This window comes from Eschrichtius robustus, chromosome 6, assembly GCF_028021215.1.
Source record: "Eschrichtius robustus isolate mEscRob2 chromosome 6, mEscRob2.pri, whole genome shotgun sequence".
In the NCBI taxonomy this organism is placed as follows: domain Eukaryota; kingdom Metazoa; phylum Chordata; class Mammalia; order Artiodactyla; family Eschrichtiidae; genus Eschrichtius; species Eschrichtius robustus.
The window spans coordinates 129547820-129691998 of NC_090829.1; the positions used below are offsets into that span (position 1 = coordinate 129547820).

Genomic DNA, 144179 nt, shown 5'->3' on the forward strand with positions numbered 1-144179 from the left:
GAAATCAACAGTAACACAATAATAGTAGGGGACCTTAACACCCCACTTTCACAGATGGAGAGATCAACCAAAATCAATAAGGAAACACAAGCTTTAAATGACACATTAAACAAGATGGACTTAATTGATATTTATAGGATATTCCATCCAAAAACAACAGAATACACTTTCTTCTCAAGTGCTCATGGAACATTCTCCAGGATAGATCATATCTTCGGTCACAAATCAAGCCTTGCTAAATTAAAGAAAATTGAAATTGTATCAAGTATCTTTTCTGACCACAATGCTATGAGACTAGATATCAATTACAGGGAAAAAAATCTGTAAAAATACAAACACATGGAGGCTAAACAATACACTACTTAATAACCAAGAGATCACTGAAGAAATCAAAGAGGAAATCAAAAAATACCTTGAAACAAATGACAATGAAAACACGATGACCCAAAACCTATGGGATGCAGCAAAATTAATTCTAAGAGGGAAGTTTATAGCAATACAATCGTACCTCAAGAAACAAGAAACATCTCAAATAAACAACCTAACCTTACACCTAACACAATTAGAGAAAGAAGAACAAAAAATCCCAAAGTTAGCAGATGGAAAGGAATCATAAAAATCAGATCAGAAATAAATGAAAAAGAAGTGAAGAAAACAATAGCAAAGATCAATAAAACTAAAGGCTGGTTCTTTGAGAAGATAAACAAAATTGATAAACCATTAGCCAGACTCATCAAGAAAAAAAGGGAGAAGACTCAAGTCAACAGAATTACAAATGAAAAAGGAGAAGTAACAACTGACACTGCAGAAATACAAAGGATCATGAGCGATTACTGCAAACAACTATATGTCAATAAAATGGACAACCTGGAAGAAATGGACAAATTCTTAGGAAAACACAATTGTCCGAGACTGAACCAGGAAGAAATAGAAAATATAAAGAGACCAATCACAAGCACTGAAATTGAAACTGTGATTAAAAATCTTCCAGCAAACAAAAGCCCAGGACCAGATGGCTTCATAGCAAATTCTACCAAACATTTAGAGAAGAGTTAACACCTATCCTTCTCATACTCTTCCAAAATACAAAAGAAGTAGGAACACTCCCAAACTCATTCTACGAGGTCACCATCACCCTGATACCAAAACCAGACAAAGATGTCACAAAGAAAAAATCTAGAGGCCAATATCACTGATGAACATAGATGCAAAAATCCTCAACAAAATACTAGCAAACAAAATCCAACAGCACATTAAAATTATCATACACCAAGATGAAGTAGGGTTTATCCCAGGAATGAAGAATTCTTCAATATACACAACTCAATCAATGTGATACACCATATTGAGAAATTGAAGTATAAAATCCATTTGATAAACTCAATAGATGCAGAAAAAGCTTTCAACAAAATTCATCACCGATTTATGATAAAAACTCTCCAGAAAGTATACATAACTTAGCTCAACAAACTAAAGGCCATATATGGCAAACCCATAGCCAACATCATTCTCAATGGTGAAAACCTGAAAGCATTTCTCCTAAGCTCAGGAACAAGACAAGGTTGCCTATTCTCACCACAATTATTCAACATAGTTTTGGAAGTTTTAACCACAGCAATCAGAGACAAAAAAAAAAAAAAAAAAAAGGAATCCAAATTGGAAAAGAAAAAGTAAAACTGTCACTGTTTGCAGATGACATGATACTATACATAGAGAATACTAAAGATGCTACCAGGAAACTACTAGCGCTAATCAATGAATTTGGTAAAGTAGCGGGATACAAAATTAATGCACAGAAATCTCTTGCGTTCCTAAACATAATGATGATGTATCTGAAAGAGAAATTAAGGAAACACTCCCATTTACCATTGCAACAAAAAGAATAAAATATCTAGGAATAAACCTACCTAAGGAGCCAAAAGACCTGTATGCAGAAAACTATGACACTGATGAAAGAAATTAAAGATGATACAAACAGATGGAGAGATATACCATGTTCTTGGAAGAATCAACATTTTGAAAACGACTATACTACCCAAAGCAATTTACAGAATCAATGCATTCCCTATCAGAGTACCACTGGCATTTTTCACAGAAGTAGAACAAAAAATTTCACAATTTATATTGATACACAAAAGACCTTGAATAGCCAAAGCAATCTTGAGAAAGAAAAATGGAGCTGGAGGAATCAGGCTCCCAGACTTCAGACTATACTACAAAGCTACAGTAATCAAGACAGTATGGTACTGGCACAAAAACAGAAATATAGATCAATGGAACAGGATAGAAATCCTAGAGATAAATCTATGCACATATGGTCATGGATTTTGATAAAGGAGGCAAGAATATACAATGGAGGAAAGACAGCCTCTTCAATAAGTGGCACTCGGAAAACTGGACAGCTACATATAAAAGAATGAAATTCGAACACTCCCTAACACAATACACAAAAATAAACTCAAAATGGATTAAAGACCTAAATGTATGGCCAGACACTATAAAACTCTTAGAGGAAAACACAGGCAGAACACTTTATGACATAAATCACAGCAAGATCCTTTTTGACCCACCTCCTAGAGAAATGGAAATAAAAACAAAAATAAACAAATGGGACCTAATGACACTTTAAAGCTTTTGCATAGCATAGGAAACTGTCAACAAGACGAAAAGACAACCCTCAGAACTGGAGAAAGTATTTGCAAATGAAGCAACTAACAAAGGATTAATCTCCAAAATTTTCAAGCAGCTCATGCAGCTCAATATCAAAAAAACAAACAACCTGTTCCAAAAATGGGCAGACGACCTAAATAGACATTTCTCCAAAGAAGTTATACAGATTGCCAACGAACACATGAAAGGGTGCTCAATATCACTAATCATTAGAGAAATGCAAATCAAAACTACAATTAGGTATCACCTCACACCTGTCAGAATGGCTATCATCAAAATATCTACAAACAATAAATGCTGGAGAGGGTTTGGAGAAAAGGGAACCATCTTGCACTCTTGGTGGGAATGTAAATTGATGCAGTCACTATGGAGAACAGTATGGAGGTTCCTTAAAAAACTAAAAATAGAACTACCATATGACCCGGCAATCCCACTACTGGGCATATACCCTGAGAAAACCATAATTCAAAAAGACACATGTACCACTGTGTTCATTGCAGTACTATTTACAATAGCCAGGACATGGAAACAACCTAAGTGTCCATCGACAGATGAATGGATAAAGAAGACGTGGCACATATATACAATGGAATATTACTCAGCCATAAAAAGAAATGAAACTGAATTATTTATAGTGAGGTGGATGGACCTAGAGACTGTCATACAGAGTGAAGTAAGTCATAAAGAGAAAAACAAATACAGTATGCTAACACATATATATTGAATCTAAAAAAACAAAAACAAAAACAAAAAAACTTTTAAGAACCTATGGGCAGGAGAGGAATAAAGACATAGATGTAGAGAATGGACTTTTGGACATGGGGAGGTGGAAGGGTAAGCTGAGACGAAGTGAGAGAGTGGCATGGACATATATACATTGCGAAACGTAAAATAGAAAGCTAGTGGGAAGCAGCTGCATAGCACAGGGAGATCAGCTCCATGCTTTGTGACCACCTAGAGGGGTGGGATAGGGAGGGTGGGAGGGAGGGAGATGCAAGAGGGAGGAGATATGGGGTTATATGTATACGTATAGCTGATTCACTTTGTTATACAGCAGCAACTAACACAACAATGTAAAGCCATTATACTCCAATAAAGATGCTAAAAAAAAAAAATAGGAAAAAAAAAAAAAGAAAGACTGAACTGATGGGGCTTCCCTGGTCGTCCAGTGGTAAAGAATCTGTCCTGCAATGCAGGGGATGCAGGTTCGATTCCTGGTCGGGGAACTAAGATCCCACATGCCACCGGCAAACTAAACCCGCGTTCCTAAACTAGAGAGCCCCACGTGCAGCAAACTACAGAGCCCACGCACTCTGGATCTCGCCCACCACAACTGTAGAGAGAAAACCCACACGCCACAATTAGAGAGAATCCTGCATGCTGCAACGAATGATCCTGCATGCCACAACTAAAGACCTGACACAGCCAAAAATTAAAAAAAATAAATAAATTTAAAAAAAGACTGAACTGAGAAAGCATTGTCAACAGCCGTTTTAGAAGGGCTACAAGCTCTTCCTTCGGTGTGTGTTCCAAGAACACACCGTAGAGAGGTGGAAAGAAGCAGCACAATATGTGATCTGAGGCTCTAAGCCTTAAGGGAATGTTTCATTGTCCCATCAGATGTGACTTACAAAACAAAAATTCAAAGATAAAATTATTAAAAATTTTTCAGATACGCAACAACTTCAGAGCATCCAACCCCAAAGGTGTGGCTCTTGTTAGGACAATAATTTCTGTGCCAGCCATGGTTACACACCCCTGAGGGTTAAGATTTTCTACATTCTATTCGTGTACCTACGGGTGTCTTTTCACTGTTCAAAGAAACATTTCTACACAAGGTAGCTTGTATGCCCCATCAATGTACACTATTTTGTGGACAGCCCACAGGCGATAAGCAGGCAGCGGTTGATGTAAGGTCCATACTCCACAATGAACAGATGAACAGCTAATGTGGATCTTTGAAGTTTCCCTTGAATGGAGGTGAATGATCTGTAGATACAGACTAAAGTGTCCAGGTGTTGAGTAGGCTGCTACAGAACTGCTTGCCACTGTGCAAGAAAATAACCATGGGTCTCTGCGGACTGAATTCTCTCTTTTCGTAATCCCTCCCTCCTGAAAATCATTCATCATCTCTGGTCCCAGGGGGGCAGGTGACATGAAGTGGACTAATTCTTCCTTTCTTCTATTTCCAGCTCCACATTACGGTATAGAATTTTTACTCTGCTCCCATTTTGCCCTTCCTTCTCCTAAGCCTGTTTCAGAAGTAATAAAAACATAAAACCATGATTGTTGTCTTATTATTCTTGTCATAATAATCTTGCATCTCCTTGAGGCACTATGGCTTGCTCTGAATTGAAAAAATACATCTCATAAGGTAGTTGGAAAAATAGGCAAAGATTAACATATCAAGACTTATTCATGTTAAACACATATGGTATGTAAAGAATATTCAATTTTGAAAAAGAAGATTTAAAGTAGCAGGAATCAGTCTGCCCAATTTCATGACATATTATCTAGCTACAGTAATCAAGACTGGATGATACTAGTTAAAGTATAGACCTATAGGTCAATGGAAGAGAATAGACCCCTCAAGTAGACCTACGCACTATTCCTGATTTTTTTTTATAAAGGTGAAAAGCAATTCAATGGAGGAAAGGTAGTCTGTTCAAGAGATGTTTATAGAGCAATTGGGTATTTATAGGCAAAACAAAAAACAAAATAAATAAAGTGAACCTTGACCTGAATCTCATACCTTATACAAAATAAACTCAAAATGAAACATGGGTTTAAGTGTAAAATATAATGTTATAAAACTTTTATTAAAATATAGGAGAAAATCTTGAGGATCTAGAGGTAAGAAGAATTTTTTTAATTGGATGTCTAAAATATAATACATAAAAGGAAAAGTTCATTTGGACTTTCTGAAAATTAAATAGCTTTTACTCTGAAAATGCTCTTGTTAAAGGGATAAAGAAAGAAGCTACAAACTAGGAGAAATATTTGCAAACCACATACCTGACAAAAGTCTAGTTTCTAGATTATATAAATCACAAAATCCAGCAGTAAAAAAAAAAAAAAAAATCTAATTAGAAAACAGGAAAAAGACATGAGCGACCATTTCCATGGGATATACAGGTGGCACATAAACGCATGGAAATTCAATTCAACACCTTTAGCCATTAGGAAAATTTATATTGAAATTACAATGAGTTATTGCTATATGCCTATCATAATGTTTAAAACAATACTTTTAAAAGTGAAAACAAATGCTAGTGAAAATACAGAGAAATTGGATGCACATACATTGCTGGTAGCAGTGTAAAATGGTACAGCAACTCAAGAAAACACTTTGGAATCTTCTTTAAAGAACTAAACATGAAACTACCATATGACCCAGCAACTGCACTCATGGGTATTTCTTCCAGAGAAATTAAAACTTACATTCACACGCAAACCTATACAAAATTTTTATAGCAGTTTTACTCATAACAGACAACTGGAAGCACCAACTATGGTACATCCATACCATGGAATACAATTCAGAATAAAAAAAAAAGGTCTGGACTATTGATATACATGATAACTTGTATGTATCTCCAGAGAATTATACTGTGTGAAAAAAAATCTCAAAATGTTGCATGCTACATGATTACATTTATATAACATTCTGAGAATGACAAAATTGTGGAAATCGAGACCTGATTCATGGTTGCCAGAGGTTAAGGATGGAGGGAAGGGAGTGAGGCATGATGGAAATGACTGTGATTGTAGAAAGGCAACATAAGGACTTCTTGTGATGATAAATTGTTCTGTATTTTTACTATATCCTATCAATATTCTAGTAGAGATATTTATATTATAGTTTTGCAAAATGTTATTTTTAAGGGAAACTGAGTAAAGAGTATATATAGGATCTCTCTGTATTACTTCTTACAATAGAATATAAATCTATAATTATCTCAGAATAAAATTTAATTAAAAAATTATGCTGTCTTGCATGAAAAAGTAATATGACTTTGGATAATACACTATAGCTTACGTTAAAGTCCTAGAAAGAAATAAATGGAGTTTACAGAGATTTGGAAAATACCCTAGTGCACCACTGTGTCAGAGGAGTTAGCTACACTCTGCGTATACTTTTCCATTACAAGAAGAATGTGTTCCTTTCACCATATTTTTTGTAGTTAGGCTATTTTTATATCATTATTAAATTCAATTTCTTTGGATAATTTCTTTGGACTTCAACATGAAAGATATTTTAAGCTTACATATATACAACCAAACAACATCTGATTTCATAAAACAGAATATTTTGTAATCCTTAAACTCTGAAATGAATTTTTCTCTTTTAAATCTGACTATACACTGAAAAAGATTAAAATACTTCAACCAAGTTAAGGGTAAAGCCTGATTTTCTTATAATTATGTGAAGTAGTTTTTAACTTAGTTTAGCATTTTGCTTTTCTATCACCATTTTAGCATAATAGAGCAAAGATAATCTTCGCCAAAGAGGTGGCTAGTTCCTGTTTTGCAAACTTGGGACCCTTCTTCCCATCTAATGTTCACACCTGTATTAGGTCTTACTTAATGAGATGAATTATAACCAGAAGAGTAGAAAACAAAAAACAAACAAATGAAAAAACACCAAGCAAGACAAATATTTATACAATAAAAGCATTCATAAAGATGGTGAAGCTCACTTAATTTCTCATTATTTTCAGGGAAGCCTACTATATTATATATACTGATCTTTGTTTTTATAGGATTTGGATCAGGATTAAGAATTTTTCAATATTGTGTTGTTACACATAAGCAACTGTAATCAAAATATTATGGAGTGCTAGTTTTTTTAGTGAAAATATTTATGAAATTTACAATAATTTTGTTGGTTGAAAACTCTGAAGAGGGCAAACAAACTTTTCAAACAATTTGTGTGCCTCCAAATGGAGGTCTTAGGGCACCTTCAAAGAATCTAAATGAAGACTAACATTAGGAAATTTTTGATTGAATAAAATTAGAGTTTCTGAAATAGTTATGCTTTATATTGATGTATCTTCTTCATGGTTACTTTGAGTTCAAGATGTGACAGTTATTTTTTCAAGTGTGTATTAACTCATTTTAAATGATAAAAGTACATATTTTCACTTGTCTTACTCCAGAAAATTAAACCTATATTTACAACCTCAAGGAACTGAAATGTGTAATTATATTACCAAAATGAATTTCAAAGGATATTAGTATTTTAGTGTAAAAATGCCTCTGAATGCAGAAAAAAAAGTATTGGGACAGCAAAACATAGCTCACTTGAAATATCTTGACTAATTAAATTGAACTATACATCTATTTTTAAAAAGTGATGGTTAAAATAAAAAAAAAATCTGTGTCATCTCATTCAGTGATATAACCTTAAAGGAATCTCAGCACATATGCTGCAGCATAAATTACAGGTTTGGCATCAGAATCCCACTCCTACACTTATCAACACTGTTACTTCATGATATTACTTAACATCTGTAAGCTCCAATTTCTTCAGCTGTAAATTTGTAGTAGTTACCTCACTGAGTTACTAGAAGATAGACTAAGTTGATTCATTTAAAGCACTTACCACTGCCTGGCTTTAAGTAGGTGCTCCAAAACAATATGTAATATAAGAGTATAAATATAAAGGGAATATGTCTGGTCTCTCTATTCAGATAAATCTGCCTTCTTTCCCATCAGTTGGCATAGGGAACAGTCATTTTATTTTTGATTCACTAATAGAACCACTTTTGTAGCTGGTCAAGAAACAGGATCCCTGTGGCAAACCCATTTTGGGTTTAGAAATAGGAAAAGAGGCAAAGAAGTATATGCTAAGGAAAAAGTATAAAAATATTCAGTGCAATTTAACATCAAAACACTAAGGCATATTTTTCATTCCTTGCAATGATGCTACAAAGAATTAACTACGGTGACATAATACATGTGCTAGAGTCAGTCTCATTTGTTAAACATAAATTTGTTAATTTGTGACCATCTGCTAGACTCTTTACTATAGAGTTGTTTAAGGGGGATCACTTTGAATGTACTGAAAATTATGTTCTTTTCATAACTGTTCTCTGTGAATAAAACCCTTTTAAATTCTGGAATCCTTTCCTTCCTGCCAATTAGTGCCAACTCTAGGTAGAACCACCTACACATAGAATCATTAGCCAGCTATGCATAACTCTTTGCCCTTAGCCATCAAAAAGACCAAGCCTCTGAACAAATGAGTTCAGGACTTACCTTAAGAGACAGCTATTGAAACTTGGATGTACACCAAACCCCAAGTATGCTAGCTATGGACTTTGCTTTATTTACCAAGAATGCATCATCTTGATCCAATCATTTTCCAAAGGGATTCTGGGGTGAAACTCAGAGGCAGGAAAATGTTTTCTTCCCAAAATAAACAAATGGATTTGACACTGAGGGAGAAATATTGCAAGTTTAAGCCTTTCCCAAGTAAGAAGTCACAAGTTCAGAGAATATGATTTGCTATCCATTCTGACTGTGCTATTTAAACTAGAAGATGACCCAGTGACTTATTTTTGTTCCTATCTTCCCAAACTAAGTTCAAGAAGTTATTGTGAAAGGAAAACTTGAACCAGTGTCGTTGTGCCACCTGTGGAATAATTAACCTATCAATTTTCATTCACACTGAATTTGTATGGACTCCACATATTTTGAGATGTGAAATATAAACAAACTATACACATATGTAACATGCCTGATAGCAATTACCAAGAGAAAAATGACTTAACTTCTGAAGCATTTTTAATTTCTTTCCATTTGACATAGTATACATAAATCTTAGAAAACCTCTGATGTTGTGAACTACATGGCTTAATTATGTACATGAATGGGAAATAAGGAGTCAATAGAAATAGGCTGGAAGCAAAAATAGTTTTTAGGATCAAAAGAAAAAATTTTGCTTAAAGGAAAGAAAGTGGGAAAGAAGAAGATGAGACTGGAAACAGAAAACTGAAACTAGCCAATAAACAAAGTGCTAGTTGTAAATCACTGTGAGTTTTAGGATTTGGCAAGAAATGTAAGCAATGGAAGTTGAAATTGGGAATTGGGAGCACAATTAAAATATTTTAGCTAAAGTAGTCCAAGCTCATAAATGTCAAAATCATTCATTCAGTATATATATATATATATATATATATATATATATATATACACACACACACATATATATACACACACGCATATATATGTAATATATATACATAAAATAAGGAATAAACATATATTTTGGTAGAACTGCTTTGAGTTATATGTTTAAAATTTTAATACTGATATTATGTTTTCAGTAAACAAAATAAATAAATAGACAAAAATCTTGAAAAAGTGTAATAATTATATTCAAATAAAGAATTTGTTTATCTGGGTTTAAGATAGTGGCACAAGAAGAACCTGAACTCACCTCCTCCCATGGACATACCAAATCTAGAGCTACATACAGAATAATTCTCTCTGAAACAGATCTGAAAATTAGCTGAGCAGCTTCTCCACAACAAAAAATAAAAAGTCACATCAAGATGGGTAAGAAAGGCAGAGAAGTGGTGTTGCCAAAAACTCCACCTCCAGCTCAGCAACCCACAAACGAGAGAGATCTCACAAATACAAATCATACCTCTGAGGAGCAAGAAGGTTGAGCCCCACGTCAGGCATCTCAACCCCTGGGACATGCACCAGAGAGAAGCCCTCAAATGCCTGGCTTTGAAAACCAAAAGTGCTTATGTCCAGGAGCCCCAAAAGGCTGTAGGAAACTCAGATCTTGATCTTAAAATGCTTGTGTACAGACTCACTCACCCTATGACCCAGTGCAAAAGCAGCAAGTTGAAAAGCACCTAGACAATATGTGAAAGAGATTCATCAGCTAATCTTAAAGCATCTGCCAGAGGGTCAGGGGTCTGTTGGAACTCTTTCTGGGGATGGAGGCATAGGTGAGTGCCAGGTTTGGACTGTTCTTCCACCTTGCTAGTGTTGGTGCTGGCAGGCACCATTTTTTTCTTTCTTCTTCTACTTTGCTGGTAGCACTTGCCTTACCCTGGTGCCCTCCTGCATCTCTGCCCCACTAAATCCAGCTGAAAGCCATGTCTCACCTGGTGCACCCCTAAGGCCCCACAAAAGCCAGTGGGTGCAGGCAGCCCACCCAGGGGATGTTCCACAAATGCTTGGCTCTGATGGCCAGAGGGGCTTACCTTTCTGGGTCCCATTCCACTGAAACAGTAAGAGAGACAGTTCTTGGCAGGCTACCACCCCCAGAACACTGAACAGGCAGCAGACAAACATACTCCCCCAGTCTTTCTGTTACCACTGTTTCAAAATTGGAAGAGATTATTGTTTAGCCTAATACATAGAAACAAAGAGTCAAGCAAAATGAGGGAACAGAGGACTATGTTACAAATGAAAGAACATGCTAAAATACCCTCCCCTTGAAAAAACTGAATTAAACAGAGATAAGTAACTTACCTGATAAAGAGTTCAAAGTAATGGTTATAAAGATGCTTACTGAAGATGCTCAGGAGAAGAATGGATGATCACAGACAGAACTTCAACAAAGAGATGGAAAATGTAAGGACCAAGCAGAAGTCAAAACGCTGAAGAATACAATAACTGAACTGAAAAATACACTAGAGTGGCTCAACAGCAGACTACCTGAAGCAGAAGAAATGATCAGTGACCAGCATAAAGGGCAGTGGAGCTCACCCAAACAAAGTAGCAAGAAGAAAAAGTATTTTTAAAAAGTGAATGTAACTTAAGGGACCTATGGGACATCAAGTGGAACAACATTTAAATAATAAGGGTCCCAGAAGAAGAAAAGAAAGAGAAAGGGACAGAAATTTATTTCAAAAAGTAATGGCTGCAAACTTCCTTAAGTTGGGGAAGGAAACAGACATCTAGATCCAGGAAACTCAGAGAGTTCCAAATAAGATGAACCCAAAAATATCCAAACCAAGACACACTGTAATTAATATGTCAAAACTTAAAAATAGAATCTTAAAAACAACAACAGAAAAGCAACTTGTTATATACCAGAGAACCACCATAAGATTATCTACAGATTTTTAGCAGAAACTTTGTAGGCCAGAAGTGAGTGGCATGATATATACAAAGGACTTAAAGCAAAAAACTTCCAACCCAAAATACTCTACCAGGAAAGGCTATCATTCAGAATTAAAGGAGTGATAAAGAGTTTTCTAGATAAGCAAAAACTAATGGATTTCACCACCACTAAACCACCTTACAAGAAATGCTAAAGGACCTCCTTTAACCTGAAAAGATAGGGCATTAATTAGAAACAAGAAAACATATGAAAGTAAAAATCTTACTGGTAATGGTTAATATATAGGAAACATAGTGGATTAACCACTTATAAAGCTAGCAGGAAGGTTAAAAGTCAAAAGAAGTAGAGATAACTATAGCTACACCAATAGTTGAGATACACAAAATATAAACATGTAAAATGTGACATCAAAAACAAAAAATGAGGGGAGTAAAAATATAGAGTTTTAGAATACTATCAACTTAAAATAGACTGACATATATATAGGCTGATATATGTAAACTTCTTGAGAACCACAAAGCAAAAACTTGCAATAGATATATAAAAGATAATGAGCACGGAATCTAAACATGATGCTAGAGAAAGCCATCAAACCACAAGAAGAGAAAGCAAAGGAAGACAAAAAGATCCAAGAGGAACTACAAAAAAGAGAAAGCAGTTTTAAAAATAGTAATAAGTACATATGTATCTATAATTACTTAAAATGTAAGTGTCCAAAAGTCTCCAATTAAAAGACACAGAGTGGCTGAATGGATTAAAAAAAAAAAAAAGACCCAGCTAGAATTTTCCTACAAGAGAACTCACCTCAAATGTAAGGAAAAACACAGACTGAAAGTGAAGGGATGGAAAAAATATGTCTCATGCAAAAAGAAACAAAGTGAAAGCTGGGTAGCTACACTTATATCATACAAAATAGACTTTAAAACAAAAGCTGTAATAAAAGACAGAGATGGGTATTACATAATAAAAAGGGGCTCAATCCACCAAGAAGATATAACATTTGTAAATATTTATACACCCAGCATAGGATCACCTAAATGTATAGATATTAATATGTAAACATATAAATATAGAGAAGCAAATACTAATAGGCCTAAAGAGAGAAATCAAAGCAATAAATTCCATATAGGAGCACCAGAATACACATTCATATGAAGTGTGCATGGAACATTCTCCAAGATGGGTCATATATTAGACTAAAAAACAAGTCTCCATACATTTAAGAAGTTTGAAATCATATCAAGCATCTTTTCTGATGACAATGATATGGACCTGGAATTCAATCATAAAAGGAAAACTGGAAAAATCACAAATATGTGAAGATTAAACAACATACAACTAAACAACAAATATATCAAAGGAGAAATCAACAAGTACCTTGGGACAAGTGAAAATAAAAATACAACATACCTAAATCTATGAGATGCAGCAAAGGCAATTCTAAGAGAAATGTTCATAGTGATACAAGCTTACCACAAAGAACAAGAAGCATCTCAAATTAAAAATTTAACTCTACACCTAAAGGAACTAGAAAAAGAACAAACCAAGCCCAAAGTTAGTAGAAAGAGAAAATAATAAAGATCACAGTGGAAATAAATAAAATAGAGAATAAAAAGACAACAGATAAGATCAATGAAATTGAGTTGTTTTTTTCAAAAGATAAGCAAAATTAATAAACTTTTAGCTAGATTCACTAAGAAAAATGAAGAAGGCTCAAACAAATAAAATCGAGATAAAAGAGGAGCACTTACAACTGATACCACAGAAATACAAAAGACCATAAGAGACTATTATGAACAATTATATGCTACTACTTTGGACTACTTAGAAGAAATGAATAAATTCCTAGAAACATACACTCTTTCAAGACTGAATCATGAAGAACTAGAAAATCTGAATAGACTGATCACTGGCATGGTGATTGAATCTGTAATCAAAAACCTACCAATAAACAAATGTTCAGGATCTAATGGCTTCACTGGTGAATTCTACCGAACATTCAAAGATTTAATACCTGTACTTCTCAGACTCTTTCAAAATATTAACGAAGAGAGAATGCTTCCAAACTCATTTTATGAGGTCAGCATTACCCTCATACAAACACCAGATAAGGACTTCATGAAAAAGGAAAATTACAGGCCAATAACCTTGATGAACAGAGATACAAAAATTCTCAACAAAATGCTAACAAACCTAATTCAAAAATACATTAAAAAGATCATACACCATGATCAAGTGAGCTTTATTTCAGGGATGCAAGAATGGTTCAACATCTGCAAATCAATTAAAGTGAAACACCATATTAACAAAATGAAGAATAAAGATCATATGGTCACCTCAATAGATGCAGCAAAAGCATTTAAAAAATTATCATCCACTTATAAAAACTCTCAACCAAGCAGGGAATGTACCTCAACAAAATAAAGGCCTCATATCACAAGCCCACAGTTAATATCACACTCTGAAAAGCTGAAAAGCTCTTCTGCTAAGATTAAGAACAAGAAAAGGAGGCTCACTCTCACCACTTTTATTCAACATAGTATTTGAAGTAATACTATGTTGGAGCAATTAGGCAGGAACAATAAATAAAATTACCCAAATTAGAAAGGAGGAAGTAAAACTGTCACTATTTGCAGACCAACATGGTTTTATGTATAGAAAACTCTAAAGACACCACCAAAAAATTGTTAGAACAAACAAATTCAGTAAAGTTTCAGGATTTAAAATCAATATACAAAAATCTGTTGTGTTTTTATACACTAAAAACCAACTATCACAATGAGAATTTTTTTTTAATTCCATTTACCATTGCATGAAAAAGAGTAAAATACTTAGGAATAAATTTAACCAAGGAGGCAAGACCTGTTCACTGAAAACTATAAAATATTGAAGAAGTATGAAGAAGACACAAATAAATGGAAAGATATTTTATGCTCATGGATAGGAAGAATTAATATTGTTAAAATGTCCCTATTACTCAAAGCAATCTATAGATTCAATGCAATCTCTATCAAAATCCCAATGGCATTCTTTCACAGAAATAGAAAAAACAATTCTAAAAATTTGTATATAACCCCAAAAGACCCTGAATGACCTCAAGCAATCTTGAGAAGGAACTAAGCTGGAGGCATCACACTCCCTGATTTCAAACTATATTACAAAGTTATAATAATCAAAACAGTCTGGTACTGGTATAAAAATAGACACATGGACAAATGGAACAGAAAAGAGAGCTCAGAAATAAAGTCATGCATGCATGGTCAATTAATTTACAACAAAAAAAGGCAGGAATATACAATAAAGAACAATCTTCTTAATAAATGATGTTGGGAAAACTGAAAAGCCACATGCAAAAAAATGAAACTGTATCACTATCCTACACCATACATATAAATTAACTCAAAATGGATTAAAGACTTGAATATAAGATCAGAAACCATAAATCTCCTAGAAGACAATACAGGCAGTAAACTCCCTGACTGCTACCTTTTTTTTTGATCTAACACCAAAGGCCATGACGACAAAAGCAAAAATACACAAAGGGGATGACATCAAACTGAAAAGCTTTTGCACAGCTAAGTAGATCATCAACAAAACAAAAAGGCAACCTACTGAATGGGAGAGGATATTTGCAAGTCATGTAGCTGATAAGAGGTCAATATCCAAAATTTATAAAGAACACATGCAACTCAATAGCAAAAATACAAATGATCCAATTAAAAAATGGGTAGAGGATCTGAATATACATTTTTTCCAAAGAAAATGTCAACAGGTGGCCAAGAGGCACATGAAAAGATGCTCAGCATTACTAATCATCAGGGAAATGCAAACCAGTACCACAATGAGAAATTACCTCACACCTGTCAGAATGGCTATTACCAAAAAGATAAGAAATAGCAAGTGTGGACAACTATGTGGATGAAAGGGAACCCTCCTGCACAGTGGTTAGGAATGAAAATTGGTGCAACTACTATGAAAAAGAGTATGGAGTTTCCTCAAAATACTGAAAAATAGAACTACCATATGATCTAGCAATTCCCCTTCTGGGTATTTACTTGAAGAAAATAAACACTAATTTGAAAAGATACTTGCACTCCTATGTTCATTGCAGCATTATTTACAATAGCCAAGATATGGAAACAACCAAAGTGTCCAACAATGGATGAATGGATAAAGAAGATGTGATATATATATATATATATATATATATATATATATATATATATATATATATATACATACATATATCAATCATATATATAGAATAGAATATTACTAAGCTATATAAAAGAATGAAATCTTGCCATTTGTGACAACATGGATAGATTTAGAGTGTATTACACTCAGTGAAATATTATACAGAGAAAGACAAATACTGTATGATTTCACTTATATGTGGAATCTAAAATACAAAACAAAACCAAACAATAAATAAATCAAAACTCATAGATGCAGAGAAGAGATTGGTGATTGTCAGAGGGAAAGGAGGTTAGGGATAGGCAAAATGAGAGAAGGTATTCAAGAGGTAGAAAATTCCAGTGGTAAAATAAACAAGTCATTGGGATATAATGTAGAGCATGGCTATAGTCAGCAATATTGTGTTGCATATTATGTAACTTTATATGGTGACAGGGGAATCTAGACTTACTGTGGTGATCATTTCACAGTATGTACAAATCATTATGTTGTACACCTGAAACAGACATAACACTATATGTCGATTATACATCAATAAAGAAAAAATTACTTATGATAATTTTTTTGTTATTTTATCATACAAAGTATGCTGACATGAAAAAACAATGTTAAAAATACACTTAAATGCTTAATAATTGTTTTATTGTTGAATAGACCAAAGAAAAAATAATTCACTTAAGTCTATGAAAAGTAAATTTCTGATTTCCAGCTTGAAAGATGATTTTCACTGATGAATAGATGTTTATCACCAACACTATCTCACCAAAAAGGATTATATGGTTTGCTATGCTCTGTTGTCTGTTCAAAGTACGTTTTGGAAACCCCTCAACTAGGATTTGAAAATTCTACCCCTTTAGGATGACCTACCTCAGTTTTAAGTTGTGCTGCTCTGTTATTTTGATTCTTATTTATTTTCATGGATAAATTTTTCCTCTATTCCCAATAGTGTTTGTTTCCCCAGTGACTTTCACAACTTCTTGATAGCATTGATTCTTCTTCATCTTCCCAGGGGCCATCAGATACTGTTAGGTGTATGCTAGATCCTGACTGGATAAAGTAAATCAGGGCTTGCTTCAGAAACAAAGATTAACAAGGAGCTGTGAACCATGGGTTGAAGCATAACTTAATATCTCTCAGGTGATCTAAATGTACATTAAATACTACTATTAATTGTTAGTCATTAATCTTGGGTAATTGTTTGAAGATTTAAAACATGAAGTCTTAACATGTCCAACTTAGTTACTGCATGATGAGCAATAATCTGAAATCTTTCTATAAACAGAGGGTTTTTTTTTTAATTTCAAAGAGGCAGAGTCACAAAATACTAAATATAAATTAAAGCATCTTAAGGATTTTATTATTTTATGATTTTTTCTTTGAAAACTACATAAATACAAATAATATATGATCAAAAGCAAATTATATTTAATAGTTCTGTTGTTAAAGGTTTTAATTAAAGAAATTTGTGAATATTTGTGAAGAAATTTGAATATAATTTCATAGATTTTCAACCAATCCTAGTATTGACCTAAATTTGGCATATTCATTTTTTATGACCTGTTTTCTTGTGATTGGTGGTGGTGGTGTTATTTTTAGCAGTCTTAACAGGAATGAAAAGATATGAGACATTATTATTGATAATAAATGAAACATTTGATTGGTGGAACAAGTGTTGGTAATAGCTCTTCACTTTTAGAGTGGGTGTAAAATGATAACATGGTAAAAATTCTTAATTTCAAATATAAATGATCAAAAGAGACATGGTTTGGTGCTCAGGATTAGCATGTCTGAGATACATGAGGTTACACTCATGCCTTGGGGGTTTCCTGATCAAAGTCTCTGCAACCAGTGGAGAAGTTGTAAAGATGAGACACTTCCAGGAGATTTAATTCTAAACAGCTCAAATGACTTCACTCTTCTGCCTCACACCACCATCAAAACATTTATTAGATTTAGAATATGACTGATTGGATTTCTATGAAAAATTAATAGTTTTCTAAATTATTTTAGAATAGAACTCTTGATGGAAAAAGAATATAGCTGCAAAAATAAGTTTGCAAATTCACCACTTTTACACATAAACAGTTTTTCCAAGGTTCAACTGCAGTAAGAAAATTGCTTTGTGTTTATAACTACTGAATAAATGTAAAAATTTATTCTTTTGCTAGATGAATATCAACTCTAGAGGATATTAAACCCTGTTTTACTTAAGTAGTGTTAATGTCTGTTATATCTGTTCTTACATATTTTCCTTCTTAGAAACACGACACAAAAATCTAGAAACAAAGATTTCAGTGTAGTATAAGAAAATGGTACTACGTATGTCTATACTCTTACTGATTTAATAGTCTGGTATCCAAGTGGTAAAATGAAGGAAATCCTAAGGGAAAGCCAGAAGGGGAATTCCACACAGAGCTAATGCTCTCTTTCAGTAGTCATTTAACACACACACACACACACACATACACACACACACACACTCTCTCTCTCTCTCTCTCTCTTTCCCATATAGTCCAAATATAATCCTAGCCAGTGGAAGAAGGAATGAATGGTGCAGTGGAAATAGTATTGGTTTTAATCTTAAAATACCCAAGTTGCTTCTGTTACTAACTAGTACCATGACTTGGTCATACTTCTCTGAGCCTTGGATTCCTCAGATGAGAAGGGAGAAATTGGATTTATGGGATTTCCTTTATTTTTCTTGTCTATAAACTTGAGTTATCTGATAATGAACAGCAATATATGCCAAACATGCGGCTGGAAAATGGTTAGGCTTCACAGACGAGCATACTAGGGAGACTCTACTTGGGATTTGAGAAAAATATATTTTTTCCACAACTCTATAAAAGCTTTAAGAACAACAATGTGTTATTAAATACTAAGAAAGTACCCATTTAAGTGTTTTTTTGGTTACTGAAGGAGGAATTTTTACTTTACAGAACTTCATCAGTTGCAATGGGCTCATCATTTTATTCATTTTATCTTGCTTTATGATTAAATGTTGGAATACCATATCAGACACTGGGAATCACAAGGTTAGCTCAGGTGGCTAGTGGGTGCATCAATCATGGTGAAGAATGAAAACCAAATAGCACATATTAGAGGATGATAGGTAAAGATTTGTGTGCAAGTCAGTTTTAGTGACTTAGAAATATTTGAAGTTTTTTTTTTTTTTTTCTGCAGAAGATAGTGACTTGCTTTCAAGTCCCTATGTCACATTGCAGTTCTCCATTTCAAAAAAAAAGATCAGCTTATGACATCATTCTTTAAGAAATGTACTAGTGCATGCTACAAACCTAGAGAGAATATACAAAGATACCTTTTTTACAATAAGAGATAGAGAATTTTAACTGAAGGAAAAAAAATCATTCAAACCATTTATATAAGCAGACTGTTACTGCTAGTGTGTTTTAGTTTGCTCAGGCTGCCACAACAAAATGCCATTGACTGAGTGGCTTAAACAACAGAATTTTATATTCTCACAGTTCTGGAGGCTGGGAAGTCCAAGATCAATGAGCCAGTTGATTCCATTCCCAGTGAGAGCTCTTTTCCTGGCTTTTAGATGTCTACCTTCTAGCTGTGTCATCACATGTTGGGGAAGGAGAAAGTGAGCTCTCTGCTATCTCTTCTTAAAAGGACTCTAATCATACAGGATCAGGATCCTACCCTTATGACCTCTTTTAACCACAATTACTTCCTTACTCTAAATATAGTCACACTGAGGATTAGGGCTTCAACTTATGAACTTTGGGGAGACACACATCAGCCTATAGCATCATGCTTTCTTATTCAGACATGACCTTAGTGTTTTATTTGTGGTTTGTCTATAAGCACGGAGTTGTCATTATCACTACCACTTGGAGCAACAGGTTGCTTAATCCCACAGGACACTCTCATGTGTATCTCAGAACTATCAACCAAGGGAGAAGAAAGCTGGAAGCTTCTATTGACCCCTATCCCCAACTGACTTGCTGCAGTGTGTTAATTCTCCTGCATGTCCATGCTAAACGTGGGTTCATGCTGAGTGGGGTTCTCATGAGCCTTCCACAAAATAGTACCACAAAAGCCCAGGGAAGGAAGTGAGAGGTTCACAGCAAGATGTTGTCAGGTTGTGCCCGTGAAAAACTAGATTTGTTCCCGTCTGGAACAAATCAGCACATCGGTGTCTGGAATAGGAAGTGAACTGGAGCATCTCCGAATTGGAAACAAAAATGTTTGATTCAGGATGTTGTAGGTTAGACACGGCCACAAATCCTTTCACATGCCCCACTCCCCATTGAAAGGAAGGGGTCTATATGCCCCTGCCTTGAATCTGGGAAGCTCCCTGATAGAATATGGGTGAAGGGAAGCTGTGCCAGTCTGCACAGTTTCAGAGACTGGCAGCTTCCATAGGCTCTGACTGTTGGAATACTAGTTCTTGGAAACTAACCGTCATACCATGAGAAGTCCCCGTGATGTGGAGAAAGTACATGTAGACACTCTGATCTGTAGTCTGAGCTAAACTCCCAGCCAAAGCCAACATCAGCTGGCAGCCAAGTGAGTATGCCATCTTGGACATTCAGCCCAATTCCAGCTGCCATCTGATATCAGCCACATGAGAGAGACTCCAAGTGCAAATAAATACCCATCTGAGTCCACTCAACACACAGGTTGTGAGAGAAAAAAACAAGTCATTGTCTTAAGTCAAAATATAAGGGCAAAGAATTGACATGGTATTAATCATTCTACATTATATTTAAATGTGGAAGTTCTTTGGTAAGCAAATTTTAAAAAAATTATACTTATGATTAATATTTTTATGTTACTCTTATTGCAGCAGTTTTATACAATTTTTAAAGAGTACACCCCATTTACAGTTATTACAAAATATTGGCTATATTCCCTGTGTTGTACAATACAGCCTTGTAAGCTACCTTACATCCAATAGTTTGTATCTCTCACTACCCCACCACTCTATTGCCCCTCCCCCATTCCCCACTGGTAACCACTAGTTTCTTCTCTATATCAGCGGTCCCTAACTTTTTGGCACCAAGGACCAGTTTCGTGGAAGACAAACTTTCCATGGACAGGTCAGCTGGGAGGGATGGTTCAGCCGGTAATGCGAGCAATGGGGAGCGGCAGATGAAGCTTCGCTTGCTTGCCCGCTTCTCGCCTCTGCTGTGCGGCCTGGTTCCTAACAGGCCAAAGACCGATAGAGGTCCGCGGCCGGGAGGTTGGAGATCCCTGCTCTATATCTATGAGTCTGCTTCTTTTTTGTTATATTCACTAGCTTGTTTTATTTTTTTAGATTCCACATATAAGTGATATCATACAGTATTTGTCTTTCTCTGTCTGACTTATTTCACTTAGAATAATGCTCTCCAAGTCCATCCATGTTGCTGCAAATGGAAACATTTTGTTCTTTTTTATAGATGAATAGTATTCTACTGTGTGTGTGTGTATATATATATATATATATATATATATACACAACATCTTCTTAATCCATTAGTCTGTTGATGGACACTTAAGTGGCTTCCATATCTTGACAGATGTAAATAATGCTGTTGAGTCATGTTTTGAGAGAAATGCCAGTGTATTCTGAGTCCTTGATGACAGAGATTTTGCCTAATTTTTTCTTTCCTTTGTATGTCCTTATTACCTCTCACCAATATTGGCATATATTAGACATTTAAGATGCACTACTTAAAGCAACTGACAAAGAATTAATCTCCAAAATATACAAGCAGCTCATGCAGCTCAATACCAAAAAAACAAACAATCCAATCTAAAAATGGGCAGAAGACCTAAATAGACATTTTTCCAAAGAAGATATACAGATTGCCACCAAACACATGAAAGAATGCTCAACATCACTAATCATTAGAAAAATGCAAATCAAAACTACAATGAGGTATCACCTCACACGAGTCAGAATGGCCATCATCAAAAAATCTACAAACAATAAATGCTGGAGATGGTGTGGAGAAAAGGGAACCCTCTTGCATTGTTGGTGGGAATGTAAATTGATACAGCCATAATGGAGAACAGTATGGAGGTTCCCTAAAAAACTAAAAATAGAACTACCATATGACCTAGCAATCCCACTACTGGGCATATACCTTGAGAAAACCATAATTCAAAAAGAGTCATATACCACAATGTTCATTGCAGCTCTATTTACAATAGCCAGGACATGGAAGCAACCTAAGTGTCCATCGACAGATGAATGGATAAAGCTGTGGCACATATATACAATGGAATATTACTCAGCCATAAAAAGAAACAAAATTGAGTTATTTGTAGTGAGGTGGATGGACCTAGAGACTGTCATACAGAGTGAAGTAAGTCAGAAAGACAAAAGCAAATACCATATGCTAACACATATATATGGAATCTAAAAAAAGAAAAAAACCGAAACTGTTTCTGAAGAACCTAGGGGCAGGACAGAAATAAAGACACAGACATAGAGAATGGACTTGAGGACACAGGGAGGGGGAAGGGTAAGCTGGGACAAAGTGAGAGAGTGGCATGGACATATATACACTACCAAATGTAAAATAGATAGCTAAGGGGAAGCAGCCGCACAGCACAGGGAGATCAGCTCAGTGCTTTGTGTCCACCTAGAAAGGTGGGATAGGGAGGGTGGGAGGGAGATGCAAGAGGGAGGAGATATGGGGATATATGTATATGTATAGCTGATTCACTTTGTTATACAACAGAAACTAACACACCATTGTAAAGCAATTATGCTCCAATAAAGATGTTAAAAAAAAAAAAACAGGTACTATCAAGGAAAAAAAAAAAAAAAAATAAATAAATAAATAAATAACTAAATAAATAAAAGATGCACTACTTAAAAACTGTAAAAGTTCACCACTATGTATTAGTGTTTGAAGTGAAATTGCAGAAGACCAGCAAGTAGGACTGCCATGGAAAAATTCAAATCATATTTATCCAAACTTTGCTTATAAAAATTGGTGATTTTTTTTCTCTTAAATTTTCCCATGATTTGAACTAGTCTTTGTAATTTCCTGATCTTAATCAGTAATTAAAAGTCTACTCAGTGAATTACAGATTGTTCAGAAAAACTATCTGATTTGCCCACATTTCTCTAAACATGACTAAATTAGGGGGCATTCCCATTGCAAACCAAGTTTATCCAGACTACCCATAATATGACCATTGTTTTGCTGGTAGCTTTAACAATAAGATGCTTTATACAAATATTTTTACATTTTTATTATGCAATGCGTTATTATTGCTTTGGGCTACATTTAAATAGTGTGGGTAGGAAACTAGGATATGGTCTACAAAATGACCTGAGGCATTCTGTGGAAGTTAGAATTGTTGTCAATTAACATTGCTTTCCAAACTGAGTAAGAAAATATCTGTAAGAAAATACTTATCTGTAAGAATAAGCTTCTGAGTCTTCGAGTTTTATACATAGAAGCATGCCTCTATTTTGTTAAATGTTTGTATTTTGTTATGATTAAGCACACCATATTTTTATTTTATATTTCAGGATGGCTCACAGAGGGAATTACCATATTACTTATATACAATCATGCCGTTTAATGGTTTATTCTACAGAAGGAAACTAGTACCATATTCACACCAAAGCACTCCATAAAACCATTTCTATTTTAGGAATTATAAGAATGGTGATTATGGCATTCTTTTAAAGGAAAAAAAGTTACATTGTAGGATATGCATTACTATGGAATTAACTCATTTATAGATCATGGAAGTATGTACTGCTAATTTCACAACAAATAAAGCCTCTGTTCACTGACACTCACATTAACAATCATTTTTCTTTTACTAAGATTTTTCTATTTACTAATCAATTTCTAGTTACTAAGACATTTGTGCACTGTAGAATCCAGTACATCACACATGCTCTGCAGATACTGACCATGCAAATGGTATACTTTTATAGTTCCCTCGCTGGTTCTGATCCTATGCAAGTAGATGGACCAACGGGGATTGTCTTCTACTTTAAGAAACAGGGTCCTGTTTCTGGTTGCCCTTCTGTCCCCAGTATTTGTCAGGGCCCTGGAAATCAAGGCTTCTCAGAGCATTTATGCCCCCCGTGGCAATCCTCACTGTTAGATGACCAATGTCTGCTGTTAGAAAGGGTATGCTAGTGCTACCTCAGAGCCTAATACTGGTAGATAAAATGGACAATTATAAGATAAAATCAGAAAATGATTGTCATAGTGTAATTGTCGAATTTTGCATGTGGTACTGCCTAATAATATTTTGATATTATGATGTGGTTAGACTAGACGTCTTATTTTTTTCAGGAATATTTTGCTGCAGCATTTTCATCACTGAGAAAAAGAAAATTAAAGGGAAGATAATAGTTATTAAGAAAAGAAACTCTGCAGATACGGATCTAGGCATAATTGAGAATTATAAACTTAAGGAACACAAAAATTAAATGCTATGCATGTTTGAGAAAAATATATTTGCTCACTATAATACCTGGTACATCATGTTATAATTAAGATTGTGTCACTTTTTCCATTATAAATCACTATTTTAAAGACTCATAAAACAGCTGTAAAAATGAGCTCTGGGCTCTACTTGGCATGTAAAATATTAGCTCAAGAGAATTTATGTTATTTTATGTTTTTTTTATTTTTTATTTTTATTTTTTACAAAACTGTCTTTCAGGTCTTTGTAAAAAGAAACAAAATTTCAAGTAGATATTTTTTTCAGGTGCCTTTTTTGCACTTCATAAATCAAAACCAGTCTTGCTTTTTAAAAACGTAATCTTGCCAGTGCTTGGTGAATTAGGAGATGTAATCATTTGGAGTGCTTCAAATAGCTCCTTTAAATATGCCTTAAATATTTTAAGCATTACATGTGATCACTAAATATCTTAAGAGTTTTATAAGCCACCTACTAGGAAACCTTTTGCTCCTTTCCTTTCTAGATGGTATTAAGGACTTCAATGATGCCAAAGTACAGTGTAAGGCACTTGCTGATTATAGGTGTGATTCACTATTTCAAAAATTCGGGTTCCATAGACAGTTCCCAATGGCAAGCTCTGCCAGCCTATTTGTGGAGTCTTTTCCACTTTTGCCCACCAGGTATGCACAGTCTCAACCAGGCTGATCTACGTTTGCTAAATTCACCCTGTAAACTTCAACCAACTGAATATTTGGAGTGAAGACTTTACAATATGTTAACTATTATAAAGAAAATATTCGGCCACTGATTCCTGTAGACCAAATGCATATTAAGAAGCTATTTGACCCAGCAAGACTCAATCACAGAGGCAAATGAAGAGTAAACATGTAAAAATCACACTTTAAGTAGAGCCAATAGCTAAGACATTCCATGAGCCCAGACTTTGTTCTCAATGATATTGGAATTTGTTTTGTTTCAAATAAAAGTCTAACCAAGCTTAAGGTGAGAGAACTGTTTTTCTGTAGGCTCTTTTCTGCATAGATACCTTTCTTTCAAATCTGAAGAGAGAATGTGCAAGGTTGGCTGATTTCTAGTATTTATCTGTGCTCATTAATAGAATTCCTCTTGCTAAGGGGAATCGTATTGTTGACCCAGGAAATGCCCCTATTGGTTGTGCTCTTTACAAGTACAAGGTGCTGTGTTAAGTGCCTTTAATACTATCTCGTTTAATCCTCACAGAAACCCTGCATTTAGTACTAATTAGGCTTCCAACATAATGGTGAGGAAATTGAAGAACAAAGAATTTAACTTTTCCAAGTTATTTTCCAAGCTGATATTTAAACTCAGAGAGTTTGACCCCAAATAAATAGCCACTATACTATGGTTATTCCATCTTTGTAGACAGCTCCCAAAACACCTTCAGGCCAAGTAATCTGGCTATTTATTTTTGTTGCACAAATAGATGTCAAAAGAAAGTAAACAGTTTTCAACTTTGACAGAAAAACAACTCATGTGGTGGACAGCACAAACACAGCATAAAAATTTATATTATTCCAGCTCTGGAGGGCTAATCAGTTTCACAAATAACATATTCTGCAAGTGTTGAATAGAAAGAGTATGTATGTTTCACAGCATGGCCAGAAATTGACACTCTTCCTATCTATAGGTGGGGTTTATGTCCTCTCCCCTTGGATCTGGCTAGGCTTATAAAACTTCAACCAATAAAGTATGGCTGAAGTGACATTATTTGACTTCCTAGGCTGGGCAAAGGCCATTCAGCTCTATCTTATTTACTTGCACACTCACTCTTTGAGCCTAGGTCATGATATGCAAAATCCAAATAACTTAAGGCTGCCATGCTGGGAGGAGACTATAAGCAAAGACCACATATGGGTGTTGTGGTAAAGAGTTCCAGTTGAGCTCAGCCTTCAAAGTATTCCAACCCAGTCAGTTGACATGTGAGTGAAAAAACTTCTAGATCATTCAGCCTCAAGCTTTTTCAGTCACATCCGGGTATCTGAGTCTTCTGTGTTAAGGCCCCAATCATTATGGAGCAGACAAAATCCTATCTTCTTCCAGACAAAGTCCTGCCTGTTTTCTATGAATTCTTGACCCATACAATCTATAGGCAAAATGCGATTATTTTTAATACCATTTAGTTAGGGGGTGATTTGTTACACAGCAATAGGTAACCAGAGCCATTATTCAACCCTTTGTAAATCAAAATTATTCAACAGTGTTTAGAAATTAAGTTTTGCTTTTGATCAGACATTAAAATATTAATTCATTTTGGGCATCAAGCTTCTTCAAAACTGTGTAACTGTTGGAGTGTGGATTTCTGAGTATGAGAAATTCAAATATACAGGCTTTGTGTTTAAAATCACACAGAACTTGGTCTACTGAAGACATTGCCATGTGTAAGCTCCTTGAGGGAAAAAATCAAATATTTCTTTTTATTCTCTTTTAAAACTGCAGTCCTCTAGCACAGTGCTAAGTATATCTTAGTAAAATCTTAATACAGGAACAAATAATAATAGTACTGATTATACACACACTGTGGTAAAAATTAAAATCAAAATCTTTCCTTTAAGCTATATATATTGATTGTAGTTCCTAAAATCATACAGTCTAAGAGTTGAGCAAAATAATATAACAATTTCCTCTACAATTTAAGGAACATTTTAAATTTAGCTCATTATCTTAGGCTTTAAAAATAATGTGAACTTTGAGATCCATGCAAATGAACAACTTTTTATGTGAGATCGGCTTATACTGAGGTATACTGGTACACTAATAATTAAATACTTTGATCTAGGTCCATGACATTGACAGAGACTGTGATTTTTTTCACATGCATCTTAGATATATAAATCCACTTTACTCTGGGAATAGTATAAACACTTTGCCTACTCTCATGCAAGTATAATTTTCTGTACAGAGGCAGTTTGGATGCTAAAAAACAATAATTATTTTTAATAATTTGAAAATTAAAATAACAACCTGAGCTTTTTATAATGTTTTTCTTCTTGGTCTTCTACATTTCTGATTATCTAGATCAGAAATACATCTTTATTTACTTATATCAATAATATTTTTTAAAATGCCTAGCTAGGAAGAAATATACACAACAATTTAAGTTAATGACTTTTCATTGTTAAAATGATTTATGCATAGTTTTTTTTTCTTTTAATATTTCTGAACTAAAATGTGATTTCTCACATGAATTCTGCTTTGGGACAATAAATGCAGAGTGGAGAAACATTTCTTCAATTTAAAATATAACAACTCTTTTCAAATACACTTGAACTAGTAAATAAAATATTTTAACAGTACAACTAAAGTATTAAATACAAATGAAAAGGTTTTAAAAAGTATTCGCTGCTATACAAAATCAAGACTTTTTATAATCAAAGCAATATAATATCATAAAAATGACTCCTTACCTACACAGACTTTCCAGCAAACTTTTCTGTTTAATAATAAAGACCAATTAATTCTCTCTTAATTGTTGCTAAGTTGGTTTATTTATTTATTCATTACAAACATTTATTAAGTACTTTGAAAAATGTCTTAGGCTTTTTAAAATGCTTCCATTAAAAACAGAACATGGTCTTTAACTTTGGGAAAACAACAATCTTATTGGCGACCCCTGGTCTCTGGCCATTATCTTTTCTTATTATTAGCAGTTTCCCTGGAGAGTCTAGCTGCTTCCGTATCCACTTGTTTATTAATATTTTCCAAATCTCTAAATAGAGCTTTTTAGTTCTTAATTCCATATACATATGTCTCACTCAAAATGTTCTCAGCTAGATTTTCAAAACAGACTTAAAATTCAACAAGCTTACATCTCTCCCACCAATTTATTCTTGCCCTGTGAAGACCTATATTGGTTGATGGTTCTATTATGCATTTAGCCCAGGGCTTTTGACACAGTAGTTTAAGACTTATCTGAATCAGTTTGTTTGTGCACATCTCTTAGGTTTTATATGGAAGATAATGACATTCCCCAAAGACTTTGGAGATGAGAGAGAGATTACCACAATCTTACTAGAAGGTTATAAGGAAAGAACCTTGAAGACCATATTCTGCCTCATGTGAAGACTAATACACAAACTAGTTCAGAGTATGTGTTTTGTGAGCTCTACGAAGTTACAGGTCTTTGTCCTTCTGTGGGGCTCCATTTATATCCTTATATTAAAGGTTCACTAGAGACAGTATTTTATTACCCTTATTCTCTGCATCAGGCATCCAGAAATCCTCGTAATTCAATGACTTGGGGAAAAAAACAAAACAAAACTTAGAGACATAACCCTAATGTTCTAGCTACACATCTCATTGGAGATTGCTACCCTGTTCATGCAAGAGTAGAAAATGCCTTTAAGATATTTTAACGAAAATTCATAGTTTGAATACATTTTTAACCAACAATAAAAGCTCTTTTTAAATGTACTTCCTGTAAAATGTGAAGTATTATGTGAATATGGTAGCTGAAGCTTCATGTGTGTTGGGTTTCTGATATAATACTAATTGTCTATTCTGAGATTGGGAGCACCCAATTAGACAACTAATTACTTTAGCATTGAAGTTTCAATTAATGAGCACAGATTAAAATCACTGTGTCTATGCCAAAGCATTTTAAAATAAAGACAGCATGCCCAATTAGTGTTTGAGGTGGAATCACACCTTAACTAGCTTAGAAATTTAGTCAGGTAGTTCTGGATATAATTCCTGGTTCCACTATGTATAGCTACATAACTTTGGTTAAGTCACCTAGAATCCCCAAACCTCCTATTCTTTCTGCATAGTGATTCTGTTCATTTTTATTAGGTGCTTTATATGTGACCATCATTGTGCTTGGTGCTTGGGTTATAGGAAATCACGAAAATCAGACAGAGACCCTGCCCTCATGGACTTATAGTCCTTTGAGATGACTAGCTCTTAATCAATATATATTTTTTTAACTTAACGACAATTGTGATAAATAATATGAAGGTAAAAATAATGGCATAAAATTGAGAACACTGCCCTAATCTAATGAGTCAGAAAAAGCTTTCTTGGAAAGTGACATTTGAACTAAAATTTGAAGGTTTAATACAAATGAACTGTGGATGAGTGTGAAGTAGAGGCCAGTGTACTGAACCTTCAGAGATGAAGGCAAAGTAGGTGCCAATTTGAGTTTAGAGATTTGAGCAGGAATCAGAACATGTATGTATGTCAGGAATTTCAACTCTTATCCTGAAGGCCATGAAGAGCTATAAAAGGAGTTTGCCAGAACTGTCACATGATCAGATTTTTCTCTCTTATAAAGATCACTCAGGCTGCATGGAGAGAACATGTGGCGAGACTGCAAAAATAGGTGATAGGAGGACACTTACGAGGAAATAATTTAGGCACAGTAGAGGGGTGGATAAGTCCTTCAAGGGAGAATTGTTCTACTCCTCATTCCACTAGGGTGATCGTTTTAAAAGTTTCCAGTATCAGTCATATAATTAGAAATGATTAAATAGCAGTTGGTTCTTCATAAGAAATCATCAGGATGTTTCTTCTTTAAAGACAACAAAATATTCTACCTGTTGTTTAGATATATTTGATTAAAGGGCACACACAATATGTAGAAAAAAATTAATTAAAAATATTGTCTCAATGGTAACAGAGAGAAATGGCCAATGAGTATAACATTATTAAGTTATACACTTGGAACAAATCTTAGAGTCAGTCTACATAAAGAATCATGCTTTATTAAATTCTAAAACCACAGCCCACCATTCTTTTCAGTAAGAGAAAGTTTGGCTATTAATTATTTGTTTACTGTTTTGTTCCTAGGATTCATTCTGAAATCTCAGGAACTTCACGATATTTTAAATTAAGAAACGTGTATCTTCAATGACTTTAGTATATTTCATTATCTAATTTCCATCCCGTACTAAAAAACATGCTGATACAAGTAAATGAGTGGAACAACTTCATGCCATGTGTTACTAGTTTATAAACACTTGGAAAAGTTTGCTTTACTCATACTGTCTTTAACATTGAACAAAAACAAGAGTCAGTTGCATCCATTTCAATACACTGTAAATCTATGATGTCTATACAATGCTACATGGGAATACAAGAAGCTCTTCTGTCAGAATATAACCACCAGATGCACCTGACTTTCAGAAAACATAAAATCAAACTTGGGAAGCAGAGCACACTCAATCTGTATCTGGCATGATAAAGTGTTTTCAATTAGGAACAGATAACATATGGCTCTAGTGATCTTTGAGGGTGATGTCATTTTGGATACTTCCTGCCAGCACCTCTGATGTTATAAACTTGGCGGTCAAGAGATTGTACCAAGGTAGTAAAGAAAATAAATATGTTGTGTCAGTCAAAGTGAATGAAACATAAGTTTAGATTGTCTTAGTGTGAGTTGAAATGCCCCCCAGAAGATAAATTGAAATTTAAAAAACTCTAAATTTAGAGGATCCAGGTCCAAGACATTGAGAACACAGCAGGCACATAATAAAACAAATATAAAAGAAGAAAAGCAAAAAATTATCATATTCAGTGAACTTTATATGAAGCCAAATATAGAGCCATCTGATGTTTTTCCTTCTTTTGTAGGAGGACAGATTGCATTGTTGGCAATGTCAGTCACCCCTAAAAGAAGAAAAAAACACAGTTAATTCTCTATTTTCATACTAAACAGTAAGAACACAATGATTTAAACCTACAAATGGTGCAAATTGAACTTTGTTTTAGCAAGAGTATATATAAAATTTGGGCAACCTAAGCTATTTAGTGGAGACTGATGCAGTCCCAACCCTTTGCTACTCCTCAGTGACTGCCACTTTGGTTTTATTTTTCCCATTCTATTTTAAGGATGTCCTTTTACTTTAAAATGCTGCTATCAATTTAAAATATGTAAAAAGGAACAGAGTGAGTTAGATTAACCATTTGGTGCTTCAACTTCTTGACAAACTGGAAATGTCCTTGGAATATAGATTTTCCTATGGAGTCAGTCTCATGCAGATTCAAATATTATGTGTGTATATAGACTTTAATGAGAAGGGTAGAGAACGCTTCTAATTTTTATTTCTGCTCTTAAGAGACAGTTGTTTCAAGCTTGATCATCCAGGAGGCAATAGAGTATGGTAGTTGAAGCAAGACTGAGTTTGAATCCCAGCTCTATCTTTTCATCTTGAACAAGTTATTAACCAACACCCCACTCCCACCCCAAATCTTTAAAGTGGGGGAAATGGTAGTTGTTACCTTATAGAGATATATGATGTATGATGATTAAATTAACTAATATTTATAAGGTTTAGAACAGTATTTGTTCTACATAAGTGTTTATTTCAATTTTAAAACTTGAGAGCATTTTTGCTATTATATATCATAATGGTTAATTTTATGTGTCAATTTTGCTTGGTCATTGTGCCCAATTATTTTTTTTTAATCAAATATCAGTGTCGATAAAAATTTTTTAGATGTAATTAATATTTAAATTAGTGGACTTTGAGTAAATCAAATTACCCTCCATAATGTGGGCAGGCCTTGTCTAATCAGTTGAATCCTTTAAGAGCAAAGACTGAGGTCCCTAGAGACTGCAACTTAGGACACTTACCTGAATTTTTAGCCTTTTCGGTCTGCTCTGGGTAATTCTGTCTCAAGAATGCATTGCCAGCAGGTTCATGAAAAGGTGCTCAACATCAGTAAGCATCAGGGAAAATCAAATCAAAACCACAGTTAAATATTACCTCACACCTCTTAGAATGGCTATTATCAAAAAGACAAAAGAAAACAAGTGCTGGAGAGGATATAGAAAGAAGAGAACACTTGTGCACTATTGGAGGGAATGTAAATTGGTACAGTCACTGTGAAAAACAATACAGAGGCCGCCTCAAAGAATTAAAAATAGAACTACCATATTATCCAGCAATTCCACTTCTGGGTATATATCTGAAGGAAATGAAATCTCAATCTTGAAGAGATATCTGCACTCCCATGTTTGTTACAGAATTATTCACAATAGCCAAGACATGAAAACAAAGTGTCTGTGGATGGATGAATGGATAAAACACACACACACACACACACACACACACATAAATATATTCTTGTCTATTATATATATATTATATCCATATATACAACTGTGTTATATATAATAGAAATTGTATATACATATAATTATATAAAATAATACAGAGCCATAAGAAAGAAGGAAATCCTGCCATTTTTGACAACATGGATAAACTTGGCATTAAGCTAAGTGAAATAAGTCACAAATACTGTATGATCTCACTTATGTGTGGAATCTAAAAGAGCTGAATTCATAGAAACAGAGAGTTAATTGGTGGTTGCCAGGGGTGGGATAGGGGCTTTGCGGGGAAATTAGAAGGTGTTGGTCAAAGGGTACAAACTTCCAGTTTTAAGTTGAATAAGTACTGGGGATCTAATACAGTATGATGACTATAGTTAGCAATATTGTGGTTTATACTTGAAAGTTGCTCAGAGTGATCTTAAATATTCTCACCACAATAATCAAAATGAAAATTATGTGAGGTGATGGATATGCTAACTAACATTATTGCGGTAAACATTTTGCAATATATACATATAACAAATCATCACGTTGTACGCCTTAAACTTACATAATGTACGTCAACTATATCTCAATAAAACTGGGGTATAATGAATGTGTTATCAACTCTTACCTGAATTTCCAGCCTGCTCCTGGCTTACCTTACATATTTTGAACTTGACAATTCCCACAGTCGTGTGAATCACTTCCTTTAATGTAAATAATCTCTCTCTCTCTATATATATATATATAATGTTTATATGTACAAGATATTATCTTTAAAGTAAATAATCTATATATTATATAAATAAATATATATATAATCTCTATTTGTATATACCATACTATGCCATGCATATATAGCATTTTCCAATTGACATAATTTTTTCACTCAATAAAGCCTTATTGAGAGCCTACTATTTACCAAAGAAACTGCTCTATGTGTTGAAGACCCACAATGGATGAAGTCTCCACTGTCAGAAAGTTTTAATTTTTAAGAAAAAATTCACAATAAATATATGAGTAAATAATAAACCAAAGAAAATATTAGATAGTTATGAGAGCAATGAAGGAAATTATTAAAAGAGTGACATGATAATTTGGCCATGCATAGCCTCAAAATATATATGTTAGGAATTAACCACTGCCTGTTGCATGTTTTCATTTTTTTCCACTCTTAACTGTATTATATGCTTATCACAAGTGTGGCATTTATTAATATACATACTCATCCACAGTTATTAATTTCTTAAGAGCATGGTTTCTGCTTATGTAAATTTCTATTTCCAGCACTGATATATTGCCTTATATATGGAATATGTATGCACTAAATATTTATTTACTAAATATTGATTTATTAATTTAATAGAGGACTCTTTCCCACTCTGTCAACCTCTGGGAAAATCCAAAGTAATACATTCATCTGCCAAAATCTACCTCTATAACATTTTTTTAAATAGATCTTTATTGGAGTATAATTGCTTCACAATACTGTGTTAGTTTCTGTTGTACAACAAAGTGAATCAGCCATATGCATACATATATCCCCATATCCCCTCCCTCTTGAGCTTCCCTCCCACCCTCCCTATCCCACCACTCTAGGTCGTCACAAAGCACCGAACTGATCTCCCTGTGCTATGCGTGTGTGCCTGTGTGTAAATGTTTGTGTACGAAATCAAAACACACACAAAATTTCAAAAATATCCAATAATACAGAATGGCTTGTAAGTAAATCAATAGTTTCCTAATGCTTATTCCTGTTCTACAAAACCATCCATACTTCACTTTTGTTGTTGTTTATATCCATCTAGCTAAAAAATATGTTGTTATCACTGTGTATGATTTATCAGTTTTTGCCATCTTCTATTGCCCTATCACATAGGCATCTATATTCATATTTTAGACTTTTGCGACTACCTTTGAAAAGTTAATACTATATGTAAATATTTTTCTATCAATTATAGACAGAATCTAGAGTAGATCTGTAAGATGAAAATAACAGGTCCTTTAATTCTGTTTCCACTTTTCCCACATTTTCTTTCCAACTTCTACGAAGTAGACATTTTGTTGTTGTAATATTGTGATTTATAAGAAATATATATTTGGTCATTCAGATGACCAAAATATATTCCTCATATATGTTTGATCTTCATCCATGGTTTCTGGCTCTTGGCTTTCAAAACCCTTGGAATTCCCTAAGTGCTGAGGTTGATAAAGGTGTCTTTTGTTATGTGAATGAGGTGACATTTGGAAACCTTTTAAGAATGGAGGCTGGTTGCCAATGGAGCCAACCATGTGATTAGAACTGAAAGTTCCAACCCCTGACCTCTGAGGAGGAAAAAGGCACTGGAGACTGAGTTCAATCACCAATGGCCAAAGATTTAATGAGTTATGCCTATGTAATAAAACCTCCATAAAAATCCAAATGGCTGGCGTTTAGAGAACTTTGGGGTGTGGGTAAACACCTGACCTCTGGAGAGGAAAATGGCACTGGAGATTGAGTTCAATCACCAATGGTCAAAGATTTAACGAGTCATGCTTATGTAATAAAACCTCCATAAAAACCCAAAGGGATGGTGTTTGGAGAGCTTTGGGCTTGGTAAACACATGGAGATTCAGGGAGAGGGGTGCACCTGGAGAGGGCATGTAGGCTATGAGCCCTTTGCCACACTGCTTGCTCTATGAATCTCTTCCATCTGTCTGTTCCTGAGTATATCCTTTTATAGTTAATTGGTAATCTAGTAAGTAAAATGTTTCTCTGAGTTCTGTGAGCTGCACTAGCAAATTAATTAAACCCAAGGAGGGGGACTTGGGAAGATCTGATTTATAGCCAATGGGTCAGAAGTACGGGTAACAACCTGGGATTGTGACTGGCATCTGAAGTGGCGGAGGTGGGCAGTCTTGTGGCTCTGAGCCCTTAACCTATAAAACTTGGTTCTATCTCCAGGTAGATGGGGTCAGAAGTGAGTTAGATTCTTAGACACCCTGCTGGTGTTCAACTCCTAACACTGGAATTGGGTCTAGGAACCTAATTTATTTTTCAAGTTTGATAACAATTCATTTACACTGTGTTCTGTAAGCATAATTAAATCTTCCATGCTTTCTTTAAAGAAGATTCCAAAAATTGAAAACTAATCATCTTCAGCATTGCATAAAGGTACTAAAAAAAAAAAAAAAAAAAAAAGAGAGAGAAAGAAACAAAAATTCCAAGAAGTCAAATGAGAAAGTTATGATACAAAAATTAAAGAATCAGTCAAATTGTCAAGGAAGCCCATTGGTCTATAAATTCCAAAGAAAAGATGGAATGGTTAGGAGATGGAAAGAATTGATGTTAAGATGAAATAATATTAAGAATTTGGTTAAGAAAGCAAGCATTCCTCCTCCCAATACGGCAAAGAAAATCAATTAGAAATCTTGAGAGCAAGAAAAATACAAAATATTGTAGAATAGACCAGATATATAGTTAAATTAATTGTCAGTGATTCTGAGCAACTGGTGGATTTTAAGAGATAAACTACTCAGTTTCAACATTGTCTTTTAAGTGGGAAAGTCATTCTAAAATTTGAACCGTATGGAAGAAAATGTACACTTATCCAGAGTTTGTTCTAAAGTGTGTATTTATGGAGTCATGATAATATGAGAGCTCATTCTTCCCCCATCCTACCAAACACATTTTTTTTTTTTTTCGTTTAGGAGCAATGATTCTGAAATTTCGAATCAGTTAATATCTTCTGTTTAAATTGAATTAAATTGTAAGCTTAATAACTGTGCCATCTTAAGCATGGGTATTTTTAAACTGTAATTTAGAATGTTGTGTTGGTAAAAAAAAGGATGAAAGATTTTATTGAAATCATTTGCAAGACTTTATTTACATAGTTTTTATACCAATGATTCTTATTACTTAATCCCAATTAAAGAAAGAGTGGATTGAATTAACAGTTGGGCAGAGTATTTATGACTTTATTTTCAGTGAAGTGGGATACCATTTAAATTGGCTCGGTGGCAAATTAATTTCATATGAGCTCTTGCTGATTCTCAGCATCCAATTTATTGACATGTTTTTCTTATTTTATCCTCACTCAAAGCACTTCCACTCTTCTGAAACTTCTACCCCTTATCCACACCAATTCTGAGCATGTGCCCATGCTATACAACTTCTTTACATAACTAGCTAGATATCTTCTGCCTAGAATATTCTTCCCTGAATTTTTATATAACTGAGATCTTGTCCTTCAGATTTCAGCTTAAATGTCGCCACCTCAGTGAAAACTTCCATGTTTATTCAAATTAAATTTTATTGGAGTATATCCTCAAATATCTTCCAATGAAAATGCATGGGGGAAACTTTCATATTCCATCCCTGCACTTGATTGATGGTTTATGGAATTCTTAACTGAAAACAATTTAGTTTTAGAAATCTGAAGGCAAAGCTCAGTGGAATTATAGCATCCAGTTTGATGATAAGAAATTTTACACTAATCTGTTTCTCATTTCTTTGTAGCTGACTTGTTTTCTCTCCAAAAAATGTTTAGGAGTTTTTCCTTAATTAATTTGTTTATTGATTCTAACAATAAATCTGTAGAATATTTATGTTTGAAGATTCATGGTGCTGTAGGAGGTTTTCTTATTTCATTTAATAATATTCCCTTTTTTCCTCTTATCTCTTTAGATTTCCTGTTATTTGGATTTCTAAAACTATTAGTTAATCTTTAGAGATATTCTATTATTTGATCTTTCTAAAATTACAGGTTTACAATATGGAATTATTAGATGGCATTTCTAAAAATCTTATTAGTTGGATTAATCTTTAAAGAACTTCTATTCATTAGAATGACTGTCTATTTTTAATTAAATTATAATTTTTTCCCTATGTCTTATTCCTTTATTTCTTAGTTCCATGCCCAGAACTATTTTGATGTACTTATCTTTAACTTTTCAATTTAATTTTTCTTTAATCAATTATATTTTAAATGTATGTATTCTTTTCTATTCTCTGATAGTTCCTTTTCATCTTATTATGATCTTATATTTACCTTCACAAGTGTAATTAGTTGAAAACTCATGTTCAGCTGGAAATTCAGAATGATCAGAATATTATTGGGAAATATAGTGTTTATAGACATAATTAGTTAAATTAAGATGAGGTTACAAAGTATTAAAATTGTCTTTAGGTCCAATGACCGGTGTTCTTATGAGAAGGGGAGAGGACAAACAGATATACACACAGATAAAATGTCCATGTAAAGACAGAAGCAAAGAATAGAATGATGCAGTCATAGGCCAAGGATCACCAAGGATTGCCGGGAATGTTCCAAAGCTAGGAAAAGGCAAGGAAGGATTATTCCCTACAGCCTTCATAGGGAGCATGTCCTAATGATACCTTGAAATTGGCTTTCTAGCCTTCTGAACTGTGATGAAATAAATTTCTGTTGTCTGAAGCCACTCAGTTTGTGGTAACTGGTTATAGCAGCCCTGAGAAACTAATATGGGAAGCCTTTATTGGATATTATTTGCAGGTATCTTGAGTTATTTTCTTTTGTCTTATTTCTTTTTTCACTGGGGTCGTTATTTTCATGTTAGGTTATTTTGGTCTCTGAGGACAGTCTAACACATATATCTAAGAATTATTTTTTTTCCTTTCAGACTAAAGGATGAGATGGTGTAAAGGTTAAACAGGGTTCTAATTATATGGCAAGAGTTTGTCGAATGTCAAAATTCATTTTTATGGGCAGGAGAGCATATGGGCAGGACAAATGCCATATGATGGCTGGCTGTGATCTGGGCACTGATATCTATAATAGTTTTCTTTGTGTATCCCAGTGAATTCCTCCAATTTCTTTGGAGAGAAGACCTCCAGTTTTCCCCATCAATAGCATCATTGTCTCCCCAAGCATTTTACTGCAGAATCAAGGACTCTTCCTTGAACCCTCCTGTGTCCTTTTATTCTCCAAAACTAATTTGCATTTACTTTTCCTTTACAATTTTTCTCACCACTATTGGTGCATTTAATTTCTCAATTTTTCCACTTAAAATTTTAAGTCTGTATTACTTGATGTCTGAATACTATTAGTGCATCTAACATCTTAGTATAGCATATTATTTATGTATTTTTCCTTCTTATCACTTATTTCAACCTGACATATATATGTATTTTGTTGTTGTTTAGTATCTGTCTTTACTAACTAGAATTCAAACCTCAAAAAAGGAGTGTCTGTTTTGTTAATGAATAGATCCTCACTGCTTATAACAGTACTTATTTCTTACATACTAAGATCTTAAGAAATATATGTTAAAGTAAATCTATGTAAAATTAGTTGAACTAATTAATACTGACCAATAGAACTTCTTGGACAATCTGAGAAGAGGGATTCCATCATAAAAAGTAAGAAATATGCAAGAGCTCATTTCCCTCCTACATTAAGATATTGGTTTTTGAAGGCATGATGCTTAGAAACCCTGTAGCTTTTTAAAAACCATATGCAGAGGCATTAAGGATACCTTAAGAATGGGAGCATCCAAAGCTCCAAAAAACCTGGTTACTTGTTGTCATTATTGCACTGCTAACCAACACAATAGTCTTTACTAGTCATCAAATAGAGTTTTCATGCCACTCATATCAGTATGATGTTAGTTGCAGCCCAAATCATCCTGGGTATAACTAAGGCAAACTGGATCCTAATGTCTGATAGAGTGAGATGAGAAACAACCTCAATGGAGCCAAAAGGAATGAGAGAAAACATGTGAAAATCATGAATAGGAGTGGTTGCTAAAATTTTGTCAATGGGAAAGAGAACAGTATGAATAAAGGCACAGAAGCTCACCCTGATGAAACTAAACCAGACAAAAATCTGGATTCTAAACTAGCTGTGTCTCTCACTAAGTTTATGATTAACTAAGTTCCCTAATCTATTTGGGACTCAGATTCCTGAAAAATGGGAATAACAAGAGTATCTGCCTCAGTGTGTTGCTGGGAAGATCAAATGTGGTGATACCCATAAGGCACTGGCTACACTGCATCCTCTGGCAGTTACTTGTAGTTTAGGACCTTAAATGTTAAGATGGTGGTGGAAGAGGTGGGGACATGCATTTTATTTGCCAGGCAAATAGAAGTCATTAACAGAGAGACATTATATAAAAGCAGTGTAGGATTAGAGCTATCAAACTTTTTCTCTTCCTCCCCTTCAAGGGGAGCTAAGTAGCAGTACATTAAAAACACATTGTTCAATATGGATATTATTTGAAACCATGAGGTGGTCTTTTTTGCTTACTGCATAGACAGTTCTCAATAGAAAAGAGGTGTGAGAGGAAAGGAAGAGATCTTCCTTTTACAGCCAAGATAGATAATTCCTCATACATGATCTAATGCCGTAAGTGTCAGAAGCTTATAAGGGGAATTAGTATAACAGTTATACTTCATTGTGTTTATAAACTTAGTTTACATCTCTCAATGTACCACATATATAATCATATTTATAGTGAAACCAAATTATTATTAAAATTTTAAATATGGAAAAAATATGTCATATGTTGTAAAAGCTCAACAGCATTTAAAACTATTTATCCTTTACTTACACTCTGGGATTATAACTCTTACCTCATCTAGTGTCTCTATTAGTGACAGTTAATGTAGCAACTACGCTCATTTCTTCCTAAAATTGTTTGATGGCTGAACACTTTGAGGCTTTCTCAAGACTGCACAGAGAGATTTTTCAAGTTCAGAAGCGTTAGAAAGCCATTGGTTCCATTACTCTTCTGAACTTGAAAAAGTTAAGGTTGATGTGTGAATGTATTTAGTTGACCCATTCCATATAAAAATATCCAGCTCCAAGGAGCTAATCTGCTTTTCAGAAGCAATTTCTATAAAAATAAAACTGAGTACAATGATTTACTACCTTGAGTTTGTTATAACTGAGTCTTTGATAATCTAAGAAGTAAGGCGTCATGAATTTCCTCAGATATTCATTTATAATCCTTTAAACAATTTACAATAGTACATGTTTTCAGTGATAAAATAGCACTATAGAGTCTAAACTTCCCTCTGCCTTCCATATTGTAAAAGTTTGATTCCATTGAATGTATATTTATTTATCTTTTCTGTAGTCTAAAGAATTTCAGAACTTGATCAAAATCAGCACTTTTTGCTGTTGGTGTTCTGATTATGCATAGTTTACTATAAAAGGGTAATTTCAGAATAGTTCAGAGGAAATATTAACATATTTTATAAACACAGAGAACAATCACAAAAACTTTCCCTGCTTGATAAGATCTGTCCATTCCCTTCAGTTTATTAATAGCTAGTAGTTGGAGCTAGTCTCATGTGGCTGCTTTCATGAAGTGGTGTTATTGGCAATTACCATTTAATCAAGATTTAATCACTACCTCGAAAGGTAACTGAGGCTAAAATAGAGTAAAATTCCATATAGTATTTACATTCCTTTGGAATGATATAAACCTACTCATGAAGAAAGTTAATTGAAATGAAAGTTAAACAAAGCAGGTCAAACTCATTTAGGATAAAAATTTGATGATTATTTGTGGCATATATTTTATTAAAGAGAAAGAAATCATAAAAAAAAAAAACCCAAAGGTCATTCATTTAATAATGATCTTGGAAAATGTCTTTGAGACTTCCCTCGTGGCGCAGTGGTTAAGAATCTGCCTGCCAGTGCAGGGGACGTGGGTTCGAGCTCTGGTCCGGGAAGATCCCACATGCCGCAGAGCAACTAAGCCCATGTGCCACTACTGAGCCTGTGATCTAAAGCCTGCGAGTTACAACTACTGAGATTGCGTGCCCCAACTGCTTAAGCCGGTGTGCCTAGAGCCCGTGCTCTGCAACAAGAGAAGCCACCGCAATGAGAAGCCCACACACCGCAACGAAGAGTAGCCCCACTCACTGCAACTAGAGAAAGCCTTCTCACAGCAACGAAGACCCAACGCAGCCAAAAAAAAATCAATTAAATTAAAAAAAAAGAAAATGTCTTTACTGAAAATATTCAAAAAATTTAGATAATAGTTGCTGAAGCCCCATTTTGCTTATTAAAACTCTGCTTTCTGGTCTTACTTCCTTGCCCTCAATCAACCTCAGCTTCTATTCAGGTGCATTTATGGCAGCGACCTCAGAGAAAAAAATGCATATCCTTTACACAGTCTAAAAGATCATTTAAAGGAATGTTTTCCCTAAAATTCTATTCACATGCATCCAGCTCTCTATTTCCCAAGTGTTCATGCATCTCACTCTTAAGAACTGTTGGCTTAGTTAATAAATCTCTTGCACTGTTGCAAAGACCATGTATTTTGGCCCTCAAATATTTTAAGGTATAAAAATGCTGAAAGCCAGAGTTCTAAAGATATTATCTACCATTCTGTGTCAGTCCTTGGTCAGATTATTTTGTACATAATATAACAATTCATGCGTCTACTTCTTATCATCTATTATTGACATTCTCCAGCTTACAGTCCAGCTCTAATTGCAAACTTCCCATCAGATTTTTAACAAATGCATAGATTTCTGTATATCTTCAATCCTGAGTTTAATACCACTTAATAGTTTTCTCCTTTTCCCCTGTTTTTTTTCTTTTATTTCTGTCATTTTCCTGTAGAGCTTTTTGTACTGCCATTTAAACCATTAGGAAGTCATTACTTCAGTAAAATAGACTGTGATTAGTATAAAAAATAAAATAGAATCAAAATAGAATACAGAGCACATGGTAAGAGTATCATTGCTTTGTGAAGAGTGTGTGTGTGTATGTGTGTGTGTGTGTGTGTGGTCTATTGTGTGGTGTTTGTATGTGTACTGGCTGTGAAAGGAAAACCAAAATTGAGTAAGTATTGCTAAGATAGCTCACTAAAATAGAGCCAAGAAGCTATTAAGGAAGAGTGACTTATGGACTTCTCAGCCTGAATAGAAGCTGACCTTTTGACATGATGAAGTTATCCAGAATATCTGCCAGAAACTCATGATAGTTTACCTACTTATCAGACCCCTACCCTGAAACAACTTGTGACTCCTTAAGGACAAATATTTCCAACTTGCATCAGAGTCAATCACAGTTCTCACTAGGCAACTTTTAACAACCTTGTGTTTTTTTGTCTTTATAAGCTCTTGACTTTTTCTCTTCCTTGAAACACTGTTTTGGGATTACCCAAGTCTTTGTCTCCCAAACTGCAATTCTTAAGACCACAAATAAACTCTTTTCTTATTTGCATCCTTCTGCATTAGTTTTTTGTTAACATTGTATAGTGTCAGAAGTGGGATGCAGAGTATTCTGTGTACCGCTCCCCATCCCACCCCACCCCCTGCACTGGCACCACCTTAGATTCGTGTAAGGTACCTACAAGAGTTCACTGTGCTATATTGTCTCCTCAGTGATCCCAGACTGTGCCATTGGAGTCCTCCTATTCTCAAACTTCCTGCTTTGGAAGAGGTTCTAGTTTATTTGGGTATCCTCTGTTTCTGGCTACTGTACTCTGGAATCTAGCTTCCTGTTTTATTTAAAGATCCTTTGGGTTGTCTGTTTTGTTTAAGTGGCTTCTGGGATTTCATTTCCCATTTTGTTTGCATGGCCTTTGAGATTTTACTTCCTGTTTTGTTTGTCTTGTTTAAGTGTCCTTCAGGATTTCACTTCCTGTTTTTATTTGAATGGCTTTCTGGATTTTGCTTTCCATTTTGTACATTTTGTTTAAGTGGCTTTTGGGATTTAGCTTCCAATTTTTGTAGGAGTGGCCTTCGAGATTTCTTTTCCCATTTAGTTTTTGTTGCCGACTTCTGTTCTCAGGATTTCATTTCTTGTTTTGTTTAGTTTTGTTTAGTTTTTTTCTCTTGAAATATGGGAAGTTCACTCTCTAGAGGCAAGGCTGCAGAGCAGCCTTCTTCTGGAACTTCTGCTGGTTTTATGTATAAGAAATATGAGCCCCAGTCTTTAAGTATTTGTCTTGTTGGACTATGATTACTGGAATGATTTACAATTAAATTGGCTGACTTGGGGCTCCTTTGAAATTCCTAAATTAGTTTATCTGTGTAGTCAATTAGCAAAAGAATATTAGACAATAATGGAAACATATTTCAACTGGTATTTTGAGGCCCACACACATAATTATGAATCCACATTTTCTTCCCTCAGAAAAACTAACTCATAATTATCACAAAGGTTTCCAAATTGGAAAAATTCTCTGAGGTTTCTGAGACCTCTATCTCTCCCTGTCTTCCTCTGCTCTTTCCTGTTCCTCTGAAGGCTCTTCTCCTTGCCATCCATCTTTCTCTGAATTACCTTTATATAACATTAAGATTGATCTCCTGCAGAAGGTAACAGTATATCTGAGACTTGATGGAAATGTCTATGATTATTATAACCATTCTGAAAAAAATATTATTTTTTCACAATTATGACTCTAAGGGAAAAAAGTCCTTTGAGAAGGAGCTTGCATTTCTTTCTCTTTGCCTTTGAGATGTACATGTTCTACCTGGTCTTCTCTGGGAACTCCTACCTAGATCATTTCTAATTCCTAAGACTGAAAAAGGAAAAGTGGAAAAGAAGCCTTTTAAACTAAAACTGCTCAAAGAACTCTCTTGCCCAAACTGCCTCCTTAAAATTGCTTGTAAAGGGCAAATATAAATCTTAAATGGCTTCTCCATAAATAAGAAAAGACTTTAGCCATCTGAGCGAGTAGACTTAATTTATTCCAACTGTTATTTATAAACTAGTGAGTTTTATATTGTACCTGATTTATAACTAAAGTTTCAAAATAAAAACTATGAGATTTCTGTCTGTGTCTATCTGCATGTATGTAAGTGCATTGTAGATGTGATATGTTTCAACCTTCAGACGGTATTAACAAAGTTAATTTGTAAAAGAGCTCTATTTAATTGGCGTAAAAAGTAAGTGCTTATATAAATTCTCAGAAATATAATAGAAACTAACAAAAATGAATTTCATGTTCACATGAAATGAGAAATATTAGGTATTAGAATCCAGTATTAAAGCTAATTTAATTTGTTGGTTTAATTAATACAGGCATGTCTTTAGAAGCATTAATATTAAGTATAATACTTTTATTTTACCTAGGTTTACTAAAAGTCAAGTAAGTTCATGTTACCTCTGTTATAAAATTTGTCAGCAAGAAAAATGATAAGATATTTTTCTAAGTAAATTAAATAAATGTAAATGGATTAAGTAAATGTAAATGTAACAAATTTTTAAGTGAACTCTTTAAAAACAATTATGTTTTATTTAAAAATAGTTTCCCCAAACCTTTTTGGTAAATTAAAACTTTAGAGTTTTGATAAATTAAGTTAAATGATGAAAATTTATTAAATATCTAGATCATTCCCAAGTAAAATAAGGTACTGAGAGATTAATTACTGAACATAAGCTCCATTTTACAGAGAACTAAAGATATTTGGGAATATTAGTAAATATGTTTGGTGCCACACTGAGAAATTTTCTATAAGAAACCCTGTTTTTAGAAATTATAAAAAGTATTTATAAGTTTGCCAATCTATAGATTGCTAATGTAAAAGACTTCATAATGGCTTACTTCTTAGTTTTCACTAGAAATTAAGGTTTCTAAGGGCTAAAATTTTTCATTAATATATGTCATTAATACTGCTAAAATTAATAAGAAAATCATTTTCATATGCAAGGAAATTTTTTTTTAAAAGTATAAGGAATGGAAATGCATTTTGTTAGTGGAAAATAAAGTAATTTTGTCCTAAAGCTGGTTATTCCTAAATGAGAAGCATAACAAGGGACACATTAAAATGGATATAGAAAGTTGAAAAAGGCTTGTGAGAAAAAGAAATCTTTAGAAAGGAACTGTATGTTTTGTCAGGATTGGTCAAGATTGGAATGAATTTAATTAAGTAAATGAATTTTAATGTGAAAAGTAAGCTAATGCAAAATTAAGTTTAGTGTTCATTTTTCTCTCTGTTAAAAGGACAAAGTTTTCTTACATTTTGTCTGGTCTTAATGAGAAATTGTAAACAAAGTTTTTTTTTTTCTTTTGCCTTTAATGTAATCTGTCTAGAAAAACAGAGTCTATATTTTGTAGCTAGGGTTTTTACAACTACATAACCTTTTATATTTGCCCTATGAAGTCTTTAATCTTTACTTTGGTAAAATGGGAAACTAAGCATTGTTTTACAATGACCTATAATCCTATTTAACCAAGCATTTTCAAAAACTTTTTATACCCCTGAAATATCTCAAAGATTTGCTTCTGTCCTTATAAATAAACTAATCAGAGTTATTTGATAGGTTAAATTACATAGGAAGCATTGTCAAATAAGAGGTAATACTAAGCCTTCTTTATGTTATATCTGTATAGGTATATAGTGTAAGTATTTCAGAAACTATGTGAAATTTCTGGAAATCTGATATGTCCCAGTATAATATTATCAGTCTTAATTATAGCTATCTCAAAACGTTGTATGTCACAGAAATAGCAATTTCCTTGTCAGTTGCATTGTAATCAGGTCTTTAACCATGCCATTTTAAGTCTTTTGTCATTTATAGACAGTTATTGTTTTATTCTGAAGCATTTACAAATATATTTCATCTTTAGAAAAATTCATGGAAAGGACTCTGACACTCTAGAATACAGGTTTCTAATAAACTTTCAAATCATATCATTGAACTGGGTGAGAATTACAGAACTCTAGTGAAGAAACTGATGTCTTCATAAACTGCTAACAGATGATCAAGATCAAGAATTAATTCCATGGGAATGAATGAACTGATGAGAATGATTATAATTTTAATGGCTTTTTATTTTAAACATTGTTCTTTTATGTTTTGCTTTTCCTGATTTATGGAAACCCTTTCTCTCAAGCAGGAATTTGATAAAGTATACCTTTGTAAACAAAGATTAAACATTTATATTTTTCTCCTACTTGATCCCTCCAGAATTTGGAAACTCTTAGTGAGTTTTCTTATTTTCATGGCAATATAGTTATTTGTGTAAGTTCAATAAGAATCTGCTCTCCTTTTAACAGGACACGCTTGGAAACATTGGTTATATTACCAAGGCTTTGACTGGAATGTTTTATTTGAGAGAGACACACATAGACTCAGATATGATCATACAGCTTTAAGGAATTAAGACTGACTTTATGGAGCCAAAGAAGACCCTTGGAAAAATATCCTGATATGTACAGGATTCCAAATAGCCTTACCAGTTAAGTAAAAGTGGTCACTTCCTGGCAGGTGCAGGAATCTCAAGATACTTTGGAGACCTTGCAAAAAGAGAAATTTACCCAAATCTGTTGGTATTACAGGTGAATACGATGGCAAGTCTTTAGCATGGCTTCCTGGCCTCAAGAAGCCTTTTAAAATTTCAATCTTAGATTCCTTATGAAAAGTTCCAGTAAAGCAGATTTAAAAGAGCCTGTATGATCAGTCCCTATTCCTGCTAACACTTATCTAAATAATCAGGCCACATTTACCGAAAACAGACTTACTTTGCAAATGAATTAGTTTTAATTTGGTTATATTTGGTAAAAATGAGGGTGATTTTAGAGAGAAAAAAATATGTTTTAGTAATATACCTTTGTGGATATTAGGTTCTAGTGCTGCTAATTGTCTTTAAAATTTTGGTATTTACCTATAAACCGGACTAGATCCTGAATTCTTCTATTGATAGATTTTCTTCAATATGTGGCTATTACACTCCAAACTAATGTTTCCAGTCTTCATTGCATTCTTTTATTGGAATCAGTGAGAATTAAAACCACCCTTTAACTAAACACTTGATGATGTTGTCAGAGACATTTCAAATTGCAAAAGAGGGTTCAACCCTGACATCTAGAAATCTTCAGCTGGCTCCCCTCTGAAGTTGGTGGCTTATTGTGATCCAGATTGCAACTAATTATACTAATCATTGTTTTAATTTGTTCTCTCTTTTTTGTTTTTAAACAGTTTACACTTTGTATCTCTTGCTGCTATACTATGACACCCTCCACAGGAATAATGAGAGTTTGATGTCTGGAGATGATTGACCACCCTTATATGATTCCTCCTAATGAAGACCCATGAATTTCTGCCATTTCAAATGTTGCCTAAGACTCACTTCCTAGATGGCCCCCTGTTGCTCAAATGTGGATGTAAACTCTCTAAAAGCATATCTCTCTCACAACCACCTCTTTCTCTCTTCCTTGGGACATGTCTCTCTGGGAATGAGCTTTCCCAGTGCCAAGGGAGTTGATACTGATGCCAAATAACCAAATGATTAATAATCAATGCTTTCTAAAGAAAGATCTCAATCAAAAGGGAGAAATGTAAAAGGAAAATCAAAATGGAGTCAGTATTGATAAGAGAGCTCTCTCAAATGAAGCCAGGAGGACCATTAAGGAAATGTGACTTATGCACCTCTCAGCTTGGATGAAATCTAACCTTTTGACCTAATGACATCATCTGGTAGAACATCTGCCAGAAATCTGTGACAGTCTATCTCTTTATTGAACCCCTACCCTAAAATAATTCATGATTCCTTAAGGACGAATATTTTCTAACTCACATCAGGATCAATCACAATTCTTGCCAGGCAACTTTTAACAACCTCATGGCTTTTTGTCTTTATAAGCCCCTGACTCTTTCTCTTCCTTGAAACACTGTTTTGGGGTTACACACATCTGTGCCTTCTGAATTGCTATTCTTAAGACTCCAAACATATTTTTTTTCTTGTTTGCATTATTTTCTCCTGCATTATTTTGTTGTTGTTGACATGCATCAGGATGTAAGATGGGTTTTTTACAGTGGATTCTGGTCTAGATGAGAAAGCCACTACTCTAAATATTACATTATTATATTTCCTGTTTTTATATTTCTATTTTCAGGTAGGAAACTATATTTTTTGAAAAAATAATTTTATCTATTCCTATTACAATTTTGCATACATCTATGTTTTTTCCTAAGTAATTCACCATGACCTATCCATGGTTTCATCTATTTTATTTCAAAACTGGCATGGATAGAAATGAACATCAATCTTCTCAACATGATATTTCCCCAATATTCACCTGATCTTTATTTTGCTACTATCCTGTGTTTTTCCAATTCAAGAATGTTTAATTTCTTAAGAAGTAAGAAATTATTAATTTCTTATTATTCATTATTTTGTTACCCATAATAATGGGTTTTATCACTCAAAGATAACTCCTCTTTGAGTGAAACCTGTACCATTCCAGACATGCTTTCCATTGTGCTTGAATTTATCCTCTTCTGTCTAATTTTAAGGCTACAAAATCTGTGTATCCTGTATATGTTTTTAAGCACAAAAATAACATACAGTGTACTGATTAGAAACACACAAACTGCACAAGTGAATTTAGCTTTAAAATCTGTCCTCATCATTTACAAGCTGTATGAAACATGGAAAGTTAATTAATTTTTCTGTACTTCATTTTTCTCATCTGTAAAATGGGGCTGGCAATAGTAAACTTCATGATAATGAAGAATAAATGAGTTATTAGAGGTAGAGCAGTTAGTGCAGTGTCTAGTACACAATAATCAGTTAGTAGTTTTTAACTATTATTAGAATTTATTGCAGTGATTTTTTTTTCCCTTGAGGGAGCCGTGCAAAGTAATTTTGTAGTAATAAAAGACTGAGTTGTGATGACCTACTTAGTTTGCCCATGTTAAACATTTGCCAAGAAAACTTCCAGACATCAGCTGGAGTCTCAATAAAAGAAATTGGAGGATAGCAGACAGTAGAAATCCACTATACAAACAGAAAATCATTTGCCAAGATGATTCTGATAGTCCAACAAGAAATATTCAATATAAGCATTAAAAGCAAACAAAACAAAACAAAATCAATAATTATAGCCTCCGGATTGAAATTAAAAAAGACTTGAGAATATTGGGAAAACTGCTATTTTCTTGGATTGGAGGATTTAATATTAGAAACACTTTCCAAAATAGATTTAATGTAATTCAAAGTGAAATCCAGACTTTTAAAACGTAACATCCATATAAAATAAAAAGGTGAAAGAGCTGATAATTATTTTTAAGTGAGAATAAAACAAGGACAGTTGTTATAGTATGACTATATAATAAATATTACTTAAATGACAACAATTAAATACTAAAGAATATGTTAAAATTACAATAAATAAAATTACGTGGCTTTGAATCATAGACGTATCATTGAAATAGAAGAAATAATCCTGAAACCTTATGAAGTTCACATAAAAACTTAACAAAATAGTGGCGCCAACACAATTTGGAGGAGTATAAATTGTACTTTCATAAATGATGTGGTAAAATTGGTCAGCTATTTCAGAGAAAATTTTAAAGTATTTTTCTCTGTAGGAAACAAACTGTAGGGAGAATTAAGAAATCAAAATAGAATAGCAATAGCTATTTGAATTACAAGAAAATATTGATATTGATTTGACCTTCATATAGTAGGCTTTTAAAGAAAAATCTAAACATGTTGAATTAGTCAAAAGGAAAAGACTGAGGGATTTGACTGCATACAAATAGCCAGCTTAAAAATATGATTTAAAACCACTAAGAGACACCACTACACACTCATGAAATGATTAAAGATACGGAGCAACCGTTCTCTTACTTATTGCCAAGGAAGTATACCTGGCACAGCCACTTTGGAAAATATTTTAACATTAGGCACTGAAGGTGAAGATACACAGTCCTTAAGACACAACAATTCTAATGAAGAGCCCCAACAGAAATGTGGGCATATGAACTCAAGTCATTGGCATGATTTTTCATAGCAATTTTATCCATGATATCTGCATACAGCAGCATATGTGAGTCTACAAAAATAATGTTAAATGAAATCAGCCAACCCAGGAGAATGCACGCTTTATGTATAAAGTCCCATAATAGCTGATAAAAATGCATAGGATTGAAAGTCAGACTTGTGGGCAAGAATAAAAAGATAGTGCTGGGGTGAGGACACAGGAGATTTTCTAAGATGCTGGCAAAGTTCTAGTTCTTGAACTAGTTGTTTTGCAGGCATTCTTTTTTTGATTATTCACTGAGCTGTTCCTTTGGTTGTGTTCACTTTTGTGTAAGGAGGTATGGAAGCTATGAAAGTACGCTGCTCAGATTTTTAAGAGGAAACCCCACTGTAAAGAAAGTAATCAATTGATTGCCTTTGGGTACCCTCACCTCCAGCATTCACTGAAGCCACGTGGTGCCTGAGCTGCCCCCAGCCAATGTAGCCACAGTGGGGTGCAAGAACCTGGCCATTTCTACCCCACTAAGGATTCCTGGAGTGGGCAATATTTGCTTTGGCGCTTCACAGCAGCCTGCCCAAGACATTCTCAGAGCTGCAGTCTGAGACTCTCACGACCCGACCCTTGATTTTTTCTTTCTTTCTCCTGTCTCAAGTCTCAGGTCTACATCATGACCTATGGCATATTTCTGTTTATTCTTTTTTTTTTCTCTTTCATTTATGATTTTATTTTATTTTTTAAATTTTTATTAGAGTATGGTTGATTTACAATGTTGTGTTTGTTTCAGGTGTACAGCAAAGTGACTGTGTTATACATACACATATATCCACGCTTTTTCAGATTCTTTTCCCAGGGTGTAAGGGGAGAGGGGATAAATTGGAAGACTGGGATTAACATATACACAGTACTACGTATAAAACATAGAACTTTCTGTTTATTCTTGTTCCCTCTCCCTTAGACCCTTCACAAACATCTCTCTGATAAATCTCTTTTACTTCTCATTTTTTGTGGAGTCTGCTTCCTGGAAGACCTGCATTAATGCTTTTGGAAACAAAAGTGACCAGACAGCTGGTAAGAGATTTTTTTTTGCAAATGGATCACTCATCTTCCAGATTGAAAAGTTGGAAAAATTTTTCCTAATTCTATAAAATATGCTGAAATATTACCTTGGAAAAATATCCCCAGGAGCAGAGAACTTCCTTCCTGATGCAGTGATTCAGGCATTTAAAGGGTGTGGAGGGAACAAGTTACATTGACATCCTGCAGAGAAATAATGAAGAACTGAGGACACTTAATCCCTTAAAGACAAAATGTGAGATCCAGAGGGCATTTTTGGTGTTTTACAAAGAGTTGTAATGTTGTAGAATTCCAAGAAGTATTGAATGCCTTGGCAAGACCGATCTCTTCTGCTAGAGATCTCTAAGGCTAGAGACCAAGTCGGAAAAAATCTTAGCTTATAAGCATAGAGAGAGGGTAGAGTAGAAGACTGTTTTGAAAAGCTGCAACATTGAGTTTGGTCTTTAAAACTGCATACAATTTCAATTTCTTACAAATAGAAAATTTTTTTTTTTAAATTAAGCCTCAAGGAAATTAATAAGCAAAGGTGAAAAGTCAACATACATTTAAGGACAGGTTGAATCATCTACTATGACAAATATTGAATAGAAGGTGAAAAAGCTAAAAATGCAGTCAGAGAATACACTGACCTACAAGATGCCAAGGCACAAAACAGAAAATTAGGAGCCCTTGCAATTATTTTGCAGTCATGAATATATGTCAAATATGACCAAGAACAGCAGTAGTCCTCTTTATATTCTTCTCCCAATTCGTATTCAATAAGAGTGCTATGGGTACCTCAGTCCTTATTATATCCCCTAGGAGAAATATATTCCTTCCTAAAGATATAACATGGGAACAACTTAAAAATGCTGGTGTTTGAATTAGGTGCAGAGGCATGTTCTTTGTTAGCCAGGGGTGAGAATGTATGGTTTAGATTAAAGAGTGTGATGGCATTAGGACAGAAACTGGTCTCTGGTGTTTTGGTCTTGTTGTATGTGCTTTGAGTATTTTTCTCTGCTGAATTATAACACAGCTACATCTATGATCATATGACAAACAAATCACTGGGTATCCTTTTTTGTTTCCCCCTCTTCAATCAACTGTCTTTAGCTTCTGCACCACGTTTAGTGTAATTCCTGCCTGTCTACTGAAGATGTATTTACATCGCTAGTTGACATAAAGAAGTGGAAAAGTATGAAGAGTTTGATTAAATGGCCTTGTGAACTGTTTGTCACTGTATGATTCTAGCCTTGACAAGGAGAGGAATGTGGAGTTTTCTTTTCTTTTTTTTTTTTTTTAGAGAAAACCAAACCAAACCAAACCACATGTTTTCTTTCACTGAGGATCTTTCTATCTAGCCATGCTAGAAAGCCAATTTTCTGAAAGGCAAGTGAACAAATACTTTGGAACATATTATAAAACTGGAAGGTTAAATAAATGTATCCCTATTTTTAGGGAACAAAGTAAACAGTTTTTAAAAAAAGAAAAGGCCATAAAAAGTTGGATGCATTATGTTCATCCCTGAGATATAGTGTATTTCAAGCTGACTCACTTATTATTTGAAGTAAAATTCCAGGACTATATAAAGCCTTTGAGACTATAGAAATGTAGGAACACTCCCAAAATTGTTTTATAAAGTTGGTATAGTCTTGATACACAAGTCAGAAAAGAACTATGTGTAACTAAAAAGAAGTGAGGTCAATCTCACTTCTGAAAAATAATTAAATATTCCACATACAAGAAAAATCAACAATATTGACATAAAAATCCATGCTAACCAATTTGTTTTAACCTAATAATTCAAGGATGGATTTGTAGACTAGTTATATACCTCCCTAATATCCATTCCTCTCTTCTTGCTTGCTAATAAAAATTTTATTTATTAAGTAATTTCTCCTTTAAATTTCACTTTCATATCTTTCCTTGCAAGGATGCCATTTGATACAGTTGTATCCAATGAAATGTTATCAAATCCACTGGAGCATCTGAGAGGAAAACTGTTTCTCTCTCAAGAAAAGGGATAGAGGTTTCAAAGTCACCATTTTCCATCTCTTCATTTCCTGAATGATGACATGATGCCTGAAGCTCTAGTAGCTATTCCGGAACTATTAGGTAAAAGCATGAAAATGAAACCCAGTAAGCTAAGGATGGCACAGTGAAAAGGTGAAAAAAGCCTGGATCCCTGACTCCATGTTTAAGAAATGAATCACTTTCATCTACTAGCCATCTCTTGACTTATTCTTATGTGAGAAAAAAAATTCCTTAAGTTGTTGTTAGTTTTGTTTTCTGGTTTTTTGCAACTGACAGCACTCCTGATTGATATATTTTTTAACATGAATAAATGCTGTTCACCACATTAATAGACCTAATAGTTGAAACACAAGTGGCCATCTCAATAGATGTAGAAAAGACGTTTAAAAAAAGAACACCTTTTTATAATAAAAAAATGAAAAGTAGGATCAAATGAAACTTTTAAAATCTGAAAAAAGAGCAGATTTTTTCAGATTTTTTTTTAACATCTTTATTGGAGTATAATTGCTTTACAATGTTGTGTTAGTTTCTGCTGTATAACAAAGTGAATCAGCTATATGTATACATATATCCCCATATCTCCTCCCTCTTGTGTCTCCCTCCCACCCTCCCTATCCCACCCCTCTAGGTGGTCACAAAGCACTGAGCTGATCTTCCTGTGCAATGCAGCTGCTTCCCACTAGCTATCTATTTTACATTTGGAAGTGTCTATATGTCAGTGCTGCTCTCTCACTTCGTCCTAGCTTACCCTTCCCCCTTCCCGTGTCCTCAAGTCCATTCTCTATGTCTGTGTCTTTATTCCTGTCCTGCCCCTAAGTTCATCAGAACCTTTTGTTTTTGTTTTGTTTTTTTTTTAGATTCCATATACATGTGTTAGCATACGGTATTTGCTTTGGTCTTTCTGACTTACTTCACTCTGTACGACAGACTCTAAGTCCATCCACCTCACTACAAACAACTCAATTTCATTTCTTTTTATGGCTAATATTCCACTGTATATATGTGCCACAACTTCTTTATACATTCATCTGTTGATGAACACCTAGGTTGCTTCCATGTCCTGGTTATTGTAAATAGTGCTGCAGTGAACATTGTGGTACATGATTCTTTTTAAATTATGGTTTTCTCAGGGTATATGAGAAAACCATCCACTTGACACCTGAAGCCAGCATAATTAGTGCCAGAATATTTGAAGCATTAACTTTAAACTCATAAAGTAGATTTAAACGAAACATAATACATGCAGCAAGAGTAGACTCTTCCAAAATTATAATATTAATTTATAAATATAGATGGGTGCTGAACGGGGTATTTGTTATTTTTGTCAAAGTTTTGGCTGTCAAAGTCCTGAAAGAGCAAGAATATTAGAGAAGCACACCAATATTCTAAAGAGATGTACAGCTAGATACTAATACGCAGGACTTACTTAAATGTAATTTTCCTTAAATCGATTAAAAAGCAACCTACCACCTTCCCTCATCCCTTAGAAGAGGTTCTAGATTATGCATGAACATAACTATTTGTTCTTAGTTCTCCCTAGGGTCCAGGTGGAAGATTTTCTGGAGCTTCCTGAAATGACAGGAAGTTGCCTTCATTCCCAGTGATTGCCATGGCAAGAAGCAGCACCCTGTTACACAACGGTAGGGTCATTCCCTCAACTTGTTCAGTGCACAGCCAATCCCATAAGCTATAAAGCAAATGCACTCTGGCAAGAATTCATGTGTTTCCTGTGGGTTAAGCAAATGCCATGGCATGTAACTGGCATCATTTAATGTTATCTCACCAAGGAGAGCTAGCTGTCTGAGCTGACTCTAACTGAAGGAAGATTTCCAGAGGGCCGAAGCTAAAGGTGAGTTACAAGAACTCACCAGAGAGTTCCTATTAGGGAATTACAGTGTATACATCTGCACAGGGAAAATTTTGTAGAATCCACTAACACTGCCCTTGGAAGAGACAGCATTTGGGTGCTTACCACACTCGGAGACATTGACCATGAAAGAATATCTGCAAATAATCCAACCTAGATGTAAAGAATTTTGCCCTCTTCCTCTAAACATTCTCTTTTTCTCTCAATTTGGGAGGATCCAGAATATCAGGAGAGGAGAAGCAGACAACCAAACAAAACCTACAGACAAACAAAACCCAGGGTTTTAACACATCCTCCACCGTGAGTTCACTAGCTAATGCTTAGACCACAACGACAGGAGAGAGAAGAAGCCTTGAATTAGATATGTTTGAAGTTTTGGTTTAGATCTGCAATTTAAATCCCTGAAGAAAAAGGTAATTACCAAAAAGCAAACTTGTATTTTGAACTGAATGTGACCCCAAAGCACAGAGACTCTCCTGGGTTCTTATCATCCAGGGACAGAGAAAAGAGATTTGACATCACTCCATGGGAATTAATACAGGGAGAAAAAATATAGCAAGTTTTGTTTGCATTCCATTGAGTTCAGAAATTTCAAAATCTGGGCAAATTTTAAGAAACTCCAAATATTTTTAGAGACATTGAACATTTTAACATAGTCATCTGTTTGGTGTGAATAAATAATATTAGATTTAATTTATAAGTACTGTGATGAAACCAGAATCTAATTTCCATACAGTCATAATCAGGATGAGAGATAAAACAGTACATGTTTGTGTGATTCCTTGTTCATGTTTCTGTCTTCTAGTCTTCTAAATATATTTAACAAGACTTCTATTCTGTCTGGTTTCTTATCTCATGTCCTCTACGTGCATTAAAGGATTAAATCTTTACTTTGGGTCAAGACTTGGTGAATTAGGCCATCTATGTTCACCCTAAAATTTATTGGTATCATGAGTGAACGTGGGGGACATTGGATACTTGCAATAAGCATATGTCAGGGGATTGAAATTTTCTTTCATATCTCATCTTTTTAATCGTGTGAGATTAGAGGTTTGAAGTTGTTCAGACCTGAACTAGATGGATAGAGCAGACATTAAAGGAATTTTCTCCCTATCATGTGTACTTATGTATTCCAGAGGGAGAATAAAAAATTCTGACTTTTATAGCAATGTGGATTTTAGGAACAGTATGATTAAATAAGCAAGATAAACAGAGCCTCATGAAGCCCACCATTGAAGCTGAGATTACAAGGTTGAAAGCCATGCCTGCTGTTCTCAGAGTAAAGAAGAAAATGAAGAGAAAGAAGAAGACAAGGGAGGAGGGAAAGAAGTGGGTAAAGGAGAAGGAGATCACAGATTGGCATTCATCCTAACCAAATGCTTGTGAATGACACAGCAGAGTTGTACTTATAAAATCACGTTTGCTTCTGGTTTCTGAGAGTAACATGTTCAACTACAAGTGTTTAAAGGCATAATAAAATATTAAGAGTCCATCCACTTTTATAAAATATTTAAAAATTTCTTTATCCTACTTCTAAAATTTTATCCATCTGGTCAAATATAGAATCAGAACCAGGGAATTACTTTCACTCCTGAGGTTTATTTCAGATACTTTCTTAGTTTTTGATCCCATTTAGAGCCTTCCCTCTTGGTTACTAGCTCTCTTTAAGAAGAGACTGTGGTGCTGTGGTGAGAGCTGCAAAGACCTCTCTAAGTGGAAGAAATGAGTATTAGCCAAATGCCAAGAACAAAGCTTATTATGTTTAGATTATGACTGTATAAAACTTAGTCCCACTCATGTACAGTGGCTGTTCAGATTTATGAGCTGAAATGTTTACATGTTGATATCAACTCTGCCCTGGTTGGTTTTTATTCTTGGATGTCTGCAGAGTTCCCACTTTCAAGTACATTTAGAAAAATCAGTCCCCATCAGGACATCTGGCATTGTCCTTTATATGTCACTTTATTCAGTCTTTGACTGCCAGTTTGTTTTTCTTTCTAACTTGTTCAGTTTAGGACAGCCCTGTCATGGTTTTTACCATTTCTTTGCGGTGTCCCTCCAGTATGAAAAATAATGTACAACACAATAAAAGCACCTCTATCACACACTCCAAAAATCATATGCTATGTAAAACAGGCAAATAACCAACAAAAGGAATAATATTCTATTATTTATAAATATTAGGTTTAATTTCCAAGGACAAATGAATGTATTCTTGGTAAATATGTTCTCTTGGGAATCTTGAATTTTTGAAACTCCTTTGACAACAACAAAAAAAATTCATTTAATATAAATTTTGCTTCACTTTGGAAAAAAGTAGAGATCATGACATTTTAAATTGTTTAAAAGGACACGTTGTTTGTTGGAATGAACATTGTATCTTTTGTCTCTTTGAATAATTTTATTTCCTTAAGCTCTATGTAACCCTTCCTATTTGGAAGTTGTTCGCTAGAGTGGTGGAGATGTCATTCATCTCTTGTCTGATTCAGATTTAGTTATTAATGTGACTTACACTTATTAAAGAGCACTCTACTTCTGTCATCAATTACTGTTGTAGTTTTAGTATTGTCCTATTAAAAGGTAGACTCTAAACTCCTTTTGATCAACCTCCAACAGTGTTCAAATTACTTCATACTTGACTATCTACCTCTTAAAAAACGAACTATGCATTCAAATCCATCATCTAATATTTACCTGAAAATATGTAGTCTAAATATAATAGTAGGTTACTAGTGGGTCTAAAGTGCCATCTTACTTCAAAATGGAAGACATGTGACGCATCTTTGGTTAATTACTTTCAGAATTCAAGAACAGAGATGCATCAGGCTATCTTCCAGCTCATTATGTGAAGTCAGGAAAGTATGTAAAAGGGTTTTTTGTTTGTGAAAAATAAAGTGACAAAAAGATGTCTGGTTTTCAACCAGATAAAACCATCAAAATGCTCAAGACATGGTTTTCACTGATTTAAAAATGAAACCCAAAGTATTATATTTTCAGATTTCAGTATGGATAAAGATGATATTTCAAAAATCAAGTTTAATTTATTTATTCCTATTTATGATCATTTTACCTATAAAATATGAGCTGTGCCCTTGCACACTAAGTACTATATTGAAAGATTATTATTTTTTAATTGAAAGAACTCACTTATGATTTTTAATTAACTCTAGGAGGACTATTACAGATTTTGCAGTTTATTTCTCAGTTCAGAGTAATAGCTCCTCCATCAAAAGTTTTGTTACTTTACATGTTTGAATATTACATTATTGATCAGCAGACAATAGGATCCAATAAATATGTAATATTTTAGAACGGTGATGTTGTGATACACTATAGGGACTTAACATTAAGTAGGTGGTTTTAATAATATTAAAGGGAAAGAAATGTTTTCTTCTAGCCCAATTTGTTTGTGATATTCATATTAAAATATCTCCTTGGCTCTTGTGGCAAAACATCTCATATTTATCAGCTGTCTTCTTTAGGTCATAAAGTAAAACAGAGAATTCTTGCAGTGTTCCTAGTCTAAGGAAAATCTGGTCATAAACCAAACTATGCTGAAATGTCTGCTATATTTGGATCTTAGAATGTTTGCCAAATGTGTGATTGCCTTAACTGTGTATGTTGTTCAGCCAAATCTCAACAAGTATAGTTTCATTACACTGAAAACCCTGACTTTAAGCATTGTCTTGCTATAGAGCACATATTTATACAAAAAATTATGTAACCAAGTGTCAGTGGAGCATGGATACTATAATAAAATTAAGTATCATCAATCACAAAATAGACCTTTACACCAAAGTCCTGTATTATCTCTTAGTAATATTAGAGGTCAGTGAAAAAAAGTCCCCCTTTTAATGATGTGGAGACATCTGCAAAGCCCATAATATGCTTGTTATCTTTTTCCCAAACTTGGAGTTAAAATATCCACAGTGTTCACGTACCATGGATAAGTTTTAGAAAGACATCAAAAATTCCAAAGTTTAAATGGAGGATACAATGGGAGAACAAAAGAACAGTTATATCTTTGTCAAAAGCAATTCTATTCTTTTAGGGATGGTGGATCTCTATGTCGAACACCAACTTGGCAGTGAGAAGAATTATGAAGATGAAACATCCATCTTGCCAGCCAGACAAGCTGAATCAACATTTTAGATTATTGGAGTATCATTTTTAAAAACTGTAGCACTCACAGCTTAAAATTTGATGTAAAACATTGCCATGCTGTCTATGTTCGTGAAATGGTGAAATTGCATATTTCCAAAGTGCTGATTTAACGTGTTAATAACATACTAACTTTCTTTATACCAAGAGTTTTTCAGCCTAATTCCAAGGATGAGTCTCAGGGTGTTTCTGAACTCTTTTGAATGCTTGCAAAATTCTGATGGGATAAGCTTGTGTGTATTTTTTTGGGGGGGGAATGGGAAGGTTGTTTAGAAGATCTATATTTTCTATTAGAGTCTTAAATGGATTTTGACCCATCCGAAGCTGAAAACCACTGCTATGTTTCATTCTGTTCTGGTACTTGGCTGCTTTCTCTCCTTGCACTCTTCCCTCTACCTTCCTAATGCAGTTTATTGTACCCTAGGTATATATTCTGAATAGTTGGAATGAAAAGTTCAGTTTTAATTGTTTCTGCTCCATGATGTAATTTAACAGTGATCTGGGTAAGTCCTAATAGAGCAACACCCTAATAAAATATACTTCCATGGAGCTTTGTTAAATATGTCTGCAACAGTATACTACTTGTTTCTAAAATCATTTTCTATTTTTCATTACATGGATATAAGCAAATTGCCATTCTAATAATTACAGTGAACTCAAATGTCTCCAGAGCAAGACGAGATGTAATTCATAGGTACAGTTTTTTTTTCATTAGACTCCTTAAAAATTAACTGTTTCTCCCCCACCATCCTCATCACACAAGTTTATTGTGGTGTGACTTCAAATGTTCCTGGTGTTTTATAAGTACAAAATCCATGGGAAAGAGTAATACTGAATATCATTTGCATAGTTAGTTGAATATATTACTAACAATATATTTTTAAAATGCCATTACACTTTTATAACTTTATTGTTATTTTTGCTCTCCTTATCCTAGAAAAGAAATTGGGAAAAGAAATTAAAAGTATACTTTTAAAGAATTCCTTTGAAGCCCAGTTCATGTTCAGTACAGTTGCCAAGGTACTCTACTAAGCTTCACATCATTATTACAAAGGTTTTTGTAACACTTGACTTCTTAAAACAATAATTAAAATGCCAGTAATTTGGACTTAAATATTTTTAATTATTTATTTTGAGATAATTTTAGATTTGTAAAAGATTTATAAAACCAGTACAAAGAAGTCTGGTATATACATTACCGGACTTCCCCTTACATTAACATGTTACATGATCATACAATTGTTAAAACAAGGAACATAACTTTGGTGCACTTATATTAACTAAACTACAGATTTATTTGGATTTCACCAGTTTTCCCACTAATACCCCTTTTTTGTTCTTGGCTCCAATCTAGCATTGTATTTATTTATGTCTCCTATGTGCTTTCAATCTATGACAGTCCCTTAGTGTTTCCTTGTCTTTCATGACCTTGAAACTTTTAATTAGTATTGGTCAGTTATTTTATAAAATGTCTATCAATTTGCACCTCCCTTATATTTTCCCATTATTATGCTGACATCATGCATTATTGAGAAAGATACTATGGAGGTAATATGTCCTTCCTTCTGCATCACATCAGTGGGCACATAATGTTAATATGTATTACAGTACAGGGATGTTAACTTCAATTTCTTGGTTAAAATGATATTTGCTAAGGTCCTACAATTAAAATCACTGTGTTTCCCTTTGTACTTACTAAATATTTGGGAAAAATTCTTTGAGTCTATGTAGGTATTTTGTTCTCACTTAAACTTTTGCCCACCAATTTCATTATCCATGGGTAGATGTTGTCTGCAATGGTAGTGTTTTAATAATGGTTTTCTATTTTATCCATTTCTTCTACAATTATTAGAATTATTTTGTAAAAAAGAGGTGTTCCTTCTCCCTTATTATTTCTTTATTCAGTTTTCTTTGTATCAGCATGGAATCATGTATGATTGCTATATTCTTTGGACTATTTTTCATTTTGTTTTTGTCATTAATGTTGTTCAGCTTGAGCAGCAAAACTTCTATCAGCTTGGTCTTTCAGTTTGGCTCATGTGCCCTTTTGGCATGATGCTACCCTTTTTTTGTTTCCTTGTTTGTTTGCTTTGAGCACTTCCTCAACTTCTAGCACCACAAGATACTCCAGGATCATTGTATAATTTCCCTACCCAAGCCCTAAAATCATCCATGTCTCCACGAAGTTCTGATTCCTTTTGTTAAAAATGCTATTAGAAACCAAGAACTGGGTGCTAAGTGTACTTGTTGCTAGTGGGGTGTCCCTGTTTTTAATAGCTCTTAGTGAACAGAGACAGGAAATATATGCACGTATATTAAATACATACATTCACACACACACATGCACATACATAATTCATTCTCACACCACAGGGTTCATTCTAAACTTTCATCTATTTTATTTATAACTTCTTGAGAAACCTGGTTGTCATTATTAACAGCATATTTACTTATTTTTTCAACCATTGTATACAAATAAATTAGCTTAAAAATTGCTAATCCATTACCAACTAGACTACAGTGTTGTGTAGCTTATTTTACCTTTAACCATATGATATTCAATCAAAATACTATTTTCCAAAGTTGCCATGAAGAGCTTCTTTCTTCCCCATCCACTTTTGTGTAGTTATGTGATTCGCTTGTAATACAGTTTGATTCATTTGTCACAATCTGCATTCCATCTTTCCTCCATAGGCTGACTGATACATTTTCAACATTTACATACAGTAATAATTACCCTTTGTGGTGTACAGTCCTGTTTGTTTTAACAAATACATACAGCAATGTATCTGCCACCAAAAATCCACACAGAGGCGTTCCATCACCCTCAAAATCTTCTTGGAATAGCTTTTTATAATTAAGCCCCTCCACTTTTCTCCAAACTCTGACACCACTGACCTGTTTTTAGTCCCTATATTTTATTTTCTCCAGAGTCTTCTATCATCTCCTAAGGACATATTTCTCCCAATATGACTTGGAAATCATTACTGACTACAACAAATTCCCAGATTAATTTTGGAAATAGTTACCCATTTCCCATGATGAATAGTACCACATCAACTCTGCACCTACTTATAGAAATATAATAGAATGACTCTAGGGTATAGGTCGCACACATTGAATTCTACTATAGCAACTAGAAAGTTTGCATCAGCCTAAGGGTATCACCCTACTTGAGAAGTAACCTGATTGGATATTTCCCATCACACTTTTCTCAGGGTTTCTTTTTCTCATCACCTTTGGTTGTACATGTGAACCTACTGCACTCAGTCATGCTCCTGCTGCCTGTTCAGTTATGGCCAGGTTTTAGAATATCTGCCACTTGTGAATGGATATTTTGGCATAGTGACCAAGAAGTCCATGTTATTTTAAATAATCTGGTTTGGCTATAGAAAATGTTTGCTTACTTGACTAGGGTTTCAGATATTGGCTAGATAAAAGATAGTCATTAAAAAAAAAAAAATCCTTCAAAAGCTTAGAAGGATATTTTTTTTCTGTTCTCTGCCATAAGGCCCAGAAGACTACTGTTGATACCCTCTGAAGCCTTAATAATTTTTTATGATAGAAGATATATTTCAGTAACCAGAGAATTTAAAGTAAGATTATTAAATTTAGGACCAACATACAAATATCACCCATAGTAGAAGGGTGGCTTGGAGATACAGTTTATCTTTCATCATCCCATATTAATAGAAACCAGAAACAGATTCCTTTTGTCATTCCTGACAGCTAATAATAATTATAGTGATTTCTTCTCTGGTTCTAATTTTGGGAGGGAGATCTGATTTCTTATAACTCTGTATAATATCATCAGTTCTCATAACAAATCTGAAATTTGTGTTATTCCACTTTGCATATTCACTTTCTTGCCCAAAGTTACAACAGCAGAGTTGGATTTTGACTCCAAGATTTTCTAATTTGAAAATCCATGATTTTTTTCACTTATATCTACTTTTTAAAAGGTGATTGTATATCTTTTACAGCAAGAGTATTGATATTCTATGACTCGGGTGATATCTTAGAACATTCCAATACTCTATCCATCAAATGGGCTTAGCATTGTCTCTCAGGGAATCTGGTGTTTGTATATATCACACCCAACATTTATTTGCATGTGATTGTGCATTCCATTCACAAGTCGATAGAGTCAATCTGCTTGCATCCAGATGTCCATTGTCAACTTTCTTTTGAGAGACTTCAACTGTCTCAGCCCTCTCTCCAATACTTAATTAATCAATAAACACAGCCAATTTGAAATTTGCCTTTGGTCTTTTCAGGTCTTCATTTCCTCTAGGTTATTAAGTTCTAGGAGGACAATCACAGATGTAAAGGGCATCAAATATATCTAGGGTACATACTATCAACATGATTTTTTGATTTCGACCTTGATAACCTAACTAAGGTAGTATATGTCAGGTTTCTCCACTGTAAAGTTACTCTTTTTCCTTTCTTCTTAAACTGTACTCTTTAGAAGAAAGTCATTGTGCACAGCTTACACTTAAGAAGTGAGAAATTATTCCAAATATTTGGGATTTTTCTACAAAGGAAATTTGTCTCTTCTCTATATTTATTAATTTATTCAATCATTGTTGCTATCCATGTGGACTCAGATGTTTATTTTATACCTTGGATTGTGGTCCAATACTACTTCATTTTATTTCCCAAAATGTTTCAGCTTTGGACACTGAGAGCTCTTTCAGTTGGTTCCTCTGTCCCTTTGACATCGCCGCATCAGTGTGTATATTTATTATATTTTTAAAAGATATTATTAGTGTTCACTCTATGATCTCATTTTTGGAAAATTAGTGAAAGTTATATGCATGTATAATTGGAATACATCAATATTAATAGTTGTTATGCTGTCTCAGGATAATGGCGATATCAGTGATTTTCTTTTTCTCTTTTTGCATACCTGATTATTTTTATTATGTATGACTCATGTATAAACATCAACAATCTTGTATGATTAGAAAAGGAATAAACATAAGCTAAAAGCAATAATAACTTCCTTATAAACAAGTGAAGCATGTGTCTCCTGATGGTCAGGACATGAAGCCAGTTTTGAAGAGTTGCAGCTGCCCTCTACTGGTCAACATTTCTAACCCTTTGGAGAAAAGGCCAGTGTCCTTTTAGAAATGCAAGCCTGCCATTTTCTGGGCAATGACAGTTCTGATATCTCAGGAGTTAAAAAATATTCGTGTTTCTGCTACAGAATCTATAGGCAGATTGAGCTCAAGTACATATTTGAGGGGTCGCTATGTGAACTTAAAAAAAAAACACCTCCTATAAATGTGAAGTTCATGCTGTGGGCTGTGAACAGAAATGGATATATGTGAGAACAGGCCCAGAAGAATATCACACATGCTGACTTGCCAATATTGTACCTCTTGAGTCTGATCTAAAGAAAATATCTTCTCGGATGAGAATATTTGGTCCATGACCTCTCTCCTGAGAATGTAACCATGTCTGCTACAAAGCTACAAATGCCAAGATTTTTCACTGCAAAAAATCTGAAGGGGGAAAAAAGATACCCAGCTTATTTTATGTACTACTCAATTAAGTTTAAACTGTCTAGTGTGAATTTGTGAGAAAGGTTAAAAGTTTAATACATGATTTAGCCAAGAGGGAAATTCATGTCTTGGGTAAATAATTATCAAGCACATTTTCTCCCATGGACGAGGTGCCCCTAAGAAGCTGCTTGTAACACAGCTGCAAACACCAGTAAATCTCTCTGATCCTTGTATTAGTGCCTGCATTAGTGACTAGGACTGGCAACAGACAGAAAACAGAATAAGTAAATCATTTGATTGGTGAGAGGCAGAAAAAAGTGCAGTGGAGTTAGGGCATTTGGGAAGGTTAGAGTAAGGGTGGAAACAGGTTGTTGTATTATGTAGAGGAGCCAGCACAATCCTCTTTGAGAAAGTGAGATTTGAGCAAAATATGAATGAAGGAAGGAAGGAAGGAATAAATAAATGACCTTTAAAAATCTTTTATTTTCATTTAAGAGTGTCATCTTTTATGTAAAAAGCTGCAGTTAATTCTAATTACTCTTAGACTAAGATGCATAACTTTTCATGAGTCCTCTAGGGCTCTATGTGTTCCAGCCTTGGCTTGGTTCTCCAGTCACATCTTTCACCAGCCCTCTCTGTGTTTACTCTGTTCCAATCACATTGCTTTTAGATTTTTTTTTTTTTTTTACCATATATTAACTTTAATCACCAAGCCCGTTCCCACCTTCAAATCCAAACATCTTCTATTTTTTCTGTGATTCTCCCCTCCCCACCATACTGCCCTCTGCCCCATACTCACCCATAGGTTCTCAATTGAAATGTCATTTCCTCAAATAAGCCTTTTCCTGATCACCTCACCTTCCTCTAACAACTTCCTATGTTTCTCCTAATACTTATCACACTTACTTTGAAATACTTACCTATTTGTTGAATGTTCACCTCCTCCCACCCAGCTGGCCACCCTCCAGCGCTGGGCTGTAAGCTCCCTGAGATCAGGAGCTGTGTCTTTATTGCTGCCACTCTTCCTAACACCAAATATAGTTGGTTCATAATAGTTGCTTAATAAATATTTGTTAAACTAATGAATAAGTTAAGTTCTTTGAATAGTTTTTTTGTTTGTTTGTTTGCTTGTTTTCTCCTATGTAGGTAACCTTGATTATCTGAAATATTAGAAGGAAACTCATGCAGGCATCCTTTTAGAGGATAAAATTTTCTTGTTCCTTCTCTGTTATCAGCCAAATTTGAGTCCTGGAGACAAGAAGTCAGACATGACAGAGGCAGAGACTCTTGAACTGAGAAGTTTGTCTATACTTTCTTGGAAGTTTCATTTAAATCTGTTTCATATAATGATGGGATTGCAGAAAAGCTAAATGTAGCAGTTTTGATTATAGCAGTGATTCGTTTGGCATCGATCTCAAAGTAGAAAAAAGAAACAGAAGGAGATCAATCGGGAGCGTCCCAGTACAGCTCATCTTCTGTGTTGCTAGAAGAGGCAACATTCTAAATTACTTTGAAGAGCCACAGAGATTCTTTAAATGAAAGGATAGGTGCCTAGGCTGGTGCTTAGAAAATCCATTTAGAGAGACATATTTCTTTAGGGCAGTTGTGTGTTCTCAATGCTATCTACACATTAGACTCACTAGGATTATTTTTATACAAGGCACGTGTCCAGGCCACACCCTACAACAATTATATCAGAATTTCTAGGGGTGAGATCTAGGCATTGGTAGTTTTAAAAACTACCCCAGGTATCCATGATGTACAAACTACTTTGAGGAACATCGATTTAAGTAAAGGCAATTTACTCTATTAATATATAAATATCTCTAGATGGATGCATATACATAAATTAAACTGTTCACATATATTAAAACTTTGGTTTAAACAAAATAAATATAAGTATAATAAATATTTATAAGTACATATCAATGTAAATTAAACTAAATGTCAGATTCTTTCTAGCTTGTCTGGTCAGTGAGAAGAGATTTTCACTAAGGGTAGAGAGAGCACTAGTTGGAAAGAGAAGATTCTGGAATTCTCTCTCAGTTGGGAAGGGAATGGCTAGGAAGAGTTGGGAGAATGTCTAGAAGTTAGAAATCCAGAACAGGATGGGGGCAGACCACAGATAGATGCATATAGAAAAATTTGAAAGTAAAGTTGACAAGTGTGCTTCGACATTCCACAACTGCACCTAGGCAAGTCCTAAACCCCAAAGGGAATGGGCCTCTGAAAGGTCCAGTGGCTGGGGAAAAGAATACAGTCCCCCAAAGGTCTGAAGGAGCAGGAACTAAAAACTGTAGGAAAATCTGTTTGGGAGAAGCAGTCACTGGTGCCATGATTGTCAAGCTAGAGACAAGAATCTTCAATTTTTAATATAACCGGAGTTACTGTGCCTCTTACAGGTAATATGGATGGAAATAAGCATTTGCACATATGCAAGACTGTGAAGCTTGTTTTAGTAAATCTATGCCTGACTTAGTTTTACATTCTTGAGACATATTTTCATCAGTTTAATTATTTGACTTTCTCATATGATTGACTTTTACCTAAATATGTTGCTTACACCTAATCTAGATTTTGACCAAAAATTATATCCATAAAGACTTTTTACTAAGTCCAAAATGTTAAAAAATTATTTCTTGACTTGAAGCATCCTATATATTGTTCAAATCAGTAATTACAAGTAAGCAAAGAAACTTAAGAACACGCCTAGTATATGAGAAACAAAGAGGGTAATGCATCTCCTATATTCAGGAACCAAAACTTGAAGTTGAAATTGTCTAACCACAGTGCATAACTATTCATTCTGGATGAATAAGACTTATTTCTGTTGTACTTGGCACCCTTGGGAGCACCCATGTATAGCTCTTAATCTTGAGGAAATACTCTGGTGGATAACAAGTGACTTCTTCCTCATGCTAGTTCAAGTGAGTTAATCCAGCTTTGGCTCCATAACTGCAGTTGACGATGAGACCCGACAAGATCTCTTTGATATCTTCTGCTACTCAATGTGGTGTAAAAAGGGAACATATGTTTTAAAGAAGGAACAAAAGTGATAATTCCATGCAGGTTCGACTTTCTAGTTGTCCAAAAATCTGACTGCAGAGGTTAGACTGCCACAGAACCTCTCAAGTAGATGTTTCTAAATATGAGAAGCAGCAGTGATGCTTGATTTCAATCACAAATGGTGCCTCTTCCCCTTATCCAAGACTGGATTTCATTAAAGCTGAAGGACTCACTAAAGGTTTGTTTATTTATTTTGATAGTGCAATGTGAAAGTGAACCAGAATTTGGAGAGGAGGATAATGGTACTTTGAATTCTAGAGAAAATTATTCTCAAGACTTTAATTTTACTCAAATCTCTACCTGATTCTGAACTTATTTCTTGGCAGAAATGATAGCAAGAAGAAGGAAGAAAGGAAATTAGAAAAATTGTATGTGTGTGACATGTGGGAGAAGGGTCAGGTGATATAAGTATTGTAATTGGTGACATCTAGGAACATTTGAGAGTTTATGGGTGTTCAGAAGCCTTGCTATGCCAGGCAGAAAGTATTTCATTCTATGCATGATCTGTTGGACAGGATACAACTGTGGAATCTATATCTCATCCTTCAAAAGTATATCCTTAAAGGAGATGTAGCTGAAGGCAATGTAAGAAGGCCCACCATTTGGGTGCATAACGATCAAAATTTAGCAAGTACATCAGAATGTCATTCAGGTACTTCAACCTTGACCAAAATGCTATGAAGATTTCTTATAACTGGTGGCTGAAAAATGAAAGGATCATTGCAAATTCAATGCCACCATTAGAATTTAATCTTGTCTAATTCTATATAAAAGACTAGATTCCCCACTTTGGGTTTTGTGTTTGGGATTCCAAAGGCCACATCCAGACTTTCTGGTTCATTAGAAGGACTCAGAGGACTCAGAAATTGTTATACTAATGTTTATGGTTTATTATAATAAAAAGATACAGAGTAAAACCAGCAAAGGGACAAGTCAAAGGGTGAAGTCAAGAAGAAATCAGGTGCAAGATTTCATGTGATGCCTCTTGGTGGAGTCACAGAAGACATACTTTATTCCCACAACAATGGTGCTTGACAACATGCATGAAGTTTTGGCAATTAGGGAAGCTAACCTGAATTTTGCTGTCCAGGGTTTTTATTGGGGTTCAATCATGTAGACCTAGAGCTCTCATATCAAGCTTCACAACATGAAAAAAAGCAGGTATTCACCATAAATCACACTGACCGCATAAACTATCTACTCAAACAGGTAGAGCATGGTACAAGACCTTAGGCATGCAAAAACATCCTTATCAAACAAAGCATTCCAACAGCTCAGTTCTCAGAGTCCAGGAGATTTCCTAGAGTCCGTCCTGAAAATAGGCCTTTATTTGAATGTACAGGGACTGGCCAGCCAAGATTCAATCTAAGATATTACCATAAGATTTTGAAGCACAAGTTTTAGTTGTCTCAGTTGGTACAGATACTCAAGTTGATGGAATCATGTAGAAGCCTCTTATTATTATTCATAGAAGCTGTGATAAACCTGGAAAATCTAGTAATTTATTTTAAATCTTTAGAAAAGTATCAAGGGAAGTTGAACGTCAAATACACTCTCATCATGAAATATTTTTTCATGTATATTCCAAGGGCCTTTAGCTCCTAGAATAAATATGACACATGGCATGGACATATCTACCAGGTGTATTTTCCAGTTGTACTTCCAATTTGAGGCAGCTTTTTAACTGAGAAATATATCATCTGCTTTGATAATGTCCTTCAAAATATATATTCATCAATCAGGACTCATAGTGGAAATGCCCAAGACCCACTAAAAAACATGAGTTACCTATTGGCTCACATCTCACATAACAAACTGATGAGGAAGACAGATGGAAGCTAAACTTAGGGATACCAGCAACCAAATACTTAAACATCATCAGATCTCTGTCTCTCTCCATCTCTCATTTCTACCTCTCACTGGCTGTCAGCTTGATTCTTTTCTCCATAAGCTTTCTCCACTGAACAGGGAGTATGAGAAGCCAAGAAAAGGATTCTTATTGACTCATAGGCTTAACCTTGGACCAATAATTCTCATCAGAGAAAACATTTTTTAAAAGATAACTCTACCATTAATTTATTTAACTCCGGCCACAATGGGATAGGGAGTTGTACTGATTTGAATGGTGGCCTCCCAGGATCCATGAATGTTACCTTATTTGGGGAAATTGTATTTGCATATGTAATTAAGTAAAGGAACTTAAAATGAGGATGTCTTCTTGAATTATATAGGTGGCTCCAAAATCTAAAAATCCAATGGCAAGTGTCCTTGCAGGGGACACACAGGGGAGACACACAAGTAGAAGATGAGAAGGCAGTGTGAGGACAGATGCAGAGATTGGACTGATGTGGTCACAAGTCAAGAAACAACCAGAAGCTGGAAGAGACAAAGAACAGAGTTTCCCCTAGAACCTACAAAGGAAATACAGTTTGTACAACACTTTGTTTCAGACTTATGGCTTCCAAAACTGTGAGAAAAAAAATTCTGTTATTTTAAGCCACTAAGCTTGTGGCCATTTGTTACAACAGCCATAGGAAGCTAATGAAGTGTTTTTTGCTTCATTTGGCTTTGTTTTTTAATTTTTAAATAACTAGATTTACAGGAGAGTTTCATAGAGCAGAGAGTTTCTATTTATTCTTCACCTACTTCCCTTATGTTAACATCTTACATTAATCAAAACTAAGAAATAAACATTGGTACAACACTATTAATTAAACTACAGTCTTTATTTGGATTTCACCACTTTTTGTTTGTTTGTTTCGTTAATGTCTTTCTTTTTTTCTGTTTTAAGATCCACTACAGGATACTATGTTGTATTTAGTCATCATGGATCTTATTCTCTTCCAATCTGTGATGGTTGTGTCCACCACAGCTGGGAGTCAGAAAGGAGAAAAGGTTAAGGACAAAGGAGAAAAGAATAGGTGGAGATGAAGTTTGTGTATTATAGAGGTAGCAGCTCCAGGAGACATTGATGACCAAAGGAAACATGGGCATGGATGCTAGAGACTACTACTATGAACTGAATGTTTGAGTCCTCCCCAGATTTATATGTTGAACCCCTAATCCCCAAGTGTAATGGTATTTGAAGATGGAGCCTTTAGGAGGTAATAAGGTCATGAGGGTGGAGGCTTTATGATGGAATTAGTGACCTTATAAGTAGAGACAAGAGAGTTCTCTCTCTCTCTCTCTTTATATCACTTTCTCACTCTCTTTCTCTCTCTCTTTATCTCCCTGCCATGTGAAGATACAGTGAGAAGTTAGCTATCTGTGAAGCGGGAGGAAGGTCATTACCAAAAACCCAAGCATGCTGGCACCCTGATCTCAGACATCCTGCCTCCAGAACTATGAAAAATAAATATTTATTATTTAAGCCACCCATGGTACATTCATTTCTTATAACAGCCCAAATTGACTAAACCATGCACTATCTGATTCGAGGGGCCTTTGCTGGGTTCTAGGGAAGAGGTTTCTTGTTAAAGGTACTCCAGTAGCAAGATCTAGTAAACAGTGTAAAAATTCATTCAAAGTAATGACTTGGGCTGAGTTGGTAACTAGACCTGCTGGACCAATTCTGGTTCATAGAGCATGAATATGGAGAGTTACCTTCCATATGGCAAGCCCTACTGTTTTTTATAAGGATTGAGCAGTTGACTAGAAGTTGCCCCTTATTTCTTATCCCTGGGTGGTGGTACTTTCTAAGGTATTTGCTCAATCCTGCCTGTTCTGCCCAGACCTCTTCTACTTGTTCAGTGTAGAATCTCATCAGTGTCCATGCTTCATCTCTTAACACCACTGGCTATCTCAGCCCCTCTATGGCATGGGTTAGACAGAGCACTGTATCATTTTTACCCACTGTGGTGGAAGCTGTAGGAACTCCAGTGCCCAGTGCAAAGCTTCCTGAACTCAGGGAGACTCTGGCCTCCCCAGTTACTCTCAGGGGAACTAGGTAACACAGTGCAGCAGTGTTGGGGATTTCAGACTATTGGGATAAAATATGGTCACTGAGAGTCAGGAGGAATGGAGAAGCCAACATACAATTTCTTCACATTTACTCACATCCTCCCTCATCCTCAAAGAGTCATCTTGGGGAAAATATTTCAATTTGCCTTTCCACTGACTGAGCAACACTCAGCAAACATCTGCGTTTCTTGTGGCCAGCTTAGTAACATGCCACCTTGAATGTGATTTTTTATCCCTCAAACATTTGTAACCTAGAATTGCACCTCTGTCCACAGTGTTACCACATAAACTGTTTCTGGCTCTATTTTCTAGGGGTGCTTTAACTCATCACCCTTCTACCACTGCACAGACACAAATGCCCTGCCAAGTCACATGCTCATTTCACTGCTTTCCGCAGGAGCAGATGTTTGTGTCCGACTATGTTGATTCCTTCCTTTAGTCTATCTTGGAAGCAGTTAAGAATTTCTGCTCTTGAGCCCTTCTTCCAGTTGGGGGAACACATCAAGATGCAGCTGTTGCACTAGGAGCTACAATTCTGCAGGCCTGACAACTGGCACATTCCATCAGGCAATAAGAATTCTCAGGATGTGAAATCCAAATACCAGCTACAGGCACAACTTAATATCCCAACAGTGGTGTGGGTGGCATAAATGAAAGTGTTTATTTTATTTCTCCTGAGAGAGAACTGAAAATGGTACCTCTGTACAGTCTTTTGCCAAAGGTGGATTGTTGATTTTCCACAAACACTTGGAGCTACACAAAGGATCTTGAGAATTCTGCTGAGTTAATTCTAAATAACTGAGAAGAAAACAATTAATAACATGTTGAAGAATTGAATAGTGTTCCCCCCAAATTCAAGTTCACCAGAATCTCATGTGATCTTATTGGGAAAAAACATACTTTCAAATGTAATTAGTTAAGGATCTTGCGGTGAAATCATTCTGCGCTTAGCATGAGCCCTAAATCCAAAGACTGGTGACTTTATAAGATGAAGAGAGGACACAGAAACACAGGGATTCGGGATGGAGACTGTGAGAAGGTAGAGACAGAAATTAAAGTTATGCTACCACAAGCCAAGGAATGTCAGGACCCACCAGAAGCTGGAAGAGGCAAGGCAGGATTCTCTCTTAAAGCTTTTGGAAGGGGTATGGTCCTGCCAACACCTTGATTTCAGACTTCTGCCCTCCAGAACCATGAGAGAATAAATTTCTGTTCTTTTAATCCACTCATTTTATGGTACTTTTTAATTGCAGATCTAAGACACTAACACAGAACACAATGGGAAAACCCAAAGCAGCAGAAAATGCTGATTGGCTAAGAGAACTAACATGCAGGAATGGAGGTAAAGAATGAAAACAAACAGCAAGAAACCTGATGCCAAGTCATGTCTTTGCCTCACTCCACACTTTTAACCTACCTACTAGAGGCTAATAGTCTTCCCATCTGGGTTTGTGGGTCACACATTCAAAGAGCAGAGCATTTCTTGATGCTAAATATGTAAAATTGTGTAACATCAGGGGAGTAATATATTCTTCCATGGTCACATGTACCATTCTTGAAACTAATGTTTTAAATAATCTTCCTATCAATCTACTAGAAGTCAGTGTATCGATAATCAATTGGTTAAAATAAATATATGAAGATTATAGAGGAATCATAAGATTTTTTTTGATGACTCCTTTTGATTACTTGACATCACTGAGTAATGAACAGCTTTAACTTTTTCTCTTACGTGATTAGTTTAAAAAGGTTTATCATAATTTAAGGATTGAAGGATAGCATTACTAGTAATAGATCGACTGGTAAATCAAATTTTATATCATTTTAAGGATCATAGGTACAGTGATTAAAGTTTGAAACCAGTAGGTAAGACTAAAACCCATAAGTTTTAAGCAATGGTCTAGCTCTAAAATCTTTGCTTTAATTGGTTTTGCTTCTCTTTATGACTTTTTATAACATCTTCTTTTCTATAATTCTGCAATCTCCAGTGTGAGAAAAACTGTAAATATAGAACATACTTGTCAATTGGAAATTTTGCACTCTATTACTGATTAACTCTGTAGAATAACACCTCATACAGTTTAACTTTTCCTTGCTATTGACAATTATTCATATTCCCCCTAAAGTTCTTGGAGTTTTTTGAATGTTACAGTAGATACAATCAGTCATCATCAACCTAACAACGGACTTGTTGGTATCACTGAATGACATTAGTTTCTTTTATTTGGATATACTAACTTTCCTAAGAAGGCTCCTATGAAGAAGGCTCTGCATAGCTAGAGTATTTCATCAGTGAGTCAAATTGTCTCCTGGATAAAAACACCAACAAAGCAAAACAAGCTCACACAAGTGGAAAACTCCACATTGTTGAAGAATGAATGGCAGAACCTCAAATGTGTGAATAATGTTTCATTCACAGCTGTTGTGGTTTTTGTCTAGTTGGTAAAATATGTAAGTTTAGCCTTTACTTACCTATTCCAGCTTGAGCAAAATGCTTTAACATCTGGCACCTTCATTGTATGACTTCAAGGTTGTTTATTTTTCAATTGATATTACCCTCCATCTCACAGTCATAAAGAAGATGAGATAGGAAGCTGATTAAAACCAATAGATCTTTAATGAAAAATTTCCCTAAATCCTTTAATTTTTGGTAACACAAGGCTACTTATGGTCTTTGTAACTATTATTATACATTACCTGATACTGCCTAAGAACCATTTCTTGATAATGGGGTATTATTTGCAAATAATCGTTCCCACACAATCAAAATGGCTGTTCAGGCCCATTCCAAACCAAGTGAAATGCTGACACACTTTGCAGGAGTCGGCTGATCAAACATGTTGACTTTATAGTTTTTACCTGGCTTTAATAGCAAATTCTAACCTTTGCAAAATAGATTTACCTTGCTTGGGTGAAATTTTCTCACCACAGGATATATAACTGTGATTATTTTGAATCCCATTATGTTTTTTTCTGCAATTAGGCTACACATACTGGAAAAAGAACTAGTTTCTCCATATGGTTTATTTAAAAAAAGTAAAAAGTGTGCGTGTGTGTGTGTGCGTGTGTGTGTGTTTTCCAAAGATTGAGTAAAAATACATAGTGTTCTAACACCTGAAATACACAAATGACAATAGACACAGGAGCATCAACCAACAAAACAATTCTTTAGCAGTGTGACTATTTCTTTTTTCCTTGGAGAATTCTTTCTTTCCAAGCCACTCCTATCACATTTTCTTTCCACCTCCCTTTGAGAATCATGGGATGTCTTTGGTCATAGATCCTCACTTCGAAAATTTTATAATTCTTTAGGAATGACTTTTAAAGTGGTTTTTCCCCAATGAATAATCTGTTGAATCATTAAGAAAAGCTAAGTATTTAAAATTTTATGTCTCATGATTTCCACACTGAAAGTATCAATGAGAAATTACTTATTGTCAAAAGGAATGTGATTTTGACTAAAATAACATTAACTTGAATAAAAGAGAGTAGAATCAATATAAAAATTACATTTTAATAAAAGAAAACTTAGAGGTAGAATATAAACAAATGTTCTTTAAATACGAGTTTAGCCAAAATTCATATATTGATCATATTTTTCAGAGAAAGTTAAGATTAAACAACTGGCATTTATAAATCTGTCTTTCAAATCAGAGTTTCTGATTTTTTTCTCTAAAATTTAATGCCAAACTTATACAACTTCATCTTACATCTAATAGGTGAACATAAAATGTAAACTTTTTATAATAACTGGAAAGGTAAATGTAAAAACAAGCATTAGCACTAATTATCTTAATGAAATTACCTTTACCTGGATTTAATTGCACTGAACATTTTGAAAGTCACAGTATACATTTAAATTGTACTGAATATAAAATCCACCTAGTCAACAAATATAATCCTCAGTTCTCTGCTATAGACACCTCATGGCATAGGAGAGACACAGGAGAGTTAAAATAAGTATAATGTGTTGATGGAGGATTGGGTTAGAGAAAAAAAGAAAAACTTTACTGCACAGATGGAACTAAAAAGTAAATACAGGCATACTTCGTTTTCCTGTTTTATTGTGCTTTGCTTTATTGCACTTCACAGATATTGCATTTTTTTTTACAAATTGAAAGTTTGTGCCAACCCTGCATCTACCAAGTCTATTTATGCCATTTTTCCAACAACATTTGCTCACTTCGTGTCTCTTAGTTACATTTTGGTAATTCTTCCAATATTTCAGGTTTTTAACATTATTATATTTGTTTTGGTGATCTATGATTATAATCTTTGGTGTTATTATTGTCATTGTTTTGGGAAAGCCATGAATCCCACACATATGAGACAGGTGAACTTATGGATAAATGTTGTGTGTGTTTTGACTGCTCAACCGACCAGTCATTCTCTGCCTCTCCCCCTCTCCTCAGGCCTCCCTATTCCTTGAGACACAACAATATTGAAATTAGGTCAATTAATAACTCTACAACATCCTCTGAGTGTTCAAGTGAAAGAAAGAGTCAGGTATCTCTTACTTTAAATCAAAAGCTAGAAATGATTAAACTGAGTGAGGAAGACATGTTGAAAGCTGAGATAGGCCAAGAGCTAGGCCTCTTGTGCCAAACAGTTAGTCAAGTTGTGAATGCAAAAAAAAAAAAAAATTCTAGAAGGAAATTAAAATGCGATTCCAGTGAACACACGAATGATAAGAAAGCAAAACAGTATTACTGCTGATTTGGAGGAAGTTTTAGTGGTCTGGATAGAAGATCACACTAGCCACAACATTGCCTAATACAGAGAAAGCGCTAACTCTCTTCAATTCTATGAAGGCTGAGAGAGGAGAGGAGGCTGCAAAAGAAAATTTGAATTTAGCAAAGGTTAGTTCATGAGGTTTAAGAAAAGAAGCCATCTCCATAATATCAAAGAGCAAGGTGAAGCAGCAAGGGCTGATGTAGAAGCTAAGCAAGTTATCCAGAAGATCTAGCTAAGACCATAAATGAAGGTGCCTACACTAAACAACAGATTGTCAATGTCAATGAAACAGCCTTCTACTGGAAGAAGATACCATCTAAGACTTTCATAGCTAGAAAGGAGAAGCAAATGCTTGAGTTGAAAGCTTCAAAAGACAAGACGACTTTCTTATTAGGGGCTAATATAGCTGGTGACACTAAGTTGAAGCCAGTGCTCATTTACCATTCCCCAAATCTTAGAGCCCTTAAGAATTATGCCAAATCTATTCTGTCTGTGTTCTATAAATGAAACTACAAAGCCTGGATGATAGCACATCTGTTTACAACATGGTTTACTAAATATTTTAAGCTCACTGTTGAGACCTACTGCTCAGAAAAAAGATTCCTTTCAAAATATTACTGCTCATTGACAATGCACCTCATTACCCAAGAGATCTAATGGAGATATACAATGAGATTAGTGTTCTTTTCATGCTTGTTAACACAACATCCATTCTGCAGCCCACGGATCAAGGAATAATTTTGACTTTCAAGTCTTATTATATAAGAAATACATTTTGTAAAGGTAAAGCTGCTGTAGATAGTGATTTTTTTTGTTGGATCTGTGCAAAGTAATTTGAAAACCTTCTGGAAAGAATTCACCATTTTAGATGCCATTAAGAATATTTTTGATTCATGGCAAGAGGTCAAAATATCAAAGTTAATGGGAGTTTGGCAAAAGTTGATTACAACCCTCATGGATGTGATTGTGGAGTTTAAGACTTCAGTGAAATAAGTAACCCCAGATGTGGTAAAATAGCAATATAATTAGAATTAGAAGTTAAACCTGAAGATGTGACTGAATTGCTACAATTTTATGATAAAACTTTAAGGGATTAGGAGCTTCTATGTATGAGCAAAGAAAGTGGTTTCTTGAGATGGAAACTACTCCTGGTGAAGATGCTGTGAAAACAGTTGAAATGACAACAAAAGATTTAGGATATTGCTACGGAATGCAAGGCCATGTGCCCGACACACAGTGAGGCCAAACAATACTGAAACATCAGAGTTTGGAGAAGTTCATTACAGGGCCATGTAAGGACACAAGTGGCTCATGCCTTAAAAAGCCCGAACTCTTCACTCCTCGAAGGCTTTCAACAAAGCCCTTTAAAAGGCAAGGTGAGGGAGGGGCATGGCTAGTTGTTGCAAACATCTTGGTGCCAGATTCTCTGTTCTTGCCGCTGTCCACATAGTTCAGGTCATGGTCAGGTTACATGTTCCTGTAAACCTCCAACAAGAGAAATGTTGTTTTCTGTTTAGGTTAGGTCACAATCAGGTCATGATGTTTCTGTGTATTTCAAGCTATAGGTAACATTCTTTTACAAAAGGTACAGAGCCAGCATGAGTAAGCACAGGCAACAGAGCACAAAGGATAAAATAAGGTTAAAGTAAAGGGAACAGATATAATATGGAGTCAGATTTGTTTTTCCCTATTACATTGCATAAATTTAGCCAGTAAAGCAGCAGCAGAGTTTGAGAGGATTGACTCCAGTTTTAAAATAAGTTCTACTGTGGGTAAAGTGCTATCAAACAGCATTGCATGCCACAGAGAAATCATTCATGAAATAAAGAGGCAATCAATGTGGCAAATTTTATTGTTGTCTTATTTTAAGAAACTGCCACAGCCACCTCACCCTTCAGCAACCACGACCCTGATCAGTCAGCAGCCATCAACACGGAGGCAAGATCCTCCACACACAAAAAGTTACAACTTGCTGAAGGATACGATGAAGACTACCATTTTTTAGTAATAAAGTATTTTTTAATTAAGGTATGTACATTGGGTTTTTTAAGACATAAAGCTACCACACACTTAATAGACTATAGTATCATGTGAACATAACTTTCATATGTATTGGCAAACCAAAAAATTTGTGTGACTCACTATATTGCAATATTCACTTTATTGCAGTGGTTTAGAACAAAACCCACAGTATCTCCGAGGTATGCTTGTAGAAGGTGGTTAAGTGAAGAAAGGAAGAAAGGGATGTTGAAACAGCAGAATAAAATATTCAGAGGCCTGGGATCATGAAACAATATAGAGCATTCTGTGAAGACAATAAGGGGATGGAGATGAAAATGGAGATGGAGTTGGAGATGGAGTTGGAGGTGGAGATGGAGATGGAGTTGGAGGTGGAGATGGAGGGGATGGGTATTCCAACATGGACATAAAACCTCTTCTTAAGAGCCACAGACTCAATTGACCATAGTTTTAGCAGAGAAGCCCAATGTCTTATGAGAACAAACTTAAACACTCTTTTGGGCGGGAGGGGATGTTTTCCTTCTTCCTGGTCATTCCCTCCTCATGAAGGGTGCTCCAATAGTGAGACATCTCTGGCTTTTCACAACCCCTCAGTTATATTTCCCCCGATGGGGTTATTTGATGAGTTTGTGTTCAGGATTAGCAAGCTTTGCTCTGTTTTGCCATTTTCTTTCTGTTTTGAGAGCCAGTCTGTCCACAGACAGCACAGGTAATAGTTGCTCAAGGTCATGGAATGAACTCTGTAGTCTAGGTGGTTGCTATAGGTTGAGACCTTTACTCTAAGCCAATACTGCTTGATACTGGCTGGGTACATCTGTCTGATTCTGGACGCCTTCAAGAAATTTGATTACAAAGAAAAGAAAGGGGAGCAGGAGAGTCTGTAATAAGAAACAGAGGGTAGGTTAATAAAAAGGTTATTTATTAGATTTTTATTTTCCAGTTGGAAGATTTTTGAGCATGTTTACTGTTTGAAATAAGTCATCAGGAAGAAAAAGATTAAAAATTCAAAGATGATATGACTTTGGTGAAGAAAAAATTATATAAGGAGAAAGGCAAATGGATCCACGTGTACATATGAAAGAGTTCTACTAAGTATAGGAGTTACTGAGGTAACCATAGAAGTAGGAGAAATGGAAATGGAGGGATGCTGTAGCTTATGACATCTGTTTTCACCTTGGAATGTAATGCAAAGTTGTTTCCTAAGACATGAAAGTTGTGAAATAGAGCAGAGAAGTAAAGTAAGTAGTAAAAATTTGACATAGTGTCTAAAAGTGGTGTCTTAAAATGGTGGTTTTCTCTATTGCTATCACGACTTGTAAGACAAACATTTCTTTTTCTTTTTTCCTTTGAGTAATTATATTTTCTTAAAGGAATATGTACTCATGCAACTATGTGCTAATTAACTACAATTAAATAAACCATTTGTCTTTCCTTGTAGAATTCTGTTTCTATATAGTCTACATATTTTTTTTTTCCTCCAGATTTAATTTAGAGTTTTAATTACTTCATCAAAATGACTGTTTGGAGTACTTAAACGATTGAGAAGGTAAAAAAAAAAAATCCAGTTGATAAGTTACATCTACTTTAGTGTACATGTATATGTATTTTTAGAAACATCTTAAGACCATACACACATATTTTTAATGAAATGAAACTAAATATTTCTGAAAGGAATCACACATTTCTCTGACATTAAAAGTTTACAACGTCCATTAGGGAAATATGACCTGTTCTCTACCTAAGAATATACTATTCTTAATTTATAGAGGAAATTTCACATATGAAATTTTCACCTCCTGATTCACACCGTTCAACTTGTAAGTGGCATTTTACTTAGCAGTGTTGGTTATGAGTCATCTATATCAAAGAGCTATTAGTTATAAGGTGTTTTATAAGTTCCTATTTCATGTAAAAAGTAGAGGTGGAGTTAGAATGCATTCAGTGAATGTGCTTCTCCTTTTTAAGTATATAATTGTTAGTCAATCATCAGTGAAACTAAGTCTGTGACACATCTTTAATGGTATGTCTTTAGAGCGAGGCAGCATGGAAACTTTGAGAAAGTAACATTTTCAATGAAGTCAATTCTTTAGGATTCTATTTTACTCCAATGCTTACCTTTTATAGTCAGCCTAGCTTTCAAAAAATAGCTTAGATGCTATATACACATACACATAGACATCTAAATATGGGTAAATTGTAAAAATCAGAACATATGTTTAAACTATATAAATGCACTTAGGTCTGAGGTTCTTAAACCTTCAATACCAAATAGTTTTTAAACACTATATATGAGATTATATTTCTTTATATATATGTATATATATATGTAAATATATTTAAGGTAAAAAAATTGTTTTCTTGAAAGAATATATTCTAGAAATATGCATTTTAATATCAAAACATAAAATACCATTGATTTATGATATAGATTATTACAAAGAATAATTATATTTTCCAATCTTTAATATATTTGCCATTCTATTTTGAATATGCTTTCTTTTAATTCATTTCTTGTGAAGAATGATTTAGTAGACACGTATTCTTTGAATCACCTAGCATCCATTCTCCCGTCAGGTAGTAACACTTGGATTTACTTCTCAGTGCTCATGATTGGGTAGAACTGATTGCTACCCAGGTTTTGGAGTAGGCTAATTACTTAAGCCTGAACAGAGGATTGCATCTACCTTAACTTCAAAGCCAATGAAATGGGATCTTGAAGGTACCAAGTACAGATATACACTGAAACTTACACTTGTGGTAGTTATCTTCAAGTGAACAATTCTGTTAAGCTTTTACTTTTATTGCTAACATTTCCTTCTTTATTTTATGAATTAATATTATTAGACCTAATTTTAATTGGGGTATCCATATGTTTATTATTAACAAGGTATCTTTATTTCTTGAGCTTCATGTTTATAGATGGAAGACTTTTCAGCTTGAATAACATTCCTGACTTCTCTCTATAATTGTCATTCACTTCTCTCCATGGGAAATGAAATGACTTAATTAATCAGTAAGCTTGGGGGAAGAAACTGAGCATACCTCTACCAACCCCTTTCGTTCTCTTTTTTCATAACCAGCCTATCTATGGGGCAAAAATTTGCATTTGTTCTCTTGTCTTGCATTAATCTTAGTGAAGAGAGCTCTGTCCCTCTGGCAGAAACCCATAATTGTCTTAGTTTTGCCTGTGATTGGAGCAGACTCTGTGTAATATAGTGGGAAGCTTAAATATTTCTTCAGGTTTTTAAATCACATCTCCAATCCAGCTTCTATCAATAATAAAATTTATTTCAGGGCTTCCCTGGTGGTGCAGTGGTTGAGAATCTGCCTGCCAATGCAGGGGACACGGGTTCGAGCCCTGGTCTGGGAAGATCCCACATGCTGCGGAGCAACTAGGCCCGTGAGCCACAACTACTGAGCCTGCGCGTCTGGAGCCTGTGCTCCCAACAAGAGAGGCCACGATAGTGAGAGGCCCGCGCACCGCGATGAAGAGTGGCCCCCGCTTGCCGCAACTAGAGAAAGCCCTCACACAGAAACGAAGACCCAACACAGCCAAAAATAAATAAATAAATTAATTAATTAAAAAAAAATTTATTTCAAACTATATCTCTTATAGCTGTCAATTCATGGGCCTTGATTTGAGAAGGAGAAGAAATAGATACTATTAACTTATCCTCATTGAATCCTACACAATTATGACCACTCCAGCTATTTAATATCTTATAGATTGGATATGTCCTATTGTAGTGTTTGCAAAATGTACCTCCCTCCACTGTATGACTTTTTCCTCCCAAATAAGAAGCTTTCTGCATTGCAGGTTTTTGATTATTATTACCACCTTGAAGAATTCTTCTACTATCCCTATAATACTGGGTTAGATCCCTCTCTTGCTTGCAGACACAGTACTATATTGGAGAATTTGTCCTACAACATTTTCATTCACTCTTTAATTGTCTGTGTCTATTACTAGCTCTGGAGCTTTTTCATGGTACCAATGTTCTTACTGAACATTGTAACACCAACAAGCAATTATATAAATAGGCATAGAACAATTATGTGAGATATGTATTAAAAAAGAATGATTGAAACAATAGATTGATAAATAGTTGAATACACTTGTGGTCTACAAAGTACTTTTCCATACATTATCATTTTACATCTTTCTAACAGTTCAAAGAGTAAAATGTATGACATTCCCTTTTCAAACATAAGGATATTACATTTGTCTAATTTTTAAAAGTATGATGCCATGTATTTTAATAACAATGTGTTCTGTAAATATATTTCAGTTAGCTTTTGGTGTAAACAAAAATACTCTTAAAGTCAGTGGTAAAACAAAAAGTGTGTGTGTCGATGATTCTGTAAGTCTGCAGTTAGGGTAGGGCTCAGCTGAAGCATCTCAACTTTACTTCATGTGTGTCAACTGGGATCATTCATGCATTTGTGGTAAGGGGGCAGGTTGGTTGGGGGCTGGTTGGTCCAGGATGGCCTTGCCTACATGTCTGGAAACTACCTCATGCTGTCAGCAAGGTCACTCCACTTCTTTTTCAAGGCCAGCTTGGACTAGTGACTGGCTTCTAACAGTGTGAGAATGCTAATTGCAAGGTTTCTTGAAGCTTGTCATTGAAATCCTACAACATTACTTCTACCACATATTATTAGTCAAAAAGTATGACTGAATTCAAGAAAGTGAAGAATTAGACCCTATTATTTTATAGGAAGAGCAGCAAAGTCATATTGTAAAAGGGTATGAATACAGAGATTAAAAAAAAAAAAAATTGTGGCCACTTTTTGTATCTACCATAAAATATTTATTTAAGGAGGAAAGGATAAGAGAGACTAATATTTATTAAGTGACTATTATATTCCAGGTATTTTACATATCTTACTTCATTTATTAATCATCGTAAAAACTCTATGTGACATGTAGTGTCCCTAATTTATAGTTAAGAATATTGAAAAAGCAGAAAGTTAACATATCCCATTGTCCATAGCTGATAACTGATAGAAATGACCTTCAAGAACTCAAATCTGCATGATTTCAGAGACTTATGTCATGCCACAGAAAAGAAAGTATAAGTAAAGTTAACAAATAATGTATTAGAACTAGAAATGTTGGGATGAGAATACCTTACTTAGAATAATACTTTCACTGATTATATGGGTAACAAATCACTGGAAAACTTAATGTTTAAGAAAATATTTGTTTAGCTCATAAATTTACGTATCTGCAATTTGGACTGTGCTCGGCTATGTAGTTCCTCTGTTGTTCTTAGCTGGGCTTGCTTATATCTGCAGATAGGTGACATAATTGGCTAGGTAGCTTTGCCTCTCATGATTGGCTAGCTATTGGCTGAGGTCTGAAAAATGATAGAAAAAGTTTATTAGTGGAGGCTGATACAGCAGAGAAAAGACTACTATAGGAGACTATGGCACCAAAACATCTAGCAAAATTATCTCGTGAACCCTGCCAAGATAATTTCCAGGTAGAATGTTGAAAGTGTCATTAGATTTCCTTTGTTTTCTTTGATAAGATATGAAGAAGGAGAGATCTTCTAAAATAAATATTTAGTTTGTGATCAGAATTAGAGAGAAATGGAAATTAGAAAGACAAATTGGACTGAAAGCAAAATTTCTTTTTACCCTTAGTCTCAAAAATGGATAAAAGACTCAAAATGAGATTTGGGGCCAACGGTTATTCAAATATGTCTCTGAGACTATTTTTAAGGTCTGGCATTCATGGTAACACCAAAACCAACACATATTTATGAATAAATTTAACCAAGGAGGTGAAAGATCTGTACAGTGAAAACTACAAGAGTTGGTGAAAGAAACTGAAGAAAACACAAACAAATGGAAAGATATCTGGTGTTCATGAATAAGAAGAATTGATATTGTTAAAATGTCCATTCTACCCAAAGATATCTATAAATTCAATGAAATCCCTATCAAAATCCCAATGGTATTTTTCATATAAGTAGAAAAAAAAATCTTAAAATTTGTATGGAGTCAAAAAAGACCCTGAATAACCAAAGCAATACTGAGAAAGAAGACTGAAGCTGAAGGCAGCATGCTTCCTGATTTCAAGCTCTTCTACAAAGCTATAGTAAAACAAACAAACAAAAACAAAAAAAAACAAAAAACAATATGGTACTGCCATAAAAACAGACACTTTGACGAATGAAACATAATTGAAAACCCACAATAAACCCTCCCTTGACAAGAGAGCCAAGAATACTAGATAGGGAAAGGATAGTCTCTTTATTAAAAGGTGCTGGGAAAACTGGATAGACACATGCAGAAAAATAAAATTGGACCCCTGTCATACACCACTTTCAGAAATTAGCTAAAAATGAATTAAAGACCTAAACGTAAGAACTGAAACCATAAAACTCCTAGGACAAAACATAGGGAAAAAGCTCCTTGACATTGGTCTTGGCAATCATTTTTTTGTATATTACACTGAAAGCACAACAAAAGCAAAAATTAATAATGATGACTACATCAAACTAAAGAACTTCTGCACAGCAAAAGAAATAATCAACAAAATAAGAAGGCAACCTATGGGATGGGAGAAAATTTTTGTAAGTCATATATCTGATAAGGGGTTCATATTCAAAATATATAGATTCATAAAACTCAAGAGCAAAAAATCAATTAAAAAAATAGGCAAAAGAAATGAATAGAAGTTTTTCCAAAGAAGACATACAAATGGCCAAAAAGTACATGAAAAATGCTCAACATTGCTAATCATTGGGAAAATGCAAATCAAACACAACAAGATATCACCTCACTTCTGTTAGAATAACTATCATTAAAAAGACAAGTGATAAATGTTAGTGAGGGTATGGAAAAATAGAATCCTTCTGAACTTTTTGTGGAATATAAATTAATACAGCCACTATGGAAAACAGTATACAGTTTTCTCAATTAAAAATAGAACTACTATATGATCCAGCATTCCACATCTGGGTATATAGCCAAAGGAAATGAAAACAGGACCCTGAAGAGATATCTGCACTCCCATGTTCACTGCAGCATTATTCACCATAGTCAAGATACGGAAACAACTTAAGTGTTCATCAACAGATGAAGGTATATATACACAATAGAATATTATTCAGGCATAAAAAAGAACGAAATCCTGCCATTTCTGATATGGATGGACCTTGAGGGCATTATGCTAAGTGAAATAGTCAGACAAAGACAAATGTATGATATCACTTGTATGTGGAATCTAAAAAAAGTAGACTGGTAGTTACCAGGGACTGGGTGGGGGCAGGGAAATGGGGAGATGTTAGTCAAAGGGTACAAAATTTCAGTTATAAGACAAGTCTGGAAATCTAATGTACAGCATGGTGATTACAGTTAATAATAGTGTACTATATACTTGAAAGTTGCTAAGAGAGTAGATCTTAAATGTTTCACTACAAAAATAAAATAATAATTATGTGACCCAATGGGAGTATTAACAAAAGCTCTGGGGGTAATCATTTTGTAATATATAAGTATATCAAATCAACACATTGTACACCTTAAACTCATACAATGTTATATGTCAATTATATCTTAATAAAGCTGGAAGGGGTGTCTGTGATTAAAATAAAGACACTTGAAATGTGAAGGAATAAATGGACCAATTGTGATGCTTCAACAGGCAACAGACAAATTGGCAATTGTCTCTACAAGTTTCAGTTATCTCAGCTTTCTTGAGTGTCAGCTATGAATAAGAAGTCTAAAACTCTAATAATCAACACCAACTTCCAACTCAGAGAGTCCATGTCATTCTTATTTGCATGCGTATATTTTCATGAACATGCAAATTTCTTGAGTGGCTCATTTTCAATGTACTAATAGGAGCAAAGTGGCACTAGCTATTGATTTTGGACCATTATTCCCTGCAGACATTGTACTGATTCTCTGGGTCTGGTGAAAATCTCAGATACTAGCAGTTCTGGAGATGGGCCACCACTCTCTCTTATTATATTCCTGATGCTCTTAGCCAAAGAGCCAATGACCTCTGAGTTGAAGCTCTTTCAGACCTTCTGTTGACCAGTTTCATTGGACATCAGGCCATTCTAGACATATTTGGATACGGTGGTATCTAGTATCTGTCAAATTACAAGGCGAGTAGAGAATATTCAGCATTAGTGAACAGGGCTCTGAGCACCAGAGTGAGGCTATGGCCATGAAGCAGGGCAGTTAAAGAACATGGCAGGGTTGGGTGTCTCCAGTTGCAGAGGCAGACAGTCAATTTTGAGTCTTTTTGAGAGAAGAGGAGACACAAAGGAAGGTGAAACTCTGGCTATAATGGCAAAGCTAATACTCAAAGTCAGAGAGAAATACAACAGTGATGTCTGTATCTTCTGCTGAGGCTGTTGCCATTAAAGCTAAGGGAATCCCTTCAATGGGATTATTTAACGTAATGGGTTGTATTTAAATACACCTATGAGAATTAAACCTTTAGGATTTACCAATCCTTAACATTTTTTTCAAGACGTTAAGAAGAGACTAATGAAGCATAATCCCAATGTTAAAGGGAAATAATCCCAATTCGCAAGAGCATGGCTTCGACTGCTGCTTGAAATTTGGTCATAGTACATGAACACAGCTCCTCCTATAATTGTACCCTCCACCTCATGCAAAAAAAAATCTCATATGTCACAACCCTCTAAAATATAACGTGTTTTTACATATTAAAAGAAGAACTACGTGTATGTTTTTAAAAACAATGATTTTGTGTGTATCTATTTTTAGAAATTTTGAAATTACACTTTAAACATCAACAAAATTAGGATTAAGAAGTAACATAAAAGAATTAGTTTTAGGTAGGCTAATCTATATTTCTCAATATGTCTAGTTACAAGAAATAAAAGGTAAATAATTCCATATATATATATCTTTAAAATTATTCTAAACACTAGCAAGCAAAGGGGAAAGCAAAAATTCATGGTGAAATCATCAGATTACCAGAAAGATTTACTTTTAAAATTTAAATCACTTATGGCAGCATATTATCAAAACTTTCCTTTTATTAAGATCAAGATATTGCTTAGTATGATGTCATTTGATCTTTGATGAAACAGAAGTGTAATTCTTAAATATTTTCCTATATAAATTAAAATATTGTTTTCTATTTTGCTGCATGCATACACTTTTGCATTCAAATTTACTGCAATGAGACATAAAAACAAGAGTATATAAGTGATTCAAAAGAAATCACATGCAAAATATGCTGTATTGAAGCTTCTATGAGTTAATTTGTCTTGAAGTTGGCTGTAGAACATGGTGGTTTGGTTCCCATTCAGTAAATATTCTCAGTGTTTACATAATGCTAACCAAAATAAAATATGCCGTGAAATTTTCTAGAGGGATTGAAAATTTAGGTTAAATCCTTCAGTACAAAAGGAAAATATTTTTTAAAATTCCCTTGAAAAAAACGCATGCTTAAAATATATAAAATATAAATAATCAGGTACACAAAATTTTCATCCAGTAGAAGCTTTCTTTATGATTTAAGGGTATTTATAAAAATGAAAACTATCCAGAGAACAAATTTCTCCCTTCATATCCAGAATAATGTTTAATTATCTGTGAAATTTGTAATTCTTGGAAATGTATATGTTGACTTTTAAACCGTAATCATAATGGGTTATATTATGAATACTATGTCATCATTTTTTTTCTTCATGTTTATTTTTATTTTGTTTTGGAAACCACCTTACAATCATTATGGATTTTTGGAATTTTCGGAGGTATTATTGTGACTTCAGTGTTTGGTAATTCTCAAAAATAAAAGTACCAACATTAAGAAATATTCACTGACAAATGGTAGATTCCTGGATATGAAATGGTCCATGAGAAAGCCTGCCATCATATTGCATGCCACACCCTGTCAGAGCGAGAGCCACGTGAAGAATCATTGAAATGACGTTGAAAAACTTCCCAGACACCAGAATTTATAACATTTGAAATTTGAACTAAGTCCTAGTAGTTTCTGGACTCTTTGATCACCATGATACTGAAGCAACACTTAGTGCTTAGTGATGAAAACCACATTAATTTTCAGTAATTGGAGCATATGGTGACAAGGAAAAAACAGTATAGATGCAGTGTTCAGTAAGAACTCCTTTTTTCAAAGCTACATTTTCAAATTTCATAATTTCAAAAAGGCATTTAGTGAAAAGTTTTCCTCCTACCCTGCCCCAATCCCCTTCTTTAATGGTAATGTTTCCAACTTCTCATATACTCTTTCATAATATATCTACAGATATACAAGTAAATTTATATATACACTTAGTTTCTTCAGTTTTTTTTTTTCAAAAATTGCAGCATATATATAGTTTTTGGCACCTTTTTTTTGTTTGTTTGTTTGGTTTTTTTTTTTTTGCCTCTTAAGCAAATTTATTTCATACAGTGGATTTAACAACAATGATTCAACAGGAAGATTATTTCTAAAAAGCCTAAAAATGAACTCTAGAATTTTGAAAATACAAGATTTTTAATAATATTCCAGTTGTTTACAAAATTGCAAATGACGTTCCTAGCAATAGTAAACATACCCTTCATAGGCTCTTCTAAGATGGTCAGGTAATAGAGTTTTCTTATAGCAGAATGTACTGAAAACCTAACACTGTATGTACAAATATATAATATACAAACTTAAAGTAAAAAATAGAGCACGAATATCCACCTGATCAGAGATTTGTTTGCAGGAATAAGTAAATATGGTACAGTCAATAAAGTGTAAAATGTCCATAGTGGCACCTTGTTTTTTTTGTTTTGTTTTGTTTTTTTTAAGTTCTCTAATCAGTATAACTCGGGTATCCTTCCACTTTAACACAGAAAGATAATTGTGTTCTTTTTTTTTTTTCTTTACAGATAAATACATCTTATTTAACCTTGTTTAAAAGATAATCTTAGTTATTTAAGTACATACATCATATTTATCTAGTCAGATAACATTCCATGTGTGAAATTCACTAATTTAAAGTTTCTTTTGATGAATACTTGCTGTATAAATCTTTGCTATACTGAAAAACAAAGCAAAAAAAAAAAAAAAACCCTACAATGAATAATCACTATATGCGTTATTGCACATGTGTGAGCATACACTTGTGAGGTAAATCCTAAAAACGACATTGATTTTGCATAGGCCATGTGCATCTTTACTTTCAGTAGCTATTACCAAATTGCTCTCTGAATAGGTTTTACCAAATAGCACTACTGTAATCCAGTTACATAAGTGCCTGCTTCTCAAACTCTTAGCACCTGAATGTATCAGTTTTTTTGATTTCGGCCAAGCAAAAAAGGGGAAAACTGGCAGTATTCATTACCTTTTCCTCTATGTTAATCAGTGTGATTGATGCTGAATCTATGTAAAGTGACTTGGCACCTGAGGTGAGCCTTAACAAAGACAAACAGAAAGAAGGAAGAAAGGAAGGAAGGAAGGAAGGAAGGAAGGAAGGAAGGAAGGAAGGAAGGAAAGAAGGAAGGAAGGAAGGAAGAAAAGAAAGAAAGAAAGAAAGAAAGAAAGAAAGAAAGAAAGAAAGAAAGAAAGAAAGAAAGAAAGAAAGAAAAGAAAGAAAGAAAGAAAGAAAGAAAGAAAGAAGGAAAAAGGAAGGAAGGAAGGAGGAAAGAAAGAATAAGGAAAGGAAAGGGAAGGGAAAAGAGGAAGGAAAGGAAAGGAGAAGAGAAGGAAAAAAGAAAGTATAGAGTGATGGAGAAAGAAAGAAATGAAAGAAGCTGGAAGAATGGAGGGAGGGAGAGAGGAAAGCCATGTAGTAGGTTATATTCCAGGGGGAGTGAATGAATGAGCAAGGTTCAGCTGAAGCTGTGAATGCAGAGTACATGTTTAGTTGATTGGTGCCAGACAGTAGAGTTTAAACTGAAAGCAGTAGGTCATTTAGAATTTTTCTCAGCAGAGACATTCCATGATAAGATTAGGATTTAAGAACAATTGGTAAGACAAAATGATAGGTAGTAAAGGGGCCAGTGGGATGGGTTAGGCAGTTAGTTGCAATCATTGTATCATAAGGTGATGTGTGTGGTGAGAGCTGAGAAAACAAACATTGGATAAAAGAACTTGATGATTGTATACAGGAGATGAAGGAATGAATGATGACTTCAAGATTTTTAGTCACATTATTTTATATGAACAGACCAATCACAAGCACTGAAATTGAAACTGTGATTAAAAATCTTCCAACAAACAAAAGCCCAGGACCAGATGGCTTCACAGGTGAATTCTATCAAACATTTAGAGAAGAGCTAACACCTATCCTTCTCAAACTCTTCCAAAATATAGCAGAGGGAGGAACACTCCCAAACTCATTCTACAAGGCCACCATCACCCTGATACCAAAAGCAGACAAAGATGTCACAAAAAAAGAAAACTACAGACCAATATCTCTGATGAACATAGATGCAGAAATCCTCAGCAAAATACTAGCAAACAAAATCCAACCTCACATTAAAAGGATCATACACCATGATCAAGTGGGGTTTATCCCAGGAATGCAAGGATTCTTCAACATACGCAAATCAATCAATGTGATACACCATATTAACAAACTGAAGGAGAAAAACCATATGATCATCTCAATAGATGCAGAGAAAGCTTTTGACAAAATTCACCACCTATTTATGGTAAAAAACCCTACAGAAAGTAGGCATAGAGGGAACTTACCTCAACATAATAAAGGCCATATATGACAAACCCACAGCCAACATCATTCTCAATGGTGAAAAACTGAAACCACTTCCACTAAGGTCAGGAACAAGACAAGGTTGCGCACTCTCAGCACAATTATTCAACATAATTTTGGAAGTTTTAGCCACAGCAATCAGAGAAGAAGAGATAAAATGAATCCAAATTGGAAAAGAAGTAAAACTCACTGTTTGCAGATGACATGACATGATATTATACATAGAAAATCCTAAAGATGCTCCCAGAAAACTACTATAGCTAATCAACGAATTTGGTAAAGTAGCAAGATACAAAATGAATGCACAGAAATCTCTTGTATTCCTATACACTAATGATGAAAAATCTGAAAACGAAATTAAGGAAACACTCCTATTTACCACTGCAACAAAAAGAATAAAATACCTAGGAATAAACCTACGTAAGGAGACAAAAGACTTCTATGCATAAAACTATAAGACTCTGATGAAAGATATTAAAGATGATAGTTACACACATTATCTTGGTTATTAATAAAGGTAAACATAAGAGTTCAAAAGTGAAGGGTGTTGTAGCTACTGTTCACAGAAAACTAAAGACATTCATAGAAATTACTTTGGAAGAGGATAGCTTGGAGAGGTTTCTCTACGAATCATCATCAAAACTTTGGGAGCACTTTTGACTTCATAACCAAGCCAACATCTTGGTCATGTAAAAATAGAGAAAAAGGACTTACAGAAAGCGAGATGAATGTGTATTTTCTTAGTGTTTTTAATGTTAGCGACCCATATAGTAGAGAAGGGGTGGGATTTATTTTGGGGTGGGTATGAGTAGAAAACTCAAAGGTTCTTACATTTTTGCCCAACACCTGCATAAATTATACACTTAATGTAACAGGCTCCAGGTGTGAATGGTGCAGAAACCCACAGTGCAAAGAAAATAAAAGACACTTTTCTAGAAAACCCTGCTGTTTTAAAAATGACTTTTGTATATAATATTGCTTGCAAACTATGAGTAATAAAACAATGACAACACCAAAAAAAAAAAAAAAAAAAAGATTTTTAGTCACATTATTTCAACCCTCCTGGAAAACAATGTTTCTGTTTTTATGAAAGCACAGGGAACATGTGATGTGATTGACCAAAGGATGTTTTTCCTTCTCTGTCAATATGATTAACAGAAGAAACCCATGCATAACAATTTATCCAAAATAGTAAGTACAGCCAGCCAAGGGACTGATTGGGTATATTCAGTGATAAATTCAGGGAAGTGCTTAGGGGGTCTTTAACCCCCTCCACCCTAATTATCTCCATCAGTAACTTCCTTCCACAACTAACCTATGGGGAGCAATGAAGTCACTATACACATACGGCTTTAAGATAACCTGCCCAACTCTTCCTGTAACCAAATATTGACCCTGAGTCTCTGATATAGAAATTCTAGAGACGTCATTGACCTGACTCTCTTTATATATATGATTTGCTTCATCTTATTTAACCTTCATGTATACATACAATTTATATGTAAGGTCCATGAGAACAGGGGTGTTTTCTTCCTCTTTTGTGCATTACTTTTTTCCCAGTACCTAAATAGTGCTAAGCACATCAAAGATACACATTAAATCTAAATATTTAAACATTTAAATAGCTGTTAAATGGATCTCTGTATGTTGGACATGTAATTGCACGTTAGGACTGGGGGTAAGGGTCTGGTGCAAACTGAACAACTCCGTCTCTCTTTGGAGAAGAAAGTTTGCTCCATTTCTCTTAATGTCACTGCAGCAGCCAAGTAATCTCATTGGTGAATCTGTTGTCCCCACAGATTGAGAGACTGAGTCATCTGAGTATGATTTTTATGTTTTGTATGTTTGTTTGTTTTGTTTTTTGTTTTACTGCGTTTTATTTCAGTGTAAGTTTGCAAGATGGTTATTTTTATGTGTTGAATGTTAGCAGCCCAGTGGTTTGAGTCAATTTAGAAGCATTTAATTTTGTTTTTCTCTCATAAATTCTGAGCCCACCCAAGTGCACTGCAATCCATCAAGTCAGGAAACTGAATTTTGTGCGCCAGAGTTTTTGGAATTGATTTAGCTGTACCTGAATCCAAGTTGATCATTCTTTAAACTCCCAGGGCTTAACTGTTTAAGTCTATAGCATATTAAACTCTTAGGTATAAATATTCACAGCCTGTTCACTGCCCTGGCTCTAATTTTAACTTGGAGTTAGTACTGTTTCATTTGGGATTAATGGAAAAGCAAAAATATTTGTCAGAAAACTGCCGAGAGTGTTAAATTTAATTTCATGACTTCTACTGCAGAAAAAGTTAATTTTCCCAGGCTTTGTGAACCCTAAATTTCACCCATGGCTATTAGGCACAACATTTCCTCAAGTTATCTTTCTTGCTTCCCTTCTTTTGGCAAGACTTACCTTGCTGTGAATTTCCTCAATGTGGGCAGAAAGGTTAAAGCAATAAGAACGTGCCGTCGCTGACCTTCCTTGGAACCCGAGTTCTGAAGGCACTCATGTTGATGTGGCAGCCCAACTCTCTAGGGCTTACAGGAAAACTCCAATCTGTTCCGGAAGCTGCTATGAGCCAGCGGCTATGAACTTGTGGCCCAACCACAGAGAATCAGGAACTTCTGAGTTAGAGCCCAGACTCAACTGAACCTCACTGAGTGACCTCAGGCAAGTTACTTCACATTTGCCTGTCCCTCATTTTCCAGCTGTAAAATAGGAAAAAATAATATTTCCTCATTCAAGTTAAGCAGTTTGTAAGTTTCTCCTGCTGTACTCTGGGTTAGTGTTCTTGCATACTTGTCTCTTAGCTTTGGTTTTTAATACCAACTTTAAGAGCAGAATGGGATTGATATTTTATTTTCTAAAGGTTGCCAAATAAAATTTTCAATAATTGAATATGAACTAAATTAAATTATGTATATAGAAATCCACATGAATAATCTTTTTTGAGCTATGCTGTAACACTCATTAGAAACCTCCCTGCCAATTATAACGTGACTTCAATGAGGAAAAGATTTTTGGGGTTATTTTTTTACCCTTACTATATCCCCATAATTTAGAAAAGCACCTTCCATATAATAGATGCTCAATAAATATTTACTGAATAAATGAATAAACAAATAAGTGAAAAATTAAATAATGGTCCAAGAATATTATAGACAAGAATATTATAAACAAGATTTTGATTTTACTATATACAGTATATAGTATATATACTATATACTATATTTATATTTTTAAATAAGCAAGAATTATAAACACATCAGAACATAAAAAGATATAGAAATTGAAGCTATAGATTTATGATACTATAGAATTTTTTATTCATTCTTTGGCTACATAAATTCAAAGCTATCTTGTAACAATCTAAGGAGTCTGCAGAATTTGTGTTACAGGATTCCTGCTCTGTATACTTTTATATCCTAAAGATTCATAAAGCATTTATTAATACTTTTTTCATGACATGTATTGATTCAGATACATTACAAGAGCAGAAAAGTTATTTGACAGAAGTGCAAAAGAAAGTTATTATTTAATTAGAATAGGTATTTTTGGAATGTGAAAAGGATGGGAAATTTTATATAAAGGAAAGTTGAAAAATTAGGTATTGACAAAATGCCAATATATTTTTCTAAAATTACTTTGGTGGCAAAATCCATTTTTTATTTATAAAATTTGCCTTAACATTTAAAAATAATTTAACATTTACCCAGTTGACTCCAGAATTTTCACTTTTTAATTACTTTCTGTTGTATCATAAAGTCATTTAAAAGTGAATAAAGTGATAATCTCTAGTTGCATCTGTATTGCTGTAAATGGCATTATTTCATTCTTTTTATGGCTGAGTAGTATTCCATTGTATATATGTACCACCTCTTCTTTATCCATTCATCTGCTAATGGACATTTAGGTTGTTTCCATGTTTTGGTTATTGTGAATAGTGCTGTTATGAACATAGGGGTTCATGTATCTTTTTGGATTATATTTTTGTTCAGGTATATTCCCAGGAGTCAGATTGCGGGATCATATGGTAATTCTATTTTTAGTTTTCTGAGGAACCGCCATAGTGTTTTCCATAGTGGTTGTACCAACTTACATTCCTACCAACAGTGTAGGAGGGTTCCCTTTTCTACAGACTCTCTCCAGCATTTGTTATTTGTAGATTTTTTAATGATGGCCACTCTGACCAGTGTGTGGTGGTACCTCACTGTAGTTTTGATTTGAATTTCTCTAATAATTAGTGATGTTGAGCATCTTTTCATGTGCCTACTGGCCATCTGTATGTCTTCTTTAGAGAAATGTCTATTAAAGTCTTCTGCCCATTTTTCTATAGGGTTGTTTGTTTTTTTTGTTATTGAGTTGTATGAGCTGTTTGTATTTTTTTGAGATTAAGCCCTTGTCTGTCACATCATTTGCAAATATTTTCTCCCATTCCGTATGTTGTTCTTTTCATTTTTTTTATGGTTTCCTTTGCTGTGCAAAAGATTGTTAGTTTGATTAGGTCCCATTTGTTTATTTTTGTTTTTATTTATATTGCCTTGGGAGACTGACCTAAGAAAACCTTGGTACAATTTACATCAGAGATTATCATACTAAGTGAAGTAAGTCAGAAAGAGAAAGACAGATACCATATGATATCACTTATATGTGGAATCTAAAATATGGCACAAATGAACCTATTTACAAAACAGAAACTGACTCATAGACATAGTGAACAGACTTGTGGTTGCAAGGGAGAGGGAAGAGGGAGAGGGATGAACTGAGAGTTTGGGATTGGTAGATGCAAACTATTACATTTAGAATGGCTAAACAACAAGGTCCTAATGTATAGCACAGGGAACTACATTCAATATCCTGTGATACACCATTGTAAGGCAATTATACTTCAATAAAGATGTATAAAAAAAAAATCCTGTGATAAACCATAATGGAAAAGAATATAAAAGAAGAATGTCTATATGTGTATAACTGAGTCACTTTGCTGTACAGCAGAGACTGGCACAACATTGTAAATCAACTATACTTCAATTAAAAAGAAAAGAAAAAAGTGAATAAAGTGAATAAGTGGGAGAAGGGTCTCAAGTTAGAGGCTGACTAAACAAGGAAAAGAAAGGAAGCTAGAAGGAAGAGATCTACAAAATATATGAACAATTAAATACAGTTTTTTAGCTTTTACTTTATCATTATCTTTGATAGCTTTAAAAGAAAAACCAACACAACGTAGTAGTGGAGTTCAGGTTAAAATAAGGAGAGAATTGCTTATCCTTTTACTTTAAAAAAAAAAAAAGTGCTTGTCAGCTAAGTACTTAATTCTTTTCCTGTGGGACTTTAAGAATTGCATTTGCAATGACTCATTTACTGAGAAAAAAATCGAACCAAGTGAGGTGGGGCTTTAGGTTACATGAACTTGCCATAATTCTTCTTAATGAGAACAAAAGCAATACCCTCTTTGATGTAGATATGTTTTAAAGACATACTAAGAGTGATTGCTTTTGACATTTTGCCCTGAATATAAATGACTTCCGAAAAATACTCAGGTTCTTATTAAACTTCTTTTCTGTGTTCTTTAACATTCTTCTGAACACAGTGGTAGAAAACCTCCAATCAGTGCGAGTAGCTTTAACACCCCTCATATCCAGTTAATCTGTTGAATAATAAGCAAGGATATTTAGAAACAGTGAATTATTTCATGAGTTTTCTATTGCTGCTGTGACAACTCACCTCAAAACTAGAGCTTTAAACAACACCAGTTTATGATCTCACAATTCTGAGGGTCAGAAGTCTGGGTGGGCCCACTGGATCCTCTACTCTGAATCCACAAGGCCAAAATTAAGGTGTTGGTAAGCCAGGGATTTTATCTGGAAGCTCTGAAGGAGAATCCACTTCCAAACTCGTTTTAGTTCCAGGCAGAACACAGTTCCTTGTGCTTGTAGGATTGAGGTCCCAGTCTCCTTGTTGGCTGTCATATGGGTTCTGATTTTGGTTTCTTGAGGCTTCTCTCTAATCTTTGCATGGACGTCTACTTCTCAGAATCAGGGACACGACATCACTTTGTTTTCACACTTTGAACTTGTCTGCCTTCTTTATCTCTTTCTCCAGCCAGAGAAAGTTCTTTACTTTTTAAGGCTCATATGATTAAACTGAACCCACCTGGATAATCCAGGATAATCTTCTTATGTAGAAGTCACTGATCTCAATTATATCTACAGATTTTTGTGTGTGTGTGTGATTTAATATAACACATTCACAGGTTTAGGGATTGGATATCTTTAGAAAGCCATTCTGCCTGTCACATTCCCAAATCTACTAATTGGTAGGAATGTTAGAATAAGTGGACCAAAAAAAAAAAAAAATTGTCATAACCTAGAGATAACAAAATTGGAATATTTATAAAAAATCATGAGATACAAAAGACATTTTAGAAACAGGAAATGTTGGAGCTAATAGTTTACTTTGGGACACTTGGCTTGATTTGTGAGGATAGAGCCTCTAACCGAGGAATCAAGAAAGATGTAGGTCATACAAGTAATCTGAATAGAACAGTAAAAATTTATGGCTAACCTCAAAGGAGTTATAAAAAATGAAGCTTAGATTCTGAAGACTTTACAACAAGGAATTAGAGGTAATGAAGAGTCAGCGTGGAACAGGATTCCATGGTGACTAAAATTAGTGATTGCCAATCATTTATTAGAAGCTAAGCATAATAATACTAGAAATTCACACTGGTATATTGTTTTACAATTTTAAAAGTGCTTTCAGCCACAAAAATTTTTGTATGGTACAGCTCATAATTTTCTGGGATTTTATTTTTGTGTCTTAGCCAAAACACTGAACACAAAATACATGTGTTCAGCCATTTTCAAGTTTCTGAGGAATTAAGAAATATATTTATTTTATCAAGAGAATAGTGTACCTTTCAATAAGTACACCAAAATACCTCAAGTCTAGAAAAATTACATAGCTTACTGCCTGACAAAGAAATGTGAAGCAATTTGGGTAAGAATTTGCCCATCTGTTTCGATGTCTAGAAGGTCCTCTTTGGGGATTTTAAATTCTGTAGGCATCTTGGTAGTTGAACCTGACCTTGGCAGTCAAGAAAGCATTTCTGTGTTCATATCTTATTTAGAGATATTTTTCTTTAAGGTTATCCTTCTAATCTTACTGTATCATTATGGTACTTTCCTGGCTTCCCAAATGGATTTGACATTCTTGTGCCCTAAAAGATGATTTATAAGCATGGTTAAAATAATTCAGCTCTCCAGAGTCTGCTCACCTCTAAATAAACTGAAAATTCTAAGCAACCTACCCTGTAATGTAGAGGTTGAGACCCAAGGCTTGGTTTCATTCACCTTTCAAAGCTGCAGATATTCAGCTGAGTTCATCCTGATACAAGCAGATTTTTTTAAAAATCATCTCTGAACTAAATAAGAAACTTGAAAATTAGAAAGGATAAGATGTTCCTTCAATCAAAATTCTGACCAGCCCAGATCATAGTTTAGCTTGAGTAGATTCTAATCCTCCTTCACCAAATAGTTATTTTCTTTCTTTTTTGCTTCCCTGCTTCATGGTTTTGAATCCAGCTTGTTGGTTCCAGTCTTGGAGATAGTTTGCTTTTGTTGCTGATACTGGTTGTGGTAATGGCTTGGTTGATTTTTAAGTGCATCATAGTGAGAAACCTGTGATGCTCCCATTTTTCATGACTATTTTGAAAGAACACCTTCACTTTTCTGCCTGTTATTCTCTCCCTTCTTGCTGCTTCCTGAATAAACCAAGCTCATTTCAACTTTAAGACCTTGTTTCCTTCTTCCTGAAATACACAGTCCCCGATCCTCACGTGACTGCTTTGCTGTCCTCAGAATCAATTTAGCTGTCACCTCCTAGGAGTTCTATCCTGCCTACCAAATATAAAGTATATTCACTATTCAATGTCACTTCATTCCAGCTTAGAACTAGTCACTTGTCTCATTCACTTTTTAAGATTTCCTATTTATTTATTTTATATCTCCTCCTATAGTAATACTAATGAATGGGTAGATAAATAGGTGGGGATATATAATTGCAGCCTTCCATTTCTGAACTTTGTTCAAGACAAGATGATATGGCTAACCTATAATTCCATACTTCTACCTATCAATGCATTACAACAAAAGCTCAGAACAAAATATTTATGGCTTAGTTGTATTGATATGATAACAACAATATCCTAAGACAGTAAGGTCTCTGGCTCCTTCCAAAGCGTGTGGCTTGTTTCTCACCAACTGAATTCTTCAATTGTCCTGTAAGATCATTATCAAGATCCAGTAACATCCCGTATTACTACCCTGTGTTGTGACATTTTTGACCTACTACCTTCTCATCAACAGCTTATATTGGAAAGAAGCTGAGGTCTCCAGGCTGATGCATCAATGAGTCCCTGGCCAGAGTGTTAACTCTCCTCTAGTGTTTCAAATATCATGTTTTTTCATGTAAGTTATCCAGTATATAGACTGTCATGTTTTCCAAGAAATACTCTATAGTGGCTACAGTTCAGGGGAAAGTTGATGTGAGAGCAATTTCTGAGAAGAGGGTTCATTGTTTGAACTTTTCACAAACATCCATCTGAAAACAGTTACAGAAGCCCTGGGAGCAAGCAAGCTGACACTTTTGCATTGCTCATCACCTCATGGAAGCTACAGCAGACGGCCACCCTGTAAGCCACAGGCATGAGTTTTCTGGGGTCACTGCCAGAACATCATCTTTCTGGCGTCTTCTGTCATTTTTATAACTTCTGCATATATTTTTGATTGATATTTAGGAAATGAAGTTGTCCTCAATGCTCTCCTCTTATTTAGCATATACATGATATGTCCTTGGAAAGTTAGAGATACCTTTTGAGTTTTTAAGGAAGAGATCCAGTATATTTAGAACCCTGGAAACCATTTCCAAAGCCTCAGATAGTAGAGGGAAAAGGTGTAACCACTGGCTACACACTAGTTCCTATTAGGGTGTGTGAGATAGTGTGGGAGTTTGACTTTCTGTTTCAGAGTTAAACATCTTTTCAAAATCCTTTGAAGTATCCAGGGAGTTTTTCCTCCTAAGTGATTATTCTATAAAAGTAACGGAGTGAATCAGCCAAATCTCTGCTTTTTCATTTGGATAAACTTTGATGACCTCTACTGAAGAATTTGAGATTCCAATGTTTTGGACTCTCTGTCCAGCTGCTATATAATGGAAATTTACTTTTAGAATATATTCTGAGAATATAAGTCCTTCCAAGTACTTCTGTAACAAATGTCTCTATAAAACAGAGTAGCATTTGCAGCATTGAAAAACATTAGAAATTCATATCATCGGCATATTGCAATAATAGAGGGAAGATCTGCATTGCCTCTTAATTGTAGTTATTTCGTAAAATAAATTTGAGCTTCAGTTGTGTTTGCTTAAGGTTGTACTGGAGCTAATATTTTTCCTTTTGTGGTAAGAATTACTTGAACACTGTCGGGGTGTGTTTTTTTTTTTTTTTTCCAAAGGAAATACATTCTAACCATTGCTTAATATCTGGCAGTCATTTAAGCAAAATAAAGAAATATTTAATATTCTTTGCATCATTTTCCATCCAAATAATAATATCAAAATACTCAGACACTGGTTACAAAAATATAGAAATTGCGGTAACAGCCAATTAGTTCCCAGAAAGTTTTACAGCTTCATAAAATTTTCCACAATCATCAGGCATTGGAAAAATCTTCTGATACAAACACAAGTCATAGCAAGGTGAATAGGTCAAATGAACCTAAACTCTCTTCCTGTTTCCAAGAAAGAAAGTACACAGTCTAAAACAGCATTCACAGAACAAGGACAACAAAAGCAACAAAAATCAGTATACAGTCAATACACAGTAACTGTGAAATAAGGATGTTATCACATTTACATTTACATTAAGGAATTGTTGACTGCCCCAAATATTTCAGCATCCCATGTATCTCTGGCCTTAGGTAGGATGCAATACGGGAAATTCAGATTGTTTTCCAAATTGTTTCAATGCAGCTTTCTACTTGCTTCCAGGACTGATCTATGGTTTCTACAGTGTCATGCCTTAGAAATGGACACCTGTTGGCAATACACTTTCCTTCTGACTCTGTGTTGTGGAGATGAATAAGAAAAGAGAAATTTTAGGATTGAGAAGCTGGTTTGTTTCAAAAGTTTTCTTCCTTAGAGTAACTTTGAGGATTTAAATAAGTACATTGTAAAGTTAAATAATATATGTCCTGCTTACAGAATACTCTGTAAATATGTTATATTAATATTAATGGCTAGATCTGTATTTTTCAGTGGTTGTATTTCTAGCCCCCAACAATGAGATGTAGTCATAAGTCTCTTCTAACATGTTTAGTGATAGTCATCACTTTAAAAATAACTTTTTATGAATGACAACCCCCTTGATCACTTCACACCTAATATTTTGCATCTTAGTTCTTGGTCAAGCATTGTCAGTTTAGTGTGAATGAAATAAATAGCTGGTTTAAGATCTTGCTCAGTTGGATCCAAGTTAACTCCTTTTCTTATCCCCTCTCCTTTATTCAACACAAATGCACCATTTGTTTTCTATTGAGGTTTTGACTAAGACAATATTGAGACAAAAGTAGAATTATGCTGTACACAATTATCCTTTAAATAATAATGTAAATATCTTCATTTCTGAAAATATTCTCTAATTAGATGTTCTATTTTTTCTATAGTAATCTTTATTCAGACAAAATCTCAAAAGCAAATGAAATACAAATGTCCCAGGCCTTATTCATTTTTGACTATACACTTCTTTGTATTACCAGATATGTTGACAAGAGACCACTAATTTGAACAGATAAAGCATGAGTTATCAAAGAGCCTATATATCAAAAAACAGATATCCCATATACATATGGGATCCAAAATGGTGGTCTGACATGTACCCAAAACCCAGACTCTTAGCTATTGGGAACAAACTGAAAGCAACAATTTATATGTGTTAAAACTTCAATATCTTTGTCTTGCAGGTATATGAAAAGATTTCAATATTTTTTCCACAGAGAAGGTAGTTGTGGCCATTTGACTTGATTTGGTCCATGAAATAAGAACAAAGGTGACATGTTATTACATCTGGAAGTAGCAGTGAGCCTGTTGGCAATTCATCACGTGGCCCCCCCGTCTCCAGTGCTTCAGAGATCATGGAAGCACATATCAAAATGAAGCTTCCATCATCCTGGGACCCTGAGTAACTTTAAATGTAGAGTCCCTCTGTTAAAACAGTATGAATATTCAGGATCTGTAAGGAATACATTTGCTGTGTCAATTTACTGAGATTGGGAAATGTGTTTGTTACTTCAACACAATGTTGCCTATCCTGATGGGTTATAACTACCATCACCACCAAATGTCCACTGGTTATTTCCTTTTTATCTCCATCTCGATATACCTCTGGCCATAAAACTGTTATAGATGTCACCAGCTATTATGTGACCCATATTCTACAAATGGAGCATGAATATCCAATTGTTGCTAGATTCTATGCAAAGGAAGAAGAGATGGCCTTCTTCCAAACATTGCCTCACTTGGACAGCCAAGAACTCTGTTTAATTTGCAGTTTCACATCATCTCTCCATAATAACTTCAGTAGCTCTGGTCATTGCTCTTGCCCTGGATATTTTGAAACTTTTAGTCCTATCTTCAAGAAGCTAAATTCCAATTATGAGACTAAGTAAGGAAAATATGTTATATAATCTCCCCCACTCACCTATGCTATTCTTGCCCCTCATAAACAGACACACACACACACACACACACACGCACACATACACACACAAATCTCTCTTTTGGTCACTTACAAAACAAATATTCCCATGCTAATCAATGAATGTAAACAGAGGGTTAGGGTCAGAGTGGGCAGACAGGTTACTCACACTAGTAGGCTCTGAGCCACAACTTATCCATCCCAAAACACCCTGTTCCAACAATAAAATAGATAATCTGGGGCCTGGGGCCTCTCCTCTTCTTCCTGTTCTGCCAGAAACTTGATAGGACTATAAAATCCAACAGACTATAAAAGCTTTTAACCTGAATGAGTAATATCTCATTGCAGATGAGAATTATTATTTAGTTTTATCAATCCTTTACTTTTAAATTGTTTACAATTTTTGCCTTTCTATGCAATGTTAATGTACTTTAGGGGGTACCTCAGCTGTATGTTAATATCCCAGCTCACACAAAGTTATAATTTTCAGCGTAAGCATAAACATGAAATTCTCAGAGTGGAATGGAAATTCTGATTCTCTGTCAATAGCTTGCTTATCATCTAAAATTTTTTTAAAAATTTCTTTTACAGCATAATATATTTTATTCATTAAAAATAAGTGAAGGCCTAGTGGAATAGCATAAATTGACTCTCTTTACTTCATACATAATGATATAAGCCATAGATTAGTCAAGATGACTGTCTTTGGATAGTAATCATAGTAAATCATAGTAATCATAGTAAATCTATGATACCTAAGGGGGCTTTGATCTAATTTCCCCAACACTTTGAAATTTATTGCACATAGCTCTTATTTTAGGTGAAATATTATATGTTTTCATACACTCTTAGGTGTATGTGTGTTTATATGCATATGTGGGACATGTTCAGAGAAGATAATAATCCACCTGGGTAGAGAGAGGAGGTTATACTTATTCTTTATAGTAACCAGTAAATTCCTATTGAGGGGGTGGGTGTGGTATGGGGGAGGGAGCTAGACAGAACCAGTAGGAAAGCATTGCCTTAATTGCTTTCCCTGAGAATGGCTCCAGGAGTCCTTCTGATCCTAGCATCTTTGAGAACATATGTTTCTCTCCATCTGCTTATACCTTTCCAGTAACTCTTTCCTAGAAGGATTTTAGGCTGCTGTTTTTTTTGCTCTTTTCCCATCTGCTTCCTATGGTCCAGAAACATCTTAGTCTTTCTTCTTTATTCTTGACACAGTTTCTTGTTTTAACACTATTATTGAATAATTTCAAATGCAATATTTTTCTGGCATACTTAGGCAGAAGTATGTGTTCAATCTGCCATCCAAATCCAGGGTGAAGCCCATTTTGAAAAGATTCTGTAAACCTTTCAGCAAAAACAGTTATATTTTAAATCTACAGAATTTCCACCTACTGAATTTATGAAAATATATCCGGGGCTAATAGCATTAATAAAATATGTTTAAAATAGACATTTGATTTTTTTAAAATATTGTACTGATACAAATAAACTGACTTTTTAGATTCATGGAATTCATTCAAGGACTTTAATTTTTATAAAATGTGCTGTTTTCCATATTTTATTGAATAAATTAATATTTGCTATACTTCACTAATTCAAATATTTGTAGAGGTTATACAATGTGACATAATGCGTCATGCCTAGATATACAAACTTGAGTGTGAAATAGGCACATAAATACGGCTAGGTAATATTTATTGAACACTTGCCATGTCAAAGCATTGTGCTAACCATTTTGTAAACTCTTTCTCATTTAATATTTATAGCTACTCTTTGAAATATTACTATCTTTATTTTGCATTTAAAAATTGTAGTATTTTAGTGTAACAAGTCTTAAAATGTTTATACACAAAGGACAGTGGTAATAAAAATGAGCGAAACAAAGTTCTCATAAAGAAACACAAGAGACCTGGGCCCTATAGAATAAGGATTTGCCAAATAAAAGATGAGTGAGAATAAAAGCTATTTCAGAGGAAAAGAGAAGGGAATCATCTTTACAGAGACCCAAATGCTTATTAATATTTCAATGCAGTTGGATTAAAGGGTGCCAAAAAAATCACCGGAAGTGAAGGTGGCCATGTTCAGAGCATGGATTTGAACCATATCTTAAACATGAGGAAGAAGCCATAAAAAAATATTTATTATGGTAGTAACTCTATCAGACTTGGATTTTAGAATAAAAACTTTAGTGATTTATACACAACTTATTACAGTTCATCTTAAAATTTCTTTCACTTTTCTTTTTTGGTGAAGGGATAGGCATTTTTAAAGTGCATATCATGTTTAGATGTCTTAATAGTTTCCTTAGTTATGCTGTATCATGTGATTCCCAACAAGTTAATAGAATAAATAGGAATAGGCTCATTTTAGAGATTAGGAAAGTGAGACACAGAAAGGATAAACAAATTGCCCACAACCAAATGGTTTATAAGTGGTGGGTCCAGGATATGAAACTTTCAGACGCTAAAACTTGGCTACTACTTATGAGAAGCCAGTGGAGGTCAGAGCCCTCTGCAACATATTTCTAGGATGTAGTTACGTATAGTTAGTTTTCACTGGATATTTGATAAATGAATAAAAATCTAGTAGAATGTACAAAATATACTTTATTTGATGGTTAAATAAATTCTTGGCAAGTAAAAGAATCAGCTACAATTTATTGGCTATTATTTATAGCTTACTTTAAGCCATAAAATCCTATAAAGAGGCAGAAAAACATCCTCAAAAGTTATCTAAGATTATCCATATTTGACAGGAAATAATTTTACTGTTGGAACAAGGATGACTCAGAGCATTTATGTGCTTAAATGGCTTTTTGACTTTCAAACGTTTAGGTCTTGAATTTTGGTCCCATCATTTGTTTTTGTTTATACTTCCTTTTATCATTGTATTTACCATTTAAATCTCATGTTTTATAGTGACCTTCTATTACCACCTGCCCATTAGATGTAGGAAAGCTTTAACATTGCCAGATGATTTCCCTATGTTTATATAATCAAGTGTTTGCGAGTTTTGTGGTGATCACATGCAAGTGGTGATCATCTGGTGAAACACTTCAGAATGAAAGGATTTCATGTGCAACAGCCATCTGAGTGGCCTGGTTGCTTTCTCTTCTCCAAGATACACATGCTAAGCCTAAAAATGTAACTGCAAATGTATTTAAAAACAATCGTGGGATGCTTTAATTTTTACATCTAAAGTCTTGCTCTGGAGGAGTAAGCCAAAGACCAGAGTGGTGCTAGGAGAATCCCTGGAAAATGTGAACACAAGAACATTGTCTTATAGAGTTATGTTGGCCATTATTGGTCAAGGTCACTGAGAGCAATGCGTGGATAAGAAAGAATTTCCAGAGCCCCAGTTTGCAATACCACCATGCCCAATACTCATGTTCTGAGACCACTTTATTTGCCAGCAAACTTACCTTAAAAATCAATCCCTCAGTGATTTTTAACCTTTGTGACTGTAACAATTTGTAGGAATTTTGTTTGTTTTGTTATATATTTTTGATTATACCACTGTCACTACCAACCCTGGCCCCAAAAATACTACCAATATCTACCAAGAACCATCACACGATCACCATCCCCACTACCTCACTGCCACCTCCACCACCACTAACATCATTACGCCGAGAATGGCAGCAGCACCAATACCTTTATTATAACTACCACCACCACCACCATCACAACTGACATCACTACCACCAACAATGAGAAAATAACTTGCTATATTTCCCCAAGAACAGCAATATTTGTTGAGAATGTCAAGGTTCCTTTTTTCCTGCCTTCTGTCCTACCATCACCAAATGTGAAAAATTTAGTCTTTGTTTCATTAGGCTATTAAAATAGCAAGTGGGTAAGACATAAGGAGAACCATTGGAGAACATTTATTCCTGAATTAAACAGAGCTGTTTTTCACTCCTACTGATCTGATTTTTATAGAAAAACTACAACATCTACTCTATGTGAGAACAGGAGGTTTAACTGACAGCCACAAAACAGCACTCAGCCTAACTTTTAAGCACAGAAATAAATATTACACATATCAACCTAGTTCAGATAGCAACATCAGAATGTGATGTATGTTTAATAAAAATCATTAGGTTTTGTTTCGAGAAACTTAGTGACATACAGGAGAGGGTCATTAGCATCCTAAGGGAATTCATCAACATCATTAACCAGCATTTTGGAGGTAGCATTAAATTTTGGGACTCATTTTATTTTAATTAACACATAAGATGTATCGAAAAAGAAAATGACATCAATGATAAGCAGAAATGCCAAGTGGTTGACTAGTTAAGAAATGACACTGAACAAATACATTTATGAATGTCAGGTGCCCTGAAATTTTAAAGTCTTAAATCTTAGTTTAAGAATGAAGGACATAATTTAATATTTTTACTTTTATAATATATTTTATTTTTTAGAACAGTTTTAGATATATGGGAAAAAATGATGATAGTATAGATTTTGCATAACCCAACAGCCAGATTCCCCTATTATTATTATTTTATATTATTATGGTATGTTTGTTAAAATAAATAAACCAACACTGGTACATAATTATTACTAGAATCTATACTTTATTTAGATTTCCTTAGCTTTTATTGAAAGTCCTCTATCCATTTCAGGATGCTGTTCAAGTTACCATATTAGATTTAGCTCTCATGTCTCCTTAAAATCCTGTTGGCTGTGACAGTTTCTCACACTTCCCTTGTTTTGATCATCTTGGTAGTTTTTTGTTTTTGTTTTTGTTTTTATTTTTGTTTTTGTCTTGGCTGTGCCAGGTGGTTTTCAGGATATTAGTCCCCGACCAGGAATCGAATCCGTGCCCCCTGCAGTGGAAGCGCAGAGTCCTAACAACTGGACCACCAGGGAATTCCCAATGATCTTGGTAGTTGTGAGGAATACTTGTCAGGTATGTAGCTGAAACCCCTTCTACTGTAATTTGATTTTTTTTTTTTTCATAATTAGACTGTGGTTAGGGATGTCTCAGAGGAAGATAGTAGAGGTGAAGTGCCACTTTCACCCCAACATATCAAAGGTACACACTATCAACATGACTTATCAGTATTGATATTGCCCTTGATCACCTGGCTGAGGTGGTGTTGGTCAGGTGTATCCATTGTAAAGTTACCCCCTTCCCCTTTCCATACTGTACCTTTTGGAAGGAAGTCACTATGTACAGCCTTTATTTAAGAAATGTGGTATTATGCTATACTTCCATGAGGCAGTGCATCGACAGCAATTATTTGAAATTCTTCATTATGAGAGATTTTTCTCTTCTCTCTCATTTATTTATCCAGTCATTTATGTATAGCACTATGGGCTCATGGATATTATTTTATACTTTGGATTATAATCCAATACTACTTTATTTATTTTATCGTTCCAATTGTTTTGTCTTTGTCCATCGGGAGATCTTTCAGTTGATTCCTGTGTCTCTTTAACATACCTTCATCATTGTGATATGTGTCTGTTGTGTGTTTTGAGTACTTTCTTACTTTCTGGAACTACAAAATACTCTGGATTGATCTTGTATATTTCCTGTTGCGGTTCTAAACTCAGTCATTTATCTAAGGAGCCCTGGTTTCTTTTACTGGAGATTAGTATTAGAAATGAAGATCTGGGAGCAAGGTGTGCTCATTGCTACTGGGGTGACTTTGCTTCTAAGCCCTCTCAGCTGACAGACAGGGATATATATGCATACACAGTAACCTGTGTGTATACACATATCTGTAAATATTTCTACATGTAAACTTCCATAGTAAGCTAAACATGAGTTCATACTGATGTATTCAAATGCAATCCATTACCAAAAGGATCATTCTAGTCTCTTTCCTTTGGTTATCTGTAACCTTCCCCTCCAACAAAGAGAAATCTGGATTCCACTATCCCCATCTATTTACTTAATTGCTCAGTGCTAGTATACATGTACAGCGGTTTCATAATTTCTAATGCATACCACAATGGGAAACATCTGTATCAACTACATTATAGTGCATATATGCAGTCCCCTGTTTTTTTAGTCTTATATATTTTCATTCATTTCCAGCGTTTCTTACGTTGGCATCTTTGCCACAACCACATTCATTGACATTGTTTCAGAGATTTGTAATACAATTAGATTATTTTGTCACTGCCAGTATTTTATCCTGGGATCCCATGATATCCTAAATCATTTTTAAAATTTGCAAACATTAAGGGTCACTCTTTTTCTGTAAACTTTTATGGGTCTTAACAAATGCATGGTGTTGTGTATCCACATTAGAGTATCATGCAGAATAGCTACACTGCCCTGAAAACTCCCTCATGCTTTACCTAAACATGATTCTCTCCTGCCTCTTAAACTGTAGACTTATTCATATTCTATAAGCATGAAATACATTGTTCTTCTTCTTATTTTAAACAGTTAATTTTTATATAATTAAGAATAGAAATAGGGCTTCCCTGGTGGCACAGCTGTTGAGAGTCTGCCTGCCAATGCAGGGGACACGGGTTAGAGCCCTGGTCTGGGAGGATCCCACATGCCGCGGAACAACTAGGCCTGTGAGCCACAACTACTGAGCCTGCGCATCTGGAGCTTGTACTCCGCAACAAGAGAGGCCGCGACAGTGAGAGGCCCACGCACCGCGATGAAGAGTGGTCCCCGCTTGCCGCAACTAGAGAAGGCCCTCGCACAGAAACGAAGACCCAACACAGCCAAAAATAAATATAAATACATTTAAAAAAAAATTTTTTTTTTAAATTATAAAAAAAAAAAATTAAGGCACTTGGTTCTTTTAAAAAAAAAAGAATAGAAATAATTAAAAATTATTTGACTCATTTATTTTCTGACATTCTTCCTTTCATTATATAGATTTGAGTATCTGACCTATGTATTTTTCATTCTTCTTGAAGAATTTTCTTTTGGTATTTCCTTTAGGACATGTCTGTTGATGAATACCTTAAGTTTTTATTTTTCTGAGAAAGTCTTTGTTTCTCCTTTACTCCTGAAGTATAATTTTGCTTGATAAAGAATTCTATATTGGTAGCTTTTTTTTTTTAAATAAATTTGTCACTCCACTCTTCTTGTAGGCTTTCTCATGAGAAGTCTGATATAGTTCTTATCTTTGTTCCTCTATAAGTAAGGTGTTATTTCTCTGTCTTTTTAAATATTTTATCTTTGATTTTCTTCAATTCAAATACTTTATGCCTACTGTAGATTTTTCAGTATTTAGCTTGCTTGATATTCTCTGAGCTTCCTACAGCTATTGTTTAGTATTTGTCATTAATTTTGGAAAATACTTGGCTAAATATTTCAAAAATTTCTCCTGCTTCATTCTATTTTTTTCTCCTTTTGGTATTCTAATTACACACAAGATACACATTTTTAAATTGTCCCATGGTTCTTAGATGTTCTGTCTTTTTTTTTTTTTTTTCTTATTCATTTTCCTCTCTGCATTTAAGTTTGGGAAGTTTCTACTGTCATATATTTCAGATCACTAATTTTTTCCTCAGCTGTGTCCAGTCTACTGATGTCCAGTCTACTTGATCAAAGGGATTCTTCAAACCTGTTGCAGTGTTTTTGATTTCTAGCATTTCCTCTTTATTTTTTCTTAGAGTTTCCATCTGTTTGATTATATTACCCATCTGTTCTTCCATGTTGTCAATTTTTTCCATTAGAGTTCATAACATGATAATCATAGCTATTTTAAATTCTCCATCTGATAATTTCAACATCTGTTTCATATCTTTCTGTTTCTGATGTTTGCCTTGTCTCTTCAGACTGTTTTTTTTTTTTTTTTTCTTGGTTTTTAGCATGCTTTGTAATTTTGCTGAAATCTGGACTTGATGTATTGAGTAAATAGGTTTTTGGTGCATTGGTTTATGTTAATCTGGCTGGGAGCTCTACTTTGTTTATTGTTTGATGTCGGTGTAGGTGGCAAAGGCTTCAAATTCCTCTAGTGTCTTAGATTTTTATCTCTCATGTTATCTTTGGGATTTGCTAAGAGAACTTTCTTAGGAAGAGTCTGCATCCTGCAGCTTTTTCATCTGTAATCCGCTGTTATTAACCTGGAGCCCTGCTGGTGTTGGAGTAGGATGTGTTCTATAATCTTATGTTTAAATCTCAGTATTTAAATTGACTTGCAACCTTGAACTGTGACTTTAACTAGCGTTTCTTAGCTCCCCCTCCCTCGACCCCACCCTTAGGTGAAACAGGAAGGGCAGAGGGGCTGGAGTCAGGCATGTGTCCCTCCATAGCTCAGACAAGGCTCTAGTAAAATCCTCTTCAGTAGAGAGTTGGCCTTGTTATGAAGAATGTCTTGGGTGTATTTCTAATGGCTCCTATCCCTTCTCCCTACCAGATCCACATACAATTTTTCTTGACTCTTCACCATAAGAATCTGGTAAGATTTTTAGAAGTAGAACCCATAAAAGTCCAAAGAGTGTGGTCCATGAGGTTTTCTCACTTTTATGCTAATCTACAGTCAGCATCCAGCAATTTGTCAAAATTCCAATTCAAGTGTTCCTACCAGTTTTTGGCTTGAGCAGTGTCTACCCTAGGTTAGGAGACCTCACTATGACTGTCAAATTTGCTATCTCTTTAGATTACAAGGTGGTGTTTTGCCCTTTAATCTTAGTTCTCTAATGAGTCCAAAAAAAGTCATTATTTTTTAGTTTACTCAGCTTTTTCTTATTATAATTATGCAATGAAGACTTCCAAGCTCCTTACATTTTAGACCTAGCAAGAGGACACCCTAACTTTTTAACAGTATCCATTTTGATGGCAAATGTTATAGAGAAGACAACAAGATATTACATGCTTTAAGATATTTCCATTATAGCAGTTTTTATACAAGTTGATGTTAATAATAATAATAATATTGGTTAAACTTAAGACTAAAGTTAAAACTTCATAATAGTCAAGTGGACACAAGACTTTTTAAAATGAAACTTAGAATATATTCACATTTGTTGCATTAACATGTATTATGCTAAGATGTGCTGTCTTCAAATTTTTTAAAATATCAAATCAAATGCCATATAAAATTTATTATAGATTTCCTACAAGAATAGTATAAAGATGGAATGTATGAATCTACTAAAATATGCTTTTCCTTTTTTTCATATGTTTAGTCCTAAATAAGTGACTTGCTTAACTTTTATTTGATGATAATGGGGACATTTTGGCTAATCTTTGTACTATTACTTTCCTTTTTAGAGATATTAGAAAATTATATTTTTAGGCATACCTCGTTTCATTGTGCTTTGTTTTATTGTGCTTCACAGATACTGTATTTTTACACCTCATGTCTCTGTGTCACATTTTGGTAATTCTTATAATATTTCAAACCTTTTCATTATTATTGTTACATTTGTTACGGTGATCTGTGGTCAGTGATGTCACTATTGTAATTGTTTTGGGGCACTGCAAATCACAACCATATAAAATGGAGAACTTAGTCAATTATTGAAATGACAACAAAGGATTTAAAATATTATGTCAACTTAGTTGACAAAGCAGCAGCAGGGTTTAAGAGAATTGACTCCAATTTTGAAAGAAGTTCTACTGTGGGAAAAATAGTATCAAACAGCTTTGCATGCTACAGAGAAATCATTCATGAAAGTGTTACTGAGTCCAAACTCGTACTGCTTGCCACAGGATGGATGAATAAATCAAGAGACGAGCTGATGGGGCAAGGTATCACGACTTTATTTGGAAAGCCAGCAGACTGAGTAGATGGCAGACTAGTGTCTCAAAGCACCATTTTACCTGAGTTAGAATTCAGGTTTCTTTTATACTAAAAGGGGGTGGGTGGGAGGCTGTGACTGTTTGCTGCAGACTTCTTGGTGCCGGCTGGACGAGAGGGTATGTGATAATCCTTTGTTCTTGCAGCTGTCCACTTAGGTCTAGTCGCAATGTTCCTGTAAACTTTCAACTCGACCAATGTCATTTTCTGTTTTGCAACTTTTTATCTCTATGTGGATGAAAAGTGTTATGGCTTTAAATGTCCAGCCTAGAGGCAGAGACTTGACAGAGGGCTATATGTATATTTCAGGCTATAAGCACCATTCTATTAGACAAAGGTGCAGAACCAGCATGACAAAGCACAGAGAACAGAGCACAAAGTTTAGAGCTAAAGGAATAATAGCTTCAACATGGAGTCAGGTTTGTTCTTCTCTGTTATAAAAGGAAAAGTTAACTGATGAAGCAAACTTCATTGTCTTATTTTAAGAAATTTCCACAGCCATTCCAACTTTCAGCAATCACCACCCTGGTCAGTCAGCAGCCATCAACATAGAGACGACATCCTCCAACAACAAAAAATATTACTACTCCCAGAAGGCTCAGATGATGGTTAATGTTTTTTAACAGTAAAATATTTTTTGATTAAATTATATACACTTTTAAGACATAATCCTATTGCACACTTAGTAGAATATAGTATAGTGTAAACGTAACTTCTATATACACTGGGACTAAAACATTCACTTGACTCTATTTATTTATTCATTTTATTGTGGTGGTCTGGAACCACTCCCGCAATATTCCCCACATATGCCTGTGTATATATATGTATACATATATGTGTGTGTGTGTGTGTGTGTGTGTATTATCAGAAAATGTAATAACTAATTTTGTTGCACTAAAGGTAGACTGAATACATTTATCTAATTAAGGAATTAGAAAACAATGTTTTATATATCTAGATCAGAGGTCAGCAAAACCGTGGCTTATGGACCAAATCCAACCCACAGCCGTTTTTTTTTTTGTAAATAAAACTTTATTGGAACACAGCCACCTCATTTATTTACATATTGTCTATGGCTGCTTTCAAGTGTAAAATAACAGAGTTTAGTTGCAACAGAGACCTTATGGACCACAATGCTAGAATATTTATTATCTTTCTCTGCAGAAAAATTTATCTAGATGTATCCTGATTTAACACAATATGATATCAGAATTTAAGACTTTGCCACAGAATATATTCTAATTAATTAATAATTGAAATTTAATGGAAAAAGACTTGAAATTTCTGAGAGCATATTTATTTTGCTAAAAAGTGTATAATTATACTGTAGTCTTTATTTAAGTAATTTACGTTTTCATCAATCTAGGAAATACTGGCACATTGAATCTGGTTTTATGGTATGTTAAATTCTTTTTATCATTGCACATAAATAATTAATCAAAATAGATGTAAAAAAAACAAAGAAAAAAGTGCTAATATCAGTTATTTAAAGACACATGGTGTTTTATATTAAAATCCATGAAATAAAACATTTGAGTACCTTCCTTAGCATTAAATATGTATTAAGCAGACTGAATAATTTTTTCAAATATGGTGTGCCAAGAGAGTTTGATTTAAGAACTTTGGTGTTACTTTATTAAATATCGATTTTTTCACTATATTTAATAGATGGAAAAGGATGTTATTGGTATGTTTATTTTATTTATTGGTATGATTTCTTTCCAAGCACCAGAATGATAAATAAACAAATTGAAAGGGGACTTCGGAATACTGCTTTCCACATGAAGTTAAAAAATTGAATGTGGCTCAAATCCTGAGCTCATGGGTCATTTAGTGTTTATCCTCATTTGTAGCAAGCTTGCATGTGACATTAGCAATCTGCACTTGTCATGCAGTTTGAGTTTTTATTTAGGTTGGTGGATGCTGTGAAAATTTATTGATTGAAAGAGGGAAGCAGTTAATAGGCAGGATATGATCAAGTCATAAACAACACTCTTTTATGGAGAGAAATGTTCACTAGTCTGGCCTTACTCTAAAAAATACTCAAACAACCCAGGGAATTTTAAAAAGAGCAAAACTCCAACCCCGACTCAGTCTCCCCTGGAAATGCATAACTGTCTTCCTGAAATTCATAATTTTAACTCATAATAAGAGTTTTCAAAAAAGATAGGCAAGAATATTAGGGGGGGTTCAATTATAACCCACTTCAATCCCTTTTTTTAATGTTGATAAAACTTAATATATGTTGTTTTACTCAACACAAAAATAGCAACTTACTTTCAAAAATTCCACTATCTAAAAGAGTATGAACACTCAAAAAACTAACTTTGGTACAAATATTTCATGTTGTTAAATTCTGTTTCTGTTCTCCACCTATCTACATCAACTTAAAGCACTGCATATTGGCATAGGGGCTGCTTTTTGAGTTTGAGGCAAACACAATCTGTGTGAATTGGGACCCACACATCCTTTTCATCCAAAGCTCCCTGGAGGCCCGAGAAATAATCTCTCTCAGACACCCCCCAACTCCCCATTGTCCAAATCCCTACAGAATTTGGTGAAACTAACAACTTTTTAGATTGCATATCCCACCCACCAAAACATACCAGTTCTTTGCCCTCATTCTGTGAGGACTGCTTTCTGTGCTCACCATCAAAATATTTAATGCCTTTATGGAATTTCTGCACTTTGATCAAATAGAAGAAGTTTATTTTTTGGTAAAAAGTGTTCTTTGTCACCACCTCAAACACACCGTAAAAGCAACAGCCTACAGAAAGCAACAACCTTGCTGTGGCAATTTATAATAATCCTCTGTATAATACTTAGGAGTCTTTAATTTTGATGTAATGGAGAATGTAACTCAAATTAGTTCAAACAATAAAGTGGGTTTACTGGCTCATCTATCAGGAGAGTTCAAATGCTCATGTTTTATTTAATTTTGTTGCTTTGCTACTTCATCAGGAAGCAGGATTCTTTAATTAGTCTACTTTGTCTTCCATAATGAGCTTTGTTTATCCTAAGACTGACTTTCTTCTGGGAAAGAAGATAACCACAGCAGTATACACATTTGTAGCGTGCACCACCTCGAAAGGTACAGACAGAGCATGCTATTCTAAAAGTATCTTCTCTAGTCTCATTTGCTGAGCTTTGATGAGTCCCATGGATACTGATTAATATTATGCCAGTTAGCTCAGCTTCGGCGCCCGTGTTCCCTCATAAACTACAGATTGTGTGAAGGATTCATGGACACTAAAAAAAAGTGTAGTTACCCAGAGACAGTGTTATGAATGTTAAGGAAGTAATGAAAATGTCCCTGACACACTAAATTATCAAATGACACTCCTAACCATCTATAAATTCTAACTATAATTCTTAATCTTGTCAGTGTCTATTTTAAAAAATAACTCTTGTCAAAGGCATCATCTTCTGGAAATTAAAAAATTATGCACCTTCAGTTACTAAGGACATATTGCAACTATTCATAGAAAACTCATTTTAGTCCACATATTTATCTGTATGTCTTTCTTCAGAATGTAGTAGACAAACCAGGAAGAAATGGTCCAATTCAATTATACAAAACAGATGAATTAGGAATCATCCACTTGTATGCAGGTTAACCTACCAATCTACTAAAGAAGAGAACAGTAGTGTAATTCCCTATACCTACCATGAGCTACATTACCTCTATACCAAATATTGAAATAACAGAAAGCACAATGATCTCAAAAATCAATTTTCCAACAATAGGGACAAATCTCCCTTCCATATTGATGATGGTAGACCTGGAATTAATTAAAAGAATTTGCTATGATGGAGTGATATTTATCTCTATTTAAAAAAATAGTAGCTTTTTTGTTTATCCTTAAAACAAAGTAACTAGAAGTCCCTAACCAGGTTTTTAAATTTTTTCCCTTATTCACATATTTCCTTCTGAAAAATAAAAACCTATATTGGAAGGAAGCCCATGGTAATGTTTAAAGTTACCTTGTTCTTTGTGTACATCATTTACCTAAAAGTACCTATAACACATTATAAAGCAATTATACTCCAGTAAAAATTAATTTAAAAAAATATATACTGTAAGCTTTCTACTTGACAAGCATTGCATTTTTTGCCAAGGGGGAAAAAAAAGGAAAAAACAAATGAAATCATTCCTGAAGGAGCACACTGATTAATGGAGTTATGCCAATGGAAAATTAGAAGGGGAAGAGATAATTCCTGTCCTGGAGCGCTGTAGGAGAGGGAGGGAAGGCAACTAAGTCAGCTTTGGATACTTAGGGATGAGCACATAGATGATTTATCCTTTACTTGAGAATAAATGTATGAATTAGATTTAACTTTATAGGGAAACAGAAAGAAGAGATTGTAAGAAGACGGGACGTGTACATGTGTGGTTCCACATCTAGCCACAGAAAGTTAGAACTGGAAAATGGTTAACTTGAGTTAAAGAGAGTATAGACCAGATTACTAAATGCTTTGAATACTGTGAAAGGTGTTTAGATTTTTTTAACCAGTAAGAATGTTGAACTTGAGAATAGAATTGATAAATTTTCATGTTAGAAAAGTCCGTCTTTAGCATTATGAAGGAGAGATTGGCTTAGGGTGAGCAGAGAACATGCTGCTCAGGACTTAAAGGAAGATCAAGCCAAAGAAGCAATTAGAAAAATCTAGGCTAATAGAATAAGTGCATAACCTTGGGCAAGAATTTTTGGATGAGTGAAAAACACTTTTAGAAGAAAGTTGTTTTAATATGAAGGAAGGGGAAGAAATTTATAAAGACATCAGGTTATGTTTCGAGCTTTTAGAAAGCTACTTGCAGAAATAGCAAGAAGGGCAGAGTTTTATTCACGGCTTTATTCTTTTTTTGTTTTTTCCTTAAGCATTGATACAATCAGGTAAGGTCCCAGAGCTCTGGTTATTTCTAGTGAAATCCCATCAATTCCTATCCTCCAAACACACAGCTTCATTACCACTATATCTCTAAAAATATAAAAGACTAATTCCATCACACCTTAATTATCTTTTTATATTACTGCCACAAGACACTCAAGATTTCCAGGGTCCTCTTTACCTGGAATCTTATATCTCACCCGTAGATGTGGACTGCTTCATATGTGAAACACTAGTTCCTCCTGATGTTCAGACTTAGCAAGCCTCTATCTCCTCAAGATTTTATTGAATATTATCTTCACCTTCTTGCACTAATTGAAATCTTTCTCCTTCCTGTGGAAATATATTTCTTAGAGCAGTTTCCTTTTTTTCTCTCACAGTTTTTATAATACTGGACATATAGATGCTAGGTAAGTGTCCTATTTGCTCTTGATAATATCTTCCACCCTATTGTCACTCCCTTCTTTCTCCCAAATTTCCACTTTAAAAAATCATATACAGAAACAGACTCACAGATACAGAGAACAAACTAGTGGTTACCCGTGGAAAAATGGGTGGGGTGGGGATGGGGACAAGGGAAGGGAAGGGGATTAAGAGGTACAAACTACTAGGTATAAAATAATTAAGGTACAAGGATGTAATGTACAACACAGGGAATATAACCAATATTTTATAGTAACATTAAATGAAGTATAATCTATAAAAATGTCACATCACTATGTAGTACATTGTAGAAAATTACATAGCACTGTAAACCAACATAGTTCATTTTAAAAAACCATATACTGCCTAGATTTAATATCATTCTGTGTCACATACCACAGTTCTTACTCTAATTATTTATAGATTTTGGTTCACATTGTCTCTCATTCCATGAAGATGTCTCCACCTGCTTTATTTTAAAGCTCATCAATATGGTTCATTTTATAATTCCTTTTGCTATCAGTATCCACTTAGAAAATTCTTCTATTCTGTGAGCCTCTCAGTTCTTTTACTTCTTCTATAATTACTTTGTTCTCCACTCCAATTCCACTCTCTTGTCTGGAACATATCATCACCAAAAACGATACCAAAATCTCAGACTAAAGAGTCTACTCTCCAACTGCCACCTTCTATATTCCTTGTTATATCCCAGATTACCTCATCTCCCATGTTTTTTAGTGATGGTCATCGATTCTTTTCCCAGCCCTTCATACCCTCTTCATTTTTTTTTCCCTTCTTACGGAGCTTGGATTTCATTATAATCACTTCCTTTTATTTTTTTAAAGTTTATTTATTTATTTATTTTTCTTTTTGCCCATGCTGTGAGGCATGCAAGATCTTAGTTCCCGGACCAGGGATCAAACCTGCACCCCCTGCAGTGGAAGTGCAGAGTCAACTGCTGGACAGCCAGGGAAGTCCCATCACTTCCATTTATTTATTTATTTATTTATTTATTTATTTATTTATTTATTTAAACATCTTTATTGGCGTATAATTGCTTTACAATGTTGTGTTATTTTCTGCTGTATGACAAAGTGAATCAGCTATACGTATGCATATATCCCCATATCTCTTCCCTCTTGCGTCTCCCTCCCACCCTCCCTATCCCACCTCTTTAGGCGGATACAAAGCACCGAGCTGATCTCCCTGTGCTATGCGGCTGCTTCCCACTAGCTATCTATTTTACATTTGGTAGTGTATATATGTCCATGCCACTCTCTCACTTCATCTCAGCTTACCCTTCCCCCTCCCTGTGTCCTCAAGTCCGTTCTCTACATCTGCGTCTTTATTCCTGTCCTGCCCCTAGGTTTTTCAAAACCATATATATATATTTTTTAGATTCCATATATATGTGTTAGCATACGGTATTTGTTTTTCTCTTTCTGACTTACTTCACTTTGTATGACAGCCTCTAGGTCCATCCACCTCACTACAAATAACTCAATTTCATTTTTTTTATGGCTGAGTAATATTCCATTGTATATATGTGCCACATCTTCTTTATCCATTTACCTGTTGATGGACACTTAGATTGCTTCCATGTCCTGGCTATTTTAAATAGGGCTGCAGTGAACATTTCCATCACTTCCTTTTATACACCCTCAGCTTACTTACCAAACTTCTTCTTTATTATGTTTTCTTGAAGAAGAAGGAAAAAAAAACAAAAAACTGGTCAAATCTAACATTATATCTAGTCAATGGTCACATCCAGAAAGATGTCTGTTGCTGCAAAATACAACGCCAACTGGATTCATGTTAATTCATGACCATTAATTTCAAGAGCATTCTTAGTGTTTCAGGGCAGTCCTGTGACATTCCCTCACTGGGTTCGCCCAGAACCCCTTACTGTCCTAAACGACTATTGAGCAACCTCTCTGTTCTAGCATTCCTTCCCTCCTCCCTGTTTCCCACTAACATGCCCACATGATGACATTGTAACTGGTTCCTTGGCGAAATATGTGAACTCAGAAGTAAAATTCTATAAGCGCACACTATCACATCCACTAACTCACTGCATTTTTGGTGTTTTCTCCTATTCCTGTGAAAGAATATTTCATATTCCTTTCTATGGCTGACCATCCGACTTATGTGATAGAGATCATCCACTCTTACCTATTCAAGAACACCACTCCTGCAACGCCCCTTCTCTTTCCTGCATCTCTACTTTTTATCCCGTTAATCTAATCATTCTCTTAACCATTAAATCATTGTCGTACTTCACTCATCTTCAAAACAAAGCACAACAAAATCACTCTCTTTACCCCAGGTATATTACTGACTATGCTTTATTCCACTACTCCTTTTAATTACAAAACTTCTAAAAAAGGGTAGTCATTAACTGATGGATTTTTTTCCTTCTATTTTTTCTTTAACATATTCCAAACTGGCTAGCACTCCACATTTTACTGTAACCATCTTAATACAGATATAATGTGGACACTGGTGAATTTCTTGTTTCCAACAAGTAGAAATGCTCAGAGTTTACCTTACTCAAAGTGTGAATTGCATTTCCAACTTTAACCCCTATTTCCTCCTTCTTTAAAAACCTCCTTAACTTGGCTTCCAGGAAACAATTCTTTCTTTATTCTCCTACCTTTCACTGTCGTTTTACTGCTACCTCCTCATCTTTCTAACATCCAGGTGTTGGTGTGTCTCAGAATTCAGACAGGCATCTGACATTCCTTATTTATAATCAGCTCCTCAGTGTTTATTTCATACCATGAATCTTGACATCTAAGTTCTTTCTCTCTTATTTATTATATACAACTAGGATCTCTCCCGTGAATGTCAAGCTCATGTTTAACTCTCTATGGGACACTTGTACTTGGTTGTCTAATAGATACCTCAAGTTTATCCTCTACAAAATCAAACTCTGAATGGATGTTTCCTCTCAAACTTGTACACCCTATAATCTTCCCCTCATCATACTCTATTCTCTCAGTTACTCAAGTCATTCTTCTACTCCATTCTAATTAGAACATGGACTCTGACTTTTTTGCTCGTGGCTCTTTTATAACAAAAATAATATTTGATGTATAGAAGATCTTCAATAAATAACTATGGAATGAATGGATAAAAGAATGAAAATAAGAGGAGGGAGATGAATTTGGCTTTGGATTTTTTTTTTTTTTATTGGAGTATAGTTGCTTTACAATGTTGTATGAGTTTCTACTGTACAGCAAAGTGAACCAGCTATACGTATACATATATCCGCTCTTTTTTGGATTTCCTTCCCATGTGATTAGAGCATCCTGTAAAGTGAAAATTTTATAGGCAATTTAATATTAAAGTCGTGATGCAGATAGTAGCTCAAACAAATAAAATGGTAGGACTTATTTAGGGAAAGTGTGACAATTGAGGAGAGGAAAAATCTAAGGACAAAATTTTATGGAATGACAACTTTCAAGCCTTGGGGAGAGGTAATAGTGCTTGAAAAAAGAGAAATAAATGATTAGAGACACAGAATGAATGTAAGTGTGATTAAAATCAGAGGAAATAAGAAAGGGATTGCAAAATTGTCCAAGAGACCAAGTTAGATAAGAACTTGAATTGACAAAAAGAGGGTCCTTGGGGAGATATTTAAGGCAGGTTTAGAGGAACTGTTAGAGTGCAAGCCAAGTTACAATACATGGAAGATTCGATGGGAAAGAAGGAGGTAGAAACTCTGAGCACAGATTGTAGCTCTATTACTCTTGGCTGTTAGAGAAAGAAGAGGTTAAGAAAGGTGGTTGGAAAGGAGCCAATAATTAAGGAGCATTTGAAGAAATACAAGAAGATACTGTATGGAATGATGTTCTGGAAAAGAGAGAGTATCTACAATTCTCGTATCAATACAATGAATATCCTCTACATTCTTTGAAGAGGAACTTAAAGGATCTTGTGCTAGAATGACTTCAATTCCTTCTTTGGGTCACAACTGAAATAAAGCACTCTAAAAAGGCTATGACATAGTTTTCATTTGGTTCCAAAATAGTTTCCTAATGTCAACATTACAAAGTTATACCAGAACGAGGTAATTTATTCAAAACACTAAATTTTACAGTAACATTTTCATTACTTTATTCTGAAATCTTGGACTATATTTTCTCAGAATATTTCTTTTTCTCTAGAATGATTTTCAAACAAATGACAGTAAGAAATAATGCGCGAGTTGTCTTTTAAGATCTCTTTTCTCAAAACTCTTACAAAAGATGTTCTAGGTTAGCAGCACTTGGTCTAATGGTAACTTTGTAAGGTTCTTCCTCAGAGTGGAGAAGTAAAAAAGAGTCATCAGGAGACAGAGCAGAATTAAATGCTGACTTCTTTCTTTGAAACAGGTAATGGTCATTTTTATTCTGGAAGATTTTATCATAAGCTATTATTTCTGACAGAGAGAAAATATGAGGGGCCATTTGAAATACTTAAGGACCAGCAGCATAGATGGATATTGCATAGGAACCTGTTAAAAACGTAAATTATCCTACCTTAACCCAGACCTACTGAATACGAATCCGGACTTTGAAGGGTCCAGAGGTGACTGGTATGTACATTCATATTTACACAAAAGTTTGGGAAGGCTGTCCTATGCTAGTCAGTGTGTAATCATATGAACTAAATTGTTCTTTCTGGTAGCTAATGAGAAGGAAGAAATCTTGCTCTTTGCGATACCTTCTAGAACTCTCTCTTCTCTCTGTATTAGCGCAAAGAAGCATATACCTTATCCCACAAGGTTATTGGCAGTTATCTTGGGAGTTCACTGGGGACCTTGCCTTAGGATAACGCTTACACTGGAATCTAGAATGGTGAGAAAGGAAAAGGAGCTCAGTAACATCACCTCAGGGCATTTAATTTTGTGAGCCAATACATTCTCCTGGTGATTAGAGGCAAATCGAGTTCTGTTCCTTTCAAATAAAGGCACATGTTAGTTGATAAGTCATTGAAGTGTTTACTTAAAAAATAGATAATTTGCAGATATTAGGGTCTAAATTTTTAGTAGAAAATTTTAAAGGAAATATAACACTAATGCACTGGTAATCTGTGCAAGAACATTTGAATATTTGTTTTTCTTTTATTCCGGGAGGAATAATATTTTGAACTACTTACTAATATATAACTTTTTTCCATTTCTCACACTCATATTTTCTCATGCTTGTAGCCTTCTCCAGTTCAGACAGTGAGGGTATCCTGTATTCACTAACCTCAGGGAAAGTTTATTACTTACTAGAGAAGTAGAAAGTACAGAAATACCTTCTTATGGAAAAATATCTTCGGGAAAAATAATCAAACATTATTTTCTGATTCAGAACACATTTTGGCTGCTAATAGCCACCAATATCTCCAGCCTGGCAGACACTGAGAGTCATGAGTTCTGAAAGCAAAAGAGTTTTATATGTTTATAAATTTTACACTTAGCTTTATTTTTTCTTTTTTTTTTAAATTTTATTTTGAAATATAGTTGATTTACAATGTTGTGTTAGTTTCAGGTGTACAGTAAAGTGATTCAGTTTGAGTTTTATTTTTATATTTGTATACTATTAATTTAGTTTTTAAAAAGTATTCTTTCACCACTATGTTTACATCATAACTGAAGTAAAGTATTGGAATGCCCAAAATATTAAAGTGACACTACAGTGTCTTGAGAGGTGAATATTTTACAGCTCTATTTTCTCAGTTCCAGTAAAAACTGGTACTGTTTCAGGTACAAGCACATAAGGCAACCAAAGAAGAAACAGTATCATTTAAATATACTGATACCTGCCACTATTTAACACACACTAAAATGTATAGAAAAAGTCACTGCCAGTTCAGTTGTTCTTTGTTGAAATAAACTGAAAAATCATTAAAATTAGCTTAAGCAGAAAAGAGGAATGAACTTTAACAATAATGGGATATTTTCAGAAAACAAGAATAAGAAGTAAATAATACTTAGTTGGGGAAAATAACTAGGGGATCTCATTTTTCTAAAGATCTCTCTAGATCAGGTTTTCTCAAACCTGGCACTGTTGACATTGTGAGCTGGATAATTTCTTGTCAGGGGAGACTGTCCTGTGCATGTAGGATGCTGAGCAGAATCTCTGACCTCTACCCACTCGATGCCAGGAGCACCTCATTCAATGTGATAGCCAAGTGTTCCCTGGAGACAAAGTTGCCCCTAGTTGAAAATCACTGCTAAAGATATAGACATCGATCTATGTTTCATATAGGTATTGATTTGATATAGATAAAAGCAGATAGATGTAGACAAACATGGAGATACAGATAAAAGTGTTGGTATAGGTATAACCCATTTCTCATCATGACTTTCTCTGCATCGTGATAAATGTAAACACTGAGTTTTGCAAACTAAAATTCAGCTCCTGTAAATAAAAACAGCTTTAGACTCCTTTCTAGTGCTGTGTTAAAAATTCCCAGGAACTTATTGACTCTTTTTGGTTCACATGTCTCCCTCAGAACTACCAACTGCACTCAGGACATATTGAGTCATGTCATATGACAGTAACTCAATAAAATACAGGATAGTGTTGGGAGAAGAATAATTACTAGAAAGGAGCAATGCTACCAGAAAACAGGGGATTACAAAGAGCCTTCATGAAATAGAAGAGAAAAAATTGTTAAAGAACTCATTACAGGAGATTTTTCTGAGCAGAAAACAAGCCTTCAAAGTGAAAGGACCCAATCAACCTTCTGGATAAATGAACAAAAATAGATACATAGATTGACATCTAAGACATAATTTTGAGATACCAACCTAAAACTTCCAAGAAACAAACAAACAAACAAACAAACAAAAAAACAGCTAATTGACAAAAGAATGAGAGTGATTTGGCACTAGTCATCCCATCTGCAATACCTGAAATTTAAAGAAAATGGAGACATACGTGTCTGTGGAAAATTACTGTCATCCTGTAATTTTATACTATGAATAAAAATTTTAGCAAAAAAAAGATATTTTAATGTCTCAGAAATGTTAGCTCACATTCATCCATTTTTAGGAAATCAATGGTGAATTTATAGCAAAAATATTAAAGCAAACAATAGGAAGTAAAACAGGAGACGCAGAAGATAATGAATCCAGTGACACAGAGAAAGGGAGGACCCAAAAGGACAAGTCCAGATTTGATCAGGACAAAGGCTGGAAAACAAAGCCTTTGATAAAAGGTATTCCATGGGAGGGTAGAACTAAAATCTTAAAATATATTGAGGATATGATAATAGCAAAATATAAGAAAAAAGAATGGTAATCACTAATTCTAGAGAGAAATTGTAGGAGGACATGAAGTAAATTAAAATGAGTCATAACTTTGAAAAATCACTGCAGAATGTATAGGAATGCTAAGAATATTCCCTGTGAAGTGGGCAAAAGACTTGTAAATTTGGAACTATAGAGAACAAAATAAATTTATAGCAAACTCTCTGATTCTGTAATAATAGTATTTGTCTAACTCTAACAGTCTAAAAATATATTATTTTTTTCCTTTTTGCTCTGGTTTATTGAGATATAATTTATGTATGTTAAATTTACCTTTTTTTTAGATATATAGGTCTGTGAAGTTGACAAATGTATGCAACTGGAACCATTACCACAAACAAGTTATGGAATATCTGCTTTCTCCTCAAACCTACCGTCATGTGGATTTGTAATAATTGCCCCTCACAACCATTGATATGATTTCTGCCCTGTTCCATTTTTCAGCATCATGTAAATTAAATCCTACAGTAGGTAGTCTTTTTTTCTGGTGTCTTTCTCTTAGAATAATGTTTTGGTATTTACCAATATAATTGCATATTTCAGAAGTGTATTTTGTTTTATTGTTGATAAATATTCTATGGTATTGGTTTATTTCCAGGTTTTGTTTTTTTTTTTTTGGCAATGTATCAATCAGATGCCACACAATAACTTGAACAGGATAATTTTAATATAAAAATTGTTAACGTGGGAATTGGAGTAATGAGGGATTGACTTATAAGAGGCAACTAGAATTGTAAAGAATATAGCAATACACATAGGGAGAAGCCATGACACCAAGACTGAAATATAACACTCAAGGAAGAGGCTACCCTTTTCTAGGGCTGAGAACCAAACCCCATTAGAGATGGGGTAGTCATAGCTCACAGGATACTAAAGAAGTTTGGTAACACATTGACAATGCTCACTAGAAATTTAACTTCTGAATGCTGGGGGAAGCTGGAATTTACTACAAGTTCCCCCAACTTTGTTCTTATTTAAAATGGTTTTGGCTCTTCTCAGTTCTTTATTTTCCATATAAATTTTAGAACTGACTTGTCAATATAAATAAAGAATGTGGGGATTTTGATTAGAATATTGTGGGATTTACAGATGAATTTAGGGAGTATTTCCATTTTAACCACATTGAATCTTTTGATCCAGGAACACTATTTTTTTTTAACTTGTAGAAGCAATCTATATTTCAATATTTCCAATAACAATTTTTAAAAGAACTCTCAAAATTAGTGGTCATTGAGCCATCATCTAAAATGTACTTAGTGTCATTGGAAAAAACAATTATCTATTTCTAAGCAGAAAATAATGAATTCTATTTCTTTTTTTTTTTTCCTATTGGAAGGTACACCTCATAAAATCTAACATATCACATTTACTAGTAACTGACACTGATTCTGGGAAACATCAGCTGTTGGAGATACCAGATGTCTCTGAACATAAAGGGATGATATAGGACTGAAATCAAGTTTATAGTGACAATATATGCTGGGAATCTGAGTCCCACATCTCTTTCCAACCTCTTGCAGTCAAATAACTAACCTCATCCCCATGAAAAAAGTTACCTTCTGGGGAGACTGGACTATTGAAGCTCCCATCTCAGGAACATGGAACATGCTGAAGGTTGTAATTTAGGTGATGTGATGGCATAAAGAAAAACAAGCGTTCCAGTAAAAGTCCACCATTATCTCCTTTGCCTCACTAGCAGATTAGAACATTCTTCTTTGGGGATAGTAATTGGTCTCCAATTAAAAGAAAACTGATATTAAGGTTTTGGAGGTACCATGATGAAATGACTAAACTTACCTGATTGTTTTAGTAAAGATCACTAATCAACAAGCCCTGTTTGTATACACATAGTGTCCAAAGAGTATTTTCAGTGCTTTACATTTTAAATTATGAATGGGCAGATAAGGATCACCTGATATGTTTGGAAAACTTAAAGTGAAATGTAGCAAAACAAACCAAAAAAGTAGGTTAAAAGAACTCACATAAATACAGACATTGTAGGAAAAATTAAAATTCTAAAAACTATATAAGTAATACCCTGAGAGAAAATAGAAGATTATATATCCAAAGGAAACAACAGAATATAATTTTTAAGTTAAAAAACAGCAATAAGTAAAAGTTCTTAAAATCTGAACAAAAATACGTAGAAGGAAACAATAGAGAAAAAAATATACAAATAAACACAGAAGGATTTTAAAATTACACGATTATCCCAGGAAGTTCAATAACTGAATAGCAAGTTTCAGAAATAAAAGAGTTTCAGAAGAAAAGGGTATTTCGAACATATTATATAAGAAAAAATTCTATAACTTAAGAACATGTGTTTCCAGTTCAAGGAGGCCTAACATCTAAACGACATTAAAAAACAAAACAAAACAAACAAACAAAAAAACAACACTGTAACAACCACCAGATGGAAAGCAGGCCATATGAAAAAAGAAAAAAAAATCAGAATGGTATGGTAATTCTCACAGGGAACACTAATTGCACATTCCTGAGAAAAAAGAATATTTCTCGCCCAATCTATGTTCATCCATCTTAGAGAATACATAAATCATCGTAAATGGAATGTTGATAGAAATATAAATATTAACGGCACTGCAGTTGAGAGCTCAGAAGGAAATGAGGAAAATATTATTGGAAACTGGAGGAAGAGGGATCCTTATAATAAAGTGGCAGAAGACTGTGGAATTATATCCTACAGTTATGTGGAAAGCAGAATTTGTAAGCAATGAACCTGAATCTCTAGGTGAGGAGATTTCTAAGCAATATGCTCAAAGTAGAGCCTAGTTCCTTCCTGCAGATTATAGTAACATATGAGAGGAAAGAATGAGATTGAGGGAAACAGTGTTAAAGAAAAAGGAAATGGAACTTTATGATGTGGGAAACTCTCCGCCTATTCAGATTGCCTATCCTAACATTAGGAGAGTCACTGTCAAGAAAGCCTTCTTTGAAGAGGAAGCCAAGGGTGTGACTAGACAACCTTTTCCTAATGCTTTGGAAGAATCAAAAGAGGAGAGTATTCAATTACACATGTGGCTCGTTGAGACATTAGACTAGTGATTCATAGATCCCCTCAGCCATCTAAGCAAAAGCCAAGAATAGAGATGGGATTATCCAAGAAAGATGTGCTGATGAACCTTTTGTCTAATGGAGTGAATCCCTGAAACATTCAAGAGAGATTTACAAGGTTCTTGAGAATACTATGCCAACAGTCACACGGCCACCTTGGACTGAAAGAAACAGAACAAAATGAAGAAAGCCTGTTGGACTACTAAAATTCTGCTGGTAGGAAACAAGCTGATAAAACTACTCAGCTGCAAACACATACTACCCTTCATGAAAAGGGAAAGAGACTCCAAGTGTGGAGGCTTGAGCCAGAAGGTAGGGCCTTTGGCTCAGAGAGCAGAGCCAGCACCGCCGAGGATTATCCCCAGGCCTTGGAACCTAAGATTGCTTGCCCAGTTGGATTTTGAAATTGCTTAGGACTGGTGACCTCGTTTTTTCTTTCCATTTTCTCCCTTTCTGAATTGGCACGTTGATAACTATTATCCTACTGTTGTCTCACCATTGTATTTTGGGAGCAGATAAGATATTTTCTAGTTTTACAGATCCACACGTAGAGAGGAATTTTGCCCTTGGATGGATTATATAGTGAGTTTCACCTATATGTAATTTAGATGATTTAGATAATGAGATTTGTGCCTTTGTGATAATAAGAATTAGATGAGATTCTGGACTTGAGATGATATTATAATGACTTGAGACTCTGGGAGATCTGGCAATGGGATGAATGTGTTTCAGGCATGTAGGATGGGCATGAATCTTTGGGGGTCTGCAGCAACCAGAGTAATGACCCTCCAAGATGCCCACATCTGAATCCCTGGAACCTTACATGGCAAAAGGGACTTTGGAGATGCTAGGTTAAAAAATCTTGAGATGGGAAAAATTCTGGATTATCTGGATAGGCCCAATATAACCTTAAGGGTCCTAATAGGAGGGAAATAGAAGGGTGAGAGTCAGAAAAAGACAATGGGAAGATGAAAGCTGAGAGAGAGAAAAATTACAAGATGTTTGCTGCTGGCTTTGAAAATGTAAGATGATGTTAGAAGCCAAGAAATATAGAAGACTCCAGAAGCTAGGAAAAGCAAGAAAACAGATTTTCCTTTAGAAGTTTTAGAAGGAATGTAGTTCAGCTGACCTATTTTAGACATCTGATCTACAGAATAGTATGAGAATAAATTTGTATTGTTTTAAGCCACTAAGTTTATGGTTTCTTCTCCCTAACCTAGCCCTTATCTCCGAAGCCACTTTTTCCTTCACCTTTCCACTTGCCCTGGGATGGAGAAATAAGACAGAAGGAACAGAAATCAGCAATTTAATGCAACACGACAAACTTTATTAGATGGATTTCACAGTAAACTTTAAGCAAATAATCTCAGCAATTCAATAGGGAGATTTGATATATGGGAGGAGTGAGTGGATTGGTTTCCCAGAAGAGTCCCTCATCCTTCATAAAAAAGGTGCATCAAGGTGCACATTGGATCACACAGGCAGCAGATTAAATTGATGAGTGCCATTCCAGGGCCCAGTGTCCAGTTCTTTTATATATATATATATATATATATATATATATATATATATATATATATACACACATGCATACATACACGCACACATATATACACACACAGACACACACACACACACATATATATGTATAACATCTATGTAAGCTTAAGCTTGAATAAAGCTCTCAGGTTTATCAGTCTCCCTAGAAGTCACAGTAAGAGGTTTAGGCACAGGCACCTTCCAGAAAACACTTGAGGAGGTTGACTTTCCAAAGCAATAGTCCCCAAGACTATACACATACATTTGTATTGTTTTAAGCCACTAAATTTGTGATAATTTGTTACAACGGTGTTACAGAACTAACACATCATCCAAACTATTAATCCAGCATGAAAGCAAAAGAAAGATATTTCAGACATAAATGAGTCCAAAAATTCATTCCACATACTCTTTCCCAGGAGGACCTTGAATGATACGTCTTTCAAACAGGAGGAAACTCCAAAAGAGGAAGATATTGTATCCTAGAAACCAAAAATAAAACACAGAAGGCTTATGAATTTCTTCCCTCTGTAGGCTACTATTTTCTTTGGCTTATTTCAAGACAACAGCATGCTTCACCTTCATCAAAACTTTACAGCTTATTTGTTTGACGTGCAAAAACATATTGTTTCACCAAGAGCTTGCAACTATAAGTTAGGAAATAGGATATTTGAAAAGCTGGAGTGTAGAATTCTGACAAAGTTCAAAGGAAAAACGGTTTTCATGAAGAGTTAAACAGTTTGGTTTTGAATCATGATTCTTTCTTATAGAACAAGAAGGAGAACAAAAATAAAAACAGCTATAGCATATGCCATGAGCTTATTCTCTGTCTTAGGTCAAATTCTTTAACACACACACACACATGCACGCACGATAAGGAGGTGGGCTTGTAACTATTCACATTTAGAGATGACAAAACTGAGGTTTAGGGAGGTGAAGGCACTTGCCGATGACACAACAGTATTGAAGAAATGAGAATTAGCCTATTTCTACTCAGACTATGGGCTACTGTGCCAGGTTCATGCCAGATACCATCATTTCTTATCATAGAGAAAAATTTCCTGTTTTACATTAAGGATAAGGGTCAAAATAGAAACAGTCATGAAGTCAAAAGGTATTCCTGCTTGACTGTCTGAACTCTCATTTGTGTCATAATCATTTTAAGAATAATTTGAAATAAGACCCCCTCACCTGGAGGTAGTTAAGAGCCATGGTATATATTTACCTGCCATAAAAATGTTTTTCTTACACATAGTGCCTAAAAAGTGTGGGATTTTTTTCCCCTTTTTTCACAGCTGGAAAAGCTCAGTATCTAATTCATTTTTCATGGTGTAATATCATCTGGTTTTAGGCAGTGCCAGAAAAGAAACAAAAAATGAAATGAACAGAATATATGTTTTTAAAATGAATGTGAGCCATATACGCTGGTTTCATATCAGATTCTTAAGTGGTTTTTCCACAGAGTGTGAAAAATACATAATAAATAAAATATTCCAACTAGAAATCCATGAATTTGTTTGTGAAATTGATTTTATTTAAGAGTCTGCAAACAGGGATTAAGTAACTACTATGTGCTTGTTGCTGTGATATATTTCCTTCTTTATAACACTAGAACTAGCAACAATCCTATGAAGAGCTTTTATAAAGGAGCTCCTTTTGACAGAGAAGTCATTTATAACAGAATTATAACTAATCATTAACAATAGTGCTGTTTGAAGCAAGTATTCTAATTTCTGCTGTAGCTGAGCTGAAGAATTTTTTCCTGTAGTTTTAAAGGAAAACTTAGTTAAGGAGATGTATCCTACCCAGAATTTTAAAAGCAAACTACTCAGTCAGTAAGAGGATGGATGCATGTATGCGCTTTTTTCAAAGAGATAAAACTTTAAAAAATCATTTATTCCTATTTTGGTATAAAGGCAAAAGTGCTATTTGAGGTAAAACCAGGAATATCAGAGTGTTACTTTAAGTAGGTTGATTATAATAAAAGTGTTCTGGAAAATTATAAATGAGCTGCTCTTGCCTCAAAAGCTTTAAAATATACAATAAATTAGAAAGAAACCACATTAGTTAAGTGTTAATTTTACTCAATTACTTATTCCCAATCTCAGTTTGAAGGGGAAAATTATTACTTAGCTTACACAGCAGGACATTTTTTTAATATATAAAACTTTCAGGAAATTATTTTAGAAATGATGTTTAGATTACTAGTGGAAGGTGGCAGACTGAGGAAAGACATTTACCTTCTTCCCTCCCAATATCCTGTGGAGAGGAAGGAACATTTATTTTGAAACGTGTAAATGCAAAGCGTGGTTCTGGAAAGCAAGGAAGTATGTTATTAATGCATTTCACTACCTTGGAGGAGATTCTGGAATGTAGCATTGGTGTTAGATTGGAGGAGCAACTGAGTAAAGTAAGTGTAATCCCAAATAGGCACAAGAAGATGACTACACAGGAGAGAATCCTTCCCAACTGTATCCGAGAAAATCTCAAATCTCTCAGTGTACATGCACAAAGCACAGGAAGCAATGCTAAGGAGAGTCAAATGCAGAACTGTCTACAGAAGTGTCCAGCCTATTGTACCTCTCCAGACCCCAGCTATACAGAAGAGCAGACCACTCCTTTCTAGACTGCACTGCAAACTTCATACCATCTATGCAACCTCTAAATTAGAGTTCCATAGTGCTAGGTCATATGCTATTTTCTCTGCTCTATACGATTTCCTACTTTATTTAAACTTTTCTCACTTCTCGAGTATCATCTATCTGTTAATGACTGCCATTTCTATTGACTGTATTCCCTACATTGTATATTTCATACCCATGACATTTATTTTGTAACTGGAAGTTTGTACCTTTTCATCTCCTTCACCTATTTATCTCTTCCCTCCATCCACCTTCCCCACTGGCAACCATCTCTTTCTTCTCTGTATCTGTGATGACTCTGTTTCTGTTTTGTTATGTATGTTAATTTATTTTGTTTTGTTTAGATTCCACATATAAGTAAAGTCAAACAGTATTTGTCTTTCTCTGACTTATTTCACTTAGCACAATACTCTCTAGATCCACCCATGTTGTTGATGGGCACTTAGGGTGTTTCTATATCTTGGCTATTGTAAATAATGCTACAGTGAACATTGGGGTGCATGTGTCTTCTCATATTAATGTTTTTGTTTTCTTTGGATAAGTACCTAGGAGTGGAATTTCTGGATCATACGGCAGTTTTCTTTTTAAATTTTTGAGGAACCTCCATACTGTTTTCCACAGTAGCTGCACCAGTTTACATTCCCACCAACAGTGCAAGAGGGTTCCCTTTTCTTCATATCCTCCCCAACACTTGTTAGTGGTTGTCTTTTTGATAAAAGCCACTCTGAGAGCTGTGAGATAACTTCTCATTGTGGTTTTGATTTGCATTTCCCTGATGATTAGTGATGTTGAACATCTTTTCATGTGCCTGTTGATCATCTGTATGTTTCCTTTGCAAAAATGTTTTTTCAGGTCCTCTGCCCATCTTTTAATCAGGTTGTTTGTTTGTTTGTTTTTAAAAATTTTATTTATTTATTTTATTTATGGCTGTGTTGGGTCTTCGTTTCTGTGCCAGGGTTTTCTCCAGCTGTGGCAAGCGGGGGCCACTCTTCATCGCACTGCGCGGGCCTCTCACTATCGCGGCCTCTCTGGTTGCAGAGCACAGGCTCCAGACGCGCAGGCTCAGTAGTTGTGGCTCACGGGCCCAGCTGCTCTGCGGCATGTGGGATTTTCCCAGACCAGGGCTCGAACCCGTGTCCCCTGCATTGGCAGGCAGATTCTCAACCACTGCGCCACCAGGGAAGCCCAGGTTGTTTGTTTTTGGATGTTGAGTTATATGAGTTCTTTGTATATTTTGGATATTAACCTATTATCAGATATATGGTTTGCAAATATCTGCTCCCATTCAGTAGGTGACATTTTTATTTTATTGATAGTTTCCTTCATGGTGAAAAATCTTTTTAGTTTGATGTAGTCCCATTTGTTTATTTTTGCTTTTGTTTCCCTTGCTTGAGGAGACATATCCAAAAAAATATTGTCAAGACCGATGTCAAAGTGTGTACTACCTATGTTTTCTTCTAGATTTCCTACAGTTTCAAGCCTTACATTTAAGTCTTTAGTCCATTTTAAGTTTATTTTTGTATATGGTGTGATGGCATTTAAAAAAAAATTATCCAGTATGTATCTAGACACTAGAGTTCCAGATTGCCTACTAACACGTACACTTTCGTGTTTTAAGACTCTTGTAGTGACACTAATTGATTAATGTCCATTCACCCATTCTGTAGTAATAAAACTTTCATTATCCTTTAGGGAACCACTTTTTCATCACTCATCTCATATGATTTAGATTAGGTTTATTCTTGTACCTGCTCCAAGCATCAGCCTATAGCTTATGTTTAGCCAATTACATGAATCAATTCTGATCAATGGGAAGCAGGTTAGTTCTTTTCCTGAAGTTATTAGAAAACAAAAACCAAAAACCCTATTCTACTGGGGTGGTCAAGGTGAAAGGAGGTAAGCATGGGGATTTATGGGGCCGCCATGAAATGACAACTAGTCAACTACACACACACACACACACACACACACACGCACACGCACACACACACACACACACACATTCACAGGACCTGGAGCAGAGAGACAAAGGCAGAATTTTGACAACATAATTTGAACCTCATAGTTCTGCTCTTTTCCTCAGATGATCATGTTTTTGCCACCTTTAGGGTGTTGCTATATGGTTGTAGCTTCCTTTACCAGGGATGCTCTAAGAGTCTAGTCTTTTCATTGCTCCTTCCTTCTCACCTTTAGGTCTCAGTTTAAATATTAAATCTTAAGAGAGATCATGCCACTCACTCAGAATGGCACCTTCAGGGACTTCCCTGGCGGTCCACTGGTAAAGACTCTGTGCCTCCAATGCAGGGGGCACGGGTTCAATCCCTGATCAGGGAACTAAGATCTCACATGCCACGAGGCACGACCAAAAAGAAAAAATGGCACCTTCAATAGTCTCTATAAAGACAAGATTTGCCTGTCATGTCACATATTTATTCAGTTTATATGGAGTGGAGTCGGGCTAATATAACATGGCACAACTCAACCATCTTTTAGGGTTTTTTCTTCAGTGACAAATGTAGCACTGTAAAATAATGGATTTTAAAACACAGTGTTTCAAGAGACTGATAGGAAATTTACCATGGGCAATGAGATTTATTAATTGTGAGTTTTAGAAAGTTATTTGTGAAGACAGTTTTGGCTTTAGTGAAGTGAAATCAATCTATAATAATTACAACTGAGTTATTACAATTGATTATTCCAAAAGAATTTAACTTTTTATTTATGCCAATACTTAGGTTCTGAAGAAGATTCAACATTGTGCAATTCCATTTTTTTCCTATTCTGCATAAATAACATTTCTTCCATCTGAGTGTAATTTCCAAAAGCACTCTTTGAATACTCATACTCTGCTAACTGAAGACAGTTCTATGTTTTTACTGAGTACCATTGCAGTTCTTATACTGGAAGATAGATGTTCATAACAAAATCAGTCAAATCTATAGGTCATTTTAAAAAGGTTGCCTCAGATTGTTTACCAAAAGCAAAAGAGAGCTAAAAATTAAATCTATTTCTCCTCCTACTAAGGGTAGTGTGGCTTTGAGAAGATTTTCTCAAGGAAAACATCAATGTCACTAATAATAAAAAGTTTCTAAATCTAGTAAATTTAGGTTATTATGTTTATTTAAATATTCAGATAAGGTCACACTTGTATAATTAGTTAATGTCTCTCAAAGTTTATTGATATTTAATTTCATTTCAGATTGCCTTTAATGATTTAGAAAGAACTTATTGGCATTCTTTAAATCTTATGAGGTAAATAAATATGTGTGACTATATTTCATTTTCTTTAGAATCTGGGACTTAATCCTTAAAAATTCTTCACATTGTGTATGTCAGATTATGGTCATTTATGTTAGAGATTTGGGTTAGAATAGAAGTCAAATAAAAAATAGGGAGAACAGAGGAGAAAAGGTTTATTCAAGTTCAGCTTTCTTTTTCTTGTAAAATAATTGAATGTTAAATACCTTGTGAGATACTTCTATTCTTTGGGTGTTAAAAGTAAGTGAACCCTGAGAAACTCAAATAAAATGATTGATTAGCATTAAATATTTATTATTAAAACAAAATACACAACTATTATTTAACAATTAAATAAAAATTCAAAGTCTCTATTTACTTAGAAATATATATTGTTGTAAGTGTAGGTAAGGAAAAAAGATTTTTTTTTAAATTTTCCAAGTGATAGATATAACTGAAATGTCAAATCATACTTTAAAGCTGAAATATATAAATAGATCCTGAACTTCATTTTGTTGATTTATGCTGAACATATCTTCCAGTTACCAAGTATTTCATGACAAATCAAACTAAACTTGGGGTATAAAGAAAAGAACATTTTATTATGTTCATGGTGTAAAAAGTTAATGAACAAAAAACTCAATCAAATAGAGTGGGAAGACCAGAAGGGGGAGCTCTCATGCCCTACGAGGGTAGCAGAGCCCAATAGGAAGAAGAAAGATGCCTTTTCTTTACTGGTGAAAACTCAGCCAGCCAATGAAAAGCCATGGACTATAGCCCTGTCTCCTAACTTCCTTTGTAGCTCTATGAGAGCTACTCCTTCTCTGGCCATGTGGGGACTTGCTCATGCTGCAACATGGTTGCAGACCCCGAATTGCAATTCTTTCTTCTGATCCTGAGTAAATCCATCCTTGCTGGAGAAATATCTGGTAGTCAATTTATTTTAGGTCAATAACAGATACTGTAGGTGAGGAACTTGGACAAAGCACCAGAAGTAAAGGCTTATTGTCTCTGACGTCTGATATCTGGAGACGTAACTGGGAAGACTTCAAAGGCGGGGAGTAACTGGGGCCTAGAGTCATCTAGAGGCTTTTTCATATGTATGCTGACAAAACTGATCTGGGAACACTCAAAGGCCAGCCTTAGTTGGTGCTGTCGATTGAAGTTCCTACACTGGGACTGCTGTCACAAGTGCCATGTGACTTGGGCTTTCTTGCAGCAGGGTGACGTTAGGTTATCAGGTCTTCCTACATGGAAGCTTACCCGATCCCATATAGACTGTTTCACTGAACAAGGTGGAACTTGCATGGCATTTTGCTATATAGCTTAGAAAGTATAGCATCCTCTGCTACATTTTATTGGCTTTGACAGTGACCTGACCAAATTCAGGGAAAAAGGACATATTCCCATCTCTTGATTAAACAGTATCAAATAATTTGTGGTCATGTTTTAAAACCACCAAAATCTGGCCTCTGTCCACAAACTGTATACTTCTATTTATTTCTTCCACATGCAAAGTACTTTCACTCCTTCCCAGGATCCTACAAAAGTCTCATCTCCTCACATATCATCAAGCTGAGGCTCACGGTCTATAATCTCGATCTAATTCAAGCCCAGGTACAGATGAGTCTTCTCAGGATGACTGCATTTCATGCACAAACAAGATATCTTCCCCTACCACACCCAACACACAATAGTGGGAGAAGATAAAAAAATAATGTCATTGAATCAGAAGTCTCAGGCTTATCAGGATAATTGTGTTAAATGTGAAGCTATGTAGTTATTCCCATTGTATGCAAATTCTAATAATTAGATTTTGTGACACATTTTAAAAAGTAATTTTAAATGCTTTATACCTATAATTTATAGTTGCACATCATCAGCTTATAATCAATGAGATTGTATTATTTCAAATTAGTGAAGGAAGAAATTCTAAATTAAGATTTATTTTCCCAGAAACAAGAAGTGAAGCACACAAGCTAGATGATCAAATATTTAGAGACACTGTCAATAGAATAAATTATATTGCAATGGAGGTGGGAGAGACAAAACTTGCTGGGGCTTGAATTGTTCCCTCTAGGTAATGAAAACAGTCATGACTAATTGCCACTGGATATTGGAAATTGTAGGTGCCAGTTTGCTTCACAAGAAATACCAGGGGGAAAAAATAAACTAATTTCAGACACTTTCTTGTATAAAATTGAGAGCAAATTCCTCTGATTTTAAATACTGTAACTGTCACAAAGCCTCCCAACATAAAGAAAATATTAAGTCTTTATTATGGGAGGCTGAGAAGATTGGTAATTATATGCCAGAAAACGTAAAGCTTTTAGCAGAAAATGTTCTAATGGGGGAAGTGATAACACAAAGGCAAAATATTATAACTCTAAACAGGAAATAAAGAAATATGTTTTACTGTTCCTTATCTCCCAAAATTACTGTGAAAAGAAATAGTGAGATAATGTGAGTTAGGTCAAATCTTCTTCCTAATCAAATTGTGTAAGTACTCTGAATAGACAGGAAATAAAATAAAGATAAAACTCCAAGCCCTGAAGCCTGTGGGATGTTCTACTCTATTCTTTGGAGTCAAGTGTTTGAATGAAACCAATCTCATCTCTATGTTGATCTACTGTCTGGAAGTCAATAAATTTTGATTCTAAATGTTAAAGCTACAATGTCATTAGAAGACTCTATTTGATGATACTAGGACTTTTGTCTCTGCTTCAATGCCAGCATTTTACCTACTCCAGTGTTAGGCTAGCAACACCTCTCTGAGGCTTGAATCTAACTCACTGTCTTAGCTTGGTATTTAGTTTGCTAAACTACTTTTTCCCATGCTGATTTTAACAATTTCCAAGGAATGGATAGGGGTTCCTGGGAAAAAGTTGTGTGCCTAACAGTTAAGTAGAGGTTTCTTCCTGGTATTCCCCTGGCAAAAGGAGGAGGTAGAGGGGATTCCCCAACAGTATTACAGGAATTTATACAGGAAAAAGAAATTTCTAACTCCTAAATTTATTGTTAAAGGCACTAGGAAAACTTAACGATAAATTATTTTACAAAATGAATGATTCAACTCTAATATGATCGTTAGGAGTTTCAGAGTTTCAGAGTAGTTATGATTAAGATTAAGGAAGCTATAATAACCCCTTGACTAAAAAAAAAAAAAAAAAAAAGAAGAAAAGACATGTCTTCATATGACCTAGCAGTAATGAGGACAAACACAATTTTTTTTTTAATTACTTGAAAAAATTCACTTGAACAGATGTACTTGCATATTAACTATCTATCGATCTAACTAGCTTACACTCCCAGAGAACAAACACTTATTTGTTTTGCTTTCCCCTTGGAAATATTAATGGCATCTTTAAATGTGCTAAGGTTTACATAACTAAGATATTCCTGAAAGAAATTACTTAAATGAAATTACAGTGCTTTGATTATTTGTTCAAGGCACTAGGGAAACTTACAATAAGTTATTTTGTAAAGTGAATGATTCAGTTCTAATATGGCTGTTAAATCAGTACATAGTTTTTATCTTAGGTTTTCTTATAATGATCTGTGAGAAACAAAGAGGGAGAGAATGATAGACAGATAGGTAGATGCACAGATAAACAGATGTCATTAAATAATACAATATTTCAAATAAAAAAATCCCACACAATGAACACTAGCAGATTTTACCATCCTATAAAAAGAGTCCATATTTGGGTATTATATATGCTTCAAACAGAATTATCTGAGTGATAATTATACTTCTAAAATGACCGATTGTGTTACATAAAAACCAAAGATAAACAAGTGACAAGTATTTTACTTAATTAAATGCTTTCCAAAATATGCTTTACTAAATAAGAAACACACACTAACTATCCAGGGTTGTAACTTATTAAATGATAACTCACAAACATATTGAAAAGAAGTTTTTGAGATAATTTTGAATAAATACCAAATAAGAAATATTTACATACTATGGCTCAGGATATAGACATCAATAAAAATTAACTTTCCTTCAGGCCACTGTCTAGACCACAGGAAACCTGGTCAACAGCACATGGGTCATCACAAGGTACAGACTCAGAAGTTTCCATAATGCCTTGGCCAACAGCTAGACAGGGTGAATGAATCATGGCCACGACAGTAACCAAACTCATAGTACACAGGTTAAGACAGTGACGGACTCAACTTCAAACAAAATCAGCACAAACTAATATCTTACAGATTCAAAGAGCAATTTATCTTTGAGCAGTAAATCAGTGGGATCTAGGAAGCTTTGCCAGAGCAAGAAAATTATAGCAAATTAGAAGCAAATAACGTTTCATGACTTAGCTTGTTTGGAGGAGGAATTTGCTGGATTAAAAGACTTAATCTGGATAGTTAGAGATGGTCACATCCATGTCCATGTTCATGTCTCTCTACATGTAAGTTTGGTATCTACCTAGGCTAATAACAATACCTCCCTCAAACGGATTTAGGTGAGAAATAAATGGAAAACCACAACTAAAGTTGATTAGCTTCTTAGCTGTGTACATAGACGCACGCATGCACTCATGAACGCACACGCACACACACACATACATATTTTTATACTTTTCTTGGGGTCCCTATATTTCTTAGGAAAAATTATACATTCATATTTACCAGAGAAGCAGGGTTACAAAACATAGTGATGAGCTATTCCACCCCCCAAAAATAAGCATGTGTAGTGAGGGCACACTTGATTAAATATTGATGTCTTAGAGATTAGAAATCAACTGTAATTACGCCTCCTGACCATATCATGTACTTTAGGGGAGCCTCGCATGTTCCAGCTTTCTTTATATGATTTGATTTATCTTAAAATAATGCTATGGTCCTTACCAGTGATTGGTTCTCACTGGAATCAGGCTGAAGCCAGTCAGCACATGGCATTAGCCTGGTCACAGGAGTTGGATCAGGCAGGAAGGCATGTGACTCTTCTAGCCAAAGGCATGTGAGAGAAGTGTGTTTGGGAATTCGGGGTAGTACAATTTTTATGTTCTCACTGTTCTTTTTGTTTTTAGGTTTTTGTTTTTGTTTTTTGGGTTTTTTTTTTCCTCCCTCTCAGGAGAGCCACTGGCAAGTAATTCTCTCTTCTGTACATTGCAGTTGCCTAAATATTGGCCTGGAACTAGTACCAGCATGAGAAAGATGCTGTCATATGCAGAAGGGTAGTGGCAAGAGAATTTCAGAGAAGAGCTGGAGCCAGTGGATTAAGCCATGCCCAGACTGTTATTTGTGAAAGCCAATTAATATCTCTATTCTTTAAGCCTTTTTGTATTGGGCTGTTTTTTACTTTAAACCAAAAATTATTCGCATAAAAAATCCTATTTCCTCTCACGTTAAATGTATCTAATCAAATATCCATACAGAACCCAGAACATCACTCGACTTTATTCAAGTATCTCTTTCTTACCTTAACACTTTCTTGCTCTTATTAACATTTTTAAATACCCTAAACACCCTATCTGGATATTGTAATTGATTTAGTTTTGTTAGTGAAGTTCAAATTTACTTAGAAGCCTTTTGAGACTGAATATGTCCAATATTCAAAAGATAAAAGAATAGGTACATAAATACTATTTTATCACTTTAAAATTCTTTTCACATTTTAAGTTATTTATATTGTGTTCCTTTCTTTGTGTGACCCAAGCTGTAATTTTTTTCCTCATTGTTCTATTACACTGATGAACAACATTTTGCATACCATGAATTGGTCTTCTGGTAGTACTAGCTCAGAAATATTGTTGTTTAATCATTACCTGCTCAGTATTTTGAAAGCTGCACAAATATCACATTTAAATTTAATTTGTATCTTCCTTCCTTAAAAGCAAAACTGAAGTAAAAATTAAGGTGCTTCTATTTGACAAGGTGATTTCTTGCAAAAATTTTTTAAATGACAATCCATCTCTAACACGTACCATTTTGTTTTAAAACGTGGTTGACAAGCTAATATCAGAAGACAATAAATATAATTGAAGTGAATAAAAGAAAACTGCTATTAATGTGAACCATAAGTTGATGTTTTCTGTTCCCCACTACTAAAGCTGACAAGCATAATGATTTCTTTTTTTTTTTACAAAATAATGTTCAATATACTATATAGATTTATAAATTATAAATTTCATTTAATTGCTATTATTTTTTCTCACCTGACATTTAGCTCTGTCATTTCATTGAAATCTATTTTACTAAAATATATTTTAAAAGTTAAGCTTTGAAATTTTTTTTTGCCAATTTCTTTTCATTGAAGTTTGATTGGTAGAATGAGTAAGAAATCAAACACTGAATATGTCTTAAAATAGTGTACTACTTTGGCCAACCTACTTTTCATCTAACAAAAGTATTGGAATAAACACATTGACAGACAATTATGTTTACAAAGCCCAGACTTAGATTCTCAACTTATTAAATTTAGATTCATTTAGAGGAGCATTGAAAACACCTGTAATTATTTCAAATAGCATTACATCTTCGCCTTGCAAGAAATCACACATTTTATTTTTCATTTACATCCAGCCAATTCTAGGAGACAGGTGGAAATGAAGCTAGCGAGAAAGAACCCACTCCAAGTTGAAAGGAACATCCTTCACAATTCCACCCAAACTGTAGGCAAACTTCCCTAGATCCCTTATTTTCAAAGAAGTAAAAATTAGAGGCAATGTGAGAGAAGAATGATGGGATATACAGCTGACAGTCTTCTCTGCTGATATTTGCGGAGGTCAGTTATCGTGATAGAGTTAGAAGTACCATCTTCAAATAAAGTACATATTTTAACCAGGCACACTCACTCTGAACAATCAGGCCTGAAACTTAGAAAAATACAATGACGAATGGGACTGCACAGCAAGCAAAGAAAATAAATTACGATTTCAAACCTCTCCATTCTTTTGCGTTGAAAATTAAAAAAAATAATAATAAATCATTATCAATAATGTCAGATCTGGACTAGGGATGTTTATATGAATCCAATCGATTTATAAAACTTTCAACACTGCAGCCTGGTCAGAGAACCTTTTCTGAGGCACCTCCTCTCTGTCACCAAAGCAGATGGCCAACTTACACATGCAAATGAAAAACAGACTTTAGTTATAAAACAAAAGAACGGGTTTCAACCAGCTAAACTTAAATTATTAGCTTAGCGATCCCAACAGTAGCTGTTATCAAATTCAGACCAGCCCACCCTGGTGAGAAGGACTAAGGTAGTTATGCAATATCCGCAAGGCATCTTAAATCCATTACATAAAAATATATGCTTGGCGGATCGTGGTATCGCAGACGTTATGACAGGAAGCTGCTTTCTCTTACCCTGGGGAGTATAATTAAGTGCAGTGTTCAAATAAATGGTTTGCAGTCACACGTATTATCCTTCTTTTCTGGCTCAAAAGAAGCTCGTAGTCTCCGCTCCAAGTATTCACCTCTACTTAGCTTCAATGTGCATGTTCCTTAAGCCTCCCAAGACAATTAAATGGAAATGTATTCCCATGCAACATTACGCTTGCCTCAATCAACATTCTCTGGTGTTAGTCACAAACCTTATACTTATTTTTTTTTTTAACATAAATACTCACTTTTCCCAGTAGATGTACAAGGTTTTTAGAAATTAAGAGAAACAACTAATTGAATACCATGGATTGTTTTGGGTAAGTGCTAGAAGCTGCACCCATTTGACATCTGTATGGTTGCTACTTTGAGGAGTTAGTTGGGAACATGAAGCTGCATGTCTTCAAACAGTATGATGACATCTATAATTCCTTAATAGTTTGGCTAAAATCAGTACTGGATATATAACACAAAATTAATCTCATACAATGAAGGCATGTCGACATTTTAAGGTCAACCTAGGCTGGTGATTTTCTGGCATTATTAGAGGTGGAGCTACCAATTGAATTATAGGCAATATAGTTCCTTTTAAAAATAATGTAATCATTCATTTTGCAAATTTGAGGGTGAAAACTGTCATTAAAATTTCAAGAATGTTCTTTTATAAAAATAAGCACATTTTAGACTAACTCAGGAAACTAGTTAACTTATGAGAATGCATAAATCCTAATGCAGATGTTATTGGCAACCACTGTCATCAATGAAATAAATTACAATTTAAAATTGCAAGTATTTTCAGCATTCAGCTGATATTTATGGAGCCCACAAATACTGTAACATATTTTGTCAAAAGTTATTTCCAATTTATCTCTGTGAAAAATATATGTCTTTTATAATAACATTTTACAAACTGAAGATTTTGAGTTTAGGAAAATAAAATATGTTACAAGCAAGCTTGTAATAAAACTTGGGACTGTTAAAACAATCAGAAAAATTTACAGTGCTAAATCTTTTTTTTTTTTTTTT

The 144179-nt window shown here is 34.6% G+C and overlaps 1 long non-coding RNA gene across 1 annotated transcript; it reads right to left on the reverse strand.

The window, feature by feature from the left end:
- Positions 1–30856: 30856 nt before the first annotated feature.
- LOC137766029 (uncharacterized) lies at positions 30857–93753 on the reverse strand. Its single transcript, XR_011074262.1, has 4 exons — positions 93640–93753; positions 51291–51384; positions 31968–32045; positions 30857–31000 (listed from the first exon to the last, which is right to left on the reverse strand). It is a non-coding gene; the product is annotated as an uncharacterized lncRNA (long non-coding RNA).
- Positions 93754–144179: the final 50426 nt, after the last annotated feature.